We start from the raw sequence: 143,241 nt of genomic DNA, 5'->3' as shown, positions 1-143,241 counted from the left end.
ACTGCAACCAGGGCAAGAATTCAAGGTTTTGGAAAGGCAGATGCAAAACCAGCAGAAAGGGCAGGCAGGCACAGCCACCCGCATCACCGGAGCGGCTTAAGCACCCCTGAACACGGCAGGAACACGGCGAGCCCCCCGCAACACCGCACAGATACGCAAGGCCGGACCCCCAACCCCGCTAAAACCTCCGCTGAGGCCAGGCCGCGCACGCCCCCAGCCCTACGTCAACGCCCCCGCGGCACCTACCCCGCCGGCGGGGCCTGCGAGCGGCGGCCCCGGCCTTCCCCCCCGCACGACTCCAACCGGTACCCGAGGCGGCAGCAGGGCCGGGACCGGGACCGGCAGGTACGGCCGGCACCAGCTGCAGGAAGTGACCGCAGCGCGGCGGGGCGGGGCCTGCGGCGGCGGCGGGGCGGGCGCTGCGCGGGGCCGGGGGCCGAGGGTCCGCTGCCCGCTCACCGGCGCTGCCGGGCGGGTCTGTTCTTCCGTGCCTCAGCCGGTGCCGCCGGGAAAAGAGCTGCCCTCGGGATTTTATCTGACGTCGGAGCCGGTCACGGTACCGGACGCTCCCACGTTTTCCTCCGGTCCCAGCTGGCTCGTCAGGTCCGACCGCCCTTGAAATCATCACGCTTCTCGGCGTTAGGGGCTAAAATGCGGTTGAAAAGTTGTTTCCCATATTTCACTGCTTGGTCAAATCCTGAGTTGTGATTTTGCACGGGGTTATTTAATCTCTTTTTGCTCTGTTTTTGACAGCAGAATCTGCAAGTAACCTGAGTTTGTATATATGCACATCTTCACCTTACTCTTGCTATTTGTGACCAAAGTGAGGTAATTTCCCCTCAAACACCGCGGACGGCAGCGCTGGCCTCCCACGTACGGTTGGGCCACTCTGCTTCAAAACAGTTTCTGTTGATTTTCTCTCATTTTGGTGGAACAGGAAAACGCTGAGAAGCCACTACAAGCTGAAGCCGTTAGCCACCGGGAATCCATCGGTTAGCCCCTCTCATTGATACTAAATTTTTTTTGGTGAGATTTAAAGAAAAAACTCCTCATTTATCACATATGTGGTGATATGTAGCAGAAGCAGCAAACGGGGAGTTTACAGCACGGCACGTTCACGGGAACCGCGGGCGCTGCACGTCTGCTGGGCTGCGTTTCGCCGTGAGCTGCGAGGCCGACAGCCGGGGTCACCTGCGGCAGCTCGGCCTGGCCGCGAATCCGCTCCCGTGCCGGGCCCCAGGGCAGCGTTTCAAGGAAGAGAATTCACCAACGCCCTCACCGCCTTCACACCTGGCTCCAAAACTCGCTTATGCTGTTCCTCCTGTTGAGAGGATAAATATTCCTTGAAAAAAACAGAGCGATTAACCGAGAGGCCTGGCTGATTAATCGCCCAGGCGATCCCTGTCCCTCCTTTCCATCACCACCTCAGTACGATCCTCACTTGTTGCGTCTTGTTGGCTCTCGCCAAGCTAAACCGGCCCAGTGCCTCCATTTTAGACCCCAAAACCCCAGAACACCAGGGAGCACGTCCCTTGAACATCACCTCTCTTTGATTCTTCATCCGTACAGGTATTCACTGGCTGCTCTCTTTTAAACAAAATACTACGGTCACTTACAGCAACTCGATCCCAGAAGCAGCGCAATTTTTAAAGAAAACTTTGGATGTTATTGGTGACCCAAGGAAAGGGGACAGAGCGCGCTGGACACACTCAAACCCGTTTCTCTCTGCGTGGCCAGCAGTGTTAACGAGTTTACGACAATAAACGGGACAGAAGCACCATCTGCGGGGCCAGCTCGGGGTGGGGTGACCCCGTCAATTCTCCGGAGAACGCGTTGCCAGCCAGGTCACCGGCAGCACCCCGCTGCTGTCACCTTGCGGTACCGGTAGCTCCGGCCCGGGGGAAGCCGGAGGTCCCAGCGCCGGGACGAGCACCGGCCCCGCCTCCCCGCTAGGGGGCAGCAGAGCACCGAAGCGGGGGCTCTGAGGGAGCGGCCCGCGGGCGGCGGGAGGCGGGCGGGGCCGCTCCCCTCGGCGCCCCAGCGGGCCGGGGCGGCCGCCTCGCCGCGCTCCCTGCCACCGCCTTCCCCCCCTCCGCCTTCTTCGCCGCTGTTCCACTTCCGGCGGGCGGCGCCATCCCCATCCGGGGTCAGGGCCCCGTTCCCTTCCTGTTATTGCCCGTGCGGGAGGCGGCTCTATCGGAGCGGTGCTGCGTTCGTCAGCGCTCGGGGTGGGGGGGGGGGGGGGAACGGTCACCCGCCGAGGTGTGCAGTGGCGACTGCGGGGCGGCTGGAGGGCTTGTGAGTGCTGCGGGGCGCTGCCCGGCCCAGCCCTGCCCGTTGGGGCGGCGGCTGCGGGCCGGCTCGGAGGCGGGGAGGCCGCGCCTGTGAGGTGAGTGAGTGAGGCGGGGGTCGGGACCGGGGCCGGGGCCGCTCGGCTGCCTTGCGGCGCAGCCAGCGCTCTCCGGGTGGTGGCGGCTGGGGGCTTCCCGGCACCGCGGCCGGGCGGTGGCGGAGGGGAGCGCCGCCCTCTGTGGGTTGCGGGGCGTCTTGCTCGGCTTCGGCAGCCGGGGGCGACCCTGGGGTGGCCGGGGGGAGGCCGGAGCAGAGCCGCGGTGGGGCTTTCTTCGGCTGGGAAAGCTGCGAGGCGTTCCTCCGCCGGATCTTGTGGGTCTGCCCTCGTAGGGACGTAACCTGGGAGAGTGAAAACCGTAGTGGTTTGTTACTTCCGAATGCGGCTCCTCCACCCCCGAAATACAGCTACTTTCTGTAAATATAGTCTTGCGAGGGAGTGCGGTTGGGCTGGGTAGTGACACTGGGAGCAGAGCCTCTTCCGACCGTGTGTGTGTGTGAATCGGTGGCACACAATCTCCTGTTTCCAGCTGCAGTCGACTTACAGTAGCGGTGTTACATCTGTGCTACCTGTAAAATCTTATTTCATGCTCTCCAGAGATCTGTTTTCATCGATGCTAAATCTGAAACTGCTGTTTCTTACCAGTACCTGTGTATTTTCCAGCAGGTTGAATGTTAACAAAACTTTGACCAAGCTAATACAGACTGCCTGCTTGTTTTTCTTTGGGGGTTTTGTTGCTGTTTTCGGTATTCCTGAAGTTATTAAGGTATCAGACCTGTCACTTCTGTTGCTGTTACTGGTATGTCTCTGTAAATTGCTTTTTCTCTGTAGTTTTTGCTTGTTGACTTTAAAAATGTGATTGAACAGAGGTTGTTTTATAAACAATGCATATTCAGAACAAGCACAAGGAATGTATGTGTCTAAAAGTAGACAGTATGGACTGTAAAGCTTTGCTTGAGTTAATTTGTCAGTTATGAGGATTCTGCAGCAAACACGTGAAGGAGCAGTAAACTGAATTCAGAATCTGGATTTTGTAGTACTTAGTAGAAGAAATCTGGATTCTGTTTTGTTAGTTGCTTGTACCCTCACATCCCGGCTTTGAGCTACAGCAGCCTTTCAAATTCATCACATTGGATAAAGTTAGAAACTTTCCCATCATGAGCTGAATCATTCTTGAATATCTCCCACCTCACCATTAATTTATAGAGATGTTCTCATACTTGTTGCTTCACTTGCTTCCATGCTGCAGTTCTATAATGCAGTGTAATAATCAAAGTCCACCTGTTGTTATGCATAAACACTGTTAGTTCCTAGGAATATTCCAGTACTTGGCATGATGGGATGTAATGGTTTGTCTGCTGTGAGGAACTGACTAGACAAGCTTTCTGAAATAAAGCCCCATGTGAACTTAAAGTTTCACGCTAAAGAACTTAATTCTCAAACAATAACATTGGCAAAATTTTCCAGAGTGGTTAGTTGTTTGGAAGCATATTTTAGCCAATGTCATCACGTAGACAAACCACACATCGACTAAGCTCTTAGTGTTTGCAGAGGAATTTATGAAACCACACAATTCCTTATGTAATCCACAAAATATTCTGCTTTTTCATTAAGACAATAAATATAACAACTTCAGAGCTGCAGATGCCCTGCATTTCATAGGTGTTAACTTGATGCCATTCTTAGCAACCTGGAGAGAGTGTTCCGTGTTTTTTCAAAGCACATTAAGCCCAGCCTACAAATCCATGCCAAGGTGTTTTAGTTGTTCAGCTGCCTCTAATTGTCATACTGTGTTAATGGCAAATTTGTTTTCCTTCTTATTGCACTTTACTTGTATGAAGAATGAAACTCAGTGGTTTGTTTTTGTTTTTCTGGAGTATTCTTTGTGAAAGGCGGTGTAGCTTAGCTGTTTACAAAGCAATTGTGCTTTATTGGAAGTCATAGAATGGTTAGAGTTGGAAGGGACCTTCAAAGGTCATCCAGTCCAACCCCCCTGCAAGGGACATCTCCAACCAGATCATGTTGCTCAGAGCCTCATCCAGCCTGGCCTTGAACGTTTCCAGGGATGGGGCATCCACCACCTCTCTGGGCAACCTGTTCCAGTGTTCTACAACTCCCATTGTAAAAAAATTTTTCCTAATATCTAATCTGTATCTACCTCCCTCTATTTTAAAACCATTACCCCTCGTCCTGTCACAACAGGCCCTACTGAACAGCCTTTCCCCATCTTTCCTGTAGGCCCCCTTGAGGTACTGGAAGACAGCTATAAGGTCTCCCCGGAGCCTTCTCTTCTCCAGGCTGAGCAGTCCTAAAGTAGTTTGATACTTAGTTAACCGTTTCTCTGGCAACCAGGCCATTCCTGCTTTCTGGAGGCAAATGGGGCATAGTTCTTCCTGGATAACTCACTTTTTAAAAGTTGCTGGAAGCTTTAGAGTAGAGATTTCTACGACAAGCAAAGTTTTCACACCTCACCGTCATACTGTCTCACAAAACAAAGTACATCATAAGAGGTTTCCAGTTATTGGAAGAAAAGCACACCATTAAAAGTTGTTACTGGGTAAGGAATGGACTTTCTGATCACAGTTCTTCTTCAGATTCAAATGTGTAGTGTACTTTTTAATGGCATGGTCTTGTGTAATATTTTGGACAACCTTAATAATCATCATAGTTTTAACTCTGAAAGAGATTAGTTATCTATAAATGACTAGACAACAAGCCTAAGGCTGACATTTAGTCTGCAAAAAACTGCTTTCTTAAAAATTTTGTGCATAAAAAAGTCAATTCGTTATGTAGGCTTCTAGACTTCTGGTGCAGATTCTCTGGGTACCAGGAATACTCAGATATCTGAACACCTCATAAATACCAGCCACTTCCAAATAGAAAACTGTTGCAATTGCTTTTCTTGCCCGTTTTGGGGGAACAGAAATTGGAATGATGATACATTAATTCCAAATCATGCAGGAAATACTATCGTCTTGTAGATGAGTATCATATGTAGGTTTGCTTTGCCTGGTTGAGTACATTAATCAGGGTTAACAAAGGTTGTATTTAACAGGACATTTTAAAAACGTGTTTCAGTGAGGGGAAGCTTTTTTTAAGCTTTGACAGTAATGAGGAAACTGATTATTATGATTTATAACTGGAGTGAGAATAATACTGCAAAACTGGTGTTTCCAGTTTAGTCTTAAAATACCATTATAAAACTAAGTTTTGTCTTATTACTTACTGTTTTGTCACTACTGAAAAATGTGTGAAATCTAGTAGATCTCCCAGTTGGGGAAAAAAAAATGTGCCATATGTGCCTTTTTTATGTTCATGATTGAGTTGGAGGGGGAACATTTACGGAAAGAATAAGAGTTTGTACTTTGGCTAACTGAGGAAATGGAGTCGTGGCTTGTCATGTAAGCTAAGGTAGGGTTTGCGGTTTTTGCAGCTTTTTATGCATTGCATTCCATGCTTGTAGGAGTTTTTTCTCATCCTTTTAAAAAGCCAGACATCCAGCTGCTCCAAGGGATGATGCCTGTCTGAAATTGTAGCTATGGCTAGAAGAGGCCACAAAAATATTTACACTAAAACTGGATGGGAATCTTCTTTTGCCCTTTAAGTTGAATGTGTCATGGCAAATAATTATCTTACAAGTTTGTAGTATCTTAATTCAAACATGAGCAGTGGAGAGAGAAAATAGATTTGTCTCTCCTGATGTTATTTGGCCACCAAACTTAAGTGAATTCTTTTGAGGACAGGGTTGGTCCAGATAAATTCAGCTGGAAGGAACCTCTGGAGGTTATTCTATAAATCTATTTCTGAATGGTTGACGGAGTGTTAAATGAACCAGAAACAATGCTCTGAAGTATTAACTGTTGATTTTTTTGCCTGTGACGCTGCTATAGTGTTAACTTTAAGAAAACAAACAAACAAACAAAAACAAGCCCAACTGGGGGGCAGAGGGAATGAAACTGCTGTTTTTATTTTTGTGGAGTTGTTGTTGTTGTTGCTGTGTTTTTTGGGTTTTTTTTTTTTTAAGAGTATTTTTCTAAATCCTGTAAGTTACCTTGTGGTGAAATGGAAATGCAGCAGACTGAGTACAGTTCATGTAATTCTGGATCTGTCTTCTCTGTCTAAGCAGTACTTAATAGTTTTGCAGCCAGTATGCTGGTTTATATAGCATGCATTTACACTTGAATTCTAGAAAAGTATTTTAATAGTTAATTCTAGATGCAGATTTTGTGAAAGGCAGTCTAAGAAGCCTGTGTATTTCAAACAAGAAATGTGAGGGGCAGTGGACATCATCACTTGTTCTCTCTTAAGACCATTCTTTTCTTAAAGCCAGTAAAGCGGGGAATAAAAGCACTCAGCAGGCATAACTGACCCAGTACACTTGCTGGGAATATTTACAGTCTGATTTTGAAAAACTATGCTTGAATACCTGAACTCTAGAAATGTAAAAAACGAAATTACAAGAAACCAGCTTACCTCTGTGAAATCGAAGGCCAGAGAATGATGACGGAGTACTATCGAAGCTTTTGCCTCTCTGGCACGCTGCTAACTTGCAGCAATAGAAGTAAGTGACTGCTGCTGCAGTCTAGCTTAAGAACAGTTGAGTCAAACATAGAACTAAAGGTTCAGCAATCTCTTGTTTCATGCTCCGTTGCTTTTTACCAGGAGAAGGTTAGATGTACCTCAAAGAGACTGGGTTTTGGTTTTGTCTCCCCATTGACGCATTTCTTTAAATGAACTTATCTTCATGGATTTTATGTAGGAAAACTTTGGCAGTTTTCCTTACAGCTTGTGATTAAATAAATGCTTGCAAATGTAGCTTTTGATGACTGTGAACCACAAAACTTATTTGTTGAATACAGGAGACTTACTGAATTGACTAAGACTTACTGTAAAGTTCTCTGAAATCTTGGGACAGCTGAGTCAGATTATTGGCTGTACATTATGACCCTTTTCTAAGGCAAATAAATTTAGAGAAATATCCCTTGGGAGTTTTTTCTCAAAGCCCAACCCCAAAGAAATAAAACTGGAAGGTTACCTCCTAGATTGTACAACATGTCAAAAAACGTATCTGTGACTGAGACTTAACTGGTTTTGTTATTTCCATACTAATTAGTCTGTCTTTTGCCAGTACTTAATGTGGCAGTTAATGGTGATGAATGACTCTTGCCCAATGTGGTCCAAGTTTGTTCCTGATTTTTAACTCTTGCTGTGAACTTGCGTCATGGTCCTTCCAGAAGCAAGGATTTTCTGCTGAGATTGCATTTGTTGTTTTGGAAAAGTGTCTTGATCCACAGCTAAACGGCTGATAAGTTCTTGCAGAGGGCACTAAATCTGCAAGTAAAAAATTACTCCTTGTTGCAACATTAATCCTTCTTTTAGCTATTAGTAGTCAACAAAGAAACAAGTTCTTGAACATTCTCAAAATGCAAGAAACCTTGAATGTTACTGAAAAGAAAATACTCCAGAATCAGCATTTCTTCTGAGACTAATCAACCGTAAGTACAAATACCTGCCTGTCCTGTGGTCTGAATCTAGTAGAACAAAATTTTCTGTACCTTGGGACTTTGACATGTGTCTTACTAGAAAAGTGAGGAGACCCATCTCTGCGAAGATAAAGGCAAACTAAACACTGGATGCTTGAAAATGCAAGCACAAAAAAAAGTAAAAATGAACCAAGAGTAAAGACTGGTTTACCAAGCAAGCAGAGTGGAGATGAATGGTTTCTTTCTCAAACTCAACAAATATGCTTTGTGTGATAAGGTATGTTATTATCCAGTGTCAGTGCTTGTGCCGTTAAGTTACTTTTCATTAAGGCTGGAAAACACTAAGTGGACTCTTGACTACAGGCATAGTTTAAAAGATTAGAGTTAATAGTGCTAACATAAGGAGAAGTTTCTAGGTAGAGCGAGCTCCCTTTGCGAGAAGGGAAGCAAAAACTTCCACTCCGAAGAATACTCTAAAATATGCTTGTTGTGGTTGTTAAACTGATTAGGTTATAAAACATAGCATTTACTCTTCTTTTTTTTTTTTGTATTTATATTTCCAGTTCTTAACAGAATAATCAGCAAATGTTGTGGCTGGTTTATAAAAGTGGAAGTGATACTAATAAAACTGGAAATTGTTCTTCTGCTGCCTCCTGATAAATTTATGTGGATGTTGAACAACCATTTCCACTTACCAGTTTATCGAGGCAGTCTGCACTGGCGGGAGGAAGGTGATTAATATATTGTATTTTATCTTCTTACAATTCTGTGCTGCCACCTCTGAAATCTCCTTCAATTTTGACATTAAGTACTGTAGAAGAGCACTTGTCCCAAGAAAACCTCTAGTGTCTAAGTGGAAGAGCTAATTTTTAACCAACATCCAGACATCTTGAATAGTCATGATTGCGGTGTATAATTGAGAATGTGTCCACACAGAGTGCCTGTGAGTGCCACTTTTAGTCTAGCAAGTTTGTTACAAATAATTTTATTTTGGTGTAAAATAGTAATATGTGAAATGGAAATGCTGTCGTTGTAGATGATAAATGTAACCAGTTATGTGGTTTTTTTTTTTAAGTGGTTCCTAGCTAAAAGAAAGCACTTAAAGTTCATTTTAACATTTTAATTGAGAAGGTAAAGTTTAACTGTTATTTTCATGTTTAACTACTTACCAAGGTTATGGTTAGTGAAATTCTAGTAGCTTGTCTTCCTCATCAACTTGCTATGAAATGGAGGATAAAGCACTCATGTGGTTATCAGTGCTCAGCAGCCCTCCCTTGATCTCCGATGCCTCCAGCTTGGAATGTTTTGACATGTAGGGAAAAATGGCATAACTACCAGTAAGAGATAAAGGATGAAAACAGAAGCCAACAAGCAACAAAACAGCAGAGTTGATACATGAAGAAAAGGATAGCAAAACCTATTTCTGACTGTGGAAACTCTCCTTAAATGTGTTGTCAAATTACTTTGCAATCCAGCTCTTCAACTCTTCTTTCATCACCTCTCTTCCAAGCCTTTCATTGTGCATCGGCAGATAAGATAGTATCACAGGCAACTGCAAGGTGATAGGAGAAGTGTAACCACTATTATAGCTTCTAATCTCTGCTGGTATGTGAGCAGATTATTTATTTAAACAACAACAACAAAAAAAAGGTGATTTGCAGTATAGTCACCCTTCCCTAATTTGTGGTTTTTATGGATTGAAATTAAATCCGAAACACTTAAGCTTTTCTGGTCTTCTCTTCTATCCCAGGGTTAAACTTCACCAGGCTGAAAACTACTTTCAGTCTTTTTGAATATACACACCTACAAAAACATTAACAAAATGTTTCCAGAGAACCATGTATTATAAATACTTCCTTGCTTGTGCAGATGTGTAAAGTTCTCTTAATAGCAGATACTGACTGACTACAGCCAGTATCTTTTTGACTTTTAAAAAAATTAGTTATTTCTTTTTTGATGTATCCCTTCTTACAGAGCTGTGATTGTAGCAGTGGGTAGCATGTGCCTTTGTCTCAAAGTGTTTAACTTTGTGACTTTTCCAAGCTGGGAAGTTGAGAAATCTTTGGACTGTTGTGGAGTCGTTGCTGGTATTCACTGTTTAAATACCTATCAGCTTATGTCACTTTCTTCTTCAGAAAGTTCGTGTTATTTGCAAACATCATCTATTTAGGCAAATATTAGCCATTTCTTTCAGATGTAGTAAACACAAATTGTTAATACCCTGACCTTGTTAGAGAAACAATTTGGCTAGCAGCTTTGAAGTACAGGAAGAAGACAAGAAGCTTAATGTCTCAGTAGCCCCACATTTGAAATCATGCTTTCGTGTTTGCACAACATAGGGTTTACAAAGCAGATGCTTCTAACGGATACGTATGGAAACGATAAACATTTGATTAAACATGATGAAGAACCATTTGTCACAGTTTACCATATCTGTTTCTGTACTTCAGGCTGAAGCACGCGGGACCTAATGGCACACATAGTCGCAGTGAATCATGTTTGTTTGCACTTCTTGGACACAAATGCAAATACATTAGTGTCTCAGGAGTCATGATTGTTACTTTGGCATTCAACCTGTAAATGCAGAGAAAAGTCCTATTCAGCCAAAGTCAACAGCTAGAACAAGAATAAACCTACATTCCTTATGGTTTCAAAGAAACTTTGGTTTCTTTGTAACTTCTGTAAAGCAGTCAAATACGCTTCCAAAATCAGTAATTCAGTCAGCGGTGTTGTTTCACACAGAAGGCCCAGTTTTCTGATGCGCTTGGGTGCAGTACACCCAAATGATCTGTGACCTTTGGGGAGGTGAAGCCTGGTGGGAGCGTGTCGTGGTGCTAAGTGCTTGGCAGCTGAATAGTGTCCCACTGTGCCACTCACATACTTCTTGTGTGGGGTAAGCAGGACAGTCTGTCTGCTGCGTAGTAAATAAAGGTCTGTTGATAATCTTCTGTGGAAAACCAATGGCGCTTACCTTTCAGCAGGGTTATCATCTACTGCTAAATAAATATTTAGTTAATCCCCATTGACTCTGTATCACAAACAAGTCTGCTAGGGAGTAGTGCTTCATTATTTCTAACTGACTTTTGAAAAGCCATAATATTTTCCTGTTGTGATTATAGCTTGTGTAGAAGTAGGCAATCACTTCTACAGGGCAGAGTTTGCAACGAACTGGATCTGTTTGCGTACTAGCTTGTTCCATGTATCATTGTATAGGACAACTTGCTGTGAACTGTATAAACTTCAGCTGTTTATAGGGCATGAGTATCTGCAGAATTGAAAATTTCCATTGAGGTGGCTGTGCCTTTGTGTTAACTCTGCCATAAACTTCATTCTCAACAGGTGGTTTTAAAAAGGGAGTTAAGAAATACCTCGATGGAAAATGTGTTATTTCAGTTCAGGAGCTTAAACAAAGGGGAAAAAACCTACTTCCATGGCTTTTGCTGAGGCGTGTGGTTCCTTATAAATGCTCTATCCCATCCTCTGTTTGCCAGTAAATAAAGCAATGATTTTTGCTAACAGCATTCAGTAAGTACATGCAGACTAAACCCATACTTCTATAAATGTTGTTTGGCTGCAGAAGTCAGTCAAGATAGAATAAATGGAAAGCTAATATATGTTTGGATTATGGAACAGAAATGTGTGTCTTCCAGTTCACTGTTCTATGTGTAATGTTAAAAATCTCCAAACTATTGCAGTTCTTGCCCTGCCCTTCTAGGTATGGACAGTGGGAGAGGAAATATTTCCTCTTTTTAAGTACAATTGGAGGTTCATCTTGCTGCAGCACTCGCTTCTAAAAGCCAAGGTGACATGTCTGGGGGAGATCAGCACCAGGACAGGCCCAGTACCAGTTACAGCTCTGCTACACAGCTGTTCCTTTTAGGTGAAGATCCAGCCTGGACCAGAGTGCAGAACACCTGAATTCACTCCGCGTCGGCTCTTTGTCCTTGTCTGTGTGCCAGCGCTTCCTGTGTTTAAACTTCCTGTTTACTGTCTGGGTTCCAAATATCCCAGGAAGGTGGGAGGATGGGCAGAAACATGGCTTTATTTAAGGTGGAGTTTTATATTTGTGTGTATATGTATATTCAGTGTTTGTTACCTATCTAATCTAGTTTCATGAAAGACATTCTAGAGTAATCTTTTGTTTACGTGGTCTTGCACTAATTTCTAAAAGCAGAACGTTTCTGCATGAAAAACCTGACATTGAAGCCCTTAGTATTTATAGCAAGGAGCAGAATATGGTTTGCGGTGTGCTTTTACTTCATGTTCTTTCTGATCACATAAAAAAAGTCTGTCACTCATATAAAATGCAGTAGTAAAGAAAAATATGTAATCAGAGGAAAACCTTATTTCTATTGGTGCAAAATGGCACGTTGTTCTGATTTTGTTGCTGAACTTTAAATCAAAATCTTTATTTTAATTTAAAGAGCTTGAAAGAGTTTGAGTGCTGCTCGCTGAGCTTCAGAGTGCACAGCTAGCTGAGGAGGAACAGCTCCAACCAGACCACAGCCAGCTGGGACGGCAGTTCTCATCCTGCTACATAGCAAGCCAAGCTAATCACTGAAATAATGAGTGAGCAGATATGTGAAGTGTAAAGAGAAGATGCATTGCTTCTCTAATTCTTTGTTGTGCTCTATGACTACTAGTCTTCTATAAATAACAAAATCCTTTCCTTTGAAGTGAAGCTAGGAATGGAATTACTGTATTATTTAGGACTAAAAAGGAAGATTTAATTCCAGGCTTTCCTTTGTTTAACAAAAAGGAAAAAAAATCTGCCTTTAACTGGAATAAAATGTTCTAGGACAGACATTCTGCTCTTGGTATGTCATGGGATCCCTAGGGAAAAAGCGCAATCACAGTGGGAGTTGTAGAGGTCACCAGCAACTTGCAAATGTTTCTTTCTTGTGATTCTGTTTTCGTGGCTCCCAGATAGTGAGAGATGTTATAAACGATATGCCTGCATGGATGGGGGAGGGCGAGCGAGGGAATTTGAAAATAAGAATTTGCAAAGGTCTTTTGGTGTTCTTGGAGGAAAAGTCGACTCCAGTGATAGTAAATCTTCTTAAACTGTTCAGCTTGTTTTTGTCGTTTGATCCTATATTTTTTCTGTAACACATACCATAGATACACACACACACACACACACATATATATATTGAAATAAAAACAACTAAAAACCTCTTGGGCAATACTTTCTAGCGAGGTTGACTTCCCCCCCACCCACCCTCCCAGGACGACCTCACCATTAATTTTTATCCATGGTATCTGAAAGTCATTACAACCAGAATCAGGGAATATTTTTATTCTGAAAATAAAAAAACCCTGCATGTACGATAACTTTAAAGAAAGCAACTTTAAAACACGGTCAACTCACTTTCTCTTATCTAACTAAACTGAAACTTTTCGTTAGTTTCCAGTGAGATTTTACATTCACAGGAAAGAATGATCTTGTATTTCTGCTGTACTAGAACTCTACAGATGCTACCATAGCTCTGTCTAGAGCAAGGCAAAGGTGCTCAGCACTGTTTGTTTTTGCAGAGGGGAGGTGGGTAACTGTAAATAAAGCTAGTAGTATGTGGAAATGCATTTCATTTCCTTCTGGCACAAGTTAGGAAGGCAAGTTAGGAAAATATGTCTTCAACAGTATTCAGTCCTTCTGTTTGTTTGCCTTGCGCTGCTGTTTGTGATCAGATAAGCAATTCTGCGTATCTGCGCCTTTTCTGTGAAATAATAAGGATGAAAGCAATGCGTAAGAAGTGCAAAGACGTAACTGCAATACAGCAACTCCTGCTTTCTCTTCTAAAGAAAGCAATATTGCTGCTGTTTAAATCTGTCTGTAATAATGTTTTTATAGAGGGCAATTTCAGACATCTTTGTACTGGTCCTCCTGGATTTTGGAAAAATGCCAGCTTGGCAAGCAGGAAGATCAAAAGGACAGCACTGAAAGTATCAAGGCTGGGGCAGCCTTACTGCCACCACACAGCAGGTTTGGACAGCAGCGAAATTAGACAGGCAATGCTGCCCAGGTTTTGTCATGGTGAGTTTTGCGAAGCCTGGTGTGTCTGAAGATGAGGATAAAACATTTCAGTCTTTAGAAAGTTTGAAATGTCTGGGACAAAGTGGAATGTAGGTTTTGCATTCTGAAAAGTATTACTCTTGTCCCAGGGTTTTTTTTTTCCTGCCCCCCAACTTTGTTTCAAGGGTTCCACAGAAGTTAAAAAAAAGCTTATTTAGGAACCTGTGGTTGATAGTTCGATCAGTTTGATAGAAAATCAGGAAAATCATATAACTTACACTTGAGTGTGCAATAAATTAGAATCTATAAACATAGTTGGATTGTTTAGTGAGTAGAAGACTTTCTTAAGGCTAAGAAGCTAGAGGAAACTTGTACCTCAAAAAGAAATAAAATCGAGTCATAAATCCTAGTGAGCAGCTCTTTGATACCGAAGATACTGCAAATTATTATAAAACATTGCTACATCTATCTGTGAAAGCAATGTGATGGGATTTGTCTTGTGACTGGAAAAACTAATGGACATCAATTAAAGTGTGGTAGTTTACTGAATGACTAATTTGTTTTCAAGTATGGACTGATAAAGTTGTATTGAGTGTTTAGTCTGTCCTTTTGAATTGATTTTGAAAACACCAGCAGATGTTTATAGCAATGCAAAATTACTCTGTTCGCAGTTACTGGAGTGTGTACCTCTTTGCATAATCATCCCAGACTTTATACATTTAATCCCATATTACAGCACAGTACAACTCTGCTTCTTGCTTCCTTCTGCACTTGCTAGATTTATTGCTACTTGGTTCATCGTAGATGGAAGGATTTCCTTCTTGTAGAGTAACTGTAGGGGCTTGTGCTGATGACGACCTTAACAATAAGTCTACTAAAGTGAACGATACTGGGTTTTTTGTTTGTTTGTTTTCCTCCTAGACTGGCCCACAGACTTGCACAGTGGGTCTTCACCTGCTTTATAGACACGTGTTAAAGTTAAACGGAGCTCCTCTTTGGAGAACATACCCACAGATAACTTACAGGGAAAAAAGCCTTATCGGTTAACTGTGGGTTTTACATAGGTATTTTTTAATATATCTTAATTGCCAAACGTTGATATCTATGTGCAGTTGATAGAATGTTTGTGAGTAATCTCTAGACAATGAAAATTGATTAATCCATTCACTTAATCTTATCTGTGAGCAGATAATCTGTAAAACTGTTCTCCTAGCAAGGAAGAGTTCTCCACGCTTTCTGGTAGAAGAGCTCATGAAAGGTCATTTGTTGTTTGCTTGTTTTCGTAGCGTAGCTTCCATCCGTACTGAAGGGTAACGGTCCTTCCTTTTAGCAAGACACATAAAACTTGGATCAGTGACACTCCTGTTTGAGACTCTTCTGGCAAAATGTTAATGTACAAAAAACACAGTGGGAAAAATACTGCCAGGATGTCCTGTTGAGCTATAGATGTACAGGGCTTTTGAGTGTAAAAATATGGTGAAAACAGCTGCAGTAGCTTCAGATGTCTTCAGGAAAAATATAGATATGAGACTTGACTCAAGTTAATTTGTCTCAAGGTTAGTTTCCTTAAATTATGAACGCAAAAAGTACTTATTTGAGTACTAAGGTTAGGAACCGATGTTAACTCTCCTGCAGCACAATTCTTACTAAATTTCTCCCTCGCTGAGCCCTGTTCCTCAAGGGGAAGAAATTATTTTCAGAAGAAGTGGCAGCAAACATGATGATGGTCTCATGTAAACCCTTTCAGAGTTAACGTATTTGTATGTAATCAAGAAGGCATTAGAAAAATAATTGTAGGCTGTAACTTGTAATAAGGTATTCAATAGAATGAAATTGAGTTAATCATGCGGCTGTATGGTTCTGCACAATTCGGTGCTGTGAGGTGATAAAACTGCCAGCTTACCAAAACCAAATTGTCTAAACTTGGCATCTGTTATTCTAAATGATGTAGTTGTTTGACTATAGGGGTCTTCTCTCCTGTAAGAAAGTACATTATATTTAATTCACATTCATATAACTGGATGTGGAAGCAAGTAGGCATCGCTGTTTTGGGAGGTATGTTGTTGAACTTTCCTCATTCATCCTCCATGTATATCTGTTGTTTTTCAATGGAGTCTCAAAATTTGATCACTTCTAGATCGGGTGCTTGTCAGGGTTAGTGGTGGAGAATATATTGAATGGACCAGGAAGACTGTAAATAGTTCAAATGAATGCAGTTTGATCAGTGGGCGTCTTTAAAGTTTGGCCTTTCTGACCATCTGTGTTTAAGATGGTTTTGGAAGGTCGGGGATTGCAGGTGTGATGCAGTGTTCTTTTGAAGTGTTTGCGAGTACCCTTAGTTGGATTTAAATAACAGCTCTCTAGAATACTCTTAAAATTATAGTCCTCTCACTGTCGAAGAACATAATTGATTCTATTTATTCCAGGCAGCCTTCCAGATTTGGAAGTGTACACAGAAACACAAGCTGCCAAGTATACTTCAAAACTGTTTCTGTTTACATTTTTGATTTCCAAATCCAAACCCCGGAGGCATGCTTACATGTGCAAGTAAAATGAATGTGCACACAGAATGACTCCGTGCGCAGTTCCAGCGCGTGTCTGTATCCCAGTTTAAAACAAAAGCTGCTGGTTTGGTGCACCTGCTCCGAAAAGAGTGTCAATTTCGGGGTGTCCCTTTTGGACCATTTGAAAATCTCTACATAAATGGTGTTGAGCTGTCATTTAACACTTGAAATCTTTTAAAAAGCCAAGGTTGACCCTTATTTTGAAAAGATCATTGTCTAAAAGGATTTAATATATACGTGTGTCGCCCAGCCCTGCCTCTGTTTCTCTATCAGCAATTATTGGTGGGGAGGAAAAACTTGCAGCAGAACGAGCCAGCGTTCCCGAAGCTGGACTAGCTCGGCACTGCCGCACTTGTGCTTGCTCACTGGGTAGACCCTGGCGTTTGTCTGACTCCGTGGGGATCTCAATATGGCAGCTAACGTAGCAGAAGCTGACAAAGAAATGAGAAGTGAGTAGTTCTCTACCACTTTAATCCGTCTGACCCTGTAACGCACCCGAGCCAGCATGATGAACGCCTTAGGTAGGGAGAAGATGGGCTCTTACTGCTGTCAGCTCAGAGGAGCCTCAACAGGACTGTGGAACTGAACTTAAAAGGCTGTTGGTATAAACTCAAGTCTGTGTTGTGAATATATAATTTGATTGTGCGCCATCTGTATTATCATTGTTTGTGTGGACAGAAAAGTTCTCATGCCTGCATGTTTGTGTTTTGGTTTTTTCAAGCTGCTTAACAGTGGTGGGTTTCTGCCTGTGCTTGTAATTAAGAAGTGTAAATAAGCATGTGATTCACAGTGTGGAGAGGGAGTCCTGTTCATCCATTGCCTGATCGAAAAGACGCTATTTAACCTTCTGTATGTTTATCTGTAAACTGAGGATAGTTATTGGTAATTCAGAATTCTCAAAGTTACTCTAAATGGTGTTATTTGGGTTCACTTGTAATGTTTTGTAGTGGGTCAGCTTTCCAAGTCTGGTTCTCTAAATCCATTGTGAGTGTGCTTAGAACTTTCCATTTCAGCATCTGCTCACTGAAACTGTGACAATGATGAGGGAAATAAAATACCTTCTTTAAGCTCTTGCTAAAAAAGAAGTCAATTGCAAAGCCCTTCTAAATATGCATGAGGTGTTAGTGGAAAAGCATTTTTCTAAATCTGCAGTGGCACTTCAGTACTTTTGTTGATATTTTTAAAAGCCCAAACTACAACTGCAAAGGAGGGATAACATTGCTACTCAGAGTTGCTTAGGAAGCAGTGGATTTGGGAAAACTCAATTTTCATTCTAATACTTCTTTTTAAGAACTGAAGTGTGGCAAAAGCAGGTACTGGAGGTACTTGGAAGAAAACGTTTCAGAAAATAACAAGGCAGGCATAGAAGTGTAGAAATTAGTATAATGACTTTACTTTTTACATATGCATAATTTAAAAATATAATTGTACATAATTATATATACATAAAATACATATAAATTTTAAAAATTGCTGAGCAAAGGGGAAGCATAGTATTCATTGCTTTTCCCTAGCTGGAGCTTTCAGAAAGCTGATGAAACAGAAGAGATGTGAAGCTGTTGGTTTGGGTTCTTCCCTTCTTTCTGTTATTAAGAAACTAAGAGAGGCAGTCCTAAGAGGGTTGTTGACTTAAAAGATGACTGAGAATGGCTTTAGAGTAGTACCCTGGTAGTTGTCCTAGCCCTGTGCTTTCAGAACACTTGGCTGATGGAGGAGGCGTGATGGAAAATGGACTGCTCTTTAGAAGTCTGTTGATATTACCCTCTCATAATGAACATGCTGAAGTTGATGAAATTGTGGGCGAAGTGGAAGTAACACACTATGCCAGATTTGTGTAACGTGTGAGGACCTGTGTGGTAACTTACTGTTCTGCGATGAGAGCTTAGGTCTATGGGAGGTGGTTCAGTGAAAACGTCTTTCTGCTCAGTGATGGTCAGAAAAGGAACTTATTAGGAAACCAACAGAAAATATTACGTCGCTGTGTAAATGTGTTCTCAGTTTGGACCTTGAATGTGGCGTGCAGGTATGGTTGCTCCCCCTCTGCCTCGCAAAAAGGCTATGGTAAAGGTGAAAGAGATAGAGGGAAGGTGACAAGGATTAACAAAAATATAGAATGACTTTTGGGCAGAGAAGGACTAAATAATCTGGGACTACTATGGAAAAGGAGTAGTGGGCAGGACTTGATGGAGCTCTATAAAATTAAGAATGAATGCAAAGATAAGGAACTCTGTTCCATTACAAGAAGTCTAGGATATCAGGTGAAAGTAGCAGGCTTCAGAAGAAAGAAAATCAAATAATTTGTAACGTAGAGTAGAGTATCCTCTACTCTTATCACAGGATGCCAACAGTTTGTATGTGAAAACTTCTGGAAAAAACTCAATAGTTCTTGATGGATTTATTTCTCAAATACATAAATATTACTTCTGACTAAGGAAATTAAAAATAGGTAGCAATTAGGAGAGTTTATTGATGAGACACCACTGTGTGCCTGCCTAGTTCTACTCTTTGTTTGGCATCTGTTCTTGGTCACTGGCTATGAGACATCTCTGCTCTGTCCGGATACAATTTTTCTTCTACCTGCTTTGAGCCACCATAAGGCAGCGCTGCTAGAAGGTCAGACACATTCCCCTGATGTCCTTTGGCTTGGGAAAGACATTCATGTGGCCACCAAAGGGAACTAGAACAGGGAATTGATGCGAAATAAAACAAGCCCAAGTGTTAATGAAGCTCAGTTCTTCTGTCTCATTGAAAAAAAAAAAGGATTTGTTGCTGTTTTCGGTAGCTTATACTGATCTAAAAAAGCGAAGACCAAGTTTTTTTTTGTGTACGTGGATTCTTAAAATCAAGCTTATAAGTATTTACTAAAACATCTAACTATTATGTCAGTGGTGTTTGCAAACTTAAGAGGTTTGGGATGAGAAGTAGTTTAGAAAAAAAAATTGGAGCGTTGGTTTGGCTAAACTGAGCAGAGCTTATAGTTTGTGTATCAGCCAAATGCCAATAAATGTTTCTGTTTCCAAATTAAAAATGTGAGGAACTGAGTTTGAGGCTTGCTTAAAAACTACTGTAATAGTAACTTGAATATTTGATATTTTTATCCCCTATGCTACTTAAGTTTTCTAATAATAAATTATAAACCTCAGGTAAAAAAAAACTAATCCTCTATTTTTTAAGACCATATGCATATTGGCATTTTTTTCTAAACTAATATGTTTCTGCTCTTAACTGTTTTGAGTAGATATTTACGTTAAATACAAGTTCCTTAGATATCAGTTTTATCAAGTCTTTTTTATCAATGTAAAATATAGCCATGAATATTAATCCACAACTATAAGTGGGTTTTGAACAATTTTATCTGAAATTCCTTGTGATGTTCATATTTAAAATTTTAATATTTTAAATTTCTGATTTTTACTTAGGTTTCCTCGTACGAATCACGGCTTGAAAAACTTCCAGTACAGAGTTACCTAAAGACTTAAAAATGCCTCCACGACCATCATCTGGGGAACTATGGGGCATCCACTTGATGCCACCGAGGATCCTGGTGGAGTGTCTTCTCCCGAATGGAATGATAGTGACTCTAGAATGCCTCCGTGAGGCTACCTTACTAACTATTAAACATGAACTCTTCAAAGAAGCGAGAAAATACCCTCTCTATCAACTCCTTCAAGATGAATCTTCTTACATTTTTGTAAGTGTTACACAAGAAGCAGAAAGAGAAGAATTTTTTGATGAAACACGGAGACTTTGTGACCTGCGATTATTTCAACCTTTTCTAAAAGTCATTGAACCAGTAGGTAACAGAGAAGAAAAAATCCTTAACAGAGAAATAGGTGAGATTATCTATATTTAAACATAGCTAATCTGTTTAACTGGTTTCTCCTCTTCAAAATACAGAACAACTGAAACGGGTTGTTTCACCTGTACCTGTCAAAGTTTGCATTTCGTAATTGTCAGTTGTTGCGTCAAACGTCCAAAGATGCTGATCGTAGTAAAGTGGATATTTGTAAACTATGAATTTTGGTTCTTTTTTTTTTTTTTTTTTCTGTTCTGTTACATTCAGATGTGAAGTATTGCTGTGTATGTATTTGTAGTTCTGTTTAGGTTAGAGGACATCTTTTACTTGTTGCTGTGGCAGGATTTCATGATTACAGAGCAAAGCCTTATTGTACCTGTTCTGTTGTTTGAGAAATCAATCTTAATTTGTCTTGAAGCTTACAGAATTGTAAATTCTGCATTTTAGTTATAAATCTTAAACCACAATTGCAATAACATATTTTAATAGTGCTCTATTTTTGCTTAGAAAGTAAAATGTCAGAAATGAGGTGTTTTCCCCCTTTTTCCTACAAAAAGAGGATGGGGAGGGAAATAAAAACAGCTGAGGTTAGAGGGGCAGAGGAGAGACAAGTTGTAATGTTTTGAAGCATCTCTGGAGTAGAGTATCATTTCCATTATCCATTCAGAAAGCTTAGGGAGACTAGAGTGTGTTTCGGCATCGAGGTTCAGTATCTAAATGCAGGCAGTACGAGCATACTTATTCCTTTCTAGTTGCTAACAATTGTACATTGCGGTGGTAAAGACTTGTCAAGTGGAAATACTTGTTCTGGGGTGCTCCTAATTGTTAAATCATTTAATTATTATGAATGCATCATAAGTGAGCTACTTCTGTTTTGTAAAGCTTAACCTATTCAAGACCTAGGGAGAAGAGTGGTTTGCTAACCATGCAACAAGACAATTGAAAGTTTCCATTTGAGCATTCATACATAAATAATTATTTATGCAAGTAATCTCGTTAAAGTAAATGGAATTACCTCTGAGACAGAGGACCTGAGAGAAATGGACTTTTATTGCATGACTCTGTGCCAAAGAGTGAAGTTCAATATCTCTTGGAGTGCTTTTCACATTTTCAAATAGCATAGTTCATCAGAAAAATTGAATAGCTGTCATTTAGTTGTAAGTAAAGTTGATTATGGTCCTAATAGCTACCAATAATCCTGCCAAGGTTTTAGAAAAAATTGGACATCACAGCTCCTTTGGTCCACTGTGAAACTGCGCTGACTTAAAAGGAAGTTTATTGTTGGTCCTTTTCCTCCAGGAGGAGTGCTAGCTGTGAGAGTGGTGATTTAAGGCTTCCAGGATCTTCAGTGAATGTATACTTGTCTTCTCAACCTTTTTTGAGACTGCTGAATGTACTTAGTTTTAGAACTGAGTTGTTCTTGCCTGAAATAAAATAACTATGTATAAAAGTAGAAGCCAGTGGTTAACACAAATATTTTACGTTGTATTTTGCTTAAAGCGTACTTTTTCTGTCACTGATAGAAGGCATCTTTAGCTTTAATTATCAGTTACAATTATTTCCTCATGCTTCTTCAATACTGTAGGTTTTGCTATTGGCATGCCCGTGTGTGAATTTGACATGGTTAAGGATCCAGAAGTGCAAGACTTCAGAAGAAATATTCTTAATGTTTGTAAAGAAGCAGTGGATCTTCGAGATGCCAACGCACCACATAGTAGGGCATTATATGTCTGTCCTCCAAATGTAGAGTCTTCACCTGAACTACCCAAACACATATACAATAAACTAGATAAAGGTAAGATAAATATTTACAGTAGAAACATAATGTTTTTTTTTTCAGTGATTTGAAATCAGAGTACAGCTGATGACTTAGGTAAATCGTCATTTTATGTGCTATATTTAGTACACGCTAGCAATATCTTAAGGTGTAAGATAGAATAACTTTCTGAATACAAGTCAAGAGGAAGACAACAACACTTAGTTACATTTTTTTTTGCTATTGTAATAACTAAATCTTGAAATATAACTTGGTAAATAGAGGTGATTTTTTTTTTTCTATGGGCAGAAACAACTTGCTGGCTTTGCATTTTTCTTTTCATTTTAACATTGAGAAATCTGGAATTAAATTATGCTGATTCACTGGGTTATCTTGCGGTCCTCAAATACGAAATAGTTACTGCTGTTTTCTTGAAGGCTAAGTAGTCAGTAGTATTTGGTTAATAAAAATATTCTTAGCCTCAAGGGGTAAAAGTTTGAATTTAGAGTAGAGTGAAAAATAAACTGAGGACACAGAGTTCCTTGCAGAAGTTATAAACCCTCTGTCAGTATAGCTGTGAATCTTGTCTACATCTTCTTTCAGTAGAAGTGGAAGCAATTCTCTGCGGTGGGGGGGTGGGAGTTGGTTGTTTGGGGGCTTTGGGGTTTGGTGGTTTTTTGTTGTTTTGAAACTGCATTGGAAATTACAGGCCTAACATTTTTACATTTATTCTAGGGCAAATTATAGTGGTGATATGGGTAATAGTCTCGCCAAACAACGATAAGCAGAAATACACCTTAAAAATCAATCACGACTGTGTGCCTGAACAAGTTATTGCTGAAGCAATTAGGAAGAAAACGCGAAGTATGTTGCTGTCATCCGAACAACTGAAACTTTGCGTCTTGGAGTACCAGGGAAAATATATTTTAAAAGTGTGTGGCTGTGATGAATACTTGCTAGAAAAATATCCATTGAGCCAATATAAGGTGAGTAACATAATGTATTTATTTTGAAATACAGTAAAATAATCCCAATTTGTGAGGGAGAAAAGGGATGGATTTTATGGCTGGCTTGCTTTTTCACTAAAATAAACCAAAAGACAGGAAGTGAAAGTGTATGCGTCTTTAAACTAGTTGGCTAATGCATGAGTGTAGTGTGCGTATTTGTTGCTGTATGTGCTTCAAAAGAGATGGGGGGGAGAAAAAGTAACTTAAACTAGAATTTATATCACTAGCATAGTTTTTCTTATTTGAATGAAGTAGTTTACCTCTAACATTAGTGATAAATTAGTGGTAGGTACTTTCAAGAATATCCTAGATTTCTGAAGGCAAGAGATGAGTTATGCTTGAATGGAGTGGATGTAACACAAAAGAAAATCAATCAGATGTTGAAGTGAGGCAGCCATTGCTACTGTGAATTTTGTCCTTTCCTCCTTTAGGGGTGGAAAGAAACTGAACAAACGGTTTGTTTCCCTGTTATTTACATATTTAATTTTTTTATCTTATTAAAGGAGTGGTAAACTTCCAGCACTACATAAATCATTGTTAAATCTTTCTTGTGGCTGGCAGCCCTTCATTGCCTGGGTTTTGTTTGTGCTGTGAGTGTGAGACAGGACTGCTGACAGAGGAGCATCTGAGCAGCCCGCTCTGGAGCAGACAGCAATGTTACCCTGTAGACTTCCTGACAGGCTGCTGCTGCTTCCTCTTTGAGGAATGTATTGTTGTAATCAACAGCTTCCATTTCTTCATCTAAAATGGTTGACGGTCTGCTCCCCAGAGCAATGGGGAAGAGAAGGGGGCTGGGGCATCCTGAATAATGAGGAGAAACCGCTCTGTTCTGTGGAAGCTGGGGAACAAGTGCAGGCATACATGAATAATTTTGCACAGTCATCTTAAGATCAAACACTAGACCTATTTGATCTAGCGTGGCTTCTTCAGAAGTATCTGCTATGTCTTTGTTGTGCCACAAAAGAGCTTGCTAATTACACTCCAGGGCTGGACCTGTCTTAACACCTTTTATTTTGTGGGACTCTTGCCAGACTAAATGCTCTCAGCACTTAGTCCTGAATGGACATGGTGCAGGCTTACAGCTAGAGTCTGTCAGGATCAGTGCTGAGCATAAGGTATGAACCAAAAATGAGCGTGTCTGCCATTTGCCTTGTGCTCTGTGCCTGTGACTAGGAGTGTCAGTGTCACCTCTGCTAGATCTGCAGAGCAGACTGGTACAGCAGCATGCTATGGAAAAGCAGCTCAGCTGCTTCCAGGAGCAGCTCTAATCTGGAAGCAGTCTGCCTGCATTGTGCCGCACTGCACTGGAGCTAAGGAACACTACAAGAAACCTGACTTGTCATTTTGTCAGCTCTGTTCTATCTCCGGTTCAGCCTTCCACTGTTGCAGATGTTATATCTCAAAATAAACACTCCTGTGTGACCCCGCCCACCAACGCGTTTAAACTGTTTGATGTTATAACTGTAAACAGGGTAAAGGGTGCACATACAGGGACAATGATAAGCTCTTTAAATCCACTTTTACTTTTATATTTTCCTGAATATTTTTAGGTATAGATTACCAAGAGTGTACACTTTGAGAACATACTGAATTTTGGTTTTGTTTTCTTGCAGTATATAAGAAGCTGTATAATGCTTGGTCGCATGCCCAACCTGATGCTGATGGCTAAGGAAAGCCTATACACCCAGCTACCACTGGACACCTTTACAATGCCATCTTATTCCAGGCGTATCTCTACAGCTACACCCTACATGAATGGAGAAGCTACAGCCAAATCCCTCTGGACTATAAATAGTGCTCTCAGAATAAGAATCCTCTGTGCCACCTATGTAAATGTGAACATTAGAGACATAGACAAGGTAAGGCAAATGCTGTATGGCATCATATATGGTTTTCAGCAGCTTGTGGTTTCTGTTCTGTGTTTATGTTGGAAAAGAGATGTTATCTAACATGTTAGAAAATGAGATCACTTTGTTATTTAAATTTAAGCACTCAATTCTAAAAAAAACACCAAAAAAAAAAAAACCAAAACAAAAAAACCCCACCTACAGATGTTTTAGCATCTGAAGACTTTTGTTTACTATTTAAGACATGAGTTGAGGTATTTAGCTAAATACTCGCCCCGATAGGAGCAGAACTCAGTTTGCATCGTTCACGTCAGCTTAGTATGTAATGGATAGAACAACAAAATCCATGTTGGTGTTTATATTCTAAACAATTATTATGTCTAAGAATGTATTACAGTAATTGGGGATACTTTTGATGAGGGGCTGCTTGATAGTGTGCTGCTCTTTGTTTTTAAAAAGGGAGGTATGGAAAGATCAAGGAGAAGAGTCAGGCAGGGTCCAGTCCCACTGAAGTCATACTGCAGGCCTGGCTCTCTAACTTCAGCAGAATTTGTTTGGTCTTTTTGTTCTCTATAGCTTGGCACAGGAAGAATTGAAAATAGGTTCCAGGAGTTTTTTTAGAGTTCATTTCAAGTTTTTTATTATATTTTTAAGAACTAGTTTTGCAATTAATGAGGAAAAAAGACCAAAATATTTTTTCCAAAAGGGTATGCTTATTACTGTACTTCACACCTTGCAGAGCATGAATGAAGTTGAGATGGGGTTTTGGGGGGGCGATTTGGTTTTCAGTTACGTTGCAATTTTTTAATTGATGGAAATTAAGGGGTAATATGTTGTAAACATAGTATATATTGATAGCAGTGAAAAAAAAATGGTTATAGTAACATTTTAAAGATAATGCTAATGTTAACATTGTTTTCAGATCTATGTTAGAACAGGTATCTACCATGGAGGAGAACCTTTGTGTGACAATGTGAATACTCAAAGGGTACCTTGTTCTAATCCCAGGTAAGCTAAGTACTTGAATGACTATAGAGAACTTGACTTCCAGGGCATCATAAATGATAGCACTGAAGGGGTAAAGGCTTGATTTAGTCATTATTCAGGTAGGGCTCCTTGCTGGGAATTCCTTGCCTTTAAGTTTTGTAAGAACACTTTTACCTAATCCTAATTAAATAGGATTAATTTAATTCAAACATAAGTATTTTTGTCTCATTGTATATAATACTATAGTTTCTTTGAGCGGATCTGTTTTACGTGTGCATTTACAGTTGCCTCTGAAACTCCAATATAATTACACATTAATACTGTGAAATCAGCATAGCTCTGGGCAACTGAGCTCTGGTTTTGACTGTGGATCAATAGCAGGTGTTCCAGCTGCAGGTTCAGATTTCGCCTTCAGCATGAGCCAGTGTGATGTAATGTGACCTCCAAATTTGTTTCAGGGAGGTTGGATAGTGTGTACTAAAGCAGAACCACTGAGTGTGGAGAGATGGGTATCACTTGCTAATGTGGAAGTCACTGCCGCCTCTGGGCTGATTATTTTCCGGAGATTTGACCTACCGTTAATATCATCTGGAAAAATAAATCATATGAACTTAAAAGTACCGTTAGTGTGCAAAAAGAAGCTTTATATGAGCATATATAAGCATATGGAGAAAAAGTACCTAAAAGATGTTAAATTTCTGCCTGTAACTTTGATTAATGAGGAGGTGTGAATTTTCAGCACCTGCTATGATAAGATGCAAATATGTGTTCAGAAGTGATTCTTGAGTTGTATTTTCTGTCTGACTTCATGTCTTTGAAAGTTTCAAAATGTAGTAATATATTTTTTTTTTGTCTGTACATTTTCTATTACTATGATTAGGTATTATAATTAGAGGGTCTTACGATACACGCAGTTACTGAAAAATAGCCTCTCCCTCAGAGTTTCCCCAGAGATAGCTATACGTGAACTGGTAGTTTAACTGTTTTAGAGAGAAAATCTTCTTGGAAAGATGGTGAAGGATGTGGCTTCAAAACATGGTTATAATCACACAGATCTGTATTATATGAAATGAACACACAAGAAAAGTGAATTAAAGTTTATCTGCCCATTTCTTTATTCTTAGAGAAGAGCTTGGACAGTTTTTCTTTGTATAACTGTGCTTTTAGTAGCTATAGACATACTGGAAAATCAATGCTGTCCTTGGAACCTGCTGCCTATTCCAACTGAGAAAATTCAGCATGGCAATCCGCTTAGGAAAATAAACCTCTTCAAAAGCACAGTTCTGCCAATTGAGAGATAAAGCCTACTTAGAGAAGTTAATGAAAACAAAATGTATATTCCTGTAGAATCAATCTGTGCTCTTATTACTGTGGTAAATAGAACAATATCGGAGTTAGGAATATTGCTTTGGACTTCTGTGTTATATTCCCATCTTGTGGTTATCTTTTTATTTTCTAGCAGTTCAAATTTAGTTGAGTTCTGAAAGGTATGCCACATTTTTACCCATTTGTTTTTTTTTTTTTTCCCTGAGGTAAAAAATATTTCACAAGCTAAACCTTACATTAGTGTAGCACATCTGCCAATCTGTTATTTTTAGATTATACCTACGCTGATAGCTGGCAGTCAGTGGGTTTGCAAGAGTGAAAGTGAATGAACTGATTACTAAGCTTGCAAGAACCTAATCTAGCATGACTTCTTAAACAGTATTGGTGCTAGAAGGCTAATTGGCAAAGTTTCCATTCCCAAAAGGTCCTCCATGTAGGAGGACCCTTCTTCAGTAAGAAACTTCACTTGTGATGCACATCTACACAGTTTAGGTAGAAATATAACAAATGCTTTTTAGTATAGCTGTTGATTGAATGCAGGTGTCTCCATGCTCCCCTTTAACCTAGTTCTACTCTGCTTTTTAAATCTTACAGATGGAATGAATGGCTGTTATATGACATGTACATTCCTGATCTTCCACGTGCTGCTCGGCTCTGCCTGTCTATCTGTTCTGTTAAAGGCCGGAAGGGTGCTAAAGAGGTAAAACACATGATGGCTTTAATACACTTAACGAACCAAAGCTACTTAAGTCAAGTTTGGGAAGGTATTTGGTAAATGCTGTCCTGACCGTGACTCTTAGTCCAATGTTTGGGTTGAATCTGATTAAAATAGGGGTTTTTCTTTTCTTGTTTCTAATTCAGACTACTCCTTTTTGTAGTCAGAAAGTAAACAACATGGGAAAAAAAGTATCCATCCAGTGCTGTAAATAGTGTCTATACTGTAGCCAGACACAAAGATCAGTGTTAGTCTTTTGAGGTGTAAATGCCTTTAAACTCAAGTTTAAAAACCCGTAAGTTACTTTCCTATCCATTAAAAAAGGTCAATATTTATACTTGAATTTAGAGTTGATTTTCAAAGTAAAGAAAATTTGGGCTGCTTTAGCATTTGATACAAGATCCCGAATAGTAATTTTTAAGAATCTACATATGGCATCTAATTCTAGCCACTGGCATCATTAAATTCTAGGTTTGAGTGTGTGTCACAGGTGCTATATAGTTTTTTGTCTACAACTGGGTTTATGAATCTTAGAGAATCATAGAATGGCTTGGGTTGGAAGAAGCCTTTTGGAGATCATCTAGTCAACCTCCCCTGCCATGAGCAGACACATCTTTTGCTAGATCAGTTTGTTCAAAGCTGCGCTCAACCTGACTTTGGACGCTTCCAGTGATAGGGCATGCACAACTTCTCTGGGAAACCTGTTCCAGCATCTCACCACCACCCTCATTGTAAAAAGAAGTTTTCTTAGGTCCAATCTAAATGTTTTCTCTCTCAGTTCAAAACTGTTTCCCTTTGTCCTGTCACTACAGGCTTTGGTAAAAAGTCACTATCTATCAAAAAAAACCTCTCTCTCAATCATCTGAAGTTATTTATTTGGGGGGGCAAATGTTAGCATGTGTTTGCAAGTGTTTTCATGTAATTCTGCAAAATGACTGCCGTGACAGTCATTCATAGAAAAATGCGGTACAGCTTCCACAACCTACTCTCAGATAATGTGGGAATTTAACAGCTTGGGGTGAAAATGTTACTTCTCCTGACTCACTGTGCAGTAATTAATAGATTACACTGAAAAATCATCTTTTAATCTCTTTAAGGAGCACTGTCCATTGGCTTGGGGAAATATAAACATGTTTGATTACACAGACACTCTTGTATCTGGGAAAATGGCTTTGAATCTTTGGGCAGTACCTCATGGGCTGGAGGATTTGTTGAATCCTATTGGTGTTACTGGATCAAATCCAAATAAGGTAAGTATTTTTATGCCAATTTCCTCTTTAGAAGTACATTTTCAAAATGTGCTGTATTATAATTAGCATCATTCAACAGAAAAAGTAATTTAAATTCCCTTTATATAGGAAACTCCATGTTTAGAGCTGGAATTTGATTGGTTTAGCAATCCTGTAAAGTTTCCAGATATGACGGTGATCGAAGAACATGCCAATTGGACTATATCACGTGAACTGGGGTTTAACTACAGCTATGCGGGGCTGGTAAGGCAAACTCCACTTACAAGATTAGCTACTAATATACAACAATATTTTACGCAGTATATTAGTGATAAAGAAAACTTTTTTGTGTATCCTGATTTATTGTGAAAGCAGGACATCAATTTTTTTGTTTTGTGTTTAGCAAAGTGAGTAATATATTCTCATTTCTTTATATTACCAGTAAACTGACCTAACACTTCACTGACCAACCAAAACACTTTAAAGAGAAACTTACTGTGCAAACTGTTAGGGCCCTTTTGACACTTTTATATTGCAAATTCAGATGTCTAAATTACTTAATTTAACTTTTCAAAAGTTGAAATTCTCCCTCAATGATACTGTCTTATTTTGTTGCAATTTCATGTCTGCAGGTAGGCTTTCTTTTGTAACCTAAAGGTGCTTATAACTCTTTACTGGCTGTTTAATGGGATAGTTATGACCGTAAGTACAGAGAATTCTAAGGGAGATTATTGGCATGCACATGAGTGTAGCCCTTTATCTCTTGTCTTGTCATGAAGAAAATCTGTATGTTGACAACTGGCTTTTTGATGAGGTTTGGAGCTTTCCTAAAAGCATATTTTGGATGATTAAAAGGAGAGAAAAAAAGAAAAGCAGTAAAGCTAAAAATGCTATGTATTTAAAGACAAGGCTGTGAAATTAGTTGGTATGTTTTACATTTTCTTCTGGCGGCTGGTTCAAAGACTTGAGAGTTTCCCCAAGAGAGCTTTGTGGTCTGTGTGAAAAAGAGTCTTGGGGTGGAAAGTTTTTGCTGTGCCAAAAAAAAAGTGCATAGGTGTCAGTAAGCTTCCAGTTTGTGAATTCTGGTGATATTTATAACAGTCCCATCTCAACATATCTTGAACAAAGGGTTGTAGGTATTTAATTTCTCTTGGTACTCTACAGGAAGTCCTTCATAGATTGGTGTATCTGCTTCTGGTATGTATTGTGACTAAGCAATGATGTAGGGCTCTTAGTAAGTGGTTAAGGACAGCAGACTTCTTAAAAAATAATATTCCTTTGCTATAATGTAGCCTGTTACCTGGGCTTGTATATGCTCAACTCATCGTTTGTTCCATCTGTAGGCAAAAATAGAAAATGATGAGGGAATAAGCTCTTACTTCAGTGACAAAGTAACAATCAACTTGCACTCTACAATATATATATATAAAAAAAAAAAGGAGGTATAATAAAGTCTCAAATTAATCTTCTATTTTTTGTGATGATCCTTACATTATCGTAGAGGGTGGCTGTTGTTAAATATGGAGAAAGCCTGTTTACATCAATGACTAAGTTGTCAGGGAAACAAACTGTATCGCTGCTTTGGTCTCTCTTCATCATTATTTATGCGCTTTTCTTTCAACCCTTTCTATTGTCTGACAACATCCTCTTATTATCCCTTCTTAAATCATATTTCATTAAATGCTTGGTAAGCTTGAATGTCACTATTATCTCTTAGTATTGTGTTTGTCCCCTTTATCTTTTAATGTATGGCATCTTCAAGTCTGAAGCCAAACTTTCTATATTCAGGACTGTGCATATTTATAGCTGTTTGTAACACTAACTATATTTAGGGAGTTACAAGTCACTGCTTTGTTACTCATTTAAAAAACCAGATACTAGATTACTTTGTAGCATTGGCCACATCTGAAAGAAGTGAAAAATACTTGTCTGAAGTGGTCAAGATCAGCAAAACAGTCACTGAGGAGTGATTTCTATATGAATGTTTTTGTTATGAAACAAAGCATAACTTTTTTTTTTGTTTAACCTTGAAATGCGTTACACTGCATTTAAAAACAATTAATACATAATTAGATCATTTATAGGTCCATTAACATCTTGAATATGAAAAAAAAATTCAAATATTAAATCTAATTTACTGTCCCACAATTCATAGAATTTCAAGTTTTTGGTGTTGACCGCAACAGGATAAATGCATTTTCCTTCTGGGCTTGACCTAAACTATGATCTTTCTGACCCACTATGCAGGTACATTTTACACTTTTTTTGACTTTCACTTACTCTTTAGGATTACTTTTTCAGAACCAAGACAAATATGTACAATTAATCACTTGTTCAATATCAACTATTGGATCTTATGTTAGGAGTAGGGTGATTATTGTCATTTATCTATTAGCTTCCTTACAGAATGACTCTGGCTATGCTACTTGCACTGTATCCGTTACCATAATATTTGAGAATGTGTGCTAGAAATTTTCCTTTGCCACATGGAGAGTAGTCCTGAGTAATTTCCCCCTACTCTTAAGTCAAGTCCATGTGCTTCAGGACAGTCATAAAAACATGTTGGTGCACTAAGTCCTCGCACTGCCACACTAATAACAGGGCAGGGCACTAAAACCCCTGGTTGATTCATACCTCAGTATTGGTAGATGTAAGCTTGAAGGCTGAATATTTTTGTCCCATGTAATAGTCGTGAACCTGTTATGAGAACACAGAACTTATGTAATTAAAGATAAAGTAGAGAATTTTCAGTCTAAAGTAGATATCATGTGGTATAACCTGACAACTGTTTCTATATTTGTGCATATTTTTAGAAATAACACCACTTCACCTTTTAAGGGTGCCTTGATCTTCTACCTGGAAATTTCAAATTGTTCTGTTCTTCTGTTTGTTTTGGGTTTTTTTTTTTTTGTTTTTTGGTTTTTTTTTTTAACCTAGATGCATTGGAAAGACTTTCTGTAAAAGACATGTTGGTATTTCTGTTTCAAAGTACTAGTTCAACCATCAACAAAACTGGCAGACAAAGCTCGTTCATTCTTGCTTACTGTCTTGTTTAATACACTCAGTAGAAATCGCCTAGGGAAAGAGCAGAACAAGAGGTCAAATACTGTGGTTCTACAGTTCAAACAATTTAAACTTGGGAAGCAGTTGATCTTAGTTTTTGGTAGTAGTAGATATCGTACAGGTGTGAAAATGTGAGTTCACTATAAAAACACTTCAACTTTTGTAGGATTTTTTGGGATAGCTTCATTTTAAATGTCAAATTTGTTTATCACAGTTGTATTTTATTCTAAAATCAATAATAAAAGCTGCTTAGGATTTCTCTTTTTTGCAGTGCAATTAATTCTGTAGCTGAAACCTCAGAAATTGCATCTCTTCATATGTTGCTTTGCAAAAAACAAATGAACTAAGAAATTGAAAGTATAGGAGAAAAATTAAACTTCACACATGAGCTGTGAAAAAATCAACTAGTAATAGTTTCAATACCTCAGCCATTGGCCTAAGCTGGTGCGAATAAATTAAGTCTTAGATAAAATTAATTTCAGTGTGTACCAGTTACATCTTCTGTGCTCTTTGGGGAATATCTTTATACTAATTCTGGTTAATGTTTTCCAGTCTTCCTATTACTCAGGCTTTCTGACAATATCTACATTTTATTTACCTAGCTTCATCCCTCATATTCTGCTTTTTCAGTTCTGATTTCTTTTTCGTGCATTTCTGCAGCTCTCTGCAATCCCCAAACTGGAGACAGAAATGATCAGTTTAATTTTGTGCTGCATTATGTTGTCCATCAGCTGTCAACTGCTGATTGTAGTCGAAATGTATCTCTTCTCGTCCCCGTAGTGACTAAAAGCAGTTGTAGAAATCAAAGGCCGAGTCTCTCACCTCTCTGTTTTTAAATTGTAAGTCCTCAGATTTAAGAAAAGGAAATGTGACATAGGCTATCAGTGTTGCTGTGCTGTTTAGTATTTCATGTATGTTGTATGACAACAGAAGGAAGCACGTGGAGGGCTGATGGTCCACTTTCTCTCTGCAGAGTAACAGAATAGCTAGAGATAATGAATTAAGAGAAAGTGACAAGGAGCAACTGCGAGCCATATGTACCAGAGATCCTTTGTCTGAAATCACTGAGCAAGAGAAGGACTTCCTCTGGAGCCACAGGTATCTAAAACCAAATCAAAGAAAAACCCTTGTCACAGTCAAACTTCAGCCCGTTCACTCCAGATTTGTCCTGATTGCCTTGGGTTTTGCATCCTTCTCTTTAGTCTATATTCTTGGGGTTAGTGTGTTAGAAAAGGTTTTTTAAAGCATTCTGCACTGTATGTCTTGGTGCATAAGCCCAAGGAGAAAGGTTGTTGAATTAGTTTATATTTTCTCTGTTGCTGCATGGATCCTGACACCACCTTATGGTGGATCGGATTCTGCTGACAGAGGAAGAAAAAGCTGCAAAACTGAGGGGACGTAGTAGATGGTTATAGAAGCAAAAATGACATTTTGTACATGAAACTTTTTTCTCTTTCACAGACACTATTGCGTGAATACTCCAGAAATTCTGCCCAAATTACTTTTGTCTGTTAAATGGAATTCTAGAGATGAAGTGGCCCAGGTAACGTACAGCACTGAATTAGTTTTACATTTTGAAGAAGCTTTAAAATATGCTATTTTAAAGAAAACTTCTGCAAGTTAAAAACATGTTATGTGTGCATGATATATGGAATGAGAACTTGGATGATTCAAGTTGCCACTGTAATTGATCAGTTTTTTTCCATAGTTCCTGTTCTTCAGCTCAGTCTGAGTCTTAAGATTTCCTCTTGGTGGCATTACTTGAATCCTTGTTATGTTGCTGACTTGTCAGTTACACTTAAGTGTGAGGTTTTGTTTTCATTCTTTTTATAGTGGATAAAATAACAAAGTCAGCTGGCAACTGATAGAAAAGTGTTTCTCGGGAGAGGACTGGCGAGTAAACAGCTTCTACTCGGATGTAGTTTGTGTCTGTTGATACCTTCTAATGGCTGTGTATTACAACTTCTTCCTAATCAATGCAGATGTAATGTGTTTGGACTTCTTGTCCACAGATGTATTGCTTGGTAAAAGATTGGCCTCCAATCAAGCCAGAGCAAGCAATGGAGCTTTTGGACTGTAATTATCCCGATCCAATGGTGCGAGCTTTTGCAGTTCGGTGTCTAGAGAAGTACTTGACAGATGACAAACTGTCCCAGTACTTAATCCAGCTAGTACAGGTATAGAACATATTTTGGTATACTTGATGTCTTGTCTATATTCGCTGATCACAGAGGCTTAAAATACACCAGAATATAAGATGATGTGAAAAAGAGGTTATCGGAAGTATCTGTTTATGTTGCGGATTATTTAGGAGGAAGAAATGAAATGTAGTTCATCTTCTGTAGTGCTGTGGTTTTGCTTGTTAATATTAACTGCCAAAACTTTGCAGAGATGCAGAACTGTTCTACCAGCTGGAACAGGCAGCTATTTCAGCTGTCCTAACATGGGAAAATATGAGCAGAAGCATCTCTCAAAATTTTGAGCAAGTTAAGGCTAAAATATTTGGTAACAGTAAAGAAAGCATCAGATGGTAAGTGCCTGAAGTAGAGGCAGCCAATGCACTGTTAGCAGATACCGTTCAAATCCTAACACATGCAAGTTATTAATACCAAGATCAGTCATTCTGCAAAATGTAATATAAAATATAGATTGCTGTTTATTTAACTGCCTTTAATCTGTATGCAGAAAGAATAACTGCAGCTGATATTTTTCTCTCATTTGGTCTTTAACTAGGTTCTGAAATATGAACAGTATTTAGATAATCAGCTTGTGAGATTTCTACTCAAGAAGGCACTGACCAATCAAAGGATAGGACACTTCTTCTTTTGGCATTTAAAGTAAGCGTGTTAAGGGGGTGGTGGCATTCCTATTAGCTGTAAACAATTAGCTGTTCTAAAGGCTTGGCATATTAATGTCCTTTATTAGGAAAATATTACCACTTAAAATAAAGTTTGTTTTATATTGGTTAAGAGTTTGAATGCGTAGTTTGGTAATAGAATTCATGCCTTGCATTTTCAAAAGCTAGTTAATAATAGATACTTAGTCTTGTACTTCTTTATATCTAATGATGATTATTCTAAAAGCAGGGTAGTCTAAGATTGCTTCCATACTGTTAGCTGCTTAGAACTGTGACACATTTCTGCTGTTTGAACTTTTTGTATGTCAGATTCCCCACCAGTTCACTACAGTTTCTGGGAAGCATGGATTTTGAATAAAGGCAAGGGGTAGAAAAGGACAGGATGGAGCAAGAGGGGAATGAGGGAAAAGCCTGTAAACTCTGTGCTGAATTAGTTGTAAAAGGTACTGAAGTCTGATCAGTCCAATCAAAATGAGATGAGATGAGTTTTGGGAGGTTAATACAAGTTTTTTACCTGAAAAGAAGCAGCCCTCAGGAAGATGTTACAGGTATAGCTTCATTTCTGGCACCTCTAAGTGGTCTTGTCTTTAAGCTATAACTGTTCTTCCTCTCTGTGTAGGTCTGAAATGCACAATAAAACTGTAAGTCAGAGGTTTGGTTTACTTCTGGAGTCCTATTGTCGAGCATGTGGAATGTACTTAAAGCATCTGAGCAGGCAGGTGGAGGCTATGGAGAAGTTGATTAACCTCACAGATATTCTCAAGCAAGAAAAAAAAGATGAGACCCAGAAGGTATTATAAGCTGTTCATATACCAGAACTATTGCTGTTGAGTCACAGGAATTACTTAGAACTGTGTTTAATTTTATTAACTAGAAAAGTATTAATGCTAACTTCAGTAGATAGTCTATTATCCTAGAAGCTGTAATGTTTTCTCTGCGCATTGCCATTGTCTGCCTCTTAAGGCAAAGAACTAAAGCTAAGGGTTTCAATTTGTGTAATGTGTGGCTAAGCAGAGTTGCTTATGCTGGAACTGTGCAAGCCCATGCTTTAAAACCAAAGCTAAAATCTGATACTTGCCTTCATTTACATGTAATTAGTGTTCTCAAAACCTGAATGTGATTATTTATCAGGTACAGATGAAGTTTCTTGTTGAACAAATGAGACGGCCAGATTTTATGGATGCTTTACAAGGTTTTATCTCTCCTCTTAATCCTGCTCATCAACTGGGAAATCTTCGGTATTGTCTTCAGTTTTGAAGTTTGTCTAGATATTTAAGTAAATGCTTAGTAATGTTCACCTTAACAATGTTAAGGTTAAATGTTAACATATTAAATGTTAGTATATTTAAAGTAAACTGAAAAAAAAAATTGCAACAGAGCAATTCATAAAGAGTGAAGTAGTTTCAAGCTAATGTTTTAACAAATTAGGGAACAGCATGACAGTTAACTGTTCCTTCAAGGTGACAGGAACTGCAGTCCTTTTTCCATTTGTAAGGAACAAATGCTGTCGAAGGAAAACTTGCAATATAGTCATCCTCTCTGTTGGGCTTAGGAAATGGTGAACATTGTGCTTAGTTTCAGCGTCAAGCTGCAGTTAGTACAAGTGGTTGGTTGTGGGTTACCAGTGCATCTTTCATTTTAAACTAGTTCAAAGAATTTGAAGAAAATGGGGAGAACTTAGTAGTATTACAGAAACACGGTATGAGAATAAAATTGTGCGTATTTCATAAACCTTCTCTCCCTTATAGGCTTGAGGAGTGCAGAATAATGTCATCTGCAAAAAGGCCCCTGTGGTTGAACTGGGAAAACCCAGATATCATGTCTGAGTTGTTATTTCAGAACAATGAGATTATCTTTAAAAATGGAGATGGTAAGGAAAAATAAGTGTAATCTAAAAGCTACGTATCTGTTTATTTTCCTAACCTACTGCTTAGTATTTTTTCTAAGGATATAAAATATGTATTTTGAAAAAAAACTTTAACAAAAGAAAAAACGTGAGCAAAGCAATTCTGTTTTCCAGGAAAATTAAGCATGCACAGATGTATTGTCTCAGTCATGTACAAATTTTGTATGTTCTAAGATGCTCAGCCTGTTGAGGTGGAACTATTTAATACTTTGTACTTTTTACTTGAAGATATCTTCAAGATATCTACAGATGTGTAATCTGTAATTCCATTGTGATGTTTTTAGTGTAGATTTTTAAGCAGCTTTGAAATCGCCACCACAAATTTACATGCATTCTCAACTATTTAAAATCTGCTTTTCTCTACTGAGACAACAAAACCTACACTAAACTATGTAAGCCTCATTGCCTTTAGACATACTTTTTGGGGGAAAAGTAAAATAAGATGTAACAAAGTGTTCTGGTGTTATGAAATTGACAGTCTCTGTGTATTTGACTGTTCCAGACTTGCGTCAGGACATGCTGACACTTCAGATAATTAGAATTATGGAAAACATCTGGCAAAATCAGGGTCTTGATCTTCGGTAAGCATTAGAGGTCATTCTCAAGCAATACTGTTCTTAATGGGTTTTACGTTGGTTTCTTTCCAGACATTGCTTCTGTTCTCCCAAGAGTAATAAATGAAATGCTATAAACAGGCATATTTGTACATGTTAGAGCATATTTTCTTTTTAATTTATTTTTTAATAACTTTCAGTTAGCTAAACTAGTGGATTCTGTAAAGATAAGATTGTATTTGAAAAGTACTTATGTCTCATTCAAGTGGATACAAGGAATCTACGTACAAGGAATGTACACACAGGCCACAGTACAGTCTATTTGATGGTATCTGTAGGATTTGCTTTGAACAAGTTGCCAAACATGCAGCCCTGTTGAGCGATGACTCTTTGTAGTTGACATCTTTGTTTCAGTACACCAAGTAGATATTACCCAATCTATGCATGCAGCTTCTCCACCTCTAAATAGTCTGTGGGGACAGTACTTCTGCGGAATGCCATTCACTATAAACTCTTTTGCTTCTGGAAAACTGGTGCTAGACAGGTTACACTTCCAAATACACATTTGCTGTATGGTAGATTTTTAGGTGGTGGCGTAACAGCTGCCTCTGCACTGTCAAACCAGGTATGCTCTTTGCACCCCTAGTTCTCATTTCCTCATCATCTAGATGGTAACTTGGTTTTCTCAGACAAAATGTTTTGAACATAACACAAGAATTACAGACTTCGGGGGAGGGTGAGGAAAGAGACCTATGAAAGAAAAGGGAGGCAGATGAATTAATTTATTCTACTTGTAAAGAGAAAAATGGGCTACTGAGATTATCCTTTGAGTTTCACTTGCAGATTAAAAGAAGTGATTTATGATGTTCTTTAAAGAGTCTGAATGAACATCTGTTTACAGTTAGTCCACTAACATATGGATAAATTGTAATGTTGCTGACTATAGGTTCCAGATACAATTTTCAATATGTTCAGGTACTATTTGGAAACTTATTTTGAAGGTCCCATGCTGGTTTTACATACAAAGTATTACCTACCACTTGTTTACAGTAACCCATGAAATCCTAACATTCCTGAATGCTTAGATTCTGTCTGTAGTACTTCACTTTGAATATAGTTGAATAGACCTCATTAAGTCATGCTGAATGCCTCTTTAAGAGTTTCTCCAGTGTATTCCCCCAGGCCTCCATGACCATGGTAATAATATTTTTCCCTTGACCTTTTTGTCTTTATATAGAACTGAAGAATGGCATTGGTGGATAGAGTGGCTGTCATGTTACTGTACTAATTTCTGGTACATTTTTTCCACAGTACTAATGATAATACACCTATGAAACATTCATAATGATAATATACCTATGAAAACATTAAAACAGATTTTCATATCCTAGAGTAATAGGTGGCACTTACCTGCTAAGGGTTATTAACCATGCCTGTTGTTTGCTGTCTTAAAACTGAGCTCTGTACAAAAACTCTGTGCTCTTCATCTTTCAGGATGTTGCCGTATGGTTGTTTGTCTATTGGTGACTGCGTGGGACTCATCGAGGTAGTGAGGAGCTCTCATACCATCATGCAGATTCAGTGTAAAGGAGGCTTAAAAGGAGCATTGCAGTTCAACAGCCATACACTGCATCAGTGGCTCAAGGACAAGAACAAAGGAGAAATGTGAGATTTCCTGTTGCTTGTTTTTCTTGCTCACATGCTCTTCTTGATGGAAACTTCAAGAGAACTAAAGTTAATCAAGCAGGAAGTTATGTCCATCTAGTTTTGGTTTGGTTTGGTTCCCCCCCCCCCCCCCCGCCCTTGTTTGCCTGGTATTCCTGCTATAGCTCTCTTAATGAGTTTGGCTGGTTGTGTGACTTTGGAGCAGTAAAGGATAAGCTGGAAGTAGAACTATGAAGACATGGCTTAAGTCTGTATTTTAACAGTAGCTCATCAAAATAAAAACTAGTGCTTTCAGAAGAGGGAGAGACACTCTAATAGCTAGTTTACTGTTCCAAGATCTAACTGTAAGTAATTCTGTTTTCAGAGTGTGCTGAGTTTCCTTACCCTGATAAAGTGCAGGGACTCTGCTTTATTGAGAGAAGATAGAAGTTGGCTCTTTCTTAATGGCGAGGGCGGGAGGGCAGGGGGTGGTGGAACCAAAACAAAGAAAAATTAAAAATATGCACTTATTAGAATATCTGTAGGAAAATGTTTCCTTTGTTTGTTTTCAATAGGTATGATGCAGCTATTGACTTGTTCACACGTTCTTGTGCTGGCTACTGTGTTGCCACCTTTATACTGGGTATTGGAGATCGCCACAATAGTAACATCATGGTAAAAGATGATGGACAAGTAAGATATGTTTTTCTAAAAACATAGTCTAATGTCATCTCTCACTTCCACATGTGTTTGTTTTAAAATAAAATCATCTGAACTATAACTAAATGATCAATTTCACTATTACATCATTTAAACAAGGAATTACTAATCTTAAAATACCTTTCTCTTTCCAAGCTGTTTCATATTGACTTTGGGCACTTCCTCGATCACAAGAAGAAAAAATTTGGTTATAAAAGAGAGCGTGTGCCGTTTGTCTTAACACAGGACTTCTTAATAGTGATTAGTAAAGGAGCCCAAGAATGCACCAAAACAAGGGAGTTTGAAAGGTGAGCCTTTTAAGCATTTAATTTCCAGAGTATTTTGTACCTAAAATGCACTTTACTACTGGTGAGCTTCAATAATTAGCTCTTTTAACTGAAAAGTAGTATTTTAATTGGCTTGCATGGGTGTGTTCTAATTCTGTAGCTGAAGATCAGCCATCCACTTGTAAATCAGTAGGTGATCTTAGCGCTTACATGGCCTTCGGTTCATGAAACCTCACTTCATCTTTGCAGGGTCAGCCTACGCGTGAATGAAGATAAATTTTTAAATATCTGGTTTATTTATTTATTTTTTTTTAATGTAACACTTTAAACAAAATCATCTTGGGATAACTGCAAAAACTGAGAATCTTTAAATGCCAGGTTTGCATCTAATAGGGAAATAAACAGAGCTTTTTTCTTTTTCCTCTCTCTTCCAGGTTTCAGGAGATGTGTTATAAGGCTTATCTAGCAATTCGGCAGCATGCCAATCTCTTCATAAATCTTTTCTCCATGATGCTTGGCTCAGGAATGCCAGAACTGCAGTCCTTTGACGATATTGCATACATTCGAAAGACCCTTGCATTGGACAAAACTGAGCAGGAAGCTCTTGAATACTTCATGAAGCAAATGAATGATGCTCACCATGGTGGCTGGACAACAAAAATGGACTGGATCTTCCACACGATAAAGCAACATGCTTTGAACTGAAATGAAAGCAAAGAAAACAAGAACTGATGGCCCGCTTTATGGGTACTGCACTGTTAATACCCGTTAGCAGCAAAGACTGGTTGCATAGGAATTGCACAAACCATGAACAGCATTAGAATTTATGGCAAGAAAAGAGATGAACTGTTCAGACAACTGTCGAAAAATAATGTAAAACAGGGTTTCAGATAGCACTAAAACTGTACACTTCAAAAATTAAGCTTTAGTATGATGTGTGACTTCATGTTATGCCTTAAGCCCAAAAAGGTAAACTTGGAAGAATGTTTCCTTTTTTTGTTTGATAGGCTGATTTAGAAGGAAAAAGAAAATAGTGCTAGCATGAACATAGAATCCATCACATGTTACCTTAGATCTGGTACAGCAGGTAGAGACTATGCTGGATTGAGAAGGGTGGAAAGAGAATTCACATGATAACGAATATTTAAATGCAGCATAGTTTGAAGGGAAGGAGTTTTAAGCTCAGAGATCTAAAAACAATAGTGAGAGGACAGTGCCTTTTCAATGTGCTCAGAGGCATTAACATTCACGGGGTTTAGATGACCCTTTGATTTCTGGGTCTGTCATCTGCACAGTTTCTGAAAGCAGTAGGAAATAGGCCCATTCAGTATGGTGTTTCTTCTGCTCAGTATTTCTAGGGGTGCAATTCATACCTTCACAAAGAAACTCCCTACCATCCCCCAAAACTGACTAATTTGGAAACTGAATGGTCAGAATTGGGTTTAGTGCAACAGAGAGCTGTAGTGTTCATCTTAGGTTTGCTTTAATCTAACTTGAACGGAATAGATTTTTTTCATACATGTTTTCCAGAACCTGAAGAAAGGTGAGTTATTAAAATTATTGAAAGATTATTTTTTTATAAAGGCTATTTATATAATAGGAACTATTATTAATATATATTCTTTATTTACATGATTTGTCCAATATTCACTCTTTTAATTTTGCAGCCCAGTTCTATCTGTCCAAGACTCCCGTTTCCATTAACGTCACTGCAGGTGACCAGATATACTCCTAGGACCAAATTCAACCCTGGTGAAAGAGGACACAAGTACCATTGAAACAGTGGGATATTACACCCACTAATGCCAGAGGTGAACTTGGCCTAAGTCTCTTCAAAAATTTTTGAGCATCACTCTTCACATTACTGAAGTGATATGCTGGCTATTCAAGGAACGCACGTTTAAACCCTCAATCTTTGGGTCCACCATTTCTCCTCTTTCTTCCTCCTGTGGAAGTGGTTGTTTAATCCAGTAACAGACACATCAGAAATAGGAATTTAGATTTTCAATACGATCAATAATAAGCAGTTCAACATATAGCAGATACGTTGGCTAGCTCAAAGCATGTGGAGTTACCAAACATTTTATAGCTTTGTCTGTTTTGTGTGTGTGTGCGTGTAATATATATTTGTAAATCTAGTTGTTGTCCTCTTACACAATTATGATGTGTGCAATCAATTAAATTGGCACCACTTTTTGAAACGCTTCGGAGTACTGAGGATTTCAGATTGCCCTTATGCACTACTTCAGGTAGGATTGTATTTCTAATTACTAAACAGGTTTTTTTAATTAGTGAAGCCCATGATTCTGAGGGTGATGTTCACCCTAACATTTTAAACTTGCTAGATTGGCAGCACTTAGAGTGAATTTGAAAAGTCTGGGGCTTTTGAGGGTTCAGCTTGTTCACTTGCAAACACGCACTGAGGTGCCACTCAGAGTGCAATACCACATGTAATATAAAATATGCTGACAGCTGGTGTTAGATTAGAGTATAAGTATATAAATAAACTGTACTTTGTGCAGGCTGTACTGATGAGGTAATGAGTGGTTGGCTTCATTTAACAAATTTTAATATATTAAAAATGTGCAATCAATTACGTTATGAAAGACTTTGGGGATTGTAAAGCCAAGACTTGGATCTTTCAAGACACTTTTATAGTCAAGATGCTGCAGTTGATTACTGCAGACACGGATACTTGATGATGTGGGAGGAAACCTGTTTTTGTGAAAACTACAGAAGTTCCAAGAGTAGTATGAGGAATGTGAAGTTTTATTTCCTTAGTTCTACTAAATATTTTGGAGTAGTCCAATAGACTTTCCATTACTCTTTTTATTGACTGTTACATATTCTTTTTTGTTCATACAAATATTTTAACTCCTGCTAACCTTGGTCATACTTTCTAGAGGAAAATTACCCTTGTATGTATTATTTTGCAGTCAACACACTAATGGTTTAGCTCTTTTAAAACATGACTTCATTTCAATTTCTATTTAGTTCACAAAATCTGAAACCCTGTTGGCTCTAACTCTTAATTTAACCAAGTAAAACTGTTGCACAAATGCCACACTAGGTGCTATATTATCCTTATTTACCTGGTATTGAAACAATGCTTTACCTCATTTATCTAAGAGATGGTCAGCCTTTTCCAGCCTGGATGAAAAGATCAGCTCAAATTTATTGGATGTTATAAGTCCAGCTTCTTTTGTACTTTGCCCCTTCCTAGCCATTTGCTTCTGTAAATATGAGTACAGATGCCTTTCAGTTCAGGCATACAGTGTTCTGCACCCTTTTTGCACAAACAAAGGCATGAGGAATCAGGCTCCGTTTCCAAAAGTTACTGCAACTAAATGCTGTGCACAAGCTGTAGATGTTCTTATGAACATCAGATAGTAAAAGAAAGGAAACATCGTAGTGATACAGACATAATATGATTTGGGATAATTAGAGCCTTTAAATAAATGAAAAAGTAGGAGAAGCTCATGGGCTTCAAGCAGTTGTTGTCACCGCAACCAGGATGGGCATTTGAAAAGCTTTCTGCCAGTGTTTGGTGGGGGGCAAATACTTCTATCAGCTTCAAAGCTTTCAACACTAATTACCTTATCCTGTTATGCCAGTTTTGTGCTGATGTAACTTCACTGAAGACAGTGGAGGTGCTGTTTACTTACATTGGTGTAAATGAGAGGATGTAATCTCTTCTCAGTATCCGAAATAAGATCTGCTTACAGGCTGTGAAAGCCTCTGTAACTGAGCTCCAGATTTTTAGAGATTGATTGGGATTTGTGTGGTTTTTGGTTTTTTTTTGTTTTGTTTTGTTTTTTTTTTAATTATTCCCACTTCATGAAGATCTGAGATGTTCTCTTTATTCTGAGAGTCAGCTGCACAAAACACTAAGTAGCTTCTTTTGAGCTTGAATTGGATCTGAACACCTTGCTCCTGCAAAACTTTGTAGTAGGACAGCCAAAGCAAGGAGCCCAGGGGTGGGCCGTGTGCTTTATGAGAAAGCATTAGGAAGTGGTGACTTGGTGAAATACAAATTTAAAAACAGTGACTTTTTCAACTGTGAAACTGTTCAATTTAATGACAGAAACAGGCTGCTGCTGATTAGTTTTTTTTAAACAATATATTCTTTGCTTTCCTAAAAGTAGCAGAAAAAGTACCTGTACTGACTTATTATATGCACACTTTTCTGTTCTAAAGGGGTGCATTAGTAGTTTTTTCATAGGTGAAACAGACTTTCAGTATAATTTTTTAAGTCTTTAAAAAAAGCATTTAAATAAAACCAAAATTGTTAGTGGTTTGGCATCTTGTGAAGAACATATAAGCCTGCATATTAAGGGCAATATAGAAATGATCAAGCTTGTAGAGAACTTTCTATGTTATGACCCTGCTTTTGGTGGTTTGGAGGGTTGTTTTTGGTTTTTTCCAACTTTTCTTCTTATGTAAAATATTCATTGCCCTTTAGTGGTCAGTAGCCCATTGTTGACAACTTTAAGGTATTTTCTTTGCTTTGTCATTTTATAACTGGCATGTTCCAATGTCTATTCTTAATAGTAATTGTGAATTCCTCCTGTTTTGCATGTCTGTACGGGTTGCAGACCTGGGCTGGACCCATTCAAAAAACAAATATCAACAAAGCCACTTGAAATTACTGTTTTGTTGATGTCTTTGACATCTTGAAAATGCTTCAAGTTAATGAAAATGGTGTGGTATTACAGAGAGAATTGTAATTTGCTGCTTCTAAGATATTTTTTTTTCCTTAAACTTCTTTCTTTTGTTTTAGTTTTACTTGAATGGAAGAACCACACTTTTTTTTTTTAATACTATATAGCTGTGGATGTTGTTGCAGATTGTTGAATCCCAATTTAATTTTGCAATACATGTTTCATACAAATAATGAATTTGTATCTTTTTTTTTTTGTGCTGAAACTTGTCTCAGTTTAGATAAGGCTCTGTCTGTCCAAAATGTGTAGCTCACCACCCATGCAGTTGATGTGGGTTTTGGTTTTTTATTTTTTTTTTTTACATCTGTGATAATGAAGGCAGGACAACTGGAAACTGGATATAGAAGTTCTCTATCTGCATATACTAACCAAAGTCTATAGGTGCTCTGGTCTTCGAGAAATTCTGAGTTCACTTTATGCTGATACAACACTGACTTCATCAGAATCACTCTGGATTCACAACAGCATATGAAATCAGAATTAGACTGTGTATATTAAAGTTCCGGATTACGTAGTTATCTGATTCAGTATGAAAGGTGTTCTTTTAATGAGAAGAATGTTTACTAGTAGTCCAGTTCAACACTTGACAATTTTACTTTGAAATAGTCTTTATTAACTAGCCTTTTCAGCTCTCCAATTTGTCATTTTTGTAATCTTGTCTGTAGTTACTTTCATTCTCGAGACTTCCAGGATTTTTATTGCTTGCTAGCATTGTTTCCTTTTCCTACTATTTCACAATATAAAGACTCATTGAACCCACACTCAGGAAAAATAGTTGTTCTTAATTTGCAGTGCAGTTTCTTGACTTCTGAGCTTTATGGGATAGACTTTTAAAAGCACGAGGTCTTAACTGTCTTAGCACTCCTGAGGCTAAGCCAGAGGTGGATCCCTCTGTTCTCTCTTCCCTTCCCTCTCCAGCACTCTTCTCCCCTGAAAAGGGACATGCCCATAGCATAAGAACAACATCTGTTTGTAAGAGAAGATCAACTGAAGCAATGCTCTGCCTGTACTTTGAAGCTAACATCCCCAGTGGTTTGTATAAATGCCTTAATAAGTGTCCTTACTGTCACTTCTGTATGTGATGCAATATTCCTTCGGCATAAGGAAGGCCAAAAATACACTATTCTATCCCAACTCTTTCTGAAATTCTGGTGCCAGTTCCCCAGTAGCTATTAAACTGGTTTAGGAACCATTTAGTTCAGTGTAACTGCATCAGTTTTGTTAGGAACCTGTTCCAGTAATAAAATTAATCACAGTTAAGCCTGACTTAATTGTATTGCTGAAGTTACAGAAAGCCTAATTCAAGCAGAACCTCGTATCTGCTGTAGTTTAGATACTCCCTGAGAGCCAAAACAGGGATATTCATAGCTGCAATCTCATTCTGCCTTGTTTCTTTGGTTTAACTACTTTTATTAATAGGTGTTCTACATCCTGAATTATCAGCTGCCCCAGGCTGTCCAAAGTTTCTTACTGTTTCATTTGGGGCAGGGGAAAGAAAATGAAGAGAGGAAGAGATGAGCCCTCCTCTTGTCTTACAGCTGCTGTGGTCCAAATTCTTCATCTTGTGAAGATAAATGTAGAATTCATCATGTGGGATTATCATCCTTTCCCCTTGCCCCCTCACATCTCTGCAGGTTTTAACTGTGAATATCCACATAGACTATCAAAATCCACTTCCCTGGTGGAGAAAAGGATTTAAAATATGTATGACTGCAGTCTGATGTCCTGGATTATCAGTCTTGAAATCTTGAAAGTATTGTTGTCATCGCAGCTGGCACCACAATTGCAAGAACTTTCACAGAATTGACGGAATTGTTGAGGTTGGCAGAGACCTCTGGGGATTGTCTAGTCCTGAAGTTTGAAGCAGAGTCAGCTAAAGCAGGTTGCTCAGGACATTGTCCAGTTGGGTTTAGAGTCTGTCCAAGAAATAAGAGTCCAGTAAGAGTTTTCTTAATGTTTCTATGAAATTTCTTCTATTTCATTGCCTAAGTCTTTTCAGCGGGCAGCACTGAGAAGCCTTGGCTGTCTTCGACTCCTCTCCATCAAGTATTTATAGACATTGACAAGATATCCTTTGGGCTTTCTCTTCACCAGGCTACACAATCCCAGCTCTCTCAGCCTCCCCTCCTATCCCTTCATCATCTTCGTGGCCCTTCGCTGGACCCGTTCCCGTATGTCCATGTTCGGCTCATACTGGGGAGCCCAGCTCTCCAGGTGTTGCCTCACCAGTGCTGAGCAGAGGGGAAGGATGAAGGCTCACCTCCCTCCATCTGCTGGCAGCGCTCTTTCTAAGGCAGCCCAGGATCCTGTCGGCATTTTGGATAAACAGAGCCCAGCAGGGTGTAATCTCTTGATGCTTACGTGTAACGCTGTTGAAGCCAGTAGCAGTTACATGACTGCCTCAAAAGGAGAGTAGAAACACCCACCAGTGCTTGAAATATCTTTTTTAAAATGAGACAATTATCTTTAAAATAACCACTACTGGGGGGCGGGGGGGATACTGCCATGTGTATGTCACTCTGTAATAAAGGTCTTGTGGTAAAGTAGTTATTAGAAAGCAAGACATTTTTAGTAATAATGGGCCAAAAAGTATTTAAATGCAGCAAGATGCATGTGTTGTCATACTGAGAATAGTCTTGCAGTACTTTTTTTTTTCTTAATAAAAAAAAAAAGAAAAGAAAAAAAACCCCACAACTTTTTTTCCCCCTTCTGCTGTGCTACTCAAGTAACAAAAGTTTGGCCTATGATACTTATTGTAGTTCTTGTTCATGAGAAACTGTAAAAAGTCTGCTTTTTATTTATATTTGCAGTCTGTATCACATGCTGTTTATTAAAAAAAACCCTACTTTTGTTTGGTTTTTATCACACTTTTGAGTGTTAATGTATATACTAACAACTAAATTAAAACGATATGGTTGGTACACTTGTGAGTTCTGAAGTGAGAATTTAAGGAAACTTCAGTCTTGGAGGTGTGATAGATACAGCGTTACAGCTCTGCTTTCAAAAAAACGCTGGAAGAAAGATAGAAACTAAGTACATCAGCTAATCTGGGAGGGGGAACAGAAACAGCATTTATGTTATTTATGGATGGGAAGTCCTGGATGCATGTGGTGTTCACTCTTGTACACGTTGATCTTCAAAATAAGTAACTTATTTCAGATGTGGGCTGTTACAAGTTGTGATAAGAGAGCAGATATTACTGAGGTGTTTCAGCTACGTGGTTTTAAAGCTTCTGCTAAATCAGTCTGGTTTGTTTTTGAAAAATATCCTCCATGCTTTTGTTACCAAAACTATATTTTTAAAACCCAAACAAACTAGGTTGTATTTTGTATCCAGTACTAGTTTTGAAAGAGCAAGAAACATATTTGGGAGATGACTCACCAGCAAGTGTAAGAGCCTGGGGCTGCAATGGAATTGCTTCTGTGGACGTGTTGGTCTGCTTTGGACCTCACTCGCTAACAAACTCTTATTGTGCGAGGGGTTTGAGTGCTCTTGCTCAGAATTTGACTTTTTTGAAGGGATGAGGGCAATGTCAGGTTTTTTAATCTGGTCACTTCTACACATCTTTGTCCCCAGTAAGCTTTAAACTTTGTATGCTGGTCAATTTTGTTTCAGATCACAGCTGCTAAGCTTTGAAAAGGGCTATGTTCCAGCAGGTGCTCAGTCTACAGGAGATTCAAACTCCATAATACAAGGTGGACATCATTATCCTTATGTTTGTTTTGAAGCTCAAGCTAAGCTTTAGTCTGGAGAGAGCAAATCAAAGCATGGCTAGTGTTTTTGAAGTAACCTGAACTAACACATTAAACTTGTGTTAATTACAGCGTAAGGTGAGTTTTACCTTTTCTGGTAACTATGAAATGGTTATGAGTGGTTACTACCTTGTTTTAAATGCACAGGATCGTTCAGGGAAAGAGGATCATCAGTTCTTGTTTAAATGGAAATTTTAGACCTTACTGCAATTACCATAGTGTGATTTTTGTGGTAGTTCTAAGTCTTGATCTCTAAAGCATCAAAAAATTATGGAAAACTTGCAAAATAGTGCTGGTGAAACAGAAGAATGATTTTCAATGTGGGCAGTTTGCTTTAGCACAGGAATCTCAACGAACCCTCCTGATTTTATGCTCAGAAATCAGTCTGGTTTCCAACCCACCTTGGAAAGACTTGACCCAAAATTTGAACCCATGTAACAAAAAAGTAGGGAAATTGATGCTGGACAGGATACCTCAGATAACCTGTAGCCTATATGTAAGCATCATCTGTGTTGCCCGCTTAAACAATAAGGTGAATATCACACGAGCTTTTCTCCATTTCCAGTTGGAATGGATTCCAAGTGATTAAAACCCAGACCAAACAGTGTTCAAACAGAACACCCCAAGCACATGGTGGTTTAGAAAATGAGACTCATTTAGGCTTTTCTATCTAAAGCCATAGATGACTGTTTGATGCCTGTGACTTTGAACTGGATCTGCAGCTTCAAAGGGGATCCTCCTCAGATGTTTTTCCTTCACTCAAAGTCTTGCCTTTTTATCTGACATAGGTTGGGCTGTGCTGCTTTGTGTGGAGAAGAAATCAATCCAAAGGTACAGGAGGTGTGTTGTGCTTTATGTGGAACTGACTTGGTTACCCTTGTTCTGTCTCACCAAGCAGGACTGAATTAAAAGGAAAGGGTTTGGTTTTGTTGTTTGTTTTGTTTTTTTTCTTTCCTTTTTCCCTTAGCAGATTACAGATTTGTAAACTCCCATTACTGCCCTCCGCTGGGAACTGAGGAAAGTGCTGCTTTTTTTTTTTTTTTTTCCTTTGAATTTTTACATGGAAAACTTTCTGGGGAATAGAGGGAGAAATATGTGGGCATCCACCCATTTGGGTGGCAATAGCCGATTTGTGAGAACTTTAACACAAGCTGTCCTCGACAAACCTCTGCTCCTGTGGTTGGAATAAAGAGCAGAGAACAAACTGAACTGGGATGCCAGGATCTTGTTTGATTGGCAGTTCACCTCTGGAGGTAATAGATACACCACATTTAATTTCTGAGGGCTCAGCAGTGTCTTCAACAAGACACCTTTACTTACATTCATGCTGCTTACCACCAAACCTTCTGTGTGATTCTAGGATGAAGCTCTTCCTATGTGGCTCTAACCAAATCCCATCACCCCAAAGACATGTTTCCAATGTTCAGGACAAAGGCTAAAGGTAGGATTTTATGAACAGAGTAAGTCCAACCTCAGCTTTCAGCCAGTGAATAAAACTGAGTATAATTTTTTTACTAATCACTGGAGCAATAACATGATGGATGTTGTGGGTTCTCTGCTAATTGAACGCTTGAACGCTTGATCTTAAGTAACTTCAGGCTAAGCTCGAGTGGAATAGCTCAATGAATTAAGTGCTTGGTAAAATTCCATTATCTGTTTTAAGTCATCAGCGTGAGTGACTGCAATGGTCTCCCTTGTGTCTGCAAAGTAAATGACTTATTTTGAAAAATAAGATGCTATTTAAAATATTCTGCTTTGTGGAGAAATATAACTTATTGCTCTTTATTATGGCATAAAAAAGTGAAGTGAGGAAAAAGAGGAATTCTTTTGTGATTATAAATTTGAAAAAATTTGAAAAAAGGGAAGTGGCTTATTTTACTTCTCCCACCCTTGTTTTCTATTGATTCTCCTACACAGCAGCTTTAAGTGACAGCTTCTACATTGATACAAAAAGTAACCTCATGCTTTATTAAGTTCTTGCTTTGACAGCAAAGGAGCATTTGTATGGTGACAGCACCCACCTCCCCTCTCTACAGTGAGGTTATGTGCTGCCAGATGCTCCTCAAGCCCTGGACAAAGCCTGTATATGAACATGTGCTGGACCGCTGCTCTGAGCATTTCATTTGCAGCGGTGTGTAAATTAAAGGTTTATTTTGGCCCCCTCGGTTGCTATGGCGACGGGCGGGGGTCAGGAGGCGCCCGGCCGCCGCGGCGCGGCCCCCAGGGGGCGCCATGGTGGCGGCTGCCGCTCGCCCCGCCTCGCCGCTTCCCCCGCGGGGAGCGCCGCGTCCGGAGGCGGCGGCGGCCCGCGGCTGGGCGCGGAGCGGAAGGTGAGTCCCGGCGGCGAGGCAGGAGGGGAGCGGCCGCCGGCGTGGCCCGGCAGCCCCGTGGCTCCGCCGGCGCCCGCCTCCCTTCAGCATTTCACCCCGCCGGGCGCGGCCTGCGCCCCGCTGACCGTCGTCCCGCACCCGCCCCCATTTTAACCTCTCGCCCCGGCGCCATTTGAAGCGCGACCCCGCACCCGCCGCCCTGAGGCGAGGGGTCCTGCCGCCAGCCCTCGTTCCCCGCCGAGGGACTGAGAAATGACTCACGCTCCGCAGCGCGCTCGGGCCCGCACGTCCCCCTCCTCTGCGCCGAGGCGGGGCCGGGCCTGCGGCGCTCCCCCGTGACGGCTCCCGGCTGGGCCCTCTCCCCGCCGCCGCCGCCACCGGAGCGTGGCCGCGGCCTCGCCCCTGCCCTCGGCTCCGCGCCTCCCCGCCGCTGCCTCCGGGGCGGAGCGGCGCGTTTGCCACGCTCCCGCCCGCGGTGCCCGGCTCCGGCCTCCACGCAGGCCGCGGCCGGCTCGGCGGGGGGCTCCGGGAATCTCGATTTTTAGGGCCTTTATGAGCCTTTCCCATAAGCGTGCCGGGCGGCTGGGAAAGATGTACCGGGGAGAGCCCCTGGAGAGGAGTAACAGGCGTTACTGTCCCATGGGCCGATCCGTGGGGAAAAGGCTGAGCCGCCTTCATCCTGAGTGGGATAAAACTTGCTGGCTCTGTAACGTACATTAGTACGTTCTTCCCTCGCAATCAGAAAAAGTGATGAAGGCATTTGATACTTCTAGACCATAATACAGTGTTAAAAAACTTTTTTTTTTTCCCCATGTTACTCTGCCCTTAAAATAAAATGTCTTCTCATGAGAACGGCATTTACTTGATGAGGGGCTTTTTTCCCCTGCTTTCCCGTCTGGTGGATTGGCCTTGACTTCAGAAGATTCTGGGCCTGTAAATGCTCTAGCGTTACACTAAACCACATCAGATTCCATGTTTGCAGCCATTCTTCAAAGTTATTTAGGCCAATACATAGCTCAAGTGTTTTTGGTGTCATCTCCATCTATTTTTCTGTTGGCAGGAGCTGCCCAGTGCAGTGAAAGCCAACTAGCCTGGGACAAAAGGAAAACATACTTTAATGCATCTACCTGATTAATTTTGATACTCCAAAATTAATATCAACTTTTTATGTTGTTTTATAGCTTTGGTTTCCAGCACTTCATTCTTTGTAATGCTTCTGTATCTGATTATGTCTTTTTAATTTATTTTGTGCTCAAGTTTTAAAGTGTTATAAAATGCTGTCGCTCCATAGATGAAAACCTTCCTGAGCTGATGCATTCACTACATTTGGAAGCTGTACAGCCATCAGCTTCTTAGTTGCTCTGCTTGCTGACGCTGAAGAGTCTAGGATTTTTGGTAAGAGTGCGTATTTTTTATTAGTATTTTCAACACTGAAACTTCATCTGAAGAACTACCTCAGAATATTTGGTCTCTGACAAAAGGCAACGGGCTGCTGGAGAGCTACCTTATAGGTCGCACTGAGTAATTGAGTGCCCGGAGTCCTGACCTGCCTGTCTTTATGGTGAACCTTTTGTTCCAGGGCAGGAATATGAAACTAGGCTTCAGTACTTGTGTGCATTTGATGTGTTCTTAACTGTAACAAAATGGGCTGGGGGGCAAGAAAGGAGAGTAGGAAAAAATCTTTTCTGTTTAATGTGTGGGTTTTCAAAATGTTTGTATTGTTTCATAATGTCATGAAAGATAAACTAGACACAGACAAGTCTAATTCTTGAATGTGTTCACTTTACAATTAATTTAGACTATTCAAAATGAATGAACATCCTAAGAAGAGGAAAAGGAAGACTCTACATCCTTCTCGATATTCAGGTCAGTCTAGAGCTTGAGTTATGTATGCTTTTAAGTTTATTTTTTCTCAGAATAATTACTTTGAGAAGGGACCGCATGTGCTAGTACACAGAAAATCAGTAGTGTGAAGGGTGGGATAAGAAGTCTTGGTCTGAACGTATTGAGTACCCACTCTGCGTGCTCCGTTTTTAAGCCACTTTCAGTCAATGCATCTGAACGGTTTTGTTCTGTACTGCCTGCAAATGGGGTAACTTGCGCAAGCCACAAAATGAAGATGATTCTAGTAACGCACAAGGGGAGGAATTTGTAAAAGTTTGGATGGGAGTCTCCAGAAGTGTTCAGTGCTGAACAAACTGTGTTCCTGTTGCTGTCTTCAGGGGGAGCAGAGTTTGATAATGACTGTATCTGATACTCCATGCATTAGGAAAGCAGCTGAAAGCTGTAAATCACAGCAGGAGTGTTACCAGGCAGCACAGAATTCTCACAACACAAGTAGTAAACTGGGGAGGATAATTTTGGTGAACATGAAATACATATTTAGCTACATCAGTGTGTTACTATAAAAAATTACTTTTGTTCCCCGCCCCCCCCCCCCCCCCCCCAGATTCTTCAGGTGCAAGCAAATACATAGACAACAGCGGAATTTTTTCGGACCACTGCTATAGCGTCTGTTCTATGAAACAGCCTGACATGAAGTTTTCTGAAAATAGAGGTAAGGGTAAATTTTGGAATCTTGTTTTGTAGTTCTTTACTAAGTGTATCATGTTCCTATTTGTAGAAGTAAATAGAGAAGTAGATAGAATACAGAATACATAGTGAGTGACTTCTGAGCATCGTTGTGTTCCGATATGCCTTAGACTGGTGGAAGGTTGTTTAATCATTGTAATTGAAATACAGTTTTCAAAGTGGAAATGATTATGACAGAAAGTTTCTCTCCTCTTACAGCATTTCTATTGATGATTAGCTTTATTTATCTAAATAACTACTAGATAGGTAATGTAAAGCTGATGTAAATAATCTGAGTTCGGTTGGAATTTACCAGCAATTGCATTGAACTATATTTATTTTAAACAAAAAGTTTTTATACAATATCCACTAATGGATGTAAAGTTTAGCAGAGCAAATATGAGGATGGATTTTTATTATATTTATTTTTCTTTTCACTCTAATAAATTAGCCAGCAAGTGTCCAGAAATTTTACAGTTTTATATTTTAAAATGTGATGGCCAGAAATGTTTAAGAATATTTTTTAAAATCATATCTTTCAAATGTGAAGTTTCATTTAAGGATTTAAAAATTTTTCCAGTATAATCAGTGTACTATTTTTTTTTTTTAAATTTTAAAGACAGAGTTGCCACCTCTTGAATTCTTTCTTTTGTGGTCTTCTGTATGTATGGAAATAATTTCAGGTACTCATTGTTACTTTATCGTAGGCTATGATGTGATTAGTATATAAAGATAAATTTATGCAACTAGAATAAATAAATAGTAAATAAGATCTGTGGTTAAAGCATCATGATGATGCTAGTATAGACAAATTACAAGAAAATCCTTCTGTCTCTGCAGGTAGATTCCACAGTCCTGTGCAGAGCCTGGACACAGATGATGATGGGAGTCCAGTGCATGCTGGGACCTCTCAGTGGAGTGGGTCCCATTCAAACGTTGTGGGGTTGCACTATGCAGACCCTAAAAAGAAGGAGAAAGGTAAAGGTAAATGTGTATTTGCAGCTTAGGTGCTGGGAAGATGGAGAGCGTGGCTGCTGGCTTCTAATGTAACTTTTTTACTTTGACAGAAGAGGTGAAGGATTTGTAGTTTGTTATTTATTTCTTAGTTAAACATAATACACAGTGTGGTTGGGGAGAAATATCTGCTTTTTGCATTTATAAGCTGCTACAACTAAGTGAATAGTTAAATATGGACCTTTTCAATATTAACCTTTTGCTTTTATTATCTATTTCCTCTTGCAGATAAAGGTACTAATAATGGAATGTGTAGAGACTTATGTGATTCACCTATATTCAGTGACAGCCCTACAGAAGAAGAGAAACCTCTAGATATTCAAACTGTAGAAATTTCTACAACGGAAGTGAACGCTGTAGAAGTTCACGATATAGAAACGCAAACTGTGTCTCCTGAGAAGTTAGAAGCTGAGGACCTAGAGGAAATCCCTCTGGAAACCTGTAAAATCTTTGAGAAGAACCAGGCTTTGAATATCACAGTTCAACAGAAATGGCCTCTGCTGAGGGCCAACAGCAGTGGCTTATACAAGTGTGAGCTCTGTGACTTTAATAGCAAGTACTTTTCTGATTTAAAGCAGCACGTGATCCTAAAGCATAAGACGTGTACAGACACTCATGTCTGTAAAGTTTGTAAAGAAAGCTTCTCCAGCAAGGTGCAGCTCATTGAACATGTAAAACTACATGAGGAGGATCCGTACATCTGTAAATACTGCGATTATAAAACAGTCATATTTGAGAATCTGAGTCAGCACGTAGCAGACACTCACTTCAATGACCACCTTTACTGGTGTGAGCAGTGCGACATGCAGTTCTCCTCCAGCAGTGAGCTGTACCTGCACTTCCAGGAACACAGCTGTGACGAGCAGTATTTGTGTCAGTTCTGTGAGCACGAAACAAATGATCCAGAAGATCTGCACAGCCACGTGGTGAACGAACATGCCTGTCGACTGATAGAGTTAAGTGACAGCTATAACAACAAGGAGCGCGGACAGTACAGTCTCATCAACAAAATCAGTTTTGACAAATGCAAAAACTTCTTTGTATGTCAAGTGTGCGGCTTTAGGAGCAGGCTGCATACAAATGTCAACAGGCATGTAGCGATTGAACACACCAAAATATTCCCTCATGTTTGTGATGACTGTGGGAAGGGCTTTTCAGGTATGTTGGAATATTGCAAGCATTTAAGCTCTCATTTATCTGAAGGGATTTATTTGTGTCAATACTGTGAATATTCAACAGGACAGATTGAAGACCTTAAAACTCATTTGGATTTCAGGCATTCAGCAGACTTACCTCATAAATGTACTGATTGTTTAATGAGGTTTGGAAATGAAAAAGATCTTTTAAGTCATCTTCAGATACATGAGACAGCTTGATGACTTTTTCCCTGTAATCAGTTTGTTAGAATTGGAATTACTTTCCAGTCACTGAAATGTATTAAATACAATTTTAACAGCAATTGTACAATTCTAATGTCTTTCTCCTTGTATCAGCAAAGCATGTAAAACAACTTGGTGGTGTGAATTTCCTTACCTAGGGGTTTCAGTAGGAATAATCACACATACAGTGTGATGGATCAGATTTTGGGGGGAGGGACAGTGGGAGTAGTTGCATGTTGTAATAGCAGTTCTCATGGTCATCCTGCACTTTCACATCTTAATGTACAAGACTAGTTCCTTCGTGTTTACAAAGGGACAAAGAGCCAACATCGAGTTCCATGCTTAAGTAACACCATCCTGATCTCAGCTGCACATCCAGCTCACGTTACCCTCTGTGGCAGCAGGTCATTGTGCTGACGTTTTGCAAATTGCACCAGCCTGCCAAAGATAAGGGTGTTCCAAAAATTCCCAGGCATGGATGTCTCCAAATTCACATACCAACCACGTTTCTCACCTCATACTCTTGATAAGCTTTTAAAATTCTCCTGTTTTTCTCTTGAGGTACCTATCTGACCTCGTAGTTCACTTGCTTTGTTCAGTATTAACTTTCAGCTCCTGCCTGTGAGACTATCCAGCAACATGCGCTTCCACACATGTACTACAGACCTCCCACATGATTTTTGTTTTCTTTATTTACTTTCTGTTCCCATGTTTTAATGCACCAAGGAGAGAGACACATCTTGTGTAGACTGGGTAATGTTTCAAGGAGTAATTGTAAGGGAATTTGCAAAGTGATCCAGCTGAGAATGTACAAAGAGCATGATTTTCATATTTAAAATCCTAATTTAGCTCTTGCTGAAATTATGTATGTCACGAACCTTATTTAAAGCAAGCCTCTATTAGTTTATAATTATATTATGATTGTGTATTTATAATTTTCTTTCCACTGCTAGTAATTTGAGGACAGTTATTTTAATTCTGTAAATTTTAAAATTCTATATACTGGCTTAAAACACTGGTGCAGTACAAAAATTTTATTAACTTTAATCACTTTTGAATGATTTCACACATCTATTCAGATTAGACAGTGCTGTCCTGCCATTATAATCTTTAGAAGTGACTTCTTACAATTCATTCCGTAGCTGTATTTCCTTCTGAGTGGATTCTTGGACAGATAAAAATAAAGGTGAGGTCATTTGGATTGTGCTAGTTATCAGGGCGAAATTACCCATATATTAGTGGTGGAGTTTACATTTCTTTATGCATTGATTGTAAATTTGTAATGTAAAATTGTCTAATGCAAGCTTTGTATAGATTTAATTAATGTAGAAAACACTTCATCAGTGAGATTTGGTGTTACCAGCTTCAAGTCGTGCAAAGGTCCCTGCATTTGATTTTTACAGCATAAAGGATAAAAAGTGGCTTAATTTAGTCAGTTTATGGAAGTTCTGATTTCTGGAGAAGTATTTCTGGAAAGTCTGCTATGAATTAGTTTGCATATATCTCTTTGTAGGAGGCAAGAACACTTTTGTAATTTTCAAATGCTGATTTACTACTAAGTCTTCTGTGTAGTCATTGAAAAGAGCAACGTGATGGTGTCCTGACTGTATTTTATTAGTCCGTTGTATAGAGAATGAGTGTCTGTGGTAGAATTACTAATTTCTTATTTTGAACACATTCATCCTGGCTGGCTTAAAATGGTAGCAATAATACAGTTAACAAAGCACTAATAAGAATTGTTTCATGTATGGAAAGATAATTTTGTTATGAGGGGGGGGAATGCTGGTTCTCTTAAACCCTGACACAGGTGGAATGGCACAGTTGAGCTCTAGAAATCTAGCTGCTCCAGGGGACAGTGACAAGTGGAAAAAAAAGACATATAAAAAAACCCAACCTAAAATAAAACAAAAACTGGGCATAAGAAGTGTGTATATTTGTATAGACCAGCATTGTGTCCTGTACAGGACAGGTGGTCTCTTGTAAAAGCATGGAGCCCTGTGATATAGAAAACTTGCATGTTGACTCCTGAATAACTTCACATCTAACTTTTAGTTGTGTTATTTCTTACCTCCTAAGGCGGGAATGAAAAGAATATGCCACAGCAATGTCATGAAGCCAAATAATTCCTAACTAAAGTGCACCCCATGGTGTTTAATTAGGAAATATATTCAAGTTTTAACTAAGTGACTAATCTAAGTATTTTCTTTTAAATGTCTATCAGAAAGTAAATAGAAATGTACAGGAGTAGCTGGTCTCATTGATAAGTAAGATACTGGCTTCCACAAGATCAGTATGCTAAAATAAGAGAGATACCAAATAGTAGAAAAAATAGGGTATACGTGGGGTCTGTCTAGAAGTTGGAAGGCTGAAAGGAATGCCTGTACATGGTGAGGACAGTATATTGTTCCGATTGAAGGGAAGACAAGAGTTTGGTTTATTTATGTGAAGTGTGTAAGTAGAGGGTCAGTGCTCTGACATTGCTGTGCAGAGGTAACTGAGACCACATGAATGCAGCGGGTCTGATACTGCCAGAGACTGCGGTTATCTTTAACCGTATAGCTTGAGCAATTCATCTGTCTTGAATGAGATAAATGAACTAGGAATCAGAAGTATGCCAATATATATTTTTTTTTTCTCTGAGATGCTCAGTCAGTGTATCAAATCCAGTTGTTCATTACACTTATACCTGCAAGGTTCATCTGCTTCAGGAACAGTGTTTTAACCAGAAGCTATACAAAATAATGAGATTGAGTTTGGAAGTATTTTGTATTTGGAAGTAACTTGTAGTTGATTCTTTGCTCTTCAGACTTTTGAGCCTTTAGGTTATATGTGTGTAGTGTATTTCAGCTTCCTGGATCATGTTTGTTCTTGAACAAAAGAATTTTTTAATACAAAAGGTTCTTTTGCCTTCGAAACAAAATTTAAATCCCACCAATTATTGCAAGAACTTAAAATACAGAAATTAGTAATTCTTAAATAACATGTTCTCTATAATGCTTATTAAGTGCTGTTGATTTTCATTGTTTGTGGTTGTTCTCATTCCCTTATGCTCTTGTATCAAATGTATAAATTATTCGTGCTTTTTAAGTCGTAAAAGTACTCGGCATTTGTCATTTGAGCTGACTCTGATTAAACCATGGTGCTGACCGTTCCCGGGAATCCAGAGTCGTGCCTCCTTCTCTTTGTTTCAGATTCCCGTGAAAACATTCAGGGGCTCGGAGGCCGAGTGTCATCTCAGGGCTGCAGGGGCAGACACCTGCCCTCCCGCCACACTCCTCCAAAATGCCTGACGGCAGCGCGCAGACCTGCGGCCGGCCCTCCCCGGGTGACTGCTCCAGCTCCTCCTCTTCCCGGGGCCGTGGGGGTATTGCCCCTGCCAGGCCGGGCCCGGCTCCATTTCACGAGCAGCCGCTCCGCGTCTCCCCGCCTCTCCTCTGCCCTCGCTGAAGATGGCGGCCGCCCCGCCCCCTTGGGCCCTCAGTAAAAATGGCGCCCTACGCCAGGCGGGATTGGGAGCGGAGTGAGGCGACCGGAAGCGGAAACCGTGTCCGCCCCCGTCCCGGTGGCGGCGGGGAGGGCCTGGTCAGCGGCGCGGCTGTTGCCGGGTAGCGGCGGAGCGAGCCGCGGCTCCGTAAGGGACTGGGGGCGGGCAGGGCCGTGGGCCGCCCGGTGCCTCTGCGGCCTCGCCCTGCCCGGGGGCGCCGCGCCGACCTCAGGTCCTGGGTCCTGGCCGGCCCTGCAGCAGCGGGGGCAGGGCTTGTCCTCGCTCGGCCGAGGGCACGGCGCTCACCTCCGGGAGATGAGGGGGTTGTGAGCCTTTTCTGAGGAGAAAGTCTCGTATTTCCAGAACAGACCGCACCAAATCAGTTTAAACCTCTCTCTGAGCTTCGTGAGCCCCTGTCGGCACATGTGGGAGGAGAGGTAAAGGTAGTAAAACCAGTGTAAAGTAAGATTACTGGCATTCCTTGTGGGTTGGGGTTTTGATTTTTGCTTTGGGTTTGGTTTTTGCGTTTTTGTTTATTTTTAAATGACTGGGTGAGAAGTAAATGACTTTTCATGTAATTGACTGTATTGAGTATTTTGGTCACTTCTGTGTAACTTTTGTTGCAGTTGCAGAATGGCAGAAGCCACTGTCTCTCCACTGAAGCACTTCGTGCTGGCTAAGAAGACAATCACTGCCATCTTCGACCAGCTGCTGGACTATGTCACTGAGGGAGCAACTTTTGTGGAAGGTCAGCTTTCACCTTAAACACAAGGGTCTTGTCCGTGTCTTTAATATGTTTTATGGAGGCACAATGTACGTACATCAGTATGCTCTTTGTGTAAGCACGTACGTTCAGAAATAGTCACGTTTTTCATTTGACACTGATTTTTTTTCAACTTAGACTAGCAGGGATGCCTAGGATGGTTACGTGTATGAAAAGCTGGTTGCATCACTTGGACTGGTAGCCTAACGTCCTTTGCATGAGAGTGAAAGCTTATCTACTCCAGCGTTTATAGCCTTGCTGCGGTTTCTTTTGCATAGAAGAAAGAACAAACAGGTTCTCCCATTATTCAGTAGGAAAGTAGATCAACATGATGTAATGCAAATAACTACTGATTGCACCCTTGGAAGTTTTAGCAACGTGGCAGACACGTGTGTTGCCACAATGAAGTTGGTTGCTCGTCACCCCAGTGAGCTGTGCAGGGCGAAGACAGTCCAGCCTAGCTGGTATATCCTGAGAAGTCCCAGCTTTCCTTTCTGAAGGAGGCAGGTGTCGCAAAGAGCGGGGCAAATCGGCACAGCAGGCCATGTTCACAGGCTTATCAAAAGGGGTCATTCAAATTCTGAATTTTTTTCTTCTGCTTAAATGGTGATGGATTTTAAATTCAGCAATTAGACTGTTAATTTATGCACAGTAATTTACATTGTGATTTTATAAGTGCTTGTGGTGGAGCTGTCAAGTGACAGGGGCAAATATCAGTGTCTGTAGTGGAGTTTTGTTTGTTCTGTTTCCTTAATGCTGTATAATTAAAATTTACACAGATCTTTGTTGGCACGTGAAGTACTGATGATCTGTATCTTGTATCTTGGCACATATGCTCTGCATGCGATTGTTTTTATGTTACTCTTTTTCTGTGTGTAGCGACATACAGGAACCCAGAGCTTGAACATGTAGCAACGGAAGATGAACTAGCAAAAATACAGGCATATAAAAATAAGTTAGCAGTCATCGGTGAGGTGCTTTCACGGAGACACATGAAAGTGGCATTTTTTGGCAGGTAATGAACGAAATTACCAGAACTTAATTTGATCTCTTTTTCTTTTCTTCTTTTTTTATTTTTTTGGTTTTTTTTTTTTGTTCTTCTCTTGCAGGGTTTATTGTCTGTGTTTCTAATTTAAATGGAATTAGTAACAATGTACTATATGACTTGCAGATCAATCTGAATGAAGTTATTCTGAATGAATTTCTGTTTTCCTGAATCACTAATTAGGAAAAGTTCTAGTTCACAGTCCCTGGTGGTATTACTACAGACCAAGCGTCAAACCTTTCGCATGTTTGGATAGTATTTCCAAAATTACGGGTGACTTAAATTCACTTCTGTTCTTAAAAAAAAAAAAAAAAAAAAAAGTATTTTCTGTATTTGAAAAATTTTACCTTTAACCAGCTTGGGATCGTCTCAGCTATTTTTTTTTTTTTTAATTATTTTTGCAGCAGGAAAAAATGGAGTTAAGAAGAAAGGTATTTGTTGTATTCAAAATGTCTTGCTATGTAAGAAGTATACTAAAGAGATACTGTCAGGTGTTTAGACCCAAAGAACTGAGGTTTTATGTGTCATTGCTTGTATATTCATTGCTTGTATATATTGTATTTTGGATTTCAGTCTCATCTTAGTCGAAAAGTCTTTAAGTTTTCAGTGAGAAATTTTGATTGAGTGTTAACACTTCTAAATGTCTGCCTTCCAAACACTGTGCCATTCTGTTCCTATAAAATTTGGAGAATGTAGAAAGATGATAAAAATCTGCCTTACTGAATGTGAAGTCAGATATAAAGTAGTGAAGTCCTCCTAAAGGACTACAGTTCCAGTGCTTTCAGGTGCTTTTATGTGCCTGGTGAGTCTGGAGTCTGTTAGTCCGCTTTGGTTCAGGAAGATTGATTTTTCTGAGCTTAAATCTAAGTATGTGGCTATGTAGTTTTTCTGGAGTATGAATCTTCATGGTTTAGTTCTAAAAATTCGGTAACGGTATTGGAAAAAATGTGTACAACAGTGGGCTTCACTTTGCTAAGAATAGTTTAGCTATTTAAAGAAAAACAACAAAAGGATCTGACATAAACAAATCAGTTATATCCTGGCCTTGATGTTTCACAAATTTAAAAGTTGAATATATTTACAAGCTGTGACATGTGATAAAAGTTCCTTTTGTGAAGGACAAGATCAGAGCAGGAAAAAGAGAATTTAACTCTCCCTCTGACATTTTGAATAAATTTCTAAACTGTTGTACAGTGAGCACTGAACTTTTTCTGGAAGTAGTAGCTCAAAAATGAGTTATAGTCTATGTAAGTTCATACTGTTGTGTAACAGTTAAACCTCAAATATTTCTGAGTTGGGGTAGAAGGTTAGTGTGAGCTAGGACATTGCTGAGAACTTCAAGTTCTTGCAGAATCGAGTGGAATGGTTCCTTTTAATCCACAGGGTTTTGGTTAATTTAGCTACCTGTTCCTTCTGAAATAGGGACAAGACTTAAGTTCCTTTATTAAAGACAGCGTTTGCATGATAAAGACAATGCACAAGAAATAGATTTGAGGGATTTTTGCGCGTTGTTTCATGTCTTACTCTAGGAATTTTCATTCAGTTGAGATTATCATCCATTAAATTGCTCTGAGTTGTCGTTGCTGGCTGTGGTGAGAATTCCCAGACAGCAATGCTTTGAAACGTGTCTGAAGGCAGTAGTAGAGCAATGCTCCTTTTGCGCTCCATCTCGCGCCTGGAAGACTGTCAGAAGCAGCAGTTCCTTTCTGACTGGTAACGATAAGCTGTTCTCTAAAGACAGCTTAAGTTGCTGAGGTGGTAATTTCACCAATGTTTTGAGGAGTCACCATTGATTGCCACTGTAGAGAGTAGTCCTTCCCTGCCCCTGTCGTGCAGTGTTCTCCTTGTGTCCTTCTCCAGCATCACTAGAATTCCTTTAGGTTTTCTGGGAGTGGGAATGTGGAGTAGTAGTCTAATCAGAATGTAATTCTGCCTAAAATGTTACATGTATTTTTGATCAATTCTTTTCTACAGGAATGCTGGGGCTGGCACAAAGAAGAGGGCAGGGTGCCCTCGTATGTTGGACAGCATGCTGTGATTTAGCAGTTGCTTTAAATTGATCTAAGGCATCTTGTGCTAGATGCTTTTTCTGGTGTACCAGAGTTGAGCCAGTATCTTTGACAAATTCCATACGCAGATTGAGGTGTACCAGATAAAACGTGCTTCTAGTACAGGTTGGGCTTGTTGAGCCAAAATTGGTTTTCTTGGTTGGATAGGCAACGTTGATAGCAGGAAAGATTTTTGGAATTGCCATTCAGATGAACTTTTCCTGCTCTCACTATTCTTTTTTGGCAAGCTATGTTGTATTGGCTTGAGACTCGATCACCCAAAACAGCTTGCAGTGTGTGGGCCTCATGCGATTAAATGGGGCTGCGTTCAGTTCACGGCTAAGGTCTGTGTAATGCTGCTAGACTGTGCTTTTATTTTCTGTCCCTCTAGAACGAGCAGCGGGAAAAGTTCGGTCATTAATGCGATGCTATGGGATAAAGTACTTCCCAGTGGGATTGGCCATACAACTAACTGCTTTCTCAGCGTGGAAGGAACGGACGGGGATAAGGCTTATCTCATGACAGAGGGGTCAGATGAAAAGAAGAGTGTCAAGGTACGGTTTTGAATGATTAATGCTACTTTTCACAGTAACCACGTCTCAGAAGATCTGTCTTTCAACAACGATTTCAGGTCTAGCAATAAGGCTAACTCATTCTGCATTTTTAAGTTCTTCATTCAGGAGTGAATGAGTAACAAACTAAAATTATCTACTTGACAGTTTTTCTTGGATATTTCAGAGAAACAACTGATCAGTGTCTCATTGTGGCATAGCATATGTTGAGTGATTTATTTTTATAGGACTGAGAGTAAGTTCTGTTACTTGTCAGGATGTGGAATGTGCCTCTCACTTGGCCTTATGAGGCTTAGGTTATTTTACTGCTCACAGTGATATATTAAACCTCTGAGGCAAATTCCCAGGGACACTCAGTATCACACACACCAGTCCTGTAGAGAATACTGCTTTGTGGCTCCAAAGAAACTCCTGTCTAGGTTTCAAGGCACAGCTTCTTCTGCTGGTGAGTCTAAGAGCTTAAAAAAAAAAAAATCACAAATATTCACCAAAAGGAGATACGAACTCTGTTATCCTGTTCAAGATAGATCCTGTCCAGGTTTCCTTGAGAACCAAATTACTGGTTTACAGACTCTTGTTTGTGGTGCATATTCAAGTTTGCTGCCTTCTTATGTTCTTTATAGACAGTCAATCAGCTTGCTCATGCGCTTCACATGGATAAAGACTTGAAAGCTGGCTGTCTTGTCCATGTCTTTTGGCCCAAGTCAAAGTGTGCCCTGCTGAGAGATGATTTGGTTTTAGTGGACAGGTATGTTTTCTGTTTTAGTAAATGTTTTCTTAAATAAATTAGCTGTCATGATGTTTCGTGGTTTACTGATTGATTGTGTTTTGAATGTTAAGTTGCAAAACTATTGAAAGGCTTGCTTTGTCTGAGGATACTTCTGCCTTAAAAATGAGCAGTGTGGAAGTGTGAATAGGGTTGTTGCAGCAGCAACCTTTTGCCCATCTCCTGTCTTTAAATGCTTCAGACTGATCATGTGAAGTGTAAGCAATCTGGACTTCGTTTTTAAAAGCCTCTGATAAGAACTGCAGTGCCTATGTATCAAAGTAAAAAAGAGCCTGAAATCTGAGAGGACAGGTACTTGTAAGCAGAAAAGAATCATTTTACTGTTAAATAGAGCAGATTTGAACCAGCAATAACTGAGGTGTTGCAAACATGCTCATATTCCACTTAGTTTTTTAAAAACTAACAACACCCTAGTTTTAATTTAATTTCAGTTTCTTAATTAAAACTATATGCAGCTTGCATAGCACATTACTTTAAAGTAGGCCTTTATAAAGACAAAAAATACTTCATGAACAGCTGTCCATATTTATTAATTAGAAGCTGCATTTTGGAATGAGTAGATGGTTCAGTGAGTGGTGACTGAATGCGAGATGGTAATTGGCTTTTGCTGTATTTGCCTTAAGCTTGAGGTAAGCATCAGTCTAAAGATAAAAAGCTTTGTATCTTCTTACAAGGCCCTTATGCAATCTCCTCTATTTTTATCAGTTTCTAAAAATCAAATACTCCTTTGCTGTGCAAATACGAGTCTGTGTTTTTTATTCTCAACAGCCCTGGCACAGATGTCACTACAGAACTGGACAGCTGGATTGACAAATTCTGCTTAGACGCTGACGTGTTTGTCTTGGTTGCAAATTCTGAATCAACTCTCATGAACACGGTATGGTGTGCAATGATTTTACGTTATGTTTAAATACTTGGCAGTTCCATAACCGAAATGGCTTCTTTTACACCTTTAGTGAGGCTCCTGTGTGTCGTTGCACTTGGATCTGGTGAATAAGATTTGGGAGTGGGAGGCAAGAAACAGTGTCTATCCCTCACTAGGGAAAGGAGAACCAAGTTTCTTACCAGCTTTGCTTACTCCAGCTTGGAGCATCGCGTTTGTCCTTTCTATCTCGGTTTCTTTTTTGATAAGTGGATAATGTGGTGCTTGTCTCACGTTACAGTTTGTCCTTATTTATCAGCTGAAGGCACTTGCAGTATCAAAGAAATAAATCATCAAGTGTTTAATATCCAGAAGATCAGTTAAATACACAAAGTAGGTGAAGGAAGTTGAATTTGTCTTGTTCTTCATGTCTTCTTGTCTCAGAAGAGGATGCATTCCCGCGATACACCTTGTGTTGAGGACAAGTGCTCCAGGTTGCCCTCATTGGAAGGTGTTTCTTCTGAAGAAGATGCAAGCAAATAAGCATTCGTGTTGCATGGTTCTGTGCAACATGGAGAGCTGAAGGTGTTTTAACACCTTTGTTCTATAAAGCTTTGTTTCAAGAGAGAAGGTTTTTGTATACCTTGCAGCCTAAATATTGTATGTAGAAGGAGAGCATGCAAGGTGGACAAAGGAGTTGTTGTGATACTCAGAAAATAAGACCAGAGACTTGCTTTAATTTTGTAGTGACCCTGGTTTTGACTAAACTAAGTATTGTTGAAGCAGACAATATCAATATAAGGTTTTTAAGTTATTGGAAGTGAGACTGCCAGAATGTAGTATAATGCTGCTGAGAAATCTCTTGAAGTCTTTAATTAAGTCTACTGTAGACAAATGGAATGCTCTGGTTGTTCTGAGCCTATTTCTGGCATGCATTGTCTCAACTTTCTAGTTAGTGAGACAATTTCTAATACAATAAATAACTGAATCTACAAAATCTCTTGCATTCTAGCAAATTCAAATAGTTTGGTAGAAAACTGAGAAGAACATAAAATGAGTTTTAAAACATAACATTCCATCTTCTGAGCTGAATCCACAAAGACTCAAATACAAAAGAGATGGGATTTGAAAGGAAAAGAAAGAAGATTCTGACAACATCCAAGGCAAAGAGAGGATTTGGCACAACTGTGGCTTTATCTTCTCCATTATCTCACATGAAGGATGCTTTTTGGCTTTTAGCGTGGAGGGAGTCTAGAAATTGTTTGACTATGTGCATACCATAGTTGGCTTGGGTTTTTTAATTTTAAAATACTGGGGTTTAGTGAACACCTGATTACTATATAGAAACATGGAAGCAAAAGGGACTTGAATGCCAGATTTCATTTTGGTGTAATGAAGTAACAGACAAAAGGCCGAATTTGATTTGATTCTCTCATTTGCTCAGCAGAAATGAACCATTAAAAACACTCTGATTGAGATGGGAAATATGAAGGAAAGACGAATAGGCTGGATGTCCACTGGTAGATTCTGTTAATTTTGTAGTTGTCTGATCCTTACCACCCTGTCACAGAAGTGCTACTCTGCTTTTTAATGTGGTTTTTGGCCAATCTTTTTTCCTTGTCAGGCACAGCTGAAAACTGCTAAATAGAAATAGGTTACTCCTGCAGTTTGTTTGAAGCGTTAAAGTCTTGCTGAGTTTTCTTGGTTGCCATGCCTATAAATCCTCAACACTGACCAACTTGTAATTATTAGAATCTGGAAATAACCGGTGTCCTGGGTGTGTATTGGAGAGAAGGAAAGTAGATCTTACCTGTGATTGAGGCTTTTGGCTCAGTAAACAGCTCTCTTACGCTTTCTCCTTTTTAATTTTTTCAGCCTGGTAGACACAAATGAAGGTGCCTTTAACAATTATGTAACTGCTCTAAAGCATCTGTATTTTGCTTTGCATTGTGGCAAATGGTAATTTTTTTTCTTCATCAACACTTTATCCTTCAGGTAAAGCATATGATAACTATGTTCTCATCCTCAGGCATTATTTTTACCTCTTACCATAACAGGTTTGAGAATATTTGGCAGCTGCTACACAACCACAGTTTTTTTTGCATGACCGTGATCTTTCTAATAGTCCCTCATAAATTCTCAAAAACAAAATGAGCAGATACGGCTGTGTTTTGTGTGGTTTTTTTTGGTTTTTTTTTTTTCTTCCTCTCTTCCCCAGTACTATTTTCGGTGTCACACAATTGGAAGCAAATTTGAGAGAGGGTATCAAAGATACAGATAATAGAGCATCAAAGAAGATGATGTTTTGTGATAGTAAGAGTGAAAGAAGGACAAAAAAGAGACAGTGACCGACTTGAGAGATTTATGGAAAAATAGATTTTCCAATGTTTTCTAAACTATTTGTTTTAGAAGTTCTATTAATTTGTATTTGTACCTATTTTTAGAGAAGCTTGTAGTATCTTTGACTTTTAGCATTGGCATCGGTTTTAAATCATGTGATGATAATGAACTATCTTAAGCCTTTTTTGTGTTGAATATCTGTGGTTTTTAGTGCTAACAAATTCTTTTTAATAGGAAACTTTTAAAAGCTTATTTAACTTCAGAGTTTGTTACAGAACAATGTGTGACTCTAGTTTGGATGGCTGGAGAATTTTTTGTTTGTGCTTTAATTCTTAGGAAAAACATTTTTTCCATAAAGTGAATGAACGACTTTCCAAGCCAAACATTTTCATCTTGAATAATAGATGGGATGCCTCCGCGTCAGAACCAGAATATATGGAAGATGTGAGTGACTTGATGGCTCTTATTTGGGTTGATGGTTTTTTTTTGGTTGGTTGGTTTTGTTTTTTTGGTTTGTTTGTTTTTTTTTTTTTTTACAATACATATGTATAAAGAAAAGGCTTCCACATGCCTAAAAGCATGCTAAATTGCCTAGGTATTAATTAATTGCCTAGGTAATAATTAATATGGAAACAGCAGTTTTACCTTGTTAATAAAAGGGTAAGTTATTTGGTCAGAAAATGGAAATAACTTACTCCTTGTTTGAAGCAAAAAGCAACCTGCAATTCAAACTACAATATATGCAGGCGGGTAATACAGTGGGAAGCTTGTTTAGAACCTTTTTCTCCACAGTTAACCTTGTTTTAAATCTTCTTTGTATTATCTTTTATCTCTGTAATGGTAATGCAGCCTGAGGGTACAGATCATACATGTATGCATGCCCAGAGTCACTGGCAGAGTATAGTGTTAGATGGTAAGGGTTCAGTGCGCTCTTCAGATCTTTCCAGCGGCAACTAGCGTGCGGTGATACCTGTTTCTCTGTGTATGGGGAATGAAGCGGTTACCCCGGTAACCGACTGAGGTCTCTGACTTCCCTAAATACAGACGGATGTTGCTTCCAGGGCTGTTTAAATGGTTAAAAGCAGCTGCTGCATCAGTAGAATTAGAAGGCATCTGGTAGCTAAGGGGTTGTCCAGCATTTGACTCTGATGTTCTGATTTGATGATGGCTTAATTTTTGCATTTTTCTCATGAGCTTTTTACCTTTTCCCCAGGTGCGTAGGCAGCACATGGAGCGCTGTCTGACTTTTCTAGTTGATGAGCTCAAAGTTATTGATCCTGTAGAAGCAAGGAATCGCATCTTTTTTGTTTCAGCAAAAGAAGTTCTGAGTGCCAGGAGACAGAAGGCCCAAGGAATGCCAGAGGGTGGTGTGTAGGAACTCTTGCTTTTCCTGAAATACAGAAAAATATCATAAAGCCTGAGAAACAAAAATATTTAAGATACAGTCACTGCTGTGAGGTATTGCTGTCTCCCTTATAGTCCATTATATTTCACAGGTGGAGCGCTTGCTGAAGGATTTCAAACAAGATTCCAGGAATTTCAACATTTTGAGCAGATATTTGAGGTATTTATGATGAACATTTTACTGAGCATAACCTGTGTTAACAAGTGGAGGAGTGCAAGGTATTCAAACAGCTTTACCTTATCTATGGGCTCTCTTCCTCTGTTCTCACCTTGGATAGCAGGTAGTTGTTAGAAATTAGTATTGAGAAGGGACCAAAACTGGACTCTTAGCTCATGTTTTGAGATCTCAGTATTAATATAGTCTATGTAAAAATAGACAATGCTCTTAGAAAGGCGTGTATCACTTATAACCATGAGCTGGTGAAATATTTGCTGTGTAGTAAGCCTTATTTTGCTCTGAAGTTGTAGCTTTGTAACGAATCATTCTAATTCAAGACACAAATAGTAAGAAATTCTGTTTCACCCATGTAAATCTAAATATTTATTTGCATTTTTAAAGCCAGAGTTTTGAAATTATCACCATTATCTACCTCTTAACTCTGAACACTTAACGCTATTTTTGCATCCTTGTTGCTCTACAGGATCCATCCTTCATCCTCAGCTTACCTATATTCATAGCTGGAGTTTACAATTTCTTCAGAAAGAGAACTGACTACACACTCAAGTGGTTTCTTTGTGATAGGATCTTGCTGAATTTGATAACACTGATTATTTAAAGCCATTCTTGGATATCATAAGGGAGCATATTGGGTGTTCCTTGATGGTTTTGTGTGGCATGTAGTGGCATTTCTCATGCAACATAAGCCTGAATGGTATGACTGTAGTTTGTATACAGCAAATGCTGGAGACTGCTCTGCTGTGCTTCAGCCAGTAATTCCTTGTTTGCTATATTTAAAAAAAAAAAAAAAAAAAATCATACTACCTGTGTGAGAAGTATTTCTTCTCTCATTGCAACAAGCCCATTTAACCTTAGCAAAACTGAGTTACATGTAATGATGTGTTTGTATCAAAAAGTGTTAAAATACCAACTTGATTCAGTCATGCAAAAGCAGTGAAATATCTGACTCAACTTTAGATTTAGTCCTTGTCCATACTCTTCTGATAGATGGCTGAGTTGTTGAAATGATTGGTTCAGAATGCTGGCAGGGCCTGGGTCCGTGGGGCGTGAAATTTCTTGCTAAGGTCACTAGTTGTAGCCAAACGTGGTTTTGTTTGTAATTTTTGTCCTTGGAAGTATAGCAGGATACTTTCAACCAGTAGGAAAAAAAGTGGAAATTAAGCTTCTTTATCAGTTATTGTTCTTTAATGTATTTTGCCATCTGCTGTACTCAAAACTTTTTTTGACAAAATCTCTTCTGATTACAGTTAAGCACTCAACACTTAGGATTAAGGTGGGTGATTGAGATGGATCAAGATTAAGCTGGACATAGGACTTAGTAAATGATGCGATGCTGTGAGTGCTCAGCACGTCTGTAAATCAGGTGTCACAGTCTCAGGGCAGCCACCAAAATGAGAAGCATCCATCACAAGGTGACAACCGTGACAAGCTTCTTCAGCAGAGGCAGGGATAAAAAACAATTCTGTGACAGCACTGTATGGCCCTAAAACAACTTTTTTTGTCTTTCACATTGTCTGTTTCATTTGCTGCACACCTTCCAACTCCAACAGTGAGAGTGGATCCTGTAGTGTTTTTCTGCTCAGCTGCGTTTCATCCTGAAATCATAATGAATGGCTTTGAATAGGAGTGCGATCGCATCACTTAAAAAGCATGGCGTGTTAAATTCAGATTGCCAAAGCAATTTTGATTTTGAGTGTCTTGTCTGGTGTTGCAGCCTCTTCCACGTTCAGGATTTTGTGGGCAATTTCCTAAGTTATAATGGCACTTTATTTGCTTTTAAAGCAAGACTGATACTTAAATGGTTCACCAGGTCTGAAGTCTTCAGGCCCGATAGTCAAATTGCTGTCACTTGAGCTGATAAAGTAACTAATGACCGTAGCGTGCTGGTGTCAGTTGTGCTTACCAGCACTCAGCCGTACAAGCTCAGATGTTAATGAAGAATATCGATATATCAGATAGAATTTCCTGTGTTCAGTTGGGGAACAAAATCCTGCTTGATACCGTGCTTTATGCACTGCTAGAGCAAGTTCAGGTGCTGTATAGCTGTGAGTACAGCCTAAGCACTTCTGGCTGAAGTACTTCGCGTTTACTGTTTCCTGACAGAGGAGCTGCAAGAGCCAAGACTCTTGGATTACACTCCAGTCTGTGAAAGGGAAGGGACAGCAGCACAGATGCTTCTGCCTGTCCTTGTCAAACACTGACCCCTTCTCTCCTTCAGCCTGTCTGTCTTGCCTTTAGCTCCTTGTCCCTGTTCGAGTACCCTGCTCAGACTTGCCAAACATCTCTTGTGCTCTTTCGTCCGCTTCACATCTCTAAGCTATCTCATCACCTTGTTTATAAACTTGCCCACGTGTTCCATGTTCCCACTGGCTATATCAGCTGGTTTTGCTTCTCGTGGATTCTCTCACCCTGCTTTTGTCTTCACTAAAATTGGGTGGCTTCTTCCTCTTTTCCACATGGGCTGAGCAGAGGAACTGTTACTTCTCTGGTACTTCCACATTCCTGACCTTAGTATCAGTTCCCTGATGGGAAACTTGTTCATCTAAGGACTGTAGTATAGTTGGAATCTTAAAAAAAATATCTAGAAACAACCCATCAGTGCCAGTTTGTTGTGATATGGGAAAAATTTGGACCACTTTTGAAAGGTTTGTAACTACATTTATGTAGACTTTTGTGTGAGCGCGAAAGACATTCCAAAAACCTGTTTGTCTGTGAAGCATAGAGTGGTTTAAAGTTGCCAAAAGAAAAAAAAACTAGTCCAGGCATTACTAGAAACACTTGTAAGCAGTGGTGAAATTAGGGTTTTAGAGATTAATGTAGTAACTTTGAGAAATGATGTTACTATGTATGTCAGCTGCATTACAACAGAGAAAAAAAAGCTATGCAGTCTTAAAGGAAAGGGTTGAATTGGTGGGTCAATTCTGAATTTTTATATTGTGGAATAATAGAAGGTAGTCTGTGTGGTTTTCTTCTGAAATTTTATGATGAGATACATAGAAATGCCTTATCAAAACAGCAAGGAAGTGCATGCATAGTGCACTGGGTGCAGTAGTCCTTAGTGGATATTCTACGTAAAACCAAACTTCACTATGCCTCAGGCTATAGTGTTTGCCAAGTTTCTTCAAAAAACTGGTAACAGAAGTGGTGTGGGGAGGAGTGGAAGAGGGGAAAGCAGGGCGGAATAGTAATTCTGGCTGTAAATTGGAGTGAATTAGAGAGCCTGAATTAGTACAGTACTGCAGAGTCCTTCCCTAACACTGCACGGGAACGTACTAAGCTGTGTGCTTGAGGACTGTCTTGCTGTACTGGAACTGGGTTTCATTACGCTGTTGAAACTTACCTCTTGTCTTTGTTTTGATAAATGCTTATTTACAGACTAACAGCAAAACTGATGCAGCCCCTCTCCTATCTTTCCCAGTCGTTTAACTAACCTTTGTGTTTTTCCTAGTGCTCTAACTTGGATTTTCTGATTGTGTTGTGAGTGACTGTCATCCTTTTATCTACTGCATACTAATGTTGGGAAGACTCTTTCCTCTGTGTCTAGTCTAGCTCTTACAATGTGCTGATATTTATGAAACTCTGGCCTTTCATTGCTGATTTCTAGATCTGCTTCATCGAGGAACAGGGAATATATTTTACCCATTTTGTTTATTTTGTTTATTTTAGTTTGATTATTATTTTTCGATAGCTGAAATTTGTTATCACAGTGTATGCTAAGGCCATAGGCCTTTTAAGAGCAACGTAAAACTGTTTGTGCTGTGAAAGGTGCAGCCACAGATTGAGAACAATTAAAAAAACGCATAGATTTGGTATAAAGAAACTAACTGCTTGCTTTCTTCCCATTAAACACGGAAGATGTTGCTACTTTGTGGTAACTTAGTGCAGGTTGAGCTCCAGCAGCATTTAATTGGTTACAAAACACAGGATGGGCAGTTGTTTAAAAAAAGTAAAAGTCTTAATTTATGGCTTATCAGAGTTGATGTGCTTTTGCCCAAATTGAGCATTTTTATCTCCCTTCAGTCAGTGTCCTGTAGTTCCTGAATTGCTGTGCAATATTCAAGATTGCAGATTGATCAGAAATTCTATCTTCAGAACATTCTCTACTCTCTCTACTCATTCATTTAACACTTCAATAATCTGCAAATAAGCTAATATTTTAAAGGACTACTTAACAACTTTTTCTTATCCTGTGAGAGGGTCTTGTTTCTTATTCCTGATTGTTCCCGGATGGTCAGTATTGACATGAGCATGTCAGATTTTATTGACAGAACTGCTTCTTGAAACCATGAATGTTTATTGCACCAAGGAAAACTCAAGTCAGGCAACCTTACCAGCATTCATGTTAGACATTTATAATGCCGAAGAGATAGTTTGGAAATTCTGAAGAGCTAGATTTGTCTTACATATTCATCTGAGTTTTCTTTTTTCTTTATTAATTTATTTTAAAATAATAAAAACCTATGCACATTACTGTGAATGAACATGAAGGTACAGATTTGCTGCTACAGACTCATTTGAGATTTCCGTTCTGTTGTCTTTTAATTTCTGTGTACTTCCTCCCTTTTTATTTCCCATTGGTTTAAGTTCACGGTAAAATTAGCAGCATGTGCTTTCTGACAGTGAAATTCCTGAATGTGTTGGCATGGAATTGCAGTAATGTGTTGTGGCTTGGGCCCCTCGCAGGAGTGTATCTCGCAGTCAGCCGTGAAAACCAAGTTTGAACAGCACACTATCAGAGCTAAACAGATAATAGATACTGTGAAAAACATTATGGACGCCATAAACGTGGCAGCAGCAGAGAAAAGGTAGGTTGGTTGGAGGGCTGGTTGGCTTTGCTTTATCCAGATCCTCTGAGGAGCCGTTGCTATGCTGGTGATTTTCTTGGGCTGTTACAGACTTAAAAATTCACTTTTCTCGCTTGGTAAGAATTCGAGAATTTATCTGATTGTGTCAGTCTTACTACTATTCACTCGCACTGCTCAGCCTTGCCCTTGGTCTGTGACTTCTGTATAGGTGTCTTGTTACTACCTTCATTTTGTTACTTTTAATTGCTGGTTTACGGTTATGAAGGCAGTCTGTGGATTTTCAAATTTTTTTTTTTTTTTAAAACTGTTTGAAATTTTAAGTTTTTCTAGCTGTGTCCAACATTTCAGGAGTGATGTTTGGGCCTACTTTACGTAAGTGTGGTTTTTCTTTTTTTGTTAGCAGTAACACTGAGAAAATAAATAAGAGGTTGAACTTTAGTTTGCCAGTGGTTAGAGTACTGTAAGGCATGAGAAGAGCCCAAGCTAACAGAGGCTTGACCTCTGGCCCTTTCCAGATTGTGTCCTTAAATGTCTATATTCTCTCTTTGCTCATGTAGTCCTTCTAGTGTTAGTGAGAGCAGCTCATCTACTGTGTCTAATGGTTTCATGTATTCCGTGAGGTTTGCGTATGTATGGGTTTTTTTCCTCACTTTTATTGCTACCTCTTGTCTCTTGTACATGGTGAACTTGCTGTTGCGTTAATCCTTTCCATCCATCTCTTTTCTGTGTCTGTTAATAGTCTGTCTTTATGTTCCAGCAGACTCCACTGTGCCTGTCAAACACACTCGTCTTCCTGAATGTATCAGCTTTTACAAACTACGTGTTTACATGCTAGCTTGTTTCACATTGTCAGCTCCTGTGAAAACATGCTGTGAAATGTTTGAAAATATTCTAGTATTCCACTTCTTCCTGTCAGTCGACCTGCCAAAACCTGTCTAGTGACCCCTCTTAGTCTGAATTGCTGTTTGATGTTTCTGCTGGCCCTTCAAGATCTAACTGCTTTAGGTATTAAGCAGTTTTCACTTAAATGATAGGTCGAGGTCTTCTGAAGAGAGTTGTTTGTGACAAGGTTGGTTTCTACTGCCTCCCCTTTGCTTTGCAGAGTCCTCAGACCCGTGTCACTGTTAACGAATAGTTGAGTGGTGCTGGTGAGCAGCAGTAGGACAGTTTTATCAGATTTATCCCTTTTTAAAAAAATTTTTAAATTGGGTTAGACGAAGTAATAAAGGCCCCTGATTCCTCCCTCCTTTTTCAGTTGTAATTATGTACAATGGTAACAATTCCAAACCCAAATGCTGGTTTTGTAAATATATCAAAACCAAATAATTTGATTTATGTTTGATCAGTACAGCCTTTAAAGGTGCTTGTAAATTTAATATCTGCCTATCTATCTTACGTAGTTATTCCAAAGCAGTGCCTCTGCTTTGTTCAGTCTGTGTCGCTTTGGATTCTTCGAGGTGGGCCATGCCTGGTATCGGGGCTTGTTTCATTACTGGGAGAATACCTGCTGGTGATGGTGGTTTCCTTTCTGCTGTGTTAGGGTCCATTCAATGGAAGAGCGAGAAGATCAGAAGGACAGGTTGGACTTTGTTCGAAATCAGCTGAATATTTTGACAGAAGATACTAAGGAAAAAATCAAACGTGTTACTGAGGAAGTAGAAAATAAAGTAAGTAACGGCAATGTGAAGAGGCTCCCAGATTGAAGTGTTGTCCCTTCTGTAAGGCAGCTCCTTTAGGTGCCCACCCACCTTATGGAGTACGTTTGAAATGTCTAGTATGTTCCTTTTCCAATATAAAAAATCAGAAACCAAACCTCAAAATGGCAATCCTTCCTGGCTGTCAGGAGTTGAATCATTTATTGTAGCAGTTCATGCAGTGCTCTGTTTTCACTCTGGCTCGAAAAGGCGGAAGAAGCATTTTATGTATTTACTGTGTTCTTCCAGGTCTCCTCTGCCATGACCGATGAGATTTGCCGACTGTCAGTTTTAGTTGATGAATTTTATTCAGATTTTCACCCTTCTCCTCAAGTACTGAAGCTGTATAAGACAGTAAGTTTTCTTGCATGGTTTGAAGCTAGGCTTTTTGTCTTTCCTTTAATTTCTGCTTCTGTATTTTCAGAATTTGTATAGCATTTTATGTGACACTTTAGGCATTGCAGGATTTTTACTTCCTGGCCTATGTATATCTCTGTCTACCTAAAACTGGAAAAGAATGAAAATATTTTCTGCTTTCTTTTTGGAAAGAAATTAATTTTTGTTTCAACCCTCTTTTTACTAGAGTGGTTGCTGGAACTTAAATTCGCTGACATCCTGATTCATAGTCTTCACTTCTAGTAAATAAAGACCTTACATAAACAATTTTCACTACTCCTAAAATGAAATAGATTCAAAAATAAAATCACCTTGCAAATACTCAATACTTTGGGTTTTTAAATTTTTTTTTAAAGAAAAAAGGCAGTTCTTACTAAATTTCTATAAATTCCTCCTCAAACTTACTATTTTAAAGGAGCGTACAGCTGTAAGATCTTTCCTACCTCACTTTAATTAGGTTTTCAGTCACTGTGTGTGATTTTAAAGCGTGGAATTTCCATGGTAACATTCTTTTCTTCCCACTGTGAATAACAATGCTTAGTGTTTATCTCTTATCTCTGCTCTGTATAATGTAATTGACTAGCTAAATATAAACTGATGAGCATATATTCTTTATAAAACTTCAGGAACTGAACAAACATATAGAAGATGGTTTGGGAAAGAACCTGGCTGATCGTTGCTCCAGTGAAGTCAATCAGTCAATGCATCAGTCACAGCAGGAGATAATTGGTAAGATGGGGAAGGAGGAATGTTAGGGCTCTTTGTTTAGGGGAAGACAGTTTAAGAAAACTTGCTTTAAAAGAATTTTCTTTCTGATCATGATTTAACTTTAACACTACAAAATGATAACGGAAAAGCCGACCTAGATGAAGACTGAGTGTCTTTTCAGCTTAGTAGCCTGTCTCTGATATTAACCAGTGATAGAGTGGGGAGAAGAATAATGAACTTGGGTAAATCTAGTGATCCATCCCCAATTTAGGGACTTCTAAGCCAGGATACTGCATCTGGATTAATGGCTTAAGCAAGTGGTAGTGGACCTGTCCTCTGGGAACTTGTCTAATCCTTTTGTAAACCCATTTAAACTTTTGGCTTCACAACAGATACATGAAACACACTAATAGTTAAATAATGTTTCTGCAGTATAATCCAGATTCTGAGTGCAAAACGGGATACTTGCACAAAGTATTTGTGCACTTTTTTTTTTTTTCTAATAAGTAGTAACTTTATGCGTATCCATCTCTCTCTTCTGATCTGTTTCTGTAATAAAAGATTCTGAGCAAGATCATGGAATTATGTGAAGCCTTCTGTCATCTTATGCAATAATGTTGCCTTTTCTATTTGGCACCACAAAACTGCTGGATAAACCAACTTTTCCTTAGTCCAGCCTTAACTTTTGACCATTGATCCAGGTCTTTCAGTTGATTTGACCTTTTTTTCCTGTGATGCTTTGTCTAGGAGTTGATTTTTGTGTGGCTGCTTGCTTTTATCAGAGCAATAAATTCCCTGCTCTGCTATGATCAGTACTACTAAAATGCCCACTGATTTTTCAAATGATTAAATAAAAATGGTGGTCAGTTTAGAGTCTTGTAGTTCACAAAGCTGCTCAGCAGTGCAAGGATGCTACTTGTGAATATGCCGTCAAGCTTTTCATGTTAACTCATCTTTACTGTTCTGTTTTATTGCTAGAAAACCTGAAACCATTGTTGCCTTCTGGTGCTGAGAATCAGCTCCACTTGCTAATTCCATGCAGGAGGTTTGACCTTAGCTATGATCTAAACTGTCATAGTCTGTGTGCGGATTTTCAAGAGGATATCATGTTCCACTTTTCCTTGGGATGGACTTCACTTGTAAACCGTTTCTTGGGTCCTAAGCAAGCTCAGAGAGTACTGTTGGGACTAGCAGATCCAAACTTACAAGTGAGTGCCTCAGAGATTAGACTGCATTAAACGCCCTGTTTACCTTGATGAGAATATATTGATTTTTGCTGTATTTGCCTCTGCTGTTTACATGCTTGCTGCTGCTTTCCCCTGGTCCCTTTGTGTGAAATATTTTTGGTGAGGGTTGTTTTTATTGGATTATATTCAGGGATAGAATGGAGCAAAAAACCCTTTCCTAAACTATCTGTAGCTGTTACCTGAGTTTTGTTTTCCTTTGGATTGAACCCTTTGGGTAACCTTTTCATTTGTAACTTTTGAATCCTTACGGCAGAGCTGGTCCTACGTAGAACCCTTACTCTAACCCCATCCCCCGTTGAGCAAGGAACTGTCAAAAGCTCCACTGCTTTTCAGGAGTGTTGTTCAGATTTCCATGCTGAAGAGTTTACTTAAGTAAATCAAACCCTGAATATATGAAAATAAAATAAACCCAATCTCCTGTGTAGTTCCTTAATGCTTTTTACTCAGGTTGCCGTGTTCCACTCTTCTAGATCCCTCGTCCTTTAGCTACCACCCCGTCTGCTGCCAGCCTTCCTGCCATAACTCCAGAGAATGTATCGCAGGATGATTTTATGGTTCCTTTGGTAATGAGTTTAGCTTCACTGACGTCACGGACCTCTATGAGCATCATCGTTGTTGGCGGAGTGGCAAGTAGCATTAGCAAAATTCACTGTACCAGAAGTGACGGCAGAGATTAAGCGGGGCTTTCCTGTTTGGGGTGCAACATGAAGCATGGAATGGACTTAGTGACACTGGGCCAGATGAGTGTGTGTAGTACGCTGGGTACCCACAGTCAGTTTGTAGTGAGAAAATAGACTGAATTACTCTGAGCATAGCTGGACATACTCTCTGTGCCATATGTCTGTGTTCACAGTCTGAGTTAAAGGGTGATTCAGTGGTGCCTGATTCAGTTTGGATTTAGTGGGAGCTTTGCCTTCTCCATGCTCTTTCATTAAAAAGCAGTGAAGTTCCTGTAACCTGCATATTCTCCATGCCACGGGGGTATCAGCTCTGTGAATGCAGCTGTATTGCTCTGCAGTAATAATGTATTTTCGTAAGCTAGTCTGATGAAAGGGCCATGAAGATGATTAAAAAAAAAATTAAAAAATGGGTGGAATTAGATTTTATCCTGTATGACAGTTTACTTAAGCTAATGAAGAATCTTCTTTTTCAGATTTGGAGAACAGTAGGCTGGAAACTCATCTCTCTTTCCTTAAGCATGTATGGGTTGTTATACCTTTATGAGAGACTAACCTGGACCACTAAAGCAAAAGAGAGAGCCTTCAAACAGCAGTTTGTGAACTATGCTACTGAAAAGCTGCAGATGATCGTCAATCTCACCAGTGCTAATTGCAGCCATCAGGTGCAACAGTAAGTACCACACTGGTGTCCCCACACCAGGATAGGAAATCCGTGTGCCGTGCAGTACTGTGGTGTCCTGGGAGTGGGGCTGGGCCGTGCATGCCGTGGGAAGGCACCTTTAGTGGCCCTTGGCGTTTATCATGAGGGAATTTTAAGAGTTTGACCTTTCTAGGTGGCAATTTCAGTACTAAGTCTCTGTGTGTGTATGTGCAAGAATTAGTCTTAAGACATAGACTCTCTCTGTGTCCAACTCCTTCCTATGAAGACGTGGGAGTTGGCTGGGTTCTGGTGGAGGCTGACTGGGCTGCTTTTGGACCAGCATTGGATCAGCCCTGAGTCACTTTAATCGTGAGCGTTTGTTCTGCCTCAAGGGTTGGTACAGGCGAGATCTGAGCAGCCAGTCCTGGCTCTTCTGCACTGCAGCAGAGGAACTTAAGAGCCTTTCTGAACTATTCCTTTTTTTTTTTTTTTTTTTTTTCCCCCTCGCTTTCCCAAATACCTTTCCACTTGTTTCTGCAAATGTCTACGTGATTGTTTCCCCTCAGCCTCTCCTGTTGAAACAGTTTGTTTTGATTAAATTATTTCAGAAAATTAGGCCTGCTAAATGAGACCTCTAACCACCAGGGTGCAGAACACCTCTCCTGTGTAGCCCAGGGAACACTTTACTAAACACAAAGTTCAGCTTCAGCAGAGGAAAGAGAATCATCCCCGTGTCCAGCAGCTGAGTGTCTCTGTGAGGACATGGAAGAGCTGGACTCAAACCAATGCTCCAGTGAGGTGAAGTAGAGAGGAGAGGAGACATCTCCTCTCCTGTGGGAGAGCCTGGTTGCTGGCCCGGGGGGGTAACTGGGTTTGTTTCCTTTGTGTAAGGAGTCTCAGTACTCAGGTTGGGAGCGCGTCGCTGAGGAGGAGTAGGATGGGGTGCCTGGGCAAGCCTGGCCCTGCAAAGGGCTCGCGTTCCCCGCGAGCAGGCCGCTTGGCGTGGCACTCGGCTGCTCCAGCGCGTGTTACCACCAGCGTCCCCGTCTCAGACTTGGACCTTTTGATGCGCAATGAAAAATTGCCAGATGTGGTGTTGGCAGAGACTGAGGTGCATTTTGTATGTTTAAGGCTTCTTTTTTTAAATTTAAAAAATACATAATTCTCCTGCTTTCTGCTATTCTATAATCCCTTAACAGCTGGAGACTTTGATTGCTGTGTCCTATTGCACACTGTGATGCCATGTGATATATATATTTCTTTTTAGTTTATTTTTTTCTTCTTAAGTTGTTTTTTTTTTTTCTTTTGTAGTGCAGACTTCTGTAAATCATGATTACAAATTTTTTTTCCCTTTAGGGAGATGGCCACTACCTTTGCTCGGCTCTGTCAGCAGGTGGATATTACCCAGAAAAACCTGGAAAAAGAAATCGCTAGGCTTTCCAAAGAAATCGATCAGCTGGAGAACATACAGAGCAACTCCAAGCAGCTAAGGTAAGTCTGAGTGTGACTGGCCACAGCAAATCCGGTGAGATTGGTGCTTGCTGTTACTTTCAAGTTGAAATGCAGCAGGGTGTGCAGGAACAGCTCTTTGCTTTACTCCTAACTGAACAGCTCTGGTTAAGTTAAATACATTTTTGCCTCTACCTAGGTGAATCAGCAAAGCTTCAAAAATGTTATTTCTTAGATTGTCTTTACCTTTGTCTCTCTTTATGGTATGGGAGAGATGGCTTTCTCAGGGATAGTCATCTTCTGTAGGTAAATTAGGGTGGCACCTTCCCAAAGATCCTTCCCCACAGGAGAATGTAGGGGGGGCGGCTGTGCTGAGTCATTCAGTGCAATATGGTTTTTCTTTTAGTTCCAGCAGTAGGTGTTGGCCGAAGGGAAAATTCCAGCAATGGGTGATTTTAGGGCCTTAGGAGTAGCCTCAGCCTTAGTTCCATGTTGTTTTCCCCCCTGCTGTATGCCTGTCCGCGCTGCGGGCTGCCTCTTGGCCTCGGGCGTTCAGGGCCAGGATGGGATGAAGGCTTAGCGCTGCCGTGCGCACCCCTGGCACGGTAGTGCTGTACAGACGGCCTGTGTGAGGAGCCGTCCCCTGCAGAGCCTCTCCCAGGTTAAACACCAAGAGGAAAGGCCAGAACCAGGGAAGTCCCAGGCGGGCCTCGCACAGCCCTTGGGGAAAAGGGAACGCGTGGCAGACAGCTGGCGGCCTTCCGCTGCCTGCTCAGCTCCTGTGCTCACGAGGTCCGAGGCTCAGAGCCAAGCACGTGTTTAGGTTTCTTCAGTGCTGTGGGTTTGAGGAAGAGAGGAATAGAAATACACACCGATGCTGATTCTACCTTCTTGATGTTACTGCATTGAAGTAAATGCATTGCTTTTGTTTGTTTTACAGAAATAAAGCCATTCACCTTGAGAATGAACTAGATCGCTTTACAAAACATTTTCTTCAAAAGAGTAAATGAAACATCCTTGCTAGCTTTCCCTGTGATCCTTTGTAGGACGAAGTAGAAATTTTGCAGATGACACTTCTCCCTCGGTGGAGCCACATGAAATGATTTATATTTTAAATGTCACTTTGATTACGCTTGTGAATTATTGTAAAACCGGGGTTTGGACTCAGATGGTGAGCCAAACTGAAGAGCACTGGTACTGGTATGTTTGTTTTGCAGATTTTGAGTTTAAAAATATCTTTATAAACTTCTTTGGGTACTTGATAATAAAACCCCAAATCCTCATTGGTTTTCATTAGTATTTAGCAGTGGCAAGTCTCGCTTCCTGGCATCCAGGAGTTTATGCAGGGAGAGAGAGCTTATCCATTACCACTGTCTCCTGTTTTGAGTTGTTTAGGGGATGCTGCTTTTTCATGTGCATGTGTTCTTGTTTAGTGAAGGGAAGTGTAAACTCTAGCACAGGGAAAAGATCTTGGCTGTTTGGAAAGCAGGTGAAATTGGGTTGAGCAGCAGGAGGTGAAAGGTGATAGAATGCAGAGCATTCACTCATGAAATGCAGTAGGCTCTGCTTTCCCCTCTGGCTACCACATTTAGACAAGAAGGCACTGATTAAGTAAAAATAAACCAATTTCAATAAACTTGTCAGATTTCTCACAGCTGGTAAAGTGGTGAAATGGTCATTTGGGTGAGCGGCAGGTGTGCGTCACTGCCATGGAGCTGGCATCTAGGTGAAGGAGAATTTGCTGAGCAGAGGAGCTTGACTCAAAGTTTTTGCATGATGAGGGAGAAGTTCTGGGTGTCAGGCTTGACCGTGAGCTCCCACTGCTGGATCCACAGAGCAGGGAGAGGCTGGGTTTGAGTTTTCACTCATGCAGTATCCAGAGCATGGGTCTGCTGTGGAACAGGGCTCCTCTAGGTGAGACTTAGGGTAGGTGTGTTGGAACGGGTTGCCTTTGCTCACCTCCAGCAACGCAAAGCCTCTTTAAAAAAATAAATTTTGCTGTTGCCATCTGCAGTCATTTAACATCTACTTTTTTCTAACTAGACTTTGTAAACATAACTTATTTTAAAAGATAAAGCCTTTTCAGAACATTTATATATTTTTATGGCAGTGTTAACATGACTAAATGAAATATTCAACTTTAAAACCAAGGTGTGGGGCTTTACTATTTTCCAGTAAATAAGGGCTATAGATGTAAAATCTAATGCTAGAGGAAGGTAATTATTTGAAGACAAAGAACGAACACTGTTTTCACTACAATGTATTTTGGTGTTTGTTCCTGAGTGTGTTAGCACAAGCATGGCTCTCAGACTTTTGTTAGCAGTATGCATGAAGAGTTTCACAGTTTTTTGAGGGAAACTGAAATTAAAAAAATGAGTAACGGCCCAGCCTTCTTGTATATGAGGTTACAGATGTGTATTCATGCTCTTTTTCTGGAGCATTTTTATTGACGTTGTATCAAGATAAAAATTTTATGTGCATGTGTTCTACAGTTATTTATTAAAAAAAAATACTACTCCTTTGCTCCAGTAAGTTACTTGGCAGTTTTATCAAAGGTGGAAGTCTCACCATAGCCCTCTCAGCTGCAATGCATATCCAGTGTAGGATCTTAACCATGAGGCTGAATGAAAACAGCTGCTTCCTGCAGCAGCCAAGCACGCTTGGTACTCCACACAGCAGCTACTGATCAATGTGGTGGTGTCTGCCCCTTAAGGGAGCGTGGTGTTGTGTAACAGGAATTCTGGTATCAGGAATGAATTGGTGTTCTAAAAGCTGTTTTTTCCAGGCCAGAATTGGTGGCTAAACTTCCAGCTCCTGCCCCTGTGGTATTAATGCACCTCCCTCCCTTTTTCAGGCAGCAAACATACAAAGACATGGTCTCTCTATTGCCCTTGATCTCTCGGTCTCTACCTCTCTAATTACAGCTTGCTCACTTGCCCTCTCTCCACCTGCATCTCTCTCTCTGTACCTCACCTCCCTCTCTCTCAGTACATATCATCTATATCTATCTGTAGCTAGCTCTCTACCCATCTGTATCTCTCCATCGGTATCTATCTATCTTGGTATCTATCTATCTATCCCAGTATCTATTTATCTGTATCTATCGGTATCTATCTATCTTGGTATCTATCTAGGTATTTATCTATCTCTTATCTATCTCTATATCTATTGGTATCTATTGGTACCTATCTGTGTATCTCTGTCTCTCTCAATACATTGCGTTGGGGGGAAAAAAGCAAGTACCTCAATTATTTGGTCATAAGGGCAGTTTACTTGCACAACATTTTGCTGTTGAAGATGCACACAGGACAGTGCCGTTCCTCGTGACACTGCAACCAGAGGCAAGAATTAAGTGGTGCAGCCACAGCTCATCTGTCCAGTTCAGTGTCACCGGCACACTCCTCAGCTTTGGGACAGGAGACGGTCGTTGTTACAGCACAAAGCATTCACAAGTGACACAGGCTGGTTAAAAGCACTTGTTTATTGGTTACAATATCAACTCATGGCAACATCTTTCACTGAGCCACTGTACAAATACAAAGAAAAAGATCCATTGTGGAAAAAAAAAAAACCTATAAACAGAGTTCATAGCAAGTGATTTTTTTTTTTTTTTCACAGGGAAGTCTTTTTACAACAGCACTGTTAAAGAACAAATGGCACAAGTCCCTGGTTTTTTAATAGCTTAAATAAAAGCTTTTAAGACTGTTTCTGAATACATACACAATCCAAAGGCAGTGCAGAATCACTTCATAATTGGTAACATTACCAAAGTTTTCCAAAGTAGTCAGCAACAGGTATATATATATATAAAAACAAAACAAAACAAAACAAAAAACCCTAGCTGATGAGAAATGCTGGAACTTGAAGGCAAATTAAAATCAAGCATGTTTAGAAGCACTTTGTTTTGGACTCCTTTGGACGTAATATGTACTACAAGTGTTCAGATGCTTTTATTTTTTAAAAAAAGGAGAAAAACACAAATAGAGCACCATTGTGTAAGTAAAACAAAGGCTTGAAATATCTAAGACTATTCCACCGAAGTCCATATTAGTTAAACCTAAACATACTGTGTGGTATAAGAATGTCAGGCACATGTAATCTGTTATCAGTTATATCAATTAGTAACACTGTTCACACATTTACCATACAACACTGCATTAACATTCTGCATGTATTTTACATAACCAGCAATTGGATAAAAAGGCTTGTGGTGCCTCTGAAGTGTAGGAAGTAGTTTACCAGCATGCATGCCAGATTACTGTATACAAAGTGCACCATCAACCCATGCTTAATTACTTTTACAGGAAATGCTATCTCAAAAATCAGTCATTCTGCTACACGACCATTTATACCAACTAGCTGAGTTAGCCAATACTCTCACCAACATCTGAAAGCACAGCACTAAACCTAGTGGAGGTGACAGTGTCCTCAAAGAGGAAAGACTAAGCACTCTTGGAATGTTTTCACAATGTTTTCATTCCACCTTAAAGTAATGTGAACTTCATTGTGGGACAAGCGGTTACACAAACTGAATCGAAGAGTTAACTATTTCCAACCCATGCAGTACGGTAAGCACACTAGGACCGGCTGGTACACCAATTCAGCTTTGCCAAGGCAAGGTCAGGCCCTCTCCTAGGCAGGGGGAAAAGCCCAGTTCATCCACGTTCCCTTTCAAATGGTATATATTGTTGTCCATACACGGAACTATCAGTTCTGCCAGATACTGCAATTTAGCAAGGCAGAGGATAGCGATGTTTGGAAGACAAAAGGTCTGGAGACGGATGGAAACAGGTCCACGTTACTGGAGTAAGTGAGTATACATCAGCAAGGTGCCATGGAGAAGCTTTTTGTGGATTCCAGAATCTCTACCACTAACTGGGTGTCTGAGTCTACACTGGAACAAGCCCACGTTGGGCACCTGCCTGATTAGTATTCTATACTGCAAAGTTAAATCAACAGCAGAAAATGCTGACAAAGAACTGTACCTGAATAAAATAAACCTTGTTACACCAAGCACATAGTTCTGCTTTCCAAGCCGTAAGCGACTGACTTTTTAGAAGAGAGGCTGAGAAAGAGTCACCTTGCCACCATTTTGGCACCATGTTCTTAGTTACTCCATCTCTGTAATTCCAGAAGCCATTTGAAATTCAGATAATGACGTAGCTGGCAACCAGCTCTTACAGACAGGTTAGGAGGTACCCACTAGTGCTGCAAAATCTGCTGTACAATACGTAAGCGTGCTGGCATGGCGCACAGTTAGAAACCACACAAGCTGCATACGTCAGCCTACAATAAGCTATAGGCACATGCCATTTTCTTTGAGATTCAGAGCTTTGAGTAAAACCTTTTAAGTAAAACCTAGGAAGGGTTGTTTTATTACCTCTCTCATACTACACAGAGTTTGAGCTTTTAGCATTAAAACTGCATCCATTTTGGTAAGGGCATCGATCTTGAAAGGTCACTGATAGCCATTTAAAAAAGAAAAATACCACAGCCTGTGCAAGTTCACTATTTGGCCTCATATAATAATAATAATAATAATAATAATAATAATGTGTTACATTAAATCTGTAGGCTTTAAAAAAAAAATCTAAACTATATGCAGGACAGTAATTAAAAGAGCAAATGTCACCTTGGCAGGATCTATCACAAGCTTTCTACAGGTTCCCAAGAAGCATCAGACACCGTTTTCCCCAGCTGCGCTCGGGCTTCTTCCAGGTTTCCTTGTGCACCGACACAGAAGGAGCCACCCCAGGACCTGCAGCACTACAGACACCGGTTAACCAAGCAGCAACAGATGGCAGGTATTTGTACGATGCTTTTGGAAACCTCATTAACAAGTAGTTGGCATTCCTTGTTATTTATTTTCAAAGCAGCTGAATCCAACAGACAATTGCCCATGAAACGATGACAATGACATTATTGGCAGTAATACCTGTATGAGAGCCATTACCATGTTTACAGTCTACCTGAACTTTTAAGAAAAGTTATATACATTTGTAAAATTGTTTCTGGAGCTTCACAAGTAGAAACTAGGTTTAATACCAGAACGTAAAAATGGCACCTGTCTTCGCAGCAGTGTTGACTAGGAAATTGGTTCAAAACACACTTCTATGGAAAAAAAATTTTTAGAAAGAGAATATTTTCTTAAAATTCCTTCATAACAAATTTCCAGAATGATTCACTCAAGGCAGCTGTGAGTTAAAAAACAATAATCAAGTGCACCACTATAAAATAAACCAAGTCTGCAAGATCCCAAAGAGCTGCTCCCTTAAGGGAGTAACAAGAATGCTGTTACAGTTCTGCTAATGCAGACAGATCGTAAAGAAAATGCTGAGGAATTCCTGTGACATACAATACAGTGTGATTTTGGTCCTACACCACAGTCTGCTGTTAGTAAATGTACACTTCTCCAGCACAGGATGCGCCTTATTCTTTTATTAAGAGTTAACTACTGTGATTGATTGGTACATTTATTGGCACCTTCACTGTTACAGACATGGCAAGTTTACAGGCACAACTGGAAGTACTGAAATTTAGGATTACAAATGTCAGAAACTTGAGAAGCCACAAATCTGGTTTGGTATATTACAAGATACCGGGCACTTATATTTACTACCTGACCCAGAGATACCCAGCCTCCCCATAACTTCAGATGAAGGCAGATTAACATTATCTTCCAACTTGATGATTTAAAATTCAGGTATTTTTAAAATAAGTCACTTAAGAGAAGCCAATAGACTTAAGTCCCCTTTACAAAAACGCCACAGAAGTTCAGATTCCCCAGAGAACATCCACTGCAAATGCAGGCATGCTACCAGGCACCAAAAAGTTAAGCACTCTTCCCCGGGTCGTTTCAAATGGGCATCAGTCACTTGATTTTCCTGTTACCTACACTCAACTGTACTCGATCAGAGCCTATCATTTATAACCAAGTGACATCAAAATCAGAATAAAATCAGGGACAGGAGAGGAAATGGCTATTTACAGCGTCAGAGCTGCAGAACAACCAGCATCCAATAAGCCACCATGGTACAGACCTCTGTGACCACAAGAGAACAAGCAAGTCGCCAGGTTTATCGTAGGAAGTTTAAGGGTCACACAGGTAAGTAACATCATTCGGTTCATTTTAAGTGGCACAATTCCTTTTATAGTTCACACTGCACATAACTCACAACAAGTGCTTTTGGTTGCGGTGCGCTTTGGCAACCCCCTAATTTGGAGGCGGATTATCGGCGATTAACTGCACATTTACATCTTCTTTAGGAATCTAAGCAAAGTCGCCCTGAATGTCTCAGTTTGTTGTACTCATTGAGCAAGCTTTGCAAATACGCTGCTTTCTGCGCACTGAGCATCAGGCCAAATCATTTTGTTAGAGAAAATCAGCCAGAGTTTGGGATGGGCCAAAACTACCTCACGAAGTTAGAGCTGAATTGTCAAAAGAAACAGCACACAGCCACTTAACAACAGCAACACAGGTCACTTGGCATCCACAGCCACGGACTGCGTGGAATAGCAGATGTGAAAAGCTGCACTAAGGAAGCTAATACTTCTGGAACCAAGGTTTGGTTTTTTTTTTTAAATTGTTTTTGTTGTTGTTGCAAGTCTGCCCAGCGTTAACTTCTTGGTGTTTGGAGGCCTGTGACTGCCAATGGACGAACCAGGAACCACTGGCTTGAAGGAAGAACCCCCACGATTAAAAATAGGCAAGCAGGTCAAGAAGTGAGTGAATAAGGCTGCAGGTATTAACTGGGAGTCTCCAGGGCCTTTTAAAAAAATTCAAATGCCTTCCATTATAAAAACACATACATACCATTGGCTTCACTTTATCTACAGCAAATTCACAAAAACATTTAAAACAGCAATCTAGTTCATCCACTACAAAACTCAGAAGTGACATCTCGGGTTAAAAGCAAAGCTCTAAATGTAGTTCCTTAAAAAATGCAAACATATTTCTTTACATACAGACAAATGTTACATGATTGGCTGCTATAATGTGTATATTCTGTTATGTACAAGAAAAAAAAATACAGGATTAGCAGACTGAGCACAAGCAAAAACCCTTCAAGGACAATCTAACCAAACCACCAAAAACAAAAAGACTGGCTCTTAGTTTGTCGGTCACCATGATTATGTGTGCTGGCCCCTTTTAAAAAGTCAGTGATTTCTTCCCCCCTCCCCTATTTCTTCACTTGATTTTTTTCTAGTTTACAGAAAGCCTTTTTGTGTAATAATCAGTGAATAGAAAAACTTCACCTGCAAATACAAGGTAGAAATGTTATTTCACAGCTATAGGCTGCAGCATTGATCTCTCCAGGTCTCAAATGGAGAATGTACATGTTTGGCTCCCAGTTAATTCCAGATTCTGAGAAAACTGTCCCAAGACCCTGTAGCTACAGCCATGCCGTCATCAGTAACACCTAAACAGCTGACACGGTTGTCATGGCCAGCAAGGACACCTGGAAAAGAAGAAACAATGAAAGTTAATGTTCACAGGATGCCAAGGACTTCAGTGTTACTCTGCTCTCCCAGGTAAGTCTTCAAAATTGCTAAAAAAAAAAAAAAAAAAAAAAAAAAAAAGTTTTATGCAAGATCTAACCATCCTCCTGTCTTTACCCTGAAGGCCTATACACATCACAACAACCAGATCAAGAAACTCAAATAGGTTTTTAAAAAAATGTACACATAATATTGCCCCCGTTTTTCTCTCTGCCCTTATGACTTCTTCCTTCCGCCCCAAAGACCTCCTTCATCCCTGATCAGGCTCTCTACTGTTTTTGTCCTGGTTTTGGCAACGCTGTCCACAATTTCAGCCACCAAAAACTTCCAAAATCAAATATGATGTCTTCTGACAGTGCCGTGGATACAGGGACTACCTTGAGTTTCCCATGTTTTGTAAACTCTAAGGATTAGAAATCCCCATGTGTTGTGAAAAGCAGCACTGTAGCCTGCCTCTTCCACCCATTCTTGCATGTGCCTGCTCCGCCAAGGTACCACATCCAGGTCTAGTGAAACTCAGCCTGCCCACATCCCTTAGGGAAAAGGATGTATTTTCAGCCTGACCAGCAGAAGCAAGTTTCAGAACTGAACCAGGCCCCAGCTCCTACATTACTGTATGAAGTGAGAAAGCTGTAGCTCTGCTATAAATGTGCTGTCTCTCCTGACAGAAGTGACTAATTCAGGGACTGAAAGCATCCACTTGCCCTTCCTCTCAACAGCAGGAAATTATGGTCCCCAAAGTAAAAGACTACTGTAACTCACTACTATCTGAATTACTTCCTCTGCTGGGTGCAAGAGTCAATGCAAATGTACGATTTTGTATCACTTAATTTCATACGCTCCAGTGAAATTAATTTTCTGCACATGGAACATAATTTTGGAGGCTGTTCCTTAAGCCTCAAGAGCTGGCATCTTCCAGCACACAGATAAATAACGGCCAATACTCAAGAGCAGGAGTATCTCCCTGCCTGGAGCGTTTACGCTACACACCATACAGATGAAACTGCAATTTGATGCAACGGCTGGAAGATACAACAAAGTGCAATAAAATAAAAGGATGCCATTCAAAAAGACATTGTTAAAAGGAAGCAAAGTAGATTCTGTAACGTCAGCAGTACCACTGCCAATGAACTGGCTCTGCATTTTGCACAGATTGCAAATATCCATCTTCTGCAAAGGGAATGGAAAACTTCAGCTCCTTGCAGTGACGTGTGCTCACCTGCTCTCTCCCCTTTCAGAGTATCCCACACGTTGCAGTTGAAGTCGTCATAACCTGCTAGCAAGAGGCGACCGCTTTTTGAGAAGGCTACAGAAGTGATCCCACAGATGATATTGTCGTGCGAATACATCATTAATTCCTGATCTGCACGTAGGTCAAAGAGTCGGCAAGTGGCGTCATCAGATCCAGTGGCAAATGCATGTCCATTAGGGAAGAACTGAAAGTTTTAATTAAGAGACAGGAGTTTGACATCAGAAAAATACACTGTTCATGCATTATTTAAAAAACATCACAGGATTGTTTTGCCAAGGTGACCAGATAAAGGCAGAACAATTTATTTAAAGAAAAACTCCAAACCTGCATGTTAAAGAAATGCATACACACAGCTATGCGATCAAAGACTTCTAGAACAGTACTGGAGGACCTGAGTGACTGGAATTTTACCCAGGCAGGTCCTGCATGCGGTATAGCAGGAGTCAAAGGGGACACGACTAACTCCTACAAAACGAAGCAAAACAGAGTTACGTGCACCTGGCTGCGGGCCAGGGAGACCCGGGTGAGGCGGTACACAATGTTCTGTCTTGAGCCGGTCGGCAGGTTGGCTGAGCCAAGACAGAAGACTGCAAGCAAGCAATTCAATTTCCAAAAAAATCTACTCCAAATCAGAGTCATCCTTACAACCGCCAAATCGATTGAAATGGGAATGAAAAGGGCTCAGCACGTCTCAGGACGCAGGTCTAAGTACAGCAATTGCATTTTTCTGCTGGTCATGCTTCTGGTGTTTTCTCAGCCTTAACTGTTTTTCATGTTTATCAAAAACAGATGCAGCTTAGCCTTAGATTTCATTCCCTATTTATCAGAGCTTGTATCTTGCAGATCAGAACACCATGTTACTATGACAGAGAGGAAATATAATCCAGTTTATAAATATTACAAAATGATTCCAGGGATGAATATTCAACATAAGTCCTGATTTTAACTTTGCCTTCCAGAATATTTTGTTGAAAGCTCTTTTCAACAGAAAATATCAAGTACACTTTCATTGAACAAAAAACTTTAAGATGAGGATGCTTGCCTATTTTGCTCCCTCCCGGCATATTGCATTTATTTACAATTTTCAATTTTTAACACATTGCCACACTGCAAAAAGTTCTCCTCCTCCATTCTTTGCTTCTTAAAAAAAACCTAAGTTCTCAGCTAGCGAACAAAAACGTAACTGAAACAATTCCAAGAACGCTTCAATGCGTCATCGATAATGGTAATAATAATTCTGTTATAAGCCAGATTGTAAGTTTTAGACAACCTTCTTCGTTATATACAATTTAACAGTCTCTACCCAAACAAAATTGATTTTAAATAAAGGTAACCCAGTAGACTAGAAGCTGAATTCATGCAACTGTAGTTTTTAAACTCCTCCTTTCCTCCCATGTGGAAATACAAATGATCACTTACACAAACTGCGTTAATATCCGACACGTGTCCTGCGAACGACTGCCTGCACATTCCATCTCGAATATCCCACAGCTTTGAGGAGGCATCACAGGCACCCGAAACAAAAGTCCTCATATCTGGACTCAGAGAGAGACTCATCACATCGCTAGTATGCCCAGTGAATGTGGTGGTCTGTTGACCAGTTTCAATATCCCACAAAGCGCTGCAGATAAAGTGACAATGTGATGAATGCAAAGTTATGTGGTCATTTGAGAGTTTAAGTTTTAAATATAAATTAAGAAATTAGAGAGGAAAAAAAAAAAAAAAAAACGGAAAAAGGGGGGGAAAGGGGGAAAAAAAGCCAACAGAGCTGAAAAACTCACCAAGTGGTGTCTCCTGAGCTAGTGACAATTTGGTTGTCATCTAGAAAGCGACAACAGGACAAGTAACCTAAAAGCAAAACAGTTACGTTAGTTTCAGACCCAGGAGTAATAACTGAAGTTTCAAATCCAAGAGCAGTGACTAAAGTTCTCTTACAGCTAGTCTGTAAACCAAAACTGTTTCACAGTTCACAATACACCTTAAAGTGAGATTGTTTCATTTGGTGCAATAAAAAACAAAGCTGAAGCAGGAATATGGCTGACCTGTATGCCCTGGCAACTCTCGGCTCACTCTCACATTGCCCTCCCTGGTTTTTAAGTTGTATATGGAACAGATGTTGTCCAGTCCACCACAGGCAACGTAGTTTCCAGACGGTGCGTATGCGCAAGTCATCACCCAGGAGGATCTCAAAGGAATGGCGTGCATCTTCAGAAAAACAGAGCTCATGAATGCTACGTCACACGTAAGCTTTCATTATTCACTATATCAGTTAACAAATTATAGCAGATTAAACACACCAAGTGGATTGTTGAGCATAAGTTTCAGTATTTTGATTTTACAACATATTACAACTCATTTTACATTTATACATACATACATACTAGGATGAAAAATACCCATAGTCTCCAGGCTAGATACACAGAATTTCAGTACAACATCATTTAACAGCACAGCTATTCTAAACTTAAACATTTATAACATTTGTTTATTCTACTTGGATTTCTTTGTCCAATTCTTCTACATTTCTGAACTATAGGTTATAAAATGGGATGGTTGTACCCATGGAGATCGGATAGTTTACAGCAGCAGATCACCACTCCACACTCTACCTAAGCTTTCTTCATTTAACAGCCTCCTCTTTTTTTTTTTTAAAAAAAAAAAAGCACACAACTTTCTCTGCCCTCAAAACCAAAGCATTCCTGTAAATTCTGAGGTTGTGTATTTCTACAATTTAAAACCAAATTAGTTTCAGAAGCAATACCACAAAGGCAGAGAGCAATAGCTACAAGCTACTAGCAAACTAGAGCAGAAACATTCCGTACTACTCAGAACTATGCTTGAGACACAGCCTACAACACGTCTCTAGTATTCAGCCAGTCATGAAAGAAAAAAAAGATTGTCTGAATTAGAAAAAGACTGCTTTTCATTTTTGCCTTACAAACACAGAAAAAATAGACACAAACCACCTCAAATACACAAATTATGCATGAGTTGTTGATATGGATTATAAATAACTCTACCTTATTTGTTGTATAACTATCCCAAATAATTAATTTTCCATCTTGAGAAGCACTGACTAGTAGCCTAAATATAAACACAAAAAAATGTTAATATAAAATAAATAAAGAAAAACCTCAAAATAGACATATAGCATGCATGATTACCAAGTGACTCAGAAATTTTGTATTTTCATTATTACCCTCATTTTTTGGGGGTGGCAGTGCGCAACATTTGTTGGAAAGAATCTCCAGATATCTATATATTAACGAACCGAAGAATCCCCTGTGTCCGCAAGGGCTCATGATTAACAATGGATAGAACCAAATAACTTCCTGAAAACGTATTTTATGAACTCTCTCCACAGCTGCTTTTATTCTTCGTATACTAATATTTTAACTATACAGCTACACAAAAATAAACAAGAAATTTAAGGGAAAATAAATCTTATTTTGAGAGCAGATTCTAGATTATTTCTGGACTACATGAGGGACAACACATCATAAGGCTCTCGTAACATCTGACCATGAGGTGCTCTAAAGGCAGCACAACAAAATTCCCTCCTAGAAGTTAAACAACTTTTCCCACTATGTACAAAAGGATTTTTTTTTCCAATGAAATAAAATTTGTTCTTGCAGTTATTTTATATCTGTTATCGCAGAAGTCACATAATTATTTGACATCTTGGAAAATACAATACCCATCATGCCAAAACCAGGCCTCACCGCATACCCTCCTCTGCTTAGATAGACTCAAAGAACTTAGTTAAAACTAAAAGCAGGAAAAGGCAAAATGTCTGCGGTAAGAACAAGCAAAGCACCTCTCCTATTGCTCAAGGTTTCTCTGTTACCGCTATGCAATCCTCACCGTTTTTAAAAAGGGAAACTATAACCAAAGACAAAAACATGGCATGGTTGTGGTCCGTGATCCCCCCGCAGGGGCACCACCACCACATGGCTCCCCAAACTCGGTATTAACTGTGAAGCTGACAATCTGATTTCTCACCCTTACACTGCAGGTTTAAGGATCACTTGTACAAACCTTGAGTCAGATCCCCAATGCATAGCATAGATTTTGGCTAAATGACCTCTAAGCGTACGCCTTGTTCGCATTTGAATTCGCCCCACTGAATCCAGACTTGTTGTGATCTAAAAATAAATAAAACAAACCCCTGAGATACTGAGAACTATTTTTACTATACAAGATAACTACATACATTTGAACTTTGATAGAAAATAATCTATCTTGGCGTGCAACATTAGGGAAAAAAAAAAAAAAAAAGGATACTAGTGTACAACCCAGGATTAGGTCCATGCAACGCTGGGGAAAACAGATTTTACCGCAGACACACTAACACTTCACAATGGGTATACCTGAAACTTCAGAGTGTTTTTGTACAATAATACTATGTAATACTGAGGCCATTTCAAATCTGAAAGTTTTCAATTAAAACCAATGGAAGAAAATCCTCCAATATTTACTGCACTGTTACTTTTTAAAGCATGGCAGAACTTTAAATGCAAAATACTTTTGTTTTCAAAATACCACTAGAAGACATTTATTTGTTTCTAAATATACTAAAAACAATAAGCACACTCTGTTTAAAAGGTAAACTGGAAGCAGGACCCATTAAGGTGGTAGTGGGGGTTTTGACTGGTTGGGGTTTTTTTTCTATTTGTTTGGGTTTTGGTGGGACTGTTTTGTTTTGTTTTAAATAACTGTATAAATACACAGTGCATTTCCAAAGGCTTTTTTTCACTTTATTCTTTCAGTTACTAAACAGGAAAATGTTACAGTCATAAATTGCAGGGAATTTTATTTTTTTTTATGTCAAGTAACAGCCTATGCACCGAACCAAGAACATACCTGAGCAAGAGTCGTGTCGCTACATGCTTTCCTTGCATCCTGAAAACAAAGAATGGAACAATTTCAATCCAAAAGGCAACACTGAGCATCAACCGAGAGAAGGTGTCTAAAGGAAAAATAACTTTTCAGCTAGACTTCACCACACTCAGAAAGCCACAAACCAACAACAATTTACATGCCAATATGCCTCCTGTCACCCTGATGTTTTACTGTACAAGGAATCTAAAGCACCAGCACACAAGCTAGGGAGTAATGGAGGAAAAGGAACTTAGGAAGGGCCATGCCAGCAACCTTTGAGTCTCCCTTTCTACAGAATACGTGATTCAAAGGCATGTGGAGCCCTCCTAAAGTCCCAGCGCCTACCCTCTTCCCTGTATTCCTTCCCCAGTGTGGATGTGTTTGCTCAGGGTGTGCTGAGCCTCAAGAGAAGAGGAAGAACTGATTCACCTGAAAAAGCAACCACATTATACATGATTAGCAAGCTCTGGGCTAGATCAGGCTCTTGCACTAACTCCCCTTGCCATCACAGGTGTGACAATGCTAGTCATGAGAGGCAGGGTGAAACAGGCAGGATCTGGAGAGCAGGACAGACAGTAGGCTTACAGAAGCTTAAGCTGCTGATGCACTTCATACAAAATGAAGGAAAAAAATAATTAGTCATTTAACACCCTCATTCATTTCACAGAATGGATGCTCAGGTCTCCATACAGGTACTCCGTCTTTTTTTCATTACTTCAGACTCTACGTGCATATGACTGACTTTCTGCGTATTATTCAACCCTACCTACAAAACAGACTTCAGTTTCGTTTGTATCATCAGAGCAACAGATTGGACACCTGATACAGGCAAGCACCATCCAGCCTAGTTTGCAACACTCTGATTTTGCAAAACTTGGTTTCAGTTACAGCCGCAAACGCACTGCACTCCTGCAACTCACACTCCATCTTTGAAAAACAAAAACAGGCACACGGTCAGCAACCACTTCTGAGAAACATGGTTTAAAACAATTGACTAGAAATTAGACAGTAACTCTACAGCACAAGTTAAAGATAAAACTATCAACAGCCATACTTGAAGGATTAGCCATAAGACCCTCTCTAACTGACTGCAATTTCTCTAAATACCTTCCAACTTCTGTAACTGATGAAGGAGGGATGCCACAAATGACAAATGGCCTTCTTCACCCTAATTTGTGTGTCCCCCCACTCCAACAAGTGTTCAATTTGTACACTAAAGGCAAGGTCCTCTTTGAGAGGAGGAACGGAAACATTTACTCACGCACTTTGGAACCGTATCAACACATTCAGACTAGGATCTTAAAATTTTTCAGGCTTTTGCTTGAGAGTTACTTGACATTGCAACTTTAACAATTTTTTAGTGCATGTTTATTTTGATCACCCTTTATAGCTTTCCTCCCAGAAAGCAAACTTGAGAGTGGATTAAGTAATCTCAACTAATTTTTAAATGTCTGAACTGTAGAAATATTTCTAAAATGTTGACATCTGGAATCAGGAGGGGTTTAAAATACCAGAGCAACAAATCCCCTAGCACTCAGGACTTATTTCATCCACAGGAAGAAACACACTGAATTTTAAACAACTGTAATTGTTTACTTTAGCTGCAACGCTTGAAGATGTTCAAGATAAAATGAATTCTGATGCAATTTGAATGAAACAAAGCATTTTTTCTTAAAGGAAGTGCTAAGAGAAACACTTGTACTTGAGCCTAATACTTGCCATACGATTGGCAAAGTTGCAGGAAAAGCAAAGTTTCAACAGGCTATTTTAATTCTCATCTTTTAACTGTCAATTCTACATATCCATCATCCTAACAGAATCATTAGTGTCATAACATAAAAAAGCTCCTTTATATAACTGTAGATTTTTCTCACTTCACACAGCAGACAATGCAGAATTTGAGAGAAAAATCAATAAACGTGCAGTCCACACAATTTCCTAGCATACATACTTAATTCTTTTTTCAAAACTATATATAATTTTAGAAAATACTGTCTTACTTGTTCAAAGTATCATTCTATTTCAAAGAATACTGTGCCAAGTATACCACACTTCCAAAAATCATATCCTAAATTTCAATTCTCCGAGTGAGGAGATGCATTACATGGGAACAGTATTACAGACAGAACTAGGAATCCACTTTAACCACAGAGCCATCCTGCTAATAGCTCATCACTCATTGATGTTTCAAACTTCTTGCACTAAAAATTCATGCAGTCTTATCCCTCCATCATAGCCTATCTGAGTACAGAACAGAGCTACAGCTGCAGTAACTGCACGGGGAGGCAAAGGTACTCGTATCACCTAGATATTGTGGGGAAAAAAAAAAATCATTAAACATTTTAAAACATTGCAGACTACAAAAAGTCTACTGGGAAACCGACAGCTATGCATCACAGTTTATTCTACTTTAGGAAGCTGCTAGGTACATTCTTATCTGGAACTCGCAAGCACAAATTTGATTTTTCATTATTATACTGTTAAGAGAAAATAGCAAGCAAAACTCAAGAGTTGTAAACAACTAAGATAGCAAACTGCTAGCTATATATAAAACATCAAACGCTGTTAGCGACCTCATCTCTTTTTAGGAGTGCATCAAAAGTAATTCCTGAAAACTACCAGCCCACTAGATACTCTAGACATTTGAAAAACCTTATTTTTTTTAGATCCTTTATCTATCCTCTTACTCATCCCAAATAAAACACCTACTTAGAAAGAAAACTGTGCAACAATTTAGTAAGCAAGACAAATAGTCACCTATACAAATATTAAACTGAATTATTTGGCCAGAAAGTTTCTTGACTATTAAGCCATCAGGAGCATTTTTCAATTGCCTATTAATCTGAAGTTAAAATTACGCATAATGTATCCAACTCACTCAGATCCAAAGAGGCATACACTAATTGCCAATGCTGAGCCAAAAGGCTCCAACGGCAACAGCCACAGTTACTCAGCTACATCTGTACAGATCCAGCTACAAGTTAGTGTGATAACGGGGTAAAGTTAAATCAACCTAAAGCCACAAAATAGAGTCCTTATACAAAGGGCCAATCAGATTTTTATGCTCCAAAATTTAAAAAGCAGGCATTGCTGCAACACAGTCTAGCTCTCTTACTTGCCTGGTATCTCCTCCTTCAAGCAAAACAATTTTATGTAAAACCAGACCGATCACTACGACTGTATTGAGACCAACCGGCTCACCCCAACATAACGTAATGAGAAAGTCTTTACATCAGGTGGAGGAAGAACTGAAAAATTATGTATATCTTTTATTTGTGCAATACCATAATAAAGCTTAAATTTAAGAAAAAGTACTTTAAACTAAAATTTATCCGCATTCCTCTACAGAGCTGCTAGAAGGGGTACCGAGTGCCACAACGCTAACTGATCCCTGCCTTGTCTTTCACCAGCGTACTAAGTGAAAGTGACAGGAGACAGAGCTCGTCCTGAATAATGCTGAACGAGCGACCATGAAAGCAACATCTGCCCCCAGCACAAGCGGTGTGTTTATCACACGGCCAATACCATTAAGCAGGCCAATGTCCACTGCACTAAGCTGCAGACCACCACAAAGCAACTGCTACAAGCAGATGCCATGCTAAAAAAGTTGGTGTGCGTACAATATATTCTGAGAAACCTATAGTCTTGGCTGATAGGAATGTTTACAAATAAGGCATTCCCATATAAATCAGATTTATGAATGCTTCACGTTTAGGAAAAGGTAATTTTCATGAAGAATAAAGAGAGTGAAGATCCTCATTATACTTTGTACTTTTCTCTCTACTGAAAACTGCATCTCTGAAACACACACGCATGTTGCAACAGATGCCTGGCAAGCTGATTTTGGGTATGACAGCTCATACTTGGTTTATCTTCAATGAGTAATTCCAACAAAAATTTAGCACATATGGGGAGATCTGCATTTTCAAAAAAATAAATTCAACAGGAAGCAAAGAAATGGGGCCTGTAGAAATGACATCCACCCCTGGAATGTTTTCTCTCACAGTCCATAATCTGACCTGCATGCTTATCAAGAGTGGCAGTGCAGTGGTCACTTTTAGCCCAGAAACAAGATTTTTCTAATACCCTCAACCCTACGTTATCATACCCAGGTTCTAGAAGTTTGCTGCTCACTTTTTCTTTAATATCCAAAATAAAAAAATTTGTAGAGACACACATCTCCGTAGTAACAAAACACAGCAAGTTCCAATAGAAAATAAAACATTTTGTTCAAGGAATATTAGGAATGTATTTCATTATACCATTGGCTTACTTTTCTGAGTTTTTAACAAATATTCTGAAAATATTTTAAGGTCTGCATAACTTAAACAGGAGCAAATAATGGATGCAATCTTTACACTTTATTCCTTCAAAAGATTAACTTTATAATGACAAATATGCAATTAGCAATTCTTACTCTGATTTGATTTCGCAGCTGCTCTGCCTCCTGCCGTAACTGTTCCAGCTCACTCATCTTCAGTCTCTATCTCTCACGCTCCACTGATGAAGAAAATCTGCCAATAAAAGGGAAGAAAAATAAGTTTCAGTATCACTTTCTCCTCTTTAAAAAACAAAATCTTACTAACCTATGTTTATTTATTTTGCCTTTAGAAAGGGGCAGATAGATATTCTTTCTTACAGATATTCCAAATAGATAGTCTCCTTACTACACCGTCTAATAAATTTGGCAAGACCTAAGTTATTTAAATTCCTGAATTACCACAAAAAGCAGAATTAAACGAAGTATATATTTTATATAGAAGGAACTGTCAACACAACCACCCACCGTCCTTTACAAGCACTGTTACGGAATGCATTTGTAGCGCCACTCCCACTGATCCCGAAACCCCTTAGACCATCAGTCTTCACCCCAAGAGGGCAACAGAGAGCAAAGTCTGCAGTGGTCACATCGAGCATTTCCCTTCCAGCTCAACAGTTGCGATGATACAAGCACCTTTGCCATGACACCCAAGGCAGCTTTTGTTTTAATTAAGACAAACATTCTCAATCCTAGACCACAGCTGAAATAGCAGATTTTCTACAATTTTTTCCATATTTTCCTTGGGTAAGGCAAAACTATGTTCTAATTTCAAAAGCACCCACACAGTGAGAAGGGATAGTAAAGACGGAACCATCCCTAAGGAACCATCCCTAAGAGTATCTGCATGCTGGTACAGCCACAGCAGCCTAAACCTATTTTCATCCCAACAAAAGACTCAAAGCAACCTTAATAAAAAGATCAATACCCAGTAAGACCACATGTAAGCACACTTTCAAGCTAGTGTATTTTTCAATCACCTTTTGCATTTCATTTTTTCAGCATGTTGAACAACTTCCTCAGATCAATTTTTCTGTTTGTGCTCAGTACAGCAGTGCAGCCAACCACCACTACAGAGACCTCTTAAGTCTATTCACCTCCGTGCAGACTCCAATATCCTTGTAGTGAAAGTAAAATAAGCCAGTACCTTTCTCAGGAATAAGCCAGGCACTTGTTTGTCTTTTTTTTTTTATTGATAGAAAAAGCATACCAGGAAGGTGGTGGTGGTGGTCCCATTACGTTATCTAAAAAACCCAAACCACTTCTAGTTTATAGAAAAAAGATGTAAGTCAGACTACTACTCACAAAATAAAAATTGAGGGAAGAAAGAAAAGAAGTGGGGAGAAGAACCTGTTCAAAACATTACCCTAAGCACTTAATTTAAGCATGAGAGACAGCACAGTAGTGCCACTCCAACTTGGCCACTGAAAAATGGTGGAAAAAAAAAATGGGTAAAAAACGAGTGAAGGAAGGGCACAGTGTCTCTGGTAAGTTCTGGACCTCCAGGGAAACCCTTTTATTTGGTCTTTACAGTTCAGTAGAGACCTGCTCTACAAGACTGACTCTGGAAGGCTTTTTTTCCATCTATAAACCACAACATTTCATAGATGTAAGGAGTGAAAGATTTTGGTTCAAAGTAACTTACTAATAAAATAATCACCCCTGGACTAACAGCTTACACAAGTGTTTGAGAGCTAGGAAGCTTCTCACTACTCAAGGAGGAAGGTGTATCTTCATTAATTAACCACCTGCTCTTTCTTACTCTCAGTCTGAACCTCTATGCTTTCCACAAGTATCAGTACAAAGTCCATTTCAGAATAAATCCACAAACATACACAGATTGGATCACCTCCAAACCAAAATACATCCCAACTGGTAAGAGCACAGTGGTGACTCAGAAGGCCTAACTAGTATTTTCAGTATACATAAGTGAACTACGAAGTTCACACCTATTCCTCCCTTGAATCTATGCTCTGTTCAACTACAAAGACATTACAATCCATATGTGAATATTCTACGAGACTACTTTATTTGGCAGCATCTTCCTATTTCAGAAAGCCAGACTATTTAACATTGCTTAATGCAGAGCAGGCATAAAATAGAAGTCATCAACACTAAAGCTTGATTTAAAAAATAATTTTTGAAAAATCAAAACTGTAATCACTTTAACATGCACACTGATCACATGCCTTTATAGTATTTCAAGTTTAATTACAATTTTAATATATTTGATTGGAATACCACACCTCTATGAAATATAGCCCCTCTTTCAGTTCCGACAGTCTCTAGTATCCTTTTCAAAATGTTTTCCCTTTTTTGTTCTAGAACCTACACAAAAGTAACAGACAAAACAATGGACTCAAATATCTAAGCAAACCAGCCACGATGCCTGCCAACGTTTCAGTAGTCTTGCGTGCTATTTTTAACAGAAGATAAAGATTCCTAACAGAAAAGTTGATGCATCTCTCGTTTTCTGAGAAGGGAAGTCAGCTTCTGCCCTGTGATGTGCCACACATTTCAGTGCTCTGTACTTCAACACAGAGAATAATTGATCATAAAGAAAGTGATAGAATTCAACTGGAAGTACGCATGGCTAGTCACAGGTCGCTAAAGTCAGGACTTTTTTTTTATTGATAGGCAAAACTGTGAGCATATTAGAAAATTAACTGTAGCATTGCCCTGGCACTCAAAGACCATCAATGACCATTCTGCACTTCGACCACAAAGTCAGTGTTAATAATTTTAATGTCACTCATATCAGCGCTGTTCACCATTAACACCATTTCTGTACCAAGCTGCACCAGCAGCTAAACAGCTGTTAAAGCTTAACAGCTTTAAATCATGTTATACCTGTGCAAGTTCCCACACGGATTAAATCCATTCCTAAGCAAATGTTGTAGTTCAGCCCCGATGGGGACCAGACTACGCAGTCTCTCTCTCACTCCCCCCACCCTCCAAGAGAATAGGGAGAGATAATGTAAGGAAAAACAGCTCAAGGTTTGAGATAAGGACAGGGAGAAAATCCTTAAAGTTACTGTCACGGGCAAAACAGACTCGACTTGGGGAAAACTATTCATTTATTATTACAAACAGCAGAAGAATGAGACAGAGAACAAGATAACCTCCCCCCACCCCTCCCTCTTCCCAAGCTTAACATTATCTCTACTACCTTCCCCTCCCGAGCGGCACAGGGGGGAAGAGGGAATGGGGGTCGCGGTCAGTTCATCACGCGTTGTTTCACACCGCTGCTTCATCGTCAGGGGAAGAACTCCTCACATTCCTACCCTGCTCTGTTGTGGGGTCCCACCCATACGCCACAGTCCTTCCTGAAACTGCTCCGGTGTGGGTCATCTCTTCCATGGAGTACAGTCTCTCCAGAACAGCTGTCCCAGCGGGCCCTCCACGGGCCACAGCTGCCTTCAGGCATCCACCTCCCCTGATGTGGGGTCCTTCATGGACTCCAAGTGGATCTCTGCTCCTCCATGGACCTCCATGGGCTGCAGGGGGACAGCCTGCTCCACCATGGTCGTCACCACAGGCTGCAGGGGACTCTTGGCCAGGGGCCGCATTACTCCTCCCCCTCCTTCTGAACTGACCTTGGCGTCTGCAGCCGTTCCTCTCACAAGAAAAGTTCTTCACAACAGGCTGGCAGGCGCCTCTCAGAATCTCTTCACATCATCCAGCTCATCTCCTCTCCACTTCTTGCAGCCGGGCCGGGCTGAGTCAGGCCCAGTCGGCCGCCCGGCGGGAGGCCAGAGGGTGAGGCCTGCGCCTCCCCCTCTGCGACTCTGCCCCTGCTCAGCTTCCTCACATCTTCTCTTCTCTTTTTTTTTTTTTTCCTGTTTTCCCCTACTTAAATATGTTATCGCAGAGGCGTTATCACGGGACATTCTGCTACCAATCGGCTTGGCCTTGGCCAGCAGCTGGTCCGCCCTAGGCCCGGCTGAGTCCACTGAACAAAGGGGAGCGACTTCCAGCAGTTTCCTACAGAAGCTGCCATCTTAGGCCTCCCCTCACTAAACAAAACCACAGCAGCAAATTAAAGGACAATGATCTTTCATACTTTTTGAAAATAAATATTTTTTACCTGAAAAGTCCTAGCAACATCAGTATGTTCTCAACTTGCAAGGTCATTAGCATTACTGCTCAGCAGAAAGGTATCAGAGGTTCAAGGTCAAGCTACACCTTAATGAATACAACAGCCTCCAAGCCAGTACACATTTCTACAAAACCTAGATTAATTTTAGAACTGGATTATTCTAGCTTTAAGCATTAAAGTTCCTTTCCAGTACACAACAGCTGAACAGCAAACTCTGAGATATTCTGAAACTATATCTAAACACCGCCATACTACAGAAAACAAACTAAGTGCACAGTTAAACTCTTAAATTTAAAGTGTATCCAGTGCTCTGTTGTACTGGCTGGCTGCAGCTCCCGGTACAACTGCTTGTGTGTTCAGATGATCATCCACCATAAACTACGTAGCAGAACTGCGAGCAAGATGCTTCCGCTTGGGATTTTTAATTTTTTTTTTTTTTTTTTTTAGGCACTACTTTGAAATGCTCAAAGGAAATTACAGACATTGAGTGGGCAGGGAGGAAGCTCTCATGGATGCCTTTCCAGATTCACACCAGCTCTGCAAGCAGTATCTCTGAACTCCTGTCAAGCTACCGTGTGAAAAACTTACTGATGCCATACTCACGACAGCAACGCAGGAAGATAAGCACGTGCTTGGAATTTGTGCACATGGACACATCCATGTGTTTTAATGCTTCTGATGCTACAGTGATATGGCTAAAAAAAGAGGAAAAGAGAGGAAGCCATAGTCAAGATGTAGTCATGCGTGCAGACTATTACCCAGACTAGATTTACTTACTGTAACACTGTTTTTAAGCATATCAGTGAGGTGACCAGTGAAGCACAGCAAGAAACCAGAACTGAGATGTCTGGCAGCAATGGCAAAGCAGAGGCTGCATCCTATAAACCTGTCCTCAGCGCAGAGCAGCAGGTCGAAGTGTGTTATTTTCCCAATACTACCAGTCATCAAATAAAAAACAACTTGTTTTTTAGCAGACTAAATGCTGGGACTGCTTTTGCGGGGCTTACACGGACTGCAAAGAACAGAGACGGTCTCTGTATTGCAAATTTTTCCTCAATGGATTCAACTAGGTTGCAAAGGACACATGCCTGTTCATTCTCCCCTCCAGGAAGATCCAAATACTACAGCCAAAAAGGAGTGTTGCTCCACAGCCTGGAAAGTTCTTTATGCCAAACATGAACTTCCCCGTGAGCCCAGCTGTATTGTACTTGGCCGTGCATACAGCGAAGCCGTCAGGTCTCGCACCTCTATGGGCAGTCAGGATTCCTCCCGCCAGCTCTGGAGGCTTGGGGTAACAGAATGTGTACCTCCCTAATTTCTCAGTATTTTTAAAAAACATTTAGACAGAGGGAAAATATTCTGAGTTACCTTAGATGCAGAATACTAGCGGCATCTGCTTTTCAACATCCACAGGTAGAAACTCTGATGAAGAAGCTAGACGCTTCTCTTCAAACGCAAGTCATGATGTGCATGATGTACTATGAATAACATCATCTGCTACGGCAAAGAGGCCTTGAGGGCATGAGCAATAGGAAGGGAAGAACTTTTTAATACCATTGGTAGCCAGGGGGTGTACCACTGCAGGACACCCTGGCGATCAGGAAACGGGGTCAAGGACACAAGACGCTTCCCATTAGAAGCAACAATATGGGGAGCTTGTTGTGAGCTGTAACTATTGTGCAACCAAGGCACAATAGTGCCTTTGCCCTCATAAAAGCAATGTCATTTGTAGGCTGAACTGTACCTCAGCGCAATTTTCCCTCAGCAGACTCGTACAAGTGAATTTACTGATAGCAAAATAAAGTGCCTCCCAAGGCAAAATAATTAACTAAGTCAGATTCCACAGCTTATCTAGTGTCAAGAAAGCCACCGGCAGGCTTGAGCGCTCCATGGATAAATTACCCCCTACACTACTCCTGATTCAGTAGCAGCATCATTTGCTAAGAGTTTAATTCTTCATTATACAGGCAGGCAGTGCCAAATCACCACAAGTTCTTGTCTCAAAAGCCCTTTCTCTGCAACTTGTGGACTGAAACATTGTGGCTGGGAAACCACCCTTTTCTCTGCAAAAACTCACTCCAAATCCACTTGAGGACACACTGTAAGGAGATTCTCAGAGCCCAGGATTTCTGCCACACCCCGGCCAGTGGCAGGGCAGGATACAGCACCTGCACAAGCCGGGATGCAGGGACCTGCCGACACCACGGCACAGAGTGAAAGGCTGGTGCAGAGACAGAGAGTCGATGCAGCTCTGGAAAGCCAGGAAATGGGCTGATATTTGGCAGATTACTCAAAGCAGAGTAGTCAGGCATGTAGTGATAGGAACCTTTAGCTCTGCAAAGCAGAGCTATTTCTGACTCAGAGAAGATTACACTTTACCAACTAAGATAAGTAACTTGGTTTCTTTAAAAAAAGAGGCATTTTCACTTGCCTTGGAAAGCTTAGCTTATTCCCAAGTAAAATCACAATATAGACAGAAGGGGAAAAAAAAAAGACTACAGAAGTGTAAATATGCTCCTCCCCACAACAAAGCACTGCTATTTTTGTGTCAAATATATAGAGATTAAAGGGACTGCAAAAAGAACAGTCTGTATGACTGGATTCTTAAGAGCTATTGTCTAAAGAATTATTTAGGCAAGAAATTTATTTTGTGTCAAAGAAAATCGCTTCTTCAGAATTTAAATAACTGCTTAGCTATACATACCAACCTTAGTTTTTCAGCTCATACGCAGTAACATCTCACAAGCGATCAACACACAGCAGCAGCAAGTAAGAGAGGTTTCACATAGCTTCATGTGATCATCCCTACTAGCGATCACACAGGTGGCTAAACACAAGGAATGCTAACTATAGCGCTTTACTAATTATAGGAAAAAGACACCAAGAAATACTCCAGATCTCTCTCAAGGGAGCTATATTGGTAACTCGCACACTCAGGCTTCAGTCCACAAAACCTTTATATGCTGAAGTCACTTGTGCGAAGTTACCTGCTTGTCTTCTGTAGCTGCTGACAGCGTACACAGGTTTTGCTGTCTCAATAGCAGTGGACTGGGGTTCTGGTGCTGAAGCTGAGCTCCGGCAGCATGCACAGACAAATACTTTATATATTTGGGATGTGCCAAAGAAGATTTTGACAAAACATTTCCTCATTTAGTGACACTAACCAAGACTTCGGCAGCTTTGCCCACTCATTTATGTCTCCCCAAAGCCATGAATAGAAAAGAAAAACATACAGAGGTTTTATTACTTACAACCTGAAGGGAATAGATTTGACGTATTCAAGAACAGTTCAAATTCTATAAACTTTGACACAGTGGACAAAGCCTTACACAAAGTGAAATCTCTGCCTGCACAAGAGCCACTTAAAATAAAGGCATTAATGCTATACTGTAGTTACATACCTTCATAGAAAAAGTATTTTAGTTGGCATTTTATGTAGTATATTTATTATGGTAGAACTGTTTGAGGACCCACACACACACTCAGCTCTCCACTGAGGAAAATTAAATATCTGTTGCCTTTTTTTTTTTTTAACTATATCTTAGCCCTATGTTGTCTCTCCTCTGTTTCTCAGAGACTTGACCAGCTGTTCAATTGCCCAAGAATTCTTTGTTCCGATTTGTAGCTGGGCTGCATCAATAAAAGAAGACAATAAAGCAAGGAGCTTTTGTATCGGTCAGCTTATACTTAAATCCGAGCAGAGAGAGGCGTAAGTTGGAATAACAGTATATAAGGGCTGTAACTGTGCCACTGTGTACCTTGCTCTTTCTTTCCCTCTCCTCTCTCAAACCTCTTCAGTGCATCTCCTTCCCTTCTGTGGCTTTAATGTATACTTTTGAGGGGTGCATTAGTTGCAGAACATCTTAGACATTCCAGTTAAAAAAGAGAACAATGGTTTAATTTTTTAAAAACAGTTACCATTTAGAAAATCAGCCTGGAAATCCTAAATGAATCTTAAGACTTTCAAATTTTCTTTTTGTAGGATGGAATTAATTGTCACTGATTTCTGAGCCCCCAGGCCCGTAAAAGACAGTTCTCCCATACTCAGGGCCTCCGGTCCCCCCAAGAAGAAAACAGGAAGCAGCCTGGGTGTGACCTTGCTCGCTGAGGTCAGCGCTATTGTTGCACTTCTGCACATTTTGGAAGTGTTTTAAAGTGATATGTCCCCATTATAGCTTTGGTACAAAAACAGGAAATAATCAACCAACGCCTCTTGAGAGGAAGGGTATTAGCAGAACTTATTTAAACACCCATTTCTCTAACAGATATCATCCCCAGTTTTATGGAACCAATGGACGTATGTGCTCAAAACTGCATGTACAGCTGGAAAGGAGAGGTCACAAGAGATCCACAAGCAATCAACAAATCAGTGGGGTATGAAAGTAGTCTTGCTTCTTCATGTACCAACAAGCCCCGTGCAGTTACATCACAAGTACAACCCCACCCACGAACTGTGTGGCAGAAAACAGTTTCAAGCCAACAATATTGCTCCTTCCTTCCAACGCCAAAACACCTCGTACCCCTACACATCAGAAAGAAAAGAAATACGTGCTGCTTTATACACACACAGTTACTTAGCTTGTGATTTTAGTATAACTTTGAAATACAGCCTGCCACACAAAAATGTTTGCATTTACCGCAGTAACTACTTTGGAGGTGTTAACAGAAGTCATCTGAGTCAGATAAATATAAATCTCTGTGTTGACCTTCAGACTTCAGTACTCTAAGTATCACCCTTTAGTGCTTTTCACCAGCAGAGGAGAGCAGAGGAAGCAGCAGCTCGAACGCGTCTTGCAGTAGTGCTGCTGGGTTTAGAAGTCAATGTCATTTTACCAGCCCTGCTGACACCGCGCATGCACAGCTTGCTAATGAGAGAGCAAGCCTGCTCGGTGATCAGTCTTAACAGATCACCACGCGTCTCTGCATTTGATCACTCGTTTGATTATGGTTTCCATGGAAGACAAATAGATCAACAAATACTGACCTTGATATGAGCAGTCACAAAACAGACAAAGGAAATCGCAGTTTAGAAACTGCAGTGAAATAATTCTTATTAAGTTTACTAGTAAAAAAATCATTAGTGACTTTAGACTTGGCAGTTCACTAGACTGATGTCTTAAGCTTAGAGATACCAGAGTTTATTTCTAAAACGCAACTTAAAATCTACACCAAGTACATTCATAAAACATGTACCAAGAGCCCCTACTCTTTGCCCACACACACTAGATTCCAGAAAAAAAACCCGAGAAATTCAGTGTTAAACACAAGGCTGAAAAAAGCACAGGAAGGAAGGAATTTTTAAAAGTCATGAATATTTCACAGTCTAAAAGAGTGATTTTTCTAAAAGTACCACTCTTGCATCTTATATTCATTATGTTTGTTTCCAGGTCAAAATGTTTTGGTGCATAAGCACAGATTCATTTTTATCACACTCCCTGCGAACAGAACTTCGTGTCAAATTCAAGGGTACGTTGCCTTCTGTGACTACAATAATCATTGTCCAGTGAAAATTTGGCTCACTGACCACAGGACACTCGATCACTGAATAAATTATTATTGGTTTTGCAATTCAAAACACGTAAGAAGCGGCAAGAAAGATCTTAATGAAGCAAAAAGATATAACCCTAAGTAACAAGGCAGAGGTGGTTCCAGTCCAGTTTCTTCCTTGCGGACAGACAGGTAGACACACACACACACAGAGTGAGCTGACGTTCTACATTATTTGCTTCTGCAAATACCCAGCTGTACCCACAAGCTATTCTACCAAGTTCTGCTATGAAAAGTGGTCTGGAGAGTGACAATTCAAAGTCATATTTAGAGATCACTTACATTTAAATCCACCTCTAGAAAAGTTTGACTTTGGATGTTTTCAAGGGGCTAGTACATTGACACTAAAGTGCCCCAGTACCCTTGCACCTTGTAGGGCCAAGCAGCGTTACACATTTAAAATCTGGTCTGGCACCTACACGCACAAAAGATCACTTGAGCAGCCTCCTGTTTCCTGAGAGTATGTAGACTGCACAGTTCACACAAAAGGCACAAAAGCACACAGAAAATTTCAGGTGGTCTTTAGTGAAAAAGATACACATCAAGCGAAACTAATACTATCTACAGGAAAAGTGCCTCAATTCAACTAAGATGACTATTCACTTGACTGAAATAACTTCTGGCTGACAGGTTTTGAAAGTGGAGCATTCTTACACACTTCAGGAGCAGAAAGCCCAGCAGTACCAGTTACATTTTAAAGGATGTAATGTGTATGCGTATCACCAGCTTGCGGGGCAGGGGGGAGGCATTTGATCTATACATAGTCTTCAGCACCCTACCCTCCTCCTTATCATTCAGTACCACACACATACTCCCGTGGTACCAAAGTTACAGCAAGGCATTATGCAGTTCACATAATTAGGCAGCTGTAACATTTAGCATACAGCTGTAGCCTTTCATAAGAAAACAAGGGAATATAAACATTTGCTTTTGGTCGTAGTTCAGCCCCGATCGGGACCAGACTATGCAGTCTCTCTGTCTCTCACTCCCCCCACCCTCCAAGAGAATAGGGAGAGAAAACATAAGGAAAAACGGCTCGAGGTTTGAGATAAGGACAGGGAGAAAATCCTTAAAGTTACTGTCACGGGCAAAACAGACTCGACTTGGGGAAAACTATTCATTTATTACTACAAACAGCAGGAGAATGAGACAGAGAACAAGATAACCTCCCCCCACCCCTCCTTCTTCCCAAGCTTAACATTATCTCTACCACCTTCCCCCCTGCGAGCAGGCACAGGGCAGGAAGAGGGAATGGGGGTTGCAGTCAGTTCATCACACGTTGTTTTATGCCACTGCTTCATCGTCAGGGGAAGAACTCCTCACATTCCTCCCCTGCTCTGTTGTGGGGTCCCACCCATACACCACAGTCCTTCCTGAAACTGCTCCGGCGTGGGTCATCTCTTCCACGGGTGCAGTCTCTCCAGAACAGCTGTCCCAGTGGGCCCTCCACGGGCCACAGCCTCCTTCAGGCCTCCACCTCCCCTGATGTGGGGTCCTGCATGGGCTCCAAGTGGATCTCTGCTCCTCCATGGACCTCCATGGGCTGCAGGGGGACAACCTGCTGGCAGATATCTCTCAGGATCCTTTTTACATCTCATTCACTTCTCATCTCATCTCCTCTCCACTTCTTGCAGCCAGGCCGGACCGAGTTGGGCCCAGTCGGCCGCCTGGCAAGAGGCAAGAGGGTGAGGCCTGCCAGGCCCATGAGGCCTGCGCCTCTGCCCCCACTCAGCTTCTTCACATCTTCTCTTCTTTTTTCTGTTTTCCCCTTCTTAAATACGTTATCGCAGAGGCATTACCACGGGACATTCTGCTACCAATCGGCTTGGCCTTGGCCAGCAGCGGGTCCGCCCTAGGCCCGGCCGAGTCCACTGAACAAAGGGGAGCGACTTCTAGCAGTTTCCTACAGAAGCTGCCACCTTAGGCCCCCCTCACTAAACAAAACCACAACACTTTTTTACAGTGATTATCCAAAGATCAGATAAAACTATTGCCCTCAAATCTAATTTTAATTTTGCTTTTGGTTCACAATACATTTCTGGTCACTTATTTGTGATTCTAAGCCACACAAATTAAGTCTTCTTCCAGACTAGAGTTCAGGCTATTTTAGTAGGGGTTTGTTTGTTTGGGGTTTTTTTTGAGATGCATATTATCATAGGCCTTTAAAAATCTCACTTTACAGACAGCCACTGAATGATGAGAAATCTCATACTAGAAAGTGAAAATCCCAAGTACTGTTTTTCACCCCTCCTAATGCAAGTAGGGGATTAAGAGTACAAACCACTGTCTAACTACTTCAGGTACCACTTGTGATGAGACTGATGTATCTAATCTATACTGGTTTGATTTGCTTTTGCTGTTTCTCATGCAGTGTTGCCTGCCACTTAATAAAAAAAACTACACTGAATACTTTAGATGTTATGTTAAAGCAATATGTATCACTGTGCTTCTAACTATCTTCACCCTTGCAGGGTTCTCAAAATAAAGGCTGTCCTTATAGGACAAGTATTTTTGCCATATTGATTATATCTAGCAAAAAACTTTTAGGCAAGATATAAACTTTTCTTACTAAAAAAACCTAACTAGATAAAGCTGGCATTATTTAAAAGTTATAAATTAAACTTGTGATTTATTACTTTTCACGTCTTTACAATGCATTAAAATCCAAATATATTCATAGAGTTCACAGCCCATAAAGGAAAGAAAAAAAAAAAGAAAAAAGAAAAAAAAAGAGAGAGATATTCCAGTCACATAAACATATAGTGGCCAAAAGTCAGAAATTACCTATCTGGTTACTGGAAGGAAATTGGCCCTAGATGAAGTTTCCAACAGAAGAGAACGGAATAGAAACAAAATGTTGATAGAAAGAAGTACAATATTCCAACTAGAAGCAATCTTCCCCAAAGTGTCACCTTTTTTTTTGTTAATATGAGAACTTTTCTATGAAAGTGTGACACTCACTAGGTTATAAACAGCAGACTTCTCTGGAGGCTAAGCCTACAGTTCCAGACAGGAATCTATCAGCCAGTCAGTGGCCACAAGAGAGCCCGTGGCTCCACAACCTGCTTTGCCGGGGGTTATCTTTCCAACCCACTGAAACTTCTGTTCTTGTAAATACTTCCTACTATCTCAGGCAAAGTGAACTTGGTCAACATCAGGCCAGCCAAGCACATCATCTCTGCTTCTAGCCTTCACCAAGGAGCAGATGCTGTTCTAAGTCTTTTGGTTTTAACATCTGGGATACGCATATCATCATTTTGGAGTTTTCCTCGGTAATTGTGACTGGAAGATTAGTAAAAATGGCTAAATATTCTTAAACTCCTCCTTCCAGAAGCTAAGTGCAAAGCAAAATGATACCCGACTCAATGAAAAAGCAAACACTAGCCACATCAATGAAACTCTCAAGCAATTTAACTGTTTGCTTAGGATGTTGGCCTTTCAGCTGTCATCTTGTTAAAGTTACCACGAAGGTCTACGATTCAGGGCCACAAGATTTCTTTAGAGACTGAGAACAGAAAATTGCTCAAGCTTCTGAAGCAACACGACTAGGAAGAGACATTTTCTTTCCTTCATTTCCTCCCTTTTTAAAGTGCGTGTTTGGCTTTTGATGCCCATCTATTTGTATTTGTAACAAACTATATTAGTTCAGAGGAAAAAAAAAAAGCCTTAATGATTTCCTGTCTCCAGCTACCTGACCTTCCCAATTAGCTGCTTCGCCTAAAGTCTGGGGAACAGCAGTGAAGCGCTGACATCGTTACATACTCATTTATAGCACTTCTACTTTGGACTTGTATTACATTTTTATTCTGCTGTACAAAAAGCAAAACAAAACAAAAAATCCAGCTCCCTGTTTTGGGCTGCTTCTAAGACAAAAGACGAGTTTCCCCTTTCCTGTTGCGTATCTTCGGAGATCAAGGTTGCGTTTGTAGCACCCAAAACTGCAGTTTTACTTCCCGGCCACCTCATTCACCGCATTTCGGATTGTTTTTTATTTAGACACCTTGTGTCCAAACTACTAGAAAGAGTAACCACAATGGAGAAGTTCCTTGCCCCACAAGTGTCCTTAAGATTAAAAAGAGGTATTTAACACCCTCAGAAACGCTGCAACACCTCCCTGTGGACCACTGCTCTTCTCCCCTAACATTGTCGGGAGCACCCAACATGCCTGCTATGTCCCTCCTACTGATCCAGTGGAAGGAAAGTGGTATTAACAGCATTACTAGTTTCTTGAAATTCTACGGCATCTGGAGTTAATGTCTGCTTGGAAGATTTGCTGTGACATTTTTTGAACTCTGCCTATTGTACCCAACATTGAGATTGCCACAAAGCTTGATTAGCAGCTCCAGGATCTTCAGTCTCATTTAAGAAACACATTCAACTCTGGGATTGATTTCACGATTTTGTTTTGTTCCCCTTCCTCCCATTTGAAAATTAAAATATTATAAAATAATTCTAATATTACTCAGCTCTTTCAATGTTTCAAAACACAATGACTCAAACACTTGGCTTACGCTGCAAATCCATATGATTAATATTTGTCTGAGATCTAACATAAGAAGGGGGAGAAAACTACAGCTTCTGTAAACTGGCAAATCTATTTTCCTTCCAAATAACTAATTTTACGTAATAGGTGGAACCTGAAAGTGCCTTTTACACTACATTACAGTCAGGCACTTCTATCTTTCCCATCCTTTCCAGTTTAAGTCCTTTCAGAAGGCAATAGACTGCGAGAGTTACAGTAACTGAATCAGAACTTGTTTTACTCTATGTCAGCATTTCACGTACTTTTGGAAGTAGAGTTAAAGGAAATGAAACTGTCTTCACTGAATAGTGTAACTATTTGCTAGCTGATGTCCATCTATATTTGTTTTAACTCCGATATTTATAAGTTTTCAGATAAGTTTTCGTTCATCATCTCGTTATGGTATTTAATAATAATTTAGTAATAGTAATTCACAATAATCAGAACATTGAGTATCACTGATGGCATCCAAGTTGACATCCAGGCAAAAAATTAAGAGTTCACCTCTTGGTCTTTTGTTTCAGGCTCTCTGCAAAGAGGGACTGTTTCACAGTTCACACATTTCTGAACATATTAACTCAATTCTAAACAGTACACATTTTTTTAAATTAAAAGCTGCAGTTTTGTATAGCACTGCCTTGTGCTATCTAGAAAGCTCCATGAAGCTCTCTGTCCTAGTACCAGATGTCAAACCACAACCTTATGAACACACGTTCATGTTTTTCATGACTATTTGATTTAATTCTGTTTAGCATCTTACACATAAATTTTATTACAAAACACTGTGTTGCAAAACATAGAGGTTTCATAAAGGAACAAAACAATAACCACTAAATTTAATTACACATTTCAGAAGATGAAATAAGTGACAGGTCTGCATCAAATTAAAGGACATCAAAATTTTGGTTGAACTTAAAAAAAATATTCTCTTGATTACTATGCATACTTTCTAAAAAGCATGTTCCAGGCACTTGGGAATTGCATAAATCTGAGCGTTGATATTCTCACACAGTATTAAGTACAAAACACAACCACTGCATTATCATTGTCCTTAAGTATTTACATTCCATGAGCAAGCACTGCACACCAAGATTCTGAATGTCTTACTAGTTTGACGAGACTTTTAAAAGAAGTGCCTCCTGAGATAAAAAAAGCAATAAATCAAATGACCCTGTCTTCAGTGACACAACAGTCATAATTTATGACTCTGGCACAGAAGACAGTAACTAAGGAAGATTTACAGTGCGCTGCACATTGTGGGGGTGTGGTTGTTTTTTGGTTTGTTTTTTTTTTTAATTTCTTATTTCACCTTCAAAATCTTATACTCAGAAATTTTGTAGCATTTTAAAAAGTTGCCTAATGTTCTAGGAGAGAACTATGTGCAGCTCTGTATTCGAAAATATTTTTGCAAAGTTTTCTAATGAGGTTTTTGAGTTCCAGGTTTTTCTTTAGAAACTGGAAAACCAAAATACGTGGACAAGTTAAATGCCAGATACAGCAGTACTCAACGGAGCAACATGAAGATATAGTTGAAACTTTCATTATCCAACATAAAGATTAAGAGATTACATTTGTAGCCAGCAACCTTCTACTTAACATTTAAACGACCTGAGCAGTCTATAGAGACCAACTTTTCAAACACTTAAGAAAGGGCTGAACAAGAGACAGAGCACCAGCTATCTGCGGTACTAATAATACAGAAAAAAAGAGATCCCTGTAACCTGAAACTCCATTTTTTCATGATTAACAGATGAAAGATTATTATTATAGCCTTGGTTCGCAACATATTAAATCTGTATAACTCATCTACATTAGCCATTGTAAAAACTGCTAATTGTAAGGAAATAATACACAATTCAATATTGCCTATATTTTGTCATATTAGACACACAGCAAGATATATCCATATACTCATGACTTCCCTCTTTCTCCTAGCTCCCTTCTTCCGAGACAAAATCAGTCTGTTCTCTGGAAGCACAAATTAACTTCACCACAGCTATCGTGCTTAACAATCACAAACAAACCCACTGAAGATTCTGATCCCATTAAAGGATTTTTCAGGATTATAAAGGTTTGTCATGTGGTTTGTTTCATTTTTGTTTGTTGATATAGTTATTATTCCTGTTAACATTACTTCAGACTTTCCCCAGCTTTAACCAGTAACCACATCTACCGCATCTGTCACTTATTTGTCAACTAGGGACCACCTTTAACATCACTTCCAGTATTTCCACTAGAAGTCAGAGAGCAGTTTTAGGTTTTTCTCTGCACACTCGAATGACTTGGCAGGTTCACATCCCCCGATATTCTCACTACAACCCCTACAGCCACTGACTCCCCACAAGAACTACCAGAAATCTCTGGATCCTCTATTCATACTTAGGTAAGTATATGAAATTCTGGAAAGCACATGAAATGCTCTTGCTCAGTCAACTCCGTAGGTGAAGCACAGCAGCCCCTGCGAACCAGAAGCAGCTTGCGCTGACAACTGGCAAAAGAGAAAGAGCACCCAGCTACCACCAGGGAAGCGCTTCTCATCGAGTTATCGCTCTGATCTCTCCGTTCAGATTCTCAGCAGAAAATGGAAAGAAGCATTTTTCAAAGCAGACACCGAACTAGAACGCAGAACTCCACTGAATACTTAAAACCCACCAGATTCAGAAAGCTACAGTTTTTGTCTCTCTCAGTGCTTTTATAGTGGGGTTTATAGATTGGTTACCTGCCTCCTCTCTGTAGACCATTTTGCCATTCTTTCCCCTTCCTTTCCCAACACTCTCTACCTAGCAGAGAACAGCTCTGTTGTTTCAGAAATTGATTATATATAATCAAATTAAACTATAAGCAATTTTTTCCTCAACTCATACGTAGCTTTGAGACTTACCATGCTCCTATTTCAGAACTGAAAATCAGCCTGGAAAAGAATATATTTTCCAAGCTACAATAATCAGTCTAATAAAAGATAATTACACTGTTTGGGAACAGGCATGTTAACAGGAGGAATCCTACCAAAGGCTTATTTCGTGTTAGTTCAGATAACATTACAGCGTAAACCGAACTTGTTATTTACAGATACAAGCCATTTGGATGCTTTTCACAATTTCCAATTAAGAAGAAACTAAAATTAAAGAAACTGATAACCTCAACAATAAGTGCAAATTTAAAAAAAGCAGATTTTTCAGAGAAAATCTGGATGTGGAAGCCAGCAATACCTACAAACTATGACGTATGACATAAAAAGCATCTAATGACTCTGCAATTTTCCTAAAGATGGGGAGTACCTTCAGACTCACCCTTGCCACAACACTCACGCAATGTAGTTTAAGTTAGAGCCCCTTGCCACAAGTCAAATTTTTGGAACGCTGAAACCCAAACAAGTTCTAGATAGACACAGAAATTAAAAAAAAAAAAAAAAAAAAAGAAGAGTTTCCCTACATATTCCATAAATCTGGAAACTGCCTGCTGCTGCCAACAGCACAGATTTCTAAATGTGAATTGCCGGGATAGCTGACGCTGTTGGGATGGCAGGAGCACTGCAGACACCCCTGTGCACAAGACAATGTGCCACCCGCACCCGTAACCGCATTATTTCCAGCGCCAGGTCTGTCCCCGACCCCCCGCCCCGGTAAGGGGGTACGGCCCAGGCGAGAAGGGGCACCTTGGCCGCAAGACGATCTCTCCGCCGCCCGCACCCACGGCTGCTCTCACACCTGGCAGCAGCGGGGCTGCGGATCCCGCGGGCTCCCTGCGGCCGAGCCGGGCCGCGGCCCGCCCCGCTTCTCGCCCCTCAGCCTGGGGACGAACCTCTCCCTCCCTTCCGCTCCCCCCGGCACCACCTCCGGGGAGCCCTCCCGAGGCCGCGGCGCCGCGGATGCCAGGCCCTGCCCCGGCACCACCCTTCCCGGCGGAGGCTGGGCGCGGCGCCGCGCCGTGCCCGCGCTCCGGGTCGGCGGAGGGGAACCGGACGAGAAGCCGGCGATGCCGCCCACCCCCGCCAGGCCCGGCGGCTCCGGGCGAACCCCGGCGCCCGCAACCCGCCGAGGCGGGACCGCGCCCCTCAGCCCTCCACCGCCTCAGGGGCGGCGCCCCGGCGGGCCCCCTCCGCCCGCGGCCGGCGCCCCGGCGGGAAGCACAGCCGCGACGACGGGGCTTTACCTGCTGCCGGGGTCGCAGCGGCGCTGCCGGCCGGGCTGAGGCCGCTGCTGGCGGCTACGCCCGCGGCCGCCTCGGCGCTCACCCCCGCTGCGGCTGGGCTCTCCCCGCCGAGCACCGCCCCCTCCCCCGCCGCTGCGGCGCGGTGGTGCCGCCCATTCCCCCCCCCCCGCCCTGTGAGATAGGGCCGCCCGCAAGGGGCGGGGACCGGCGGGCGCGGGGCGGTTGCGGGGCTCCGGGGCGGCCCCGCTCCCGGGGCTTCCCGCCGGCGCGGCCCTTCCTGCGTGCGGGGAGCTCCGCGTCCGCTCTGAGGGGCAGTGGGGCTGGGACCGAGCCCGCCCCGAGGCTCCGCGGCCCGCGCAGCGCCGCCCCAGGCGGGAAGCCCGCTGGAACCTTCCGCCCGGCCCCGAGCGGCCGCCGCCCGCCCGCAGCCCTTTTCCCCCGCCCCGATCGCGGCGCGGGGGCGGTCGGCGCGGCCGCCGGACCAGGAAGTGACACCCGTGTTCCCCCCCCCCCCCCAGCAGCCTGGCCGTACCGCCGCGCCCCGCCCGGCTGAGGCTGCTCCGGTACCGCGGCGGGGAAGGGGCACCGCCGGCCCAGCCGCCGCCCTCGGGCGGCCCCGCCGAGCCCCGGGGGACGAGCAGAGCTGCCCGGGCTTCGCTCCACTGCCGGCAGGGGCCCAGTTCCGCGGGCACCCTGCGCCCGGCCGCTGCCCGGGCGGGAAATACCTGCCGGCTGGCCGCCGCCGGGTAACGGTCCGCGCGGGTGTCACCGAGCCGCCGCCTCCATGGCGCTCGGTCGCGGCGGGAGGAGCTCCTTCCCCTCCCGCATGTACCCAGCCAACGTGACAGGCCGTTGCCATGGTTGCGCAGCACTGACGTCAGAGAGCCCTTAAAGCTACAGCGCCCCGCATCTACCGGCGGCGAGGCTGCCTGTGGGAGGGGGCAGCGGTCAGCGCCCACTTCCCGAGGCGGCTGCTGGCCCACCGGTGTCCACCGAAGCCGTGCTGCGGCGGCCAAAAACGTCCCCTTTCCGGGAAGCTAAGGGGGGCGGAGGTTTTCCACCGAGCCGCTAACCCCCCACGGCGGGCTGTGCTCCATGGCCACGTTGCCTCGCTCGGCCGGAGCGGGCTGGGGAGGAGCGGGAGGGCCTGGCCGGGAGCGGTAGGCCTGTGCCGCAGGGACCCCGGGGGGGTGCTCATAACTGTCGGGAAGGGGCCCCAGGCGAGGGCCCACAGTCCGCATTTTCAGATAGCCTCCTCGTGGGCAGCCCTGGCACCCATGGACCCGATCAATAAAAGTCACATCTCGCCCTCAACGCCCCATGGGCTGCGGTGTTTGACTTGCAGCAAGGGGCAACTCCACTGAACTTTGCGGGTCAGTAACAAGGCAGAAGGATGTGTATGACAGATCCTCAAATCTCGCATATTCCTCACAAACCTGCGATCCTACGTTCCCTAATGACACATCCATCCTTATCCGGACACACAGAAAGCAGAAAGACCATCACAGACTGACTGCTGGGGTTGTACCAGTCTCATCGCGGATCTGTCTGCCCTTCCACATCCGATGCTCAAATTGCAATCAAACTGCCAAATCACAATCACAGCCAACGTGAGACCCGAGAATATACGGAACAGCTAATCTGCGGGACGCTCCGGCCACACCTTCTTTGAGTCTTGCCTGCTCCACTGACCTCAGCACCGCAGGGACAACTCTGTAGAAGCCATTGCCCCAGCACAGCCAACATAAGGCCACCCTGGTCAGGACTCCCAGCACAAAAGACGGGACACTCACATCATTCATCTTCTCAGCATGGGTCTGCCATAACATCAGCACCACAAAGTCTCAAGATTTTTGTAACATATTTTACATGAGTATCATAACTACTGTGGGTAAAGCAATCTTTGAGCTATTAGTGTATTACTGATAAATGGCTCACTGTTAATGGCAGTACATACTGGAACGTACCGTACCTACTGTAATGAAACAGCTCATTGCTTACCTTAAATCAGTTCTAAAAAACGTTTATGCACTTCCCTTAACTGACTCAAACCTATTATTTTAATAGCTTTGTCCTGGTTGCAAAGCCTATGTTGTGCTTTCCTGCACTGCAACACATCTGTCCTCCGTTTATCCAAAGGACAGATGTCATTCAGCAATATGTTTACTTTACATGTAATAAGTGATCACATAGCAAAAATCAACAAGGAATGGGTTTGATCTTGCCGGACTGTAGTTGAAGAGGAAAAAAAAGGGTTCTCAGAGTCACTGTATCACTGTGTAAGTTGCTTAACTTTTTATAAAAGAGAGAAATTGTCACAAGGATAGTTCTCCCTTAAACTATGCTTGTTCCCTTACATTTTTTCTTAATTCAATCTTCAGAATTCTGAGCAGTGATTACTGACAAGATATGGTCCCAGAATGAGCACATCATTTCTCATCTTCTGTTTGAAACAGCTCTGGAAAATAACAGGCAGTAAGCAAAGCTCCGGGAAAGTTCAGATGGTATTTAGGTAGTTACATGTTATGAAATTACTAGTCTTTGTCCTTCCAATAGAGCAAATTAAAACATTTTATAAGAATTACATCATTTATCCTCATGACTCTTTTGGGAAACAGGGACGTTTCTTCAGTTGTGGACTGGGAAAATGAAGCACACAGGACACGGTTCTCAGCAGGGGAACTCACCTTGCAGGAGTGGCGTTGCTGCAGCTGTGGTGGTCCAAGGCTAACAGCAAAGTTCACAAGAAGTATCTTTTCTTAGACCAACCAATACAAATAAAAGAAATTGCCTCTCCTTATAAAACTCAACTCTTGTGTTGTTTGTTTAGTCATTTATTATATGAAGAAGTTATGAATTCCTAATGAAACAGAAATCCCCAGTCCTGCTACTGGCAATATTTTACAACCAGTTTTTATCCAGTTCTACTTCTGATCACTGGTTTCATATGCCAAACCCTACTCTGTAAAATCAGAGCTACCCCTAATGCAGCTATTCTTATGCCAGTTCAGCAATATGCTTCGTATTATTTTAGAATTTATATAAGGAATCAATTTGTTCTGTAGTGAAAGAGAAGTGTTGAGAGACAGTGCCAGATGAGTTTTAAAATCAATATCTACATCACTTTCTCTAACATGTTCTCCTTGACTTATGAGTTACTACAGCAAATCTGATAGATTAAACGCTACTGGACACCTCCAGTGCTTGGATTCCTGCCCGATGAGCCTGAAACATCTCCAAAGGGAAGGCAGAGGAAGGGAACCTGTTTCAAGATGTGCTGATTCAGCTGTAACTGAAAACCTCAGCCAAGAAAGCTCCAGGAGCACCCTAAACACCCTTTTGATGAAAATTTTCTGACACGCTGTGTGTTAGGACAGTGAACAGATACTAGGAAGCAATGAGACATTTCCTAAAAAACTCACCAGTCTTGGCAGGGCCAGAGACCAAAAGGCGTAAAGATGAACAAGCACACGTATAATCTGAATGGCTAAAAATACTGCTGAAGTCTATGCAGGTCTTTTCCTGGTTCCAGAGAAATGCAGAGTTCATTGTCAGCCTGGTACTTTCCATGTTCCAGAAAGCCCCCACATTTCATCAGCCCATTATCCAATTCTTTCCCAAAACACTTCAGGATATACATAAAGTAATCATGTCTGTTCAGGAGACAAGTTAAAGCAAAGAAAAAAACCAAAACACCAGATAACCAAGAGAAAAAGATTCAGGAGGAATCCCTTCCACTGGTGTGACTGAATCACACCACCCCGTTTACTGACTTTAGGAAAACAAAAAAACAAATAAATTGCTCATTCAGACTTCAGAATTAATTTATTGATGTAGCAATCCACTTTCTTGACAACTCTATAATGGCAATGCTGGTCTCCTTTCATCATTGTTTTTTCAGGGGTTAAATCAGGCCGCTCCCACAGTACGTACGCTTTCCTTTTGCTTTGTCCTCATTCTTTGTTTGTGTCTGACAGCACTTCTGCTACTGCAATCCATGCAGCTATTCAGGTGAGATATGAACATGTACATGTTTTTCCCCTTACATTTCCATCTTTCCTTTCAGATACAGGAATTAAAATGGTGATTAACCCCTTACTAATAAGAAAGCAATCTCATGTCAGTCTTTATTCAAGCCTTATGAAGAGACAGAGACTTAAAAGTTTACTTCAGTTACTGATACAGTTTAATTATTCTGCTAAGCAGGATTACACATACTATCTTTATATTCTACATAAATGATGGGAAAACATGCCCAGCTTCAGATATCCCTTCCTCAATTTATTCCTACACAGGAAAGCAAATATTTTGCTGCTTTACCTTCAATCTCCTGTTTTTATTCTTACTGAAGTCTAACGTTCATTCATTTTAAGAACTCTCCACTTGCTCAGCTGCACAACTGGAGCATGAAAGACCATCTTTTGTCACTCTGTCAGTGGCTCTGCTTACATATGGGTGACCTTTCACAGCACCCAGGAGCGGTGATCTCTCTGCACACCAGCTGATGCTCTACATGAAATGCAGCTAAAGCGGCAGTTCGGTTGGCATCATGGTGACTGCACTAGATGCTCACCACTGGCCCTGGTCTTCAGATCACTGTTTAATTGGGCGGGTGGAGGGGAGTACCCTCACTGCGCTTTACTAGTGTCCTTGTGCTAACAAGAAACAGTCAACCTCAGTTTCTAGGGCTGCCAATCCAGCATGATTCCGTTCCATTTATATCCACGTGCCTGTCCTCTAATATTTAATTCTAATAAAAAAATCAAGGAAAGAGAATGTAAGGAGAAGCAGTAATAATATTTTTATTGTTATTTAGGAGACCGAAGAAACAGTGGATGTCAGAGAGCGCATATACTTTTTGAAGTCCAGTAAAACAACTGATCAAGCTACACAGTTTGATCATCGCGCAGCTACAGTTTTGAGTCTGGATTCCTGACTCCAGAGTGAGCCAGGTGACTCATCCTTTAAAGAGAACTGAACAATCACTGAACACTATTTAAATAGAAGATGTTTTATGTATGGCCTACATGTATGCATGTATTTATGAGTAATATATATTCATATTTCTTTCAGACCAAATGACGAAGGATACTCGTGGAACCGCTCAAATTGCTCACCATAAAAGAACAGCAACAAAAACAGGCTGAAAAAGCCGTTTGATCTATACTGTTTCCTTCTAAGACCAGTTGCAACACTGAGAGATCACTAGCGGGTTTCAGGTGCTCACTGTAATTTGCAAGGTATTTCACCAATGTTTAGATCACTAAGTGAGGCCAAAGACAATGCTCGTATTAATCACCGTGCTTCTGCACGTTCTCTGGTGCCGCAGTCCAACCCACTGGTAATAACAGCACACGAGAGCTGAGAAAACTTTACAGCGCGTTGTTGATTTCTTCAGGAGGAGGAGAGGAGTAGGCAAGCAGAGGAAGGGGAATCTGTATTTAAAACCTACATAGAAAAATTTAAGAGCCTGCCTACAAATCCCAGACTCAGGGGATGAAGCCTCACATCAGCTGTAACTCTCTGGCAACAACTTTGCTTGAAATGGCCAGGGAGAAGGCTCCTTTCCACCAAGGGTGTGGGTGTGGAATTGTAATAGACGCTTCCATAAACTGCTGTCTGCTCAAATGTCATGATGTTGGCTTTCTGCCCCATTTTCAGCTGCAGAGAACAGCAGATGGGAGGGGCAGAAACAATGAAGATCCCTTTTTAACTCTCCGTTTGAAAAATCTCCCAACCCTTTTCAGCCAAATAGCTTTTCTCCTAACTATTTCAAATGGTATTTTCTAGATCCTGATTTGGAAATTACAGTTACTTTAGCGTATACCCAACCTACTCCTAAACCCCAAGAATTCTACAGTGTGTGCAACAGAGAGCAAACAAGGACCAGTCAGCTGCACACAGAGCAGGAAGCGATCACTTTTTGTGAGTTTTCAGTTACTTCTTCAGCAAATGAAGAGGTACGGTAGATTAAAATTGTATTCCAGGTATAAAGTGAATGAGTGGAGACAAAAGAGAAAATGTGAATAGTCATGAAAGGAGCTTAACAAAGCATTCAGTAACTGACATGGGTGGTAAAAGAATGTGGAATTAGGAAGAAAGAAGTATTAAAGAAGTATTATTTTGTTCAGTTTGTTCAGAGATTTTTTGGGTCCTTTTATGGAACAAGACAGGAAGCCAACTGAAGAAGCATGCTCACGTCCACTGTTAGTTTTAGAAATTCTTACAAATATAAGCTAGTTTCCAATCACAACAAAATCAAACTACTTTTCCCATTTTTAATGAAAGATTCTCGCATTCCACTGCTACCCAAAATCTTAGAAAAGAATAGGTGTAATATTTTTTAGGATATGTATTCACGTATTGCCACCAAGAAATGGAGGCATTTACGCAGCCAAACCCCCCTGTACATAAACGCCGCACTGTCCCACTGAACACACCTCAACTCTGCTAACTGCGGACTGCAGAACAGCAAGCTACCGGGTGTCACACTGGCAAAGCTTTGGTGAAGATCAGTAAATGAACTAAGGATTTAACTCGGTGAGTTCCAGTTGCGTTACAGGAAAGATGGCAAAGGCTATTTAGCCTTCAGTTTTGGAGTCTAAGCTAACTTCCAGGTGTAGCTCAGCAGGAAATTTTCACTACAGTCAAGTGTGGCATTTTAGACTAATTACAGATATATTTCACCTTCCTCTGAACTTTGAGTCTGAGCTTACACTGAGTTGTCAGGAGAATTACTCAACCTTGCAATTTTTAAGTTTTGCCATTTAACTTACAGAATTTTTGGAACCTGAAGAGTTTTATGGTCATGAATGAGGAAATCTGATACAAGAGGCTGGGTTCCCAGGTCTACACAGAGACAGAGAGCATTTTTACCAAGTTTTTCAGCGTACTGCTGCTACTGGCCCTTAACCTGCATCTGCACCAACACTGTTGCTATGACCCCAGCCATTCCTGAGGGAAAAGGATTTCATTTATAGTGAATGAATTCTGGAATGATACTGGAAACGGCACCGTGACCTAGGCAAAGAAACTACACTATTTCTGTTGTCATCGGCAACAGTTTTAAAAGACTGTAAGTAATATAAAATTACACAGCAACTGTACCCTTAACAAACTACTGTTGGTGGACACTTTATCCAAATTAAAGGGAGGAGGGAATAGAGAGAACACTAAAGTTTACAGAGAGAGCAATACATTGTCTCTGCAGTGCTGGTTCAGATCTGTACCACAACTGTGTTTCACTGGTTACTAGGATTTGCTACTTGCATATCACATCTGTTAAATGGGCTGAAGAACCTAGAATGTTTCAGATTTTTTACAATTCAAAGGCTAAGATGTCTATAGTGGTTTGGATGTGTGTATCAATGATGACTCAACATTTAGACCTCATTCAGGAAAGGAAAATGAAGAACAGAGGCTTACTGGACTTAATCAACTCATATTAAGGAGCACATGGAATAAAATACTTGTTTTCATTTGTGTTTTCCTTCAGTAAATAGCACTAGTACATGCACAGTTCTTTTCCATCATGGATTTTAAACTGTTCCACTATGAGTATCTTTCTGTGGGAAAGTAAGGCACAGAGTGGTGTAAACAGCTTGCCAAGCAACCAGTGGCAGAGCCAAAATCAGAATTCCGATTGCCTGCCCACCTGCCTTTCTTCTACCCTTGCTGCCGAGCAAGTTACCCAACATGGGAGCTTTTCAGATGGAAGAACAAAGGGGCAAACAAAGGAGTGAAATTAAACATAAGGAAAGAGAAAATGACCAGTACAGGAGTCCAAATAAGCAAAATGCAAAGAAGAAACTGTAAAAACATTACAAAATAAAATTTGAGATTACAATTAAAGCATGGCTGCTAATGGTCTGTTAATGATTTTCCTCATATACACAGGGCTTTGGTCCAAAACTCTGAATGAAACCATTCATGCTCTTCCGTGTATCTTTTACCAGAAGATATCCGTGCTCCTTAGCCAAGGTGCTCCTTATTTTGCTCATTTTGCTTGCCTGTTTTCACTGCGTGTCATTTCAATGCTGGGGAAAGCATCAGCTTGACAGCTTCGCAGGCTAACGTTCTCTTTGCAGAGAAGGGAAGGATGTGCGGCAGCGGAGGAAGCTTGCTGCAAGAGCGCTCAGCTGCATGCCTCTGCTCAGCTCTGCCCCAAAGGAACCCGCTGGCACAGCTCCGTCCCCCTTTGCTTGCGAGAGAGTCAGTTAGGGACAACAGCAATACTGGTTTCTGTGATGCTTCTTCTGCTAGAAACTGGACTCGGGCACAGTTCACATCATCCATCGGGCTGTGTTAACATGGTAACAGTTTCTAGTCACTAATGACCTGGGCTGGATTTGACTGGGCAACAGGCCATAAACAGGAAAGCCTCCCTAAACCATTACCAGCTCCTCTGAGCCATTCAAACCTCTGTAATGCTGGCAAAAAAAAAAAAAAAAAAAGAAAGAAAGAAGAAGAAGAAAGAAAAAAAAAAAAAGAAGCACTTTTTAAAATAAAGCTTCTCACAACTGACAGAGAAGCAGTCGCCCCCACATGCACCTTATTCACTCACTGTACTGAACTGGCATTCCTTCAAGAGCTGGGAAGGGCCCAGAGCTGCTGATTCAAAGACATTGGAATAAAAACTCAGAAATTGAAGGTTTTTGTTCCTTCCTGGCTTCTTGCTTCTTTCCTTGGCCTGCTCTGCCTGCCCATGCTGAATGTCAATCAGCAGAGCAGTAGCACCTTTGCAAAGAAGACCCCAGTATCTTGGCAAATACATTAACAAGCGTGTGGAAAAAAAACCAAGGTTTCCACTTCTCCAAAGAAGAAAAGGCTAGTTTGAAGTGGTGGAGGCTGAGCGACAGACAGGGACAAAGGGTCAGGAATCCATAGTTATACAATTTTGTCTAAACTATAGCAGACATAGAGGGGATTTTTTTCAGAAAAGACTTCTAAATGATCCTGGTGCGTCCACAGCTTATTTTCTGAGACATTTGCTTACATCAAATACTCCTGGAAAAATTCCCTTAAGGAAACTGCCAGAATCATCGCTAGCTGCACTTGCAGAGAATTGCATCTTATGTCAAAGTCATTGTAATCAACCCAGGCATTTCTCAAAAAAGGCAGCTGCATTTTTATTCGAGTCTCTGCCACCTTATAATTGACAGCTATTTGATGTTCAGTGCCATCCCGGAATGAGAAACAGCTCCAAAGTTTATTACGGATTTCTTACGAACTTGTGGTTAGGACCAGTCTAAGTGAGCAAACAGAAAAAAACTGGTTTGAATTCAACAAATTCAAGTCTCCCCCTGTGATGGTCTGACGAAACCGGATCATCTTGACCTTTTACAACTACTGAATAGCTGGGAATCTGTTTCTTTTGCAACCTGTCAGCTTGACAACTACATTTAAATAGGGAGCTGTTTTCCTGGTGATTACCATATGAAGCTCTAAGTGACTGAGCATTTAATAATTCAATTTTAGCAAGCAAATGTTGCATTTACTATGTTTAATAACATTTTCAAGGTGAATATAACAGCATATTCCCCACAATTTTTTAAATTATTAATATAACGTTTTGAATCTTAAAAATAAATACAATGGTTTTAAGATGGTTGGTCAAATTTTGCAGCAACATTTATTAAAATCCTAAACAATTCCATTCACTTCATGAAATTCATTGCAGTTTCAAGCACCTGTAACAGGGAAGAGAATTTTACCTGGTTTTTTTTTGCGTTGCAAAAACAAAAAGAGAAAACAAGAGTACCCAGTAGTGCTAATATGAACGCTAACATCATCTCCACTGGGATGAGGCATACTGTAACAAAAATATATTTAATCTTTTAAGGCTAAACATTATTCAACTGTCCTGGTTACACAGGGAGGGTAGGCTTCTCAGAGCAAGTATGAGAAGAGGTTTGGCTGTTCTTTGGATTTCTTCAGGTTTCCTGGTAGATCCCACCGCAACAGGAAACTGGGCAGTTGAGCAATATACTTAGCACAATAACCTCATTGATCTCTCAATTATTTCTGCTCAAAGAAAGAAAAATAAAGACAGTAAAAGGAATTGCAGAAGTCAGGATATGCTGGCTTGTGTGTGCATTGTAGAAATGATTAGCTAAGGCAGAGGGATAGAACATCAAAAGGGATAATGCCCCTGCACGATTATCTTCAGACTGCTCTGATTAGTGCCGAAGAGGAGAGCTAGAGATCTATACAAATGTCATTAGACCAAGGGTTGTAATGTGATTTAGTGACGTGGCTACAGCGACAGCTGGTTCCCTCGACACAGCAAAACAAATGGTGTTTTAACGTTGTTGGTTCACTGCTGTGCTAAAAAGCAAGCATCCAACATAAATGTTTGTCTGTATGAGCAGACAAGGGGCTGATGCTTAGTTGCACCACCGCACATTAAACGGAGTACTTAATCTGGCATAAGGAGCGTCAGGTCCTAAGACAAAATGTACTTCAAAACACTGCAACAATGCAAAGCGGTTTGATCTTTCCAGCACACCAAATAAAGATTAACCCCGTTTCCCACTGTTCCTCTTCCTGTTTTTCTTTCATTCCCATTCACCTCGCTTCGTCTTCGCCTCTCGCGGGCCAGGCCGTCGCTGGCTGCTCTAGGTGGCACCTGCTGGGGGACGGCTTCTGCAGCAGCAATGGGCAGCAGCTTCTGCTGCGCAGCTTTGTTTCAGGGGATCACCAGTCACGCTCCTACTGGCTGGGCTCCAGCTGGCCATGCTAGTTCTCAGATTGCTTTTTCTTCTGGCTATCTATTGGGCAGTCTGCATCCCAGAATAGGGCAATTTTTTAACTCTTCTCTCAAGGGAAGTAGCGAGGAATAAACTTTCTTTGGGATAATGAGGGATAATGCTGCTTGCAAGCCCATAGAACTTCTGGGTTTGTTTTTGTAATCTTAATTATATCCTGGTTAATCTCTGTGATGTAGGAGCATCTCATCTTTTTCAGTGCATCATACTGGGAGAGCCAGGAAAAAAGTCTGTAGGAAATTGTCCCAGTCCTTTTCTACTCTTCAGCTAATTAAGAATGACAGAGACCCTCTTCAATGACTGGAGGATAGGAGCCTGGGTATGTTCAGTGCAGCAACCTAAATGCATTCATAAGCAAATGGATTTTTGTTATTAAATGATACAGTTTTATGAATCTTAATATAATTGTTTCCAGCCAACTTCCATCCATCAACAAAATCAACAGAAAAATACATTCTTAGTGAGATATAGGTAAGAACAAAGGTAACTATTTGAAATCTTGGTTGTCAAGTTCATATTGGTGATTACGTTCTTCATAGACTAATTGCAGCTGGTCTCTTTTTTAGAATTTTACAGTATGTCTGTCATCAGCAATCTACAATGCATATGAATACAATTTTCTGTTTTACAACCTTGATTTAATTTCATTTGTAAGCATTAGGAAACAAATTTAGCAGTGTTGTGCAACTGATGAGCAAGGCCCCGAAACACAGGGCACAAAAACATATCCCCTCTAACTTCTATCCATCTTCTGGAGGACATAATGCAGTTACTGTTCGCCCTCTTTCATGGTCATATTGTTCATAGCAGTGGGAGGATGCTCCCTCATGACATGGCTGGCAAAACACCAGTGTGCATTGAAAACAGATACTCTGCCACAGTCCTCAGCCACTCTGCATCTAAGCAGAGATGAATGGAATGAAAATATCCTCGGCCTACGATAGGAAAGGGGGAACACAGTTCATAGGCTTCACCATCTCCTTGAAGGCCTTCACGGCATAAATAGTAAATTATGTAACTGATATGCCTGAACTCGTTGACAAAGCAAGGAACCTCAGCACCAGTTTTGAATGATCATTTAACAAAACACCATTTCTGCGATCGTTTTGTTTTTCTACGATATTTGTAAATTCACAAGGGAAGGAGAGAGCTAACGCACAGAAGACAGCACTGTGCTTTCTGTTTATTCTGCACACAAAATAATACCCAGAGCTTCCTCTAAAAGCCTGCTGAGAACACAGACTAAAAGAAAGACTCTAAGAGGAAGTACTGAAAAGTAAATCGGCACTGCAGGCAAGGCTGCTGAGACTCAGTACAGAAAGTCAGTCAGTGTGTCAGCGTTTTGGTTAGTGCCCTGAACGTAAGCCTGGGAGACAGAAATTGCCATATAATTCTTTCTGTAACATATAATTACATTCTTAACCTCTTTGTCTTTTTTTTTCCTTTTTGATAAAGAGGAAATTCATTTCCAGGAATAGAAGTGGCTTTAATTCACTCGGATCAAGCCTCTTTTTCCTCCTTTTTTCCCTGATTCAGGGCCTGACTCAGAACCATCATTCTTACTGCTTCCGTCAGACTATTCCATATTTCCCAATGGTTTTCACTACTGCAGTTTGGAAGTACTCTTTGTTCTTATAGTTCCAGCGCCTACTAAGGCTTTTCTTTTCATGTTCTTTGACGTTTATTCCCTAGGAGACAGATCCTTGTGTCCTTACACGTGAGCCAAATCTCCCAGTGAATTTGCAAACGTGCAGGATCAGCAACTTAAAACGTTTATTTGTTCTTTGGGGTTCTCCATGTTCACAGGAAAAAGGACGCCTATAGGCAAACACTGCATCACTAGGTTTCTTCTTCACGAAAAGGAAGCTTAGAGAGGAAGGAAGGCACAAGAGTGCAAAGTTAACGATTAAAAAACAAAAAACAGCCTTCTAAAGTTTTTTCCCTGAGAGACTGGTGGTTATGGGTGCAGTTACAGGACACAGAACTTACATGTTTCTTGAAATACATCAAAAGACTCCTTCGCTAGGTTGGCATAGCATCAGCAGTAATAGCTGATTCCAGAGCATTTTCAGAATAATATATATCTTTGGACATATTTCTGAGACATCTTTCAACTTGGACATCTATAGTACATTTACATTTAGGCACTTGAAATGTCTAACGGCCTGATACCTCAGGCTGGAAAACGCTGCCTGCTCCCGTTTACTTCAGCTTTGGTATCTGCGTCAGAGAATGCTGGCCTGGCACGTTAGAAAATGTAATATATTCAGTTTATGTCCTACATAAAAGTTGAGACCAGCATCAATGACTAGATCCAATCTGCAGCTTTAATTCAAACAAACAGCGCTGCTGACAACGCTGTTTCTGTGGATAAGGACTCTGTCTCCCAAACTTACAAAGTATTAGACAATCTTCAAATTTCACTTTAATGCAGATATCCCTCTTCTGAGGTCAGAAGTTTTATGGCAAGTAGTCTTGGTGAGGAGCCAAGATTTGACAGGATCGAACTATCTAATCGTGTGATAACTGTTGGTGAGACAGTGCCATTAATATCTTCTTATGCAGCAGAATGAAAACCTTTTCTTGTTCTCTGTCTGCTGAGCACATACAGGACAGAGCTATTGCAATAGACTCACGTCTTTTCCAGCCAGAGAGATTATTCTAATCTTTTAGTCTGACATTTTACAGCAACAGAGTCAACTGTATTCCCTAAGAAGTTCCTACATCAGAATCTTTACCTTGTCGATGTTAATTTGGATTACATGTGCGTAGTCTTACGTAGACAAACCCTTAGTTTACTGTGTCTGTGAAATATCACGTTTCTTGTCCAGCTATGCTAATGTTTAATGACCCCCACTAATAGACACGTATGGCTCATCTCCAGTCTGAAATCTGCCTGGGCTCAGCTTCCGGCTATTGGAGCTAAATACATTCAAGGCATATATTTCGTCGAATTGTCCATCATTTCAGTGTGATCTAGCTTGGGATAAGTAAAACTGATAAATATATACTCCCCCAAGTTTCATAAATGCTTTAATCTTAATTTTATTGATTATTTAGGTCCACCAAAATCAGGTAGATCCATTCACAGCACTTACACAGTTCAGTTTTCAGCAGTGCTTCTATTGGAACTGAGATAATTTCCATACACAGGAGGTCCATTTGCACACAAAAAGTTTAACACAAGTGTTTGAACGCTCAGCTAAAGTTAGACCTAAGGCTCACATAGTTCTACCTCTTGCTGAGAGTATTTGGTACACTTTTTTGTTTAACCTTGAAGACAGAACATGCAAGATACAGTGCCATCGCCTATAGATGATGCAATAAGTGTATGCCACATCAGCGCTACTTTGCCAGCATTCCAGCAGGAAATTATATTTTGCAGAGGATATTTTATTCTTCTGGCATTATCACCAGTGTCAAGGCCATCAGTGAAAGCATTAAGCAGACAAAAAGTCTGCCAGAAGATCTCAGTTATTTGCGCTACTGTGCCTTTATCCCTGACAGTACCCCCCAAACCAAGAGAGAATAATCTTTTTTATGAATAAATTACTTTAAATTCAGGTCAATGCATGCTAGAGCAGTGAGATGCTCTGGAATACTGAAACAGCTTGTGAATGGAAAAATCATTCGCTAGTACAAAATAAGGGCGTTGCTGCATTGTCTGCAGGACATAGCAACGTTCAGCCTTCTGGGGGATACAGCAAGGAAAATTTAATGCAGCAGGAAACCTTTCTAAATAAGAAGTTGGCCACCTGCTAAAAAATGCATTTTATGTTATAAAAACTTCCCCATATTTTCCTTCCTATTATAATTCTCTTTCAGATGCTACTCCTTCAGGTAGTTTTAAGGAGTCACCTAAAAATAGTCCGCTTCCTTAAAAAAATAAATCTCACAAACCCATACAAAGACAAAATGTTATTCAATAAGATTTATTATATTATATTTTGCCCCTCTGACCACCACTGAATTTCTTCCCTCTTTTTTTTTGTGTGTGTGTGTGCCTGTTTTGCAAACTGAAGAAAGTGATTGTAAATCAGTCTGCATTCAAAACACCACACTTGCAACTAGAAGAACAAGATATTATACCATTAAAAATAAGATTCAGCACAATGGTAAAAATTTAGTGACTGACAGAGGAGCACTTTTTGAGTCACAAATTCTCATTTTTAAAGAACAAAAGAGACTATCACAATCACTGTCTGAATTCCTACATAACAATGTAATTTCACACAATAATTCCTACGTCAGTCCCCTGCCTTCTGATCGGCAAGAAAAACTTCTACTTTACATGTCACACCCTGCAAGCAAAAGACCCAGGGATTCTTCAGCTTTATCCATAACAATTGTCAAACAGATTTACAAAAAATATCATCTGCAACAAGGCAGAATCAAATCCTGGCTCTAAACAATCTTGAACAGAGATGAATCAGCACAAGGAAATAATGATAGGATGGGCATATCTTTTAGAGACATCATCTTTTACAGGATGAACACAGGTAAAAATCAAAGTATTTTATACTTCGCAAAGTCCCTGTAATTGGATCTTGCAAAATGGATAAATACTGTAATGGATCTGTTGCTTCATTAGCACGCACTCTGATAACCTGCAGTACGACATCCATCAAGCTCTCCGTTCCCTCTGGGTAAGGCTGCTGCAAGTGGTTGACAGCGACGTGAGTCAGGCTCTGCCGGATCAGCAGACTCGTGTTTTCAGCTTGTGTACTGGCTGCAAACAGGAGACCAGGCAGTTTGGGACCAGGGTGCAAAAGCTGCAGAGAGAATAGGTTGTTCTCCCTGATAAGGGGATCAGTGCTAGTTACAAGTGATTTCTGATAGTTTTGAGTCACCACGAAGCTGTTGTAGGTGACTCTGAATGGGTGAGAAAACAATTATACTTTGGCCAAGGGAGCTTCAGGCCCATGGGTTAGCATTTTTAATTTGGAATGAGAATCTCTGGTGTTTGTCTGGAAGAGTCACAGCTTCATATTTCTTCCCCTGCCTCCCTTAGACAGTAAGTTAGGAAGTGTAGAAAAGCCTGTTACAAGTAACTCAGCTTATAAAATCTTCTAACAGCACTGATAAACCTAATTGAACATTTCTGTCCCTGCTGTAATTCGTATAAAAAACCCAGGATGAGATTTTCAAAGGTTGTGAGACACCCAGTCCTTTGTTAATCTTAGCTTTCATGTTATATTGCTTCTGTATATGCATTTTCTTTATTAGATCAGCTTTAATTTGGAGCGGCTTGATATCTGAAACACCTTGCTATTACCACAGAAACATTAAACAGAAGTCTACATTACAAAACTGGAATTAAGTTAAAGACCTCTGTCTTCAAGCCTGTCTTAGCTCGCAGATCTGTAATCAAGGCCTAAAGGTCATAACTGGTGTCAGAAGCACTTGCACCAAACAGCCCCCCAACACATGCTGAGCAGGACATTCTCCTGAACTTGGAGACTGGAGGCATCATTTACGGCTGCATATAGTTTTTACCATACATTATTTCCTAACCTTTGGACGCGTCATTTTACAATATGAATATTGCTTTGTGTTTTAGTTTTGAATAGAACAGTGATTATACTGGCAGTAACACTGACATCATTCTCGTGCTGTGAATCTCATAGTCACACTTTACATTAAGAACTGCAAAACACAGATTACTCAGATAACCTAGCCAGTGGGAAATAAACACAAAAAGCTCACTTACCATGATGGTTTTGAAATTGCACCAGGGATTAACTTGTTTCTGTGGGCTCTCCCAGCTCACGAGTCCTAAAGCATCATCTGCAATATCTGCCAGGATTGCAGTCCAGCGTTGTTGCCCTTGTATTTAAATTAAAAGCCCCTCAGCTGAGCTCTCTCTCTTTACTTTCCCATTCACTAGTGGTTTAAACAGACATTTGATTTCTCTGTTCTGTGTTTGCCTGTAACTATTTTTAGCAGCTAATAACTGACACTCTAGGGAGCATGATGTCATCACACTTCGCACTTCCGAAGCTCTCAAAAGCCAAATCCAGACAGCGGCAGCTGTCATCATGGTGATGGGCTGGCTCATTTGGCAAGGGTAAGGGAGTGACACCACCAGAGCCCAGTTCAAAACACCAAGCAGGAGGAAGTTCAGGAAGACCTCGAAAAAAGAATAGTTATTTCTTTTGTAAGTAAGCTGCAGCCAAGATTTGAAAAATGGTATGCATTTTTTAAGGCTGCTTTTACAAGGCTAATAAAAGTAGAGTCTTATTGGCAATCCTCTTGTCAGTGTCACATGCAAAAGTTGTGTGGACTTTTGAAATTTACACCAGTCAACTATCCACATCTCAAAAGAAAACTACTGACAGGCAGCTATCGGCAGCTTTGTTAGCAATCTCAGCAGAGAGGCTAAGGACTAAGTGATCACAAACGCTGAACCTATCCATTTATCAGTATCTGCTCTCAGTACATTTAATTATTCATCATTCTAGGAACCTCCATTTGGCTGGGTATATGATTTCCATTCAACAGATGCAGCTTCATTCCCTTGCTCATCCTGTAGCTCTTCTTTGCACCTCTCACAGTTTATTTGTCTGAAAATGGCTAAACATAACTGTAGAAATACTCAAAAGGAGTTAACTCTCCTTGTAAGATGGTACCAGTATTTCCTTCTCTCTGTCAGAAAACTCTCACCTTCCAGGATTGCATTATCTTTTCTACCATAATTATATTCCATTGTCTAATCATTTTCATCCTTCCACTGACAAGTATGTTCAGGCTTGTTTCCACCTCTGTTCCTTCCAGTTCATAAACCTTCAGGTTATAGATTAAGTTATTCTTGAACCCAAAGTATATGGCTTTGTACAATATGCTACTTACTTATATTCCATTACCAGCAAGCTAGTAAAAAAGTTAGTCTAATTCTTTTTGAACAACAATGGAGTCTTCCTCAACATTGGCAGCACCTCCCAACTTTGTCTTATCTAGGAATTTCACCTCAACACACTGGTAAATATATTAAATACAACAGGTCTCAAGACTAATCCCAGAGAAACACTACTACTAATGTTTCTCCAGCCTTGTCACTTTATTTTTAATATTACTGTTAGTCAGCACTTTAGTCAGCTCACAATTCTTGTGTTTTCCACCATCATTTCCAAATGCAAGAACAATTTCCTGTGGGATATTAGTTACAGAATCTAAGTGGCTTGAGCTCACTTTTATTACTCCTAAAATATCAATTATCATATTGAAATATATCAAGCATTATAATCTACCTTTGATAAAACAATGTTCTAATTTATTCCAAAATAGGTCCACACTTGCTATTTTCCAGTCACAGGAAAAAAACCAACAAACAAACAAGACCCCTCCATTTTCCAAAGAACCCCAACAAAATAAAACAAAAAACCAGACTCACTACAAACCCACATTACTGCAGTTTCTTCAGCATTCTGGAAATTATCTGCATCACCAGAATTTGTCTTACCAGGCAGCTTTGCTTCCATGCCAGCAGCTGTAATTTCTAGATCATCATCATAATGCGTATGACAGAATTATCACTGCTCTCATCAACTGTACTGATAACTGAGGCTAAACATTCATTCAATGTGGGTCACAGCTACCAAACTGTTAATCTGTATCCCAGCCTTTGTATGAGGGGTCTCACTTGCTTCTTACTTGACACTGGATATGAATTGTACGTGCAGTACAACGCCCCTTCTTTGGTATGTGCACACAAGCTGTCGCAGTTGCTTATGCAAATGACGAGTATCAATACAGTGACCTAACCAGGCATACCAATTACTGTAGAAATTGTGTGTGATATTTTCACTCAGGAATCTCCCTTTATTAAGTTTTCCTTTTCCTCCCTAAACGCACTTGACACCTTGAGCACCTGGAATGTCATGCACATGGCTGAAATTCACATGAAACATTTTTTTCTCCATGAACAATTAAACACTTAGAATTTACCTTGGATTTTGTTCATTCTTAACTATCAGACAGTAATCTCTTGAGGCAAAAATCTAAACAAGGATGCTCTAAACCTCCTTGGCATGTTGGGCACACAGTTTCTGAAAGCCCAAGATGAAAAGGTCCCTTTCAAGTATCAAAGATGATGTCCCCTGGAGAATCACGCTGTGCTTCTTTTGCCCGTTCCTTTGAAAGGCTGTATCAGGAAACCTCCTGTTATCAGTCACATGAAAAATACCATCTAGTCCCCAGAGCTGAGCTGACGTCAAAGAGGGACATTTAAAGGGTCTGTTGAAGCGCAGCTGAAAGGCTTGTTAGAAGCCACAGTGTAGGAGCACCCACATCAGACAAGTACAGAGGAATTGCTGGCACCAGAAATAACAGGATGACACAGCAGCAGGCCCAGGGACGGGAAGCGTGCCGCTCACCAAGAGTTTTGCCTAGAGAATGTTTGTAACTGTGATTGCTTATTCTCTCCTCACAGTCAAAAGTACATAAAAAAAAAAAAAGCCTGAAAAGAATATTAAAGCTTAACAATGGTGCAATCAGATTTACAGGTGTGTGTGTTTTCCTCGGCACTAGAGGAGTTTAGCACCAACACAGGTATAGGTTGCATGCATTTTAAGGGCTTGGGTTAATTCATAATTTATGAATAAACATCAGAGAAACAGAAATTCTCTTCCACAAACCACACATCCATGAACAGCGTTACTGTATTTTTCCATTGAATTCATGACATTTCTGAACCACAGGGTTGAGGATATTTCACATCTCTATGTGTAACTTCCAAAGTCATTTATTACAGTAGTTATATTTAGAAGCTACGTCTACTTGCTACAGTTTTAAAATGCATTTCCCTTTAGCTGTCTTTGCTACCACTTTGCTCACATTTTACAAACGTTTGAGTGGTTCACTGAACAAGTCTTGCTTTATTCATTTAAACCATTTCTTTCTTTGCCCTTGTGTTTGTTCCCTTAAGATTTTATTTTGGTCCAATTTTTTAACACATATTTATGTCTATTTACATAGGCAAGAAAATAATACTCAGATTCTAAATAAAAAATTGGCTTCATTCTTTTGTCATTGCCAAGACTGAATTACTGTACTGCATAAACATCTGTTTCCTTGCTCAATTCCTAATTTTTCAGTTTTGGGGGAATATACCCACTGTGACTTAGCTATTCCATGCTAAGTATGAGGGATTTCATTTCCTAATTTTCTGGCTGAGGGCATCTCTGCTCAATGTTTCTAATGTTTAACTGGAATTATTTCTCTCTCCTCTGTATTATGGAATACTGTAGGACCACAGATGGTCTGACCTTGCAACCAAAACCGACAATGAAAAAGGATCCATTCACAAGAACTAAACATCAAATAAAACAAAATTACACAAAATAATTAAAATATTCCTATTTTATCCTTTGGCTAAAGTTAAATTGTTTTTAGCAGGGCCTGTTGTGATAGGACAAGGGGCAATGGTTTTAAACTAAAAGAGGGTAGATTCAGACTAGATATAAGGAAGAAATTTTTTACACTGAGGGTGGTGGAACCCTGGCCCAGGTTGCCCAGAGAGGTGATGGATGCCCCATCCCTGGAAACATCCAAAGCCAGGTTGGACAGGGCTCTGAGCAACCTGATCTGGTTGGAGATATCCTTGCTCCATGCAGGGGAGCTGGACTGGATGGGCTTTGAAGGTCCCTTCCAACACTAACCATTCCATGATTCTATTGATTATGTAGTGTTTTTTGTCTAGGCATGCAAGTCCAGCAACTGGCCTTTCACTAAGCCACTTCAGAGAGTGAGTCCAGCAACAGGGTTGTAGAATGGTTTTGTGGCATGCAGCACACAAAATTTCTTTTCAGACTCCCTCCTGTAACTCCTAAATCTCACACTGATCACACAGTGGTAACAACTGTCACCAGCGAGTCTGTCCTTAATTCCGTCAGAGGACCAACCTGAAATTCATAGCATCATTACCAAGGTAAACTGCCTTTTTTATTTTTCCCTGCAGCAGTATTGACACTGTCAACCTGCTTTTAAATACTGCACGTACTTCCTGGTGACTTTATCAGCTGAATTTGATCTTCTCTGTATAAAGGACCACTTAATAAGAGCAGGAAGTTTCTTCTTACCACCTTATGTAGGCATGGTGAATGCTTATGCAAGAACTGGTGATCAATGTCAGCCAAAAGGAAGAAATCCTTTCTTGCACCATTAAACATATTAATGTAATTGTCCTCCTGCTTAATTTAGGTTAAAAATAGTTTTCTGTTAATATTACATTAAATCAGAACAAGCTTTTTAATGGAGATATATACAGGAAAAAAAAAAGGTAGTGCTTATATTTTTAAGTCTCAGTTGCAGCAGTAATACATATAGTGAGTATCAGGATCAAAACGTAGCATCTGTCTGTAAAGATTTGTTGTTATAGAGCTGTCACCCATACGGCTTCTTGTCTCGTATTAAACAAGAAAAGTGCAACAGAGAAACATGAAAAGTGTTAATAGTGCTGCAAGTCAGATACAAGGGACAGAGAATTCAACAGATCTTCTGAAGCTAAGACTTGAATGCAAAATTTTCAGTAATGTCATTTGGAAAAAAAAAGTAATTTTAACCATAAATTTTAAAAATTAATCCTTTTTGAGTTAAAAATTTTGCATCCATTTTAATGAAAAGCCAGATTTTACCTACATTCCTTTTCAAGTAAATAGTGCTTTCTTATTAAATCAGATATGGCACAAAAACTGTTGCTCTTGTTTTGATTATGAACTTTTCTCTATTTTTCAGAGATCTTATTGAACTAAACAGCACAATTTAAAATTTTGCCAGGGTCTTTTACAAAACGAATCCTTATTAGAGAAATAACCTCCCATCTCTAGAAAGGAACACAGAGGAGAGTCCTTGGGTCGGTCTGACTTTAGATTCAGTTACCAATGCAATGCACAATCTCTTCCATTGTCTTCCAGATAAACTATTCAGCCTCTAACACATGAGATCTGAATGTTATATAAAGAACAGAAAGAGAAATCTGAGGAGAAAATGGAAGTTTCTCAAGGTGACGGCACAGAAGGGAAGAACATGATCAATATTAGGTTTGTTGTCCCAGTTGCAAAGTTGCCTTTGCAGTGATCCTACAAGGACAGGGTTTTTACCTCTGCTTAAGTTTAATACCAAACTCAGGGGCTTAAGGTAGGCAGCTAGTTACCTAAGTCTCCTCCATAATCAGTCAGGTTCCTCTAGAGGGACTTCAGAGCAGAAGCCATACTTGTGGATTCTGAATTACTTTATGAAAGAACGTCCCCTGCATTTAACCTCATTTAGGCACCTATGTTAGACATGAAAGGTTAGGCAAGAGTAACGTCTCTTTCCCTGTGTTTCTGCACTCTGATTGCTATTACTCTTACAAATTTTGCTGAAGCTAGAAGTAGCAGATTTTATCAGTGCACTAACTGGTTCAACCACACTCTTTCCTGCTCTGATACTTCTGGGTGTTTGCATGTCTAAACAGCTCTCAGTCTTTGATCCCCTCTAGGGAGCATGCGCTCTTAAATCTGACTATTTTTAGTACCTCATCTATGAACATCTTCTCCAAGATGAAAGACGTCCCCATCTATATAACAAGGGAAAATGCTGCCTACGTAGGTTTGTGAACTGCTTACATACTGATGCGTGAAAATCCCTATAAAGGCACAGCATATTGTATTTTTATAATTAATCAGATATGCAGTATGACTGTTGCAGTCTCCTGTATTGTGCCCAAATATCAATTTATTTACTTGTAATTTGCCACACTTCAATGAAATCAATTTCCCATTTCTGAGAAGACAGCATACTGATTAATAAAGACTCCAGTCCACTACATGTCCTTCCTCCTGTGATTTGTGGGCATGGAAAACACAGATACATTTTCTTCGCTGAGCGAAAAAATTCTGTAATAACAAGTGACACGAAAGAGGAGGCTTAAAATTTTTGAAGCGAAAAATTAAAATAAAATTCTCATGGAAGAGCCAGTACATTAAGCATGTGATTCCCTGCCAATGGAAACAGTCTACACAGACTATATGGACAGATAGCAAAGAGTGGAGACCACGACTGTAATCACTGTTTTGGGATCAAGCAGAGATAGAAGTCCGGAGGCTGCAGCAGCTTGGTTCCATCTGAGACCCTACTGGACACATCACGTCTGGATCCAGCCTGCAGGTTACAGTATGGACCACTACCAAGTCTTCTAAAAGTGACCCAGTCACAATAGCTGGTAGCTACCCAGCTGGGGAAAAGCATAAAACAGAGGGAAACCAGGTTCGCTCTGCTACGGAGCAGATGGCAGTATCTCTCAGGGAGGTCACTGAGATGTAAATGCCTGCAGAGAATATTCCCAGCTCCAGAGTGGTCACTTTACAAGGGGAATCGTGGAATCTGTCATGCTAAGGATTTATAAAAGAGTAAAGACACACAATATACAGCTGAGTATCACATGTTCAATAATATTCGTATCTCAGTCCCTCTGGAGACAAAGGGAAGAATTTGCATGGTACTGAGCAGGTCTTGGGGGGCTGCTCATGAAACTCTGGCCATATTCTATCCAGCCATCCTCCTACGTAGGAATTTCTGTCATTCTTAGCAGGGTAGTAGCTGAATGCCTGCTTGGATTACTCATGCTTCTGGGACACAAAACTATGCGCACATTTCGGCAGGAATTTTGTAGGAAGCCACAAGGTAGGAAAATCTGAGCCTGGGTATTGTTTGGTTCGGTTTTTTGAATTTCCTTTCTGGGTTACATCACCACCATCTGAAATGCTGCTAGAAATTCAAGTCCAAACCATGATGAAACTGGCTTCAGATGCACAGATTAATGTATCAATACTGCTTTGGTTTTACAGATGGGGAGAATGTGAGACCTTGACCTGGGTCACAAGACTTGGGTCCGTTCCTAGGTCTATTACCAAGCTGCTCATTGATCTCAGATACTCACTTCCTTTTTTCTGTGCTTCCATTTCTGTAAAAGAAGGCCATGATATTGATGTTCATTATAAAACACTTTGAGATCTGTGGACGAAAACTACTAAATAAGAGCTAATTATTAGCATTAGGTTGGATCCAGAACCAAAAATCATCAGTTTTCTAGTTCAGCCTTACTTGCGGCTATAATCATAATCTCATCAGAAGAGTTTGGCCTAAAATGGCAGAAACGTCCTAAGGATAATTCAGAGTATTTCACTGCTGTTGTATCAGAAACCGTAGCTTTATTTGAAACTCCAGTCTCAAAGTCTAGCCTTACCTAAGCTTCATCATAGGTGTGTCACCATAATTCTTTATAGCTGCATTTTGGTATTTAAGAGTTAGAATGCCTGAAAATAGAATTACTATTTGCTCTCAAAACATGTTTTCCTCTTTACAACAAACTGAATGAAAACAAAGAAGATACAAATGGACAGTTATAATTTCCAGCTGATGAGATTTTAGAAAGCCATTCAGAAAATTATTTAAATGTATATCCTGTGTTTCTGTAAGACCAAAAATATTACCCTCGATTCCATAAGATTTCAGCTTTTGCTTGACAACCTCATTGCTCTTTTAGAAAAAGACTAAAAACCATTCAAAAACTCTTTAGCAGGCAAATTGAATCCTGCCTCCTGACAGCATACCGACATACCTAAAACAAGAAAGTATACCATGCTGAATGTTTCTTTTGCTACAAGCTTCAGATAAAGTCTTTGATGAGAAAACCACATTCTCTTTCTGAAGTTGAAACACTTCAGCAAATATTGGTGCAATGTATCTGCTTTATTATAAAGAAAATCCTCTTCAAGAAAGGGCTCTGAATTCAAATTCCCAATCCAAACTGTGCATCACAGCCTGCATTTCCTAGTCTGATGGCATAACTAAAATGCCTCCTAGAGACTAAATTCAGCCTTAATTCTGGTTTGTCTGGCCAGCAGAGAATTCAGGAGACCCCACAGCAGAGCTTAACGGCTCTTAACAGCTTCTATGCTAACTCCTATATTCCCTCCACACAGAAAGTAGCTGGACAAAGAAGCATTCCTCAAAAACAAGTGTTTAAGAGGAAGATGAAAGAATCTTCATCCAAAATGGGCAATTCAGGAGTAGTCCAGCTCTAGACAACATTTCTTTTTACTCTCCATTGAACATTAATGATGATAACTCTAAATTTCTAACTTGTTTCATGATGTTCTTACTACATTACATCATGCTACTCTGTGTATAAAAACAATGGAATGAAAGCCTCTAATTTTAGCTGTCATAAGTTAAAGAATAAATGGCAGCAGAAGCTTTCACTTATAATTGCAG

General features: G+C 40.3%; 5 protein-coding genes and 1 long non-coding RNA gene across 15 annotated transcripts in view; 3 read left to right on the top strand and 3 right to left on the bottom strand.

Annotated features, from left to right (window-relative positions):
* ZMAT3 (zinc finger matrin-type 3) overlaps positions 1 to 330 on the bottom strand; it is a 10,356-nt gene extending 10,026 nt beyond the window's left edge. The window contains exon 1 of the mRNA XM_086754599.1: positions 247 to 330. The gene's annotated coding sequence lies outside the window, so the exon portion shown is untranslated. The remainder of the gene's footprint in view (positions 1 to 246) is intronic.
* A 1,959-nt stretch (positions 331 to 2,289) lies between these two features.
* On the top strand, positions 2,290 to 45,441 carry PIK3CA (phosphatidylinositol-4,5-bisphosphate 3-kinase catalytic subunit alpha). 5 transcript variants are annotated; one of them, XR_015259379.1, is made up of 22 exons: positions 13,598 to 13,867; positions 19,830 to 20,243; positions 21,792 to 22,001; positions 22,698 to 22,948; positions 24,583 to 24,828; positions 25,739 to 25,824; positions 27,724 to 27,829; positions 28,942 to 29,094; positions 29,203 to 29,337; positions 33,110 to 33,234; positions 33,598 to 33,679; positions 34,149 to 34,313; positions 34,870 to 34,973; positions 35,613 to 35,784; positions 36,125 to 36,231; positions 36,742 to 36,863; positions 37,402 to 37,480; positions 38,948 to 39,118; positions 39,673 to 39,790; positions 39,953 to 40,104; positions 40,518 to 41,052; positions 41,751 to 45,441. XR_015259379.1 is itself a non-coding variant. In XM_086754686.1 (21 exons), exons 2-21 carry the CDS (start codon positions 19,892 to 19,894, stop codon positions 40,786 to 40,788), a joined length of 3,207 nt encoding a protein of 1,068 aa, XP_086610812.1. In that variant the 5' UTR covers positions 2,290 to 2,389; positions 19,830 to 19,891; the 3' UTR covers positions 40,789 to 45,441. The 5 variants fall into 5 exon arrangements, 4 of the variants coding, with proteins under 4 accessions (XP_086610812.1, XP_086610813.1, XP_086610811.1 ...); XM_086754686.1 differs by lacking the exon at positions 13,598 to 13,867 and adding an exon at positions 2,290 to 2,389 and having other exon boundaries at positions 40,518 to 45,441; XM_086754687.1 differs by lacking the exon at positions 13,598 to 13,867 and adding an exon at positions 12,282 to 12,402 and having other exon boundaries at positions 40,518 to 45,441.
* LOC147599729 (uncharacterized) lies at positions 29,389 to 32,143 on the bottom strand. Its single transcript, XR_015259380.1, has 3 exons — positions 31,904 to 32,143; positions 31,708 to 31,770; positions 29,389 to 30,410 (listed from the first exon to the last, which is right to left on the bottom strand). It is a non-coding gene; the product is annotated as an uncharacterized LOC147599729 (long non-coding RNA).
* Positions 45,442 to 47,787: 2,346 nt separating the features above from the next.
* On the top strand, positions 47,788 to 55,940 carry ZNF639 (zinc finger protein 639). Of its 3 annotated transcripts, none has more exons than XM_086754690.1 (6): positions 47,788 to 49,997; positions 52,178 to 52,281; positions 52,685 to 52,752; positions 53,336 to 53,443; positions 54,298 to 54,441; positions 54,700 to 55,940. In XM_086754690.1, the coding sequence occupies exons 3-6, from the start codon at positions 52,695 to 52,697 to the stop codon at positions 55,845 to 55,847; spliced, it is 1,458 nt and encodes a 485-aa protein (XP_086610816.1). In that variant the 5' UTR covers positions 47,788 to 49,997; positions 52,178 to 52,281; positions 52,685 to 52,694; the 3' UTR covers positions 55,848 to 55,940. The 3 variants fall into 3 exon arrangements, with proteins under 3 accessions (XP_086610816.1, XP_086610815.1, XP_010124321.1); XM_086754689.1 differs by lacking the exon at positions 47,788 to 49,997 and adding an exon at positions 50,836 to 50,886; XM_010126019.2 differs by lacking the exons at positions 47,788 to 49,997; positions 52,178 to 52,281 and having other exon boundaries at positions 52,640 to 52,752; positions 54,298 to 54,435.
* A 3,522-nt stretch (positions 55,941 to 59,462) lies between these two features.
* MFN1 (mitofusin 1) lies at positions 59,463 to 82,235 on the top strand. 4 transcript variants are annotated; one of them, XM_086754377.1, is made up of 18 exons: positions 59,494 to 59,771; positions 59,961 to 60,082; positions 60,977 to 61,112; positions 63,582 to 63,744; positions 64,386 to 64,510; positions 65,318 to 65,426; positions 68,088 to 68,195; positions 68,965 to 69,118; positions 69,248 to 69,315; positions 74,017 to 74,138; positions 75,679 to 75,805; positions 76,082 to 76,186; positions 76,855 to 76,957; positions 77,915 to 78,144; positions 78,654 to 78,809; positions 79,337 to 79,533; positions 80,860 to 80,994; positions 81,893 to 82,235. In XM_086754377.1, exons 1-18 carry the CDS (start codon positions 59,758 to 59,760, stop codon positions 81,960 to 81,962), a joined length of 2,244 nt encoding a protein of 747 aa, XP_086610503.1. In that variant the 5' UTR covers positions 59,494 to 59,757; the 3' UTR covers positions 81,963 to 82,235. The 4 variants fall into 4 exon arrangements, with proteins under 4 accessions (XP_086610502.1, XP_086610503.1, XP_086610500.1 ...); XM_086754376.1 differs by lacking the exons at positions 59,494 to 59,771; positions 81,893 to 82,235 and adding an exon at positions 59,463 to 59,481 and having other exon boundaries at positions 79,337 to 79,537; positions 80,864 to 80,994; XM_086754374.1 differs by lacking the exon at positions 81,893 to 82,235 and having other exon boundaries at positions 79,337 to 79,537; positions 80,864 to 80,994.
* A 2,180-nt stretch (positions 82,236 to 84,415) lies between these two features.
* GNB4 (G protein subunit beta 4) lies at positions 84,416 to 119,060 on the bottom strand. Its single transcript, XM_086755173.1, has 10 exons — positions 118,948 to 119,060; positions 100,002 to 100,098; positions 95,567 to 95,605; positions 94,742 to 94,848; positions 93,724 to 93,787; positions 92,746 to 92,908; positions 92,485 to 92,551; positions 92,123 to 92,324; positions 90,671 to 90,887; positions 84,416 to 89,411 (listed from the first exon to the last, which is right to left on the bottom strand). Exons 2-10 carry the CDS (start codon positions 100,056 to 100,058, stop codon positions 89,305 to 89,307), a joined length of 1,023 nt encoding a protein of 340 aa, XP_086611299.1. The 5' UTR covers positions 100,059 to 100,098; positions 118,948 to 119,060; the 3' UTR covers positions 84,416 to 89,304.
* Positions 119,061 to 143,241: the final 24,181 nt, after the last annotated feature.

Source organism: Chlamydotis macqueenii, chromosome 9 (assembly GCF_036417535.1).
Source record: "Chlamydotis macqueenii isolate bChlMac1 chromosome 9, bChlMac1.mat, whole genome shotgun sequence".
Classification (NCBI taxonomy): Eukaryota; Metazoa; Chordata; class Aves; order Otidiformes; family Otididae; genus Chlamydotis; species Chlamydotis macqueenii.
The sequence above is the reverse complement of the archived record's forward strand: the minus strand, read 5'-3'. Positions and strand labels throughout refer to the sequence as shown.

Coding starts and splice junctions, on each gene's coding strand:
- PIK3CA (XM_086754686.1), top strand. CDS start 19,892: ATGCCTCCACGACCATCATCTGGGGAACTATGGGGCATCCACTTGATG. Junction 22,002..22,697: donor ATACAATAAACTAGATAAAG/GTAAGATAAATA, acceptor CATTTATTCTAG/GGCAAATTATAGTGGTGATA. Junction 27,830..28,941: donor GCCGGAAGGGTGCTAAAGAG/GTAAAACACATG, acceptor AATCTCTTTAAG/GAGCACTGTCCATTGGCTTG.
- ZNF639 (XM_086754690.1), top strand. CDS start 52,695: ATGAATGAACATCCTAAGAAGAGGAAAAGGAAGACTCTACATCCTTCT. Junction 53,444..54,297: donor GAAGTTTTCTGAAAATAGAG/GTAAGGGTAAAT, acceptor CTGTCTCTGCAG/GTAGATTCCACAGTCCTGTG. Junction 54,442..54,699: donor AAAGAAGGAGAAAGGTAAAG/GTAAATGTGTAT, acceptor TTCCTCTTGCAG/ATAAAGGTACTAATAATGGA.
- MFN1 (XM_086754377.1), top strand. Junction 64,511..65,317: donor GATTTGGTTTTAGTGGACAG/GTATGTTTTCTG, acceptor TATTCTCAACAG/CCCTGGCACAGATGTCACTA. Junction 69,316..74,016: donor ATTTTGAGCAGATATTTGAG/GTATTTATGATG, acceptor GGCCCCTCGCAG/GAGTGTATCTCGCAGTCAGC.
- GNB4 (XM_086755173.1), bottom strand. CDS start 100,058: ATGAGTGAGCTGGAACAGTTACGGCAGGAGGCAGAGCAGCTGCGAAAT. Junction 94,849..95,566: donor GCGACACGACTCTTGCTCAG/GTATGTTCTTGG, acceptor ATTTATTTTTAG/ATCACAACAAGTCTGGATTC. Junction 92,325..92,484: donor AGCTCAGGAGACACCACTTG/GTGAGTTTTTCA, acceptor CTTTATCTGCAG/CGCTTTGTGGGATATTGAAA.